Source organism: Mirounga angustirostris, unplaced genomic scaffold (genome assembly GCF_029215605.1).
Source record: "Mirounga angustirostris isolate CCGP_5_RB_7025 unplaced genomic scaffold, mMirAng1.0.hap1 SCAF_4, whole genome shotgun sequence".
NCBI classification, from domain to species: Eukaryota; Metazoa; Chordata; class Mammalia; order Carnivora; family Phocidae; genus Mirounga; species Mirounga angustirostris.
Window position 1 is genome coordinate 177,825,555 of NW_026991712.1, and position 123,028 is coordinate 177,948,582.

Below are 123,028 nucleotides of genomic sequence, written 5' to 3' on the forward strand. Positions count from 1 at the left end.
TACCTCAGAATGGATCTTTCGGGTCTTTCAGGAAGGAAGGAAGCTAGAATGGGATCACTAGGTTAGGCCGTAATCCAACGTGACTGGTGTCCTTGTGAGAGGAGATCAGGATGCTGACTTGTACAGAGGGAAGCCCAGGTGACACCAAAGTGAGCGGACAGCCATCCACAAGCCAAGCAAAGATATGACATAGCTGACCTAATGAAGAAACCAACCCTGCTGACACCTTGATGTTGGACTTCCAGCCTCTGGAATTGGAAGAAAATAAACGTCTGCTGTTTAGCAACCCCCCAAGCAGACTAACGCAGGGACCGACAACAGTCTCCACGTTGTGTGGATGTTCTAAAGATTAAATAGATGTTTCTGTGAGAGCATATGGCCCAGTGGCTGACACACAGTACTTGCTGTGTGCTCAATAAATGCCAGAGCATCTTGGTTCAGTTTAAGAGCTCCTTTGCTTCATGTGGCTGACTCTGTTCCTTCAGTGAAGGTGAATATCAGGGAGTCCAGGGATTTGGTGCTATGGGGGCTCACGCTGGTTTGGTTTGTTCACGTTCCCAAGAGTTGTTACAGTTTTGCACGACATGAAGTGGCCTGAAATGCAGTGGTCCCCAGCCACCAGCACCACCTGACACGCAAAACAGACTCCTCTCCTTGCCTTCTCACTAGCCACCCGGGCAAATGACCCATTCTGTCCCTGAGCCCAAAGCTGGGGTTTTTCTTGTCCATTCAGACTCTTTCTTGACCTCACCAGAAAGCGCCCTGGCCTCTTGGCTTCATTACACAGTTGATGCTGGACGAACATCTCCAAGACCTGCGATTCATTCATCCTTCTAGCTTTTTCTCTGCCTCGAAACCATACATCCAGACTGCCCACTGCTGGGGGGAATGGTATCTCTGCAGAATGTGGCTTCCATTGGCAAGCATGGATGAGGGATACTCTTCAAAAAATAACTGGAGAGCTATTGATTAGAGACCGATTCTATAAAGTGTGGTTCTATCACAGTTCTAAACAACATGGAGGCAAGCACCTGCCTCGGGATGGAGGGACTGGTGATTACAAACTCATGTGCAGACATTCACGAAACCAATTTCGATCCTCTTTGTCCTGGGTCTGAAAAGCCAAACTCCCAAGGCATTTCACATTTCTCCTGGATTCCTATATAAAAGTAGGAACACTGGGACCAGTGGGGGGAAATTCATGAAGGGGGTAGTCCCTGGTGTTCATCTTGGTCCTTGGTCTTCATCAGCCAGCATGTGAGGCTTTGTGTCCAGCATCCTGTGTCTTCTATCCCTAGAACGAGGCTGGGAATAACTCCCACAGAGCACAGACAGTGAGGCTTCCCTTGAGAAAAGGGGTATGAGTTTTCATACTTTAAGACACATAAGGGGCGCCTGGGTGGCTCAGTTGGTTAAGCATCTGCCTTCGGCTCAGGTCATGATCCCAGGGTCCTGGGATTGAGTCTCATGTCAGCCTTCCTGCTCAGGGGAAAGAGTCTGCTTCTCCCTCTCCTTCAGCTTCTCCCCACCCCCCTGCTCGTGCTCTCTCTCTCTCTCTCTCTCTCTCTCTCTCATAAATAAGTAAGTAAGTAAATAAATAAATAAATAAATAAATAAATAAATAATCTGTATAAAAATAAGACACATAAAAATCACCTGTGGGATCTTGATAAAAATGCAGATTCAGACTCAATAGATCTGGGGCCCAGCCTGAGATTCTGTGTTTTTAACAAACACCCAAATGATGCAGCTGCTGCTGGTCCAGGGACCACACCAAGGTGATGAACGAGCTTACCTAACAGCCACTGTGTGGCCTTAGGTAGTCTCAGAGCCTCTCTGGGCTTCAATTCTTTTTTTTTTTTTTAAAGATTTTATTTATTTATTTGAGCAAGAGAATGAGAGAGAGAGAGCACATGAGAGGGGGGAGGGTCAGAGGGAGAAGCAGACTCCCTACCGAGCAGGGAGCCCGATGCGGGGCTCGATCCCGGGACTCCAGGATCATGACCTGAGCCGAAGGCAGTCGCTTAACCAACTGAGCCACCCAGGCGCCCTGAGCTTCAATTCTTCATCTGTGTATTACACAGGTCAACAAACGTAAATTGATGGCGTAGTCCTGTCAGGCTGCCCTGGTGCTTGCTGGAAAAACAAAGGTGAATAAACCACAAGCCAGAGAGGGCCCTGGAGCCTGGGTGGCTTAAAAGTCCAATGATAATATTTAAAGATCCTTTGGATTCTAAAACTTCATGGCTCACTGGCAGAAATAGAATTAGAAGAATTTCCTCTCCCAGAAAACACCTTTCCAGACACTATGGCAAGGATCCCTCCCCCAGCAATTACTGTTCTCAGAATCAGGGAATATTCTCTCAGAAGTAACCCCAAAAGAAATTTAGTACAAACTCTATCTTGCCATTTAACAGGTGGGAAAACTCAAGAACAGAGGCAGGAAGTGTTGGGTCCAGAGCAAATTACCCGTTTTCTAGCTATGCTTTCAAAGGCAGTGCTGTCCAATAGAAATAAAATGTGAACCGCAAAATTTTAAGGAAGTAATTTAAAATTTTGTGGTAGCCACATTGGAAAGAGTAGAAAGAAACAGGTGATGTTAATTTTAATATTCCATTGACCTAATGCCAAAAATATGATCATTTCAACATGTGATCAGGATGATAAAATTATTAAGGAGATATTTCAAATTCTTTTTTATGGTACTAAGATTTTGAAATTCGGAGTCGGTATGCCTCTAGCATACCGTAATTTGCATGAAGCCACATTTCCAGTGCTCAGTATAGTCCATGGCTACCATGTTGGACGGTGAAGGTGGAGATCCAAGTTAGAGCATCCTACCCTAACCCCACTGTACAAACACAGACCATCGGGACCAATTTTCCATTGGTCATTAGCATTCTTCTGATGATCCGTGATCATTTTTTTCTTTATAGACCCTGGAGTTGCAGCTTTCTGTGGCCAAGGTGAATGGCATTCCGCTTCTGGGAGGGACCTTCAATGCCACCTAATCTCACTTGACATATGACTTCACCGAACACCAGAAGAGGCCAAACAGCCCATCGTGGGGCTCGGTGATGGCAGGCTGGCGGCTGGAACCCACATTTCCATAGTTCCTCGTGTGAAGTGCTTGTAACACAGGGCTAGCCGCCTAGAAGTGCCCGAGAAATCTCAGCCACCTTCTTCGTTTCTCCTCTTCCAGTTTTGCACCGAACCGGTCTGTTCCCAGAGACACGCCGCTCGATGAAAGTGAGATACAACTCAGAGCGAGTTTCGGAGGAGGAAGTGTCATTTCCAGTCTGCCTGGTGGGTGCGCCTCCTGAGGGGACGTTCATTACATAAGCGGCAGGGGGACACACCTACCTGATTAGTGTCTCCAGCACACGCCTTTCAGCCAGGAAAGCCACACCGCCTCTCCCTAGGAGGATAGTGGTGTGGAACCCAGGCAGGTACATGCAAAAATTACTTCTGCCATCTGACGAGTAGGGCCAGTTCTTGGGTGTTATCCCCAAAGTGCTTTTCTCCTGCAGCACCACCTCAAGAAAAACCAGTTTCAGGAGCACCACGCCTAGGATCACATGATGCAATCTGATCTTAGCGTCTCATTGCATCAGTGTTCCTGACGCATGTGTTTTCTGCACTGGCAAAGAGACTTATAATGGGGAAGGAGAAAAAAAAAAAAAAGGAAAAAGACTCACAGGCTGAAATCTAAAAGTACTATCAGTACTTCTCCTAATTGGCCACACAGGGTGTTTGGAGGATAAACACCCAACCAACCACGGAGACCTGGCAGGCATCAGCATGCCATTTCCTGAAGGGGACTTGATGGCATATTTAGGCAAAATTCTTTTCGGGTTGGTTCTACTTAGGTTTTATATGAAAGCATCAAGGTTTAATCTCCTAAATCTTTTTTAATGCAGGTCTGTTAAGAAGAGGCTTTCAAAGGGTTTTTCTATTTTCTGTCTTGACGTATCTGAAAATCTCTGGAAAGTACCAGTTGATTTCTCATTTCTAAAGTTCTCTTACATAAGCGCTCTTGGCTCCCTGGACACACAGACTTGGGACTGATCAAATACCTTAGATTTGGGACCCCTGGTGTCTCTGTCTTCCTTTAGATATTTGTTGCCTCCTGAATCGTGCTTCTTGCTATAACGATTAAGGAATGAATTAATTGCAAAAAGCCTGGAACCCTACCCATCTTCCGGAAGCTGTCTAAAGAAGGAACTTCTGTGTGGCAGTCTAAGACAAAAGGGAGCAGGTAAAAATCTTTGGTAGGAGGCCATGTGCTATTCAGATCATAACGTTGGAGGGGAAACCAGTAAGTCATCCACCTCCCAGGATGAGTAAACAGATTTTCTAAGAAAAATCAATCCTTAATGTGGTTCACTAGGCACTACCTGATCTAGCTCTTGCCTACTTACCCAGTTCTGGGCACATTGCTCTTCTCGCCCGGCCCCATGGGACACTTATCCTCAACATGGCATGTCTCTCAGGGTCCTGGGACTTTTGTATGTACTGTTCCTCCACATGCCCTGGAATAGTCTTCTTTATCGCTCTTCATCTGGTGGGTCTTCCCCATCCTGAAAGTCACTCAGTTTAACTTTCTAACGGAGGCCTTCCCTGCACCCAGAACAGGATGAGTGCCATTGCGGTAAAGGTTCCACGCAGGTATTACTCCGCAATGCTTCCTTAGGACAGGAGAAAACTTTCCTCCTCAACCCTCTTAAGGGTCGCTGGCTGAGTCTGAAAATCATGCCGATGAAGACAGTTTAACAGGAGAAAAGCATATGACTTTATTTTAATGTAAGTTTTATGTGACATGGGAGCCCTCATAAGGAAATGAAGACCAAAAGGAACAGACCCGTACATTTTTCTGTTTTTATGTTTGAAGGAGAGTGGAGGGTGCTGGAGGACTAGCGTAGGTCAGAGGTAGGTGTAGGACACTGGGGACATGTAGCAAGGGTCATTTATTAGGATTCTTCTTGGTGTTCATTTGTCTTCGGAGAGAAGGCTGTTCCTTTCCTCCTGGGATGAGGCGGGCATCTCTCATCTGAGGGTTTTATGACCTGTTTTTGGGAAGAAGGGTTGGGAGGGAAGGGGCTTAGGTGGTGTTGGGGGAGGTTGGGAGATGTGGGGGGTTATCAGTGACCTTAAACCGGCTTCCGCAAGTTTTTTGGAAACTCCTTCAGCTTACAATATTCAATTCACCAAGGTGCAATGTTTTGGAGTAGCGTGTCCTGAACCCCATCACTTATCACGCTTGTGATTACTTGCTTAATGCTCTATGTCTCCCGTTAGACAGTGTGTTTCACTAGGACAGGAATCTCGTTCTCTAGCTTTGGATACCCAGCACCTAGCACTGTGTGTCTCGCAGGTACTGGGGGTTCAGTAAATATTTATGAAAATTTCCATCAAAACTAGCTTCTCGGGCGCCTGGGTGGCTCAGTTGGTTAAGCCACTGTCTTTGGCTCAGGTCATGATCCCGGAGTCCTGGGATCGAGTCCCGCATCGGGCTTCCTGCTCGGCGGGGAGTCCGCTTCTCCCTCTCACCCTACCCCCTCTTGTGTTCTCTCTCTCTGTCTCAAAAAAAAAAAAAAAAAAAACACAACTAGCTTCTAGTGCATCCTAGGCCAGCGTATTAATTAGTAGCCAGTTCACTAATCGAGCAAATCTTTATGTAACTCTACCATGTAACAGCACCTTGCTACATTCTGGGGACACAAGAGGCGAATAAAACGCAGCTTCCCTTAGCACAAGAGAAAATTTTATTCACACTGTATCCATCTTTCATTCCGATCACTCAATTAGGGCACGTCCCTTGTTGGCGGATGCGTGAGCAAAGTAACTATTTTCCGGCGAGTGTCCTCAGGTGACCTGTCTAGACCTGCCCAGGGAAAAACAATCTAACATTCTCCTAAACCCCAAAGAAATCCCTGGCGCGGGACGCAATGCGCAGAGGGCCCGGGGCGCGCGGCGCAGCCTGCAGAACGCGCAGGACCGGGGCGCGCGGAGTCTGGCCGCGTGGCGCCCGGCGCAGGCTCCGCTGGGCCGGCCGTCCCGCGGGCTCCGGCGCGGGCGCGGGCGGGGCCGGGCCGCCGCGGGGTCCGCCGGCCGGCAGGGGGCGCGCGCTCCCCGGGCCCCCAGCCGCCCGCTCCGTCGCGCGCTCGCTTGCCGCCCGGCAGCACATGTGTTTCTGTTTTGTGTTGTAGCATTTGTTCTGGAAGCTCGTATTTACATTTTAAGTGAATCTGGTGAGTGGGCTGGAGCCCTGGTCTGGGCCGGGGGGAAAAAAAAAGCCCCCCGGTTCATCTTTTAGTTGCTCCTCTTCCGTTTTCTCTCCGGTTTCTTATCACTCCAACCAGGTAGGGACTGAAAATCAAAATCGACAATGTTCAGTTTGCGGGATCTGGGAAAGTTTTTTTTTTTTTTTCCCCCTCCTTTTTTTTTTTTTTCCTGAAGGAGAAAAGGTAAAAAAAAAAAAAAAAACCCTAAGGAAGGGGGGTTGGGGGATTGAATGAATAAAAAGGGGAAGGAAGGCGGATCCACGTGGTTTAATCGGAGACAGACAGAGATCCCATTGTTCAAAATCAATAAAAAAAAAAAAAAAAGGCAGGGCGAAAGCGCAGGGACGCTAGGGGAAAGTAGCGGCGGAGCGGGGCACTTCGCAGCCGGGATCGGAGGGACCGGCTGGGCCGCACGTTCGGGGAGGGGCCGGGAGAGTTGGGCACCATTAAAGTTTTTATTTTTCGTGTCTGTGCGAGCAGGTGTTTGGGGCTGGGGGCCGGCTTCATTTGCTCCCCTCTCGCCGGGGGCAGCCCACCCCGAGGGATTAGGCTAATTAGAGCCAGAGGTCGGAACCCCCAGGCTGGCGCGGAATTGGGGGCTCGGGCGAGGGAGGGGGGCGACGGAGAGAATTGCATTTAATTGAGGGGGCTCGGGGAGGGGGGCGCGAAGACAAAAGCAGCAGGTGGGGCGGCCAGGGAGGGGGTAGCGCTTTCAAAGGGGGATCTTTGAAGTATCCCGGAGCCTTCTCTAATTAGAAGCTAGGGGATCGCAGGCTTTTTCTTTCTCTTTACTTTCTTGGGGACCAGGCTGCGATGGTGATGCCATGTAGGCAAACCTAACTTGAGGATGGCCCGGGGGGGGGGGTCTCCATTTTTTTTCTTTCCCTAAGCGGATTGCAGTCGGAGACCTGGGCTCCCGTGCGGGATTCCCCGGAGGAGGCGCGCCGGGGCCCGGGAGGGGCGCGATTTCCTCCCGGCTCGCCCCCTCTCCGCCCACCCCGCGGCCGCCACTTTGGGGAGGGCAGGGGAGGAAGTGGAGGCCGGTGGCTCGGCTGCGCTCCCCTCCCCCCGCGCAGTTTATAACCCGTCCATTGTGCGCCGCTGCCCCGTGTCTCCTCCAGCGCGACCATGCCCAGGAAGAAGGCGGCGGCGGCGGCCTGGGAGGAGCCGAGCTCGGGCAACGGCACGGCCCGCGCCGGGCCCAGGAAGCGCGGCGGCCCGGCCGGCAGGAAGCGCGAGCGGCCCGAGCGCTGCAGCAGCAGCAGCGGCGGCGGCAGCAGCGGCGATGAGGACGGCCTGGAGCTCGACGGGGCCCCCGGCGGGGGCAAGCGCGCAGCGCGGCCGGCGGCGGCCAAGGCGGGCGGCGCGGCCGTGATCATCACCGAGCCCGAGCACACCAAGGAGCGCGTCGTGAGTGCGGGGCCGGGGGGACCGGGGGGCCGGGGCCGCGGCGCGTCACTGCGCTTCCTGGCCGGGGGCGGCGGGGCCGGCGCAGGCTGCGGGCTGAATCATCGCCGCCGCCGCCGCCTCACAACAAAAGGGCGCGGGCCGGGGGCGGGCGCGGGCCGCGGCCTAGCCGACCCCGCCGCCCCCGCCCGCGCGACCGTTGGCCGTTGGGGCGCGCGCCCCGGGCCGCCGCCGGGGGAGGGGCGGCCGGAGCCCGCGCCCGCCCGCCCGCGCGAGGGGGTCATGGCCCCGCCCCCGGCGCCGCGCGAGCCGACTCCCTCCGCCTCCCCTCCCCCTCCCGCCCCGGGAAGGGAGACTTTTGCAAGTTGTCTCGGGCCGGAGGAGGGGACGCGCGCGCGCCGGGTGCGGGCCGCGGCGCCCGGTGCCCTCGCCGCCCCCGGCTCCCGTCCCCCTCCCCAAGGCCGCTGTTCCGCCGGGGCGCCGCCGGGAGAGGGGGCCGCCGGGGCGCTGCGGGAGCGGCGGTTTGCGCCGGGGCTTTGAGGTTCCCGCCGCCTCGGCTCCGGCGCTTCGGGGGGGCGGGGCCTGGCGGCCGCCGCGCATGCCTCATACAGCCCTGCGCCGTCTCGCGCCGCCTGGGAGGCGGGGGTGGCCGGCGCCGGGGCGGGGTGCGAGGGCGCATGCTCCGGAGAGCCCTCCCCCTAAGGTCGGGAAGCCCCCGGGGCTGAAAGGTGTTGGGGCTTTGTTCAGCGTTTGAGGTTGGGGGCGCGGGTGCTCGGGGCGGGCTCCGTGTACAACCCCCTTCCCTCCCCGCGGGAAGAAGCATCTCCCGTCCCCTGAGTGGGCTTCAGTTCTCTCGTTAGAGTTGGGCCTGCAGATCTTAATTGAGGTCATAACCAACTGGTGCCTGCAAAACCCTGCACAGAGCCAGAGATCTTAGCCTGGGGTCTGCGATCCTCAAAACCCACGGGCTTCTTGTGGGACGTGTATTCAGTAGAGGATCAGAGCATTGGCCAGATTTCAGATAGCCCCAGAAGAGTAAGAACTTCCACTTAGGGTGTAGGCACTCTGGAGAGGCCCTTTTCTGTCCCCAAAGGGTGTGTGAGGCTTAGCAGTACCAGAGTGCTTCCCTCAGAGGTGCTCAGTGTTTAAATGGTTAACAAGAATGCGTTTCATCATCTGCTTTACAGATGAGAAAACGGAGGCACAGAGTTTAAGGGCCTCGTCCCAGCATCCCATGGCAGTAAATTTCCACGTGGGCTCAGGTGTATACTGATGGCGTCCTTAACCCCTGTGCAAAGTGTTCATGTGAAAATGCTTGGTAGCTGTGCCCTCCCGTTGAAAGGGTCAGCACGTCAGATGGTGGAGGAGAGCCCTTGTTACTGAACTGTCTTAGCCTCGGGTCTGGGACCAGGCTGTGCCAGGAACTGGCCGGAATGGAGAAACTGGAGCACAGGAACGGTTTTCCTTTGACAGATGTAATTCTCTGTGCGGGACTCTAGCTGTTTGCCCTTCCCGTCCCGGTGTGTTGGGAGGGAAACGGAACAGAAGGGCCAGCAGGGCTCTGTCTCTGCTGTGTTCTGTGTGCCGGAGCGCCTGTCAGCTGCAGGGTTCCAGTCAGCCTATCGGAGCAGCGTGTTTTCTTGTCCCGAAGTGAAGGAAGTGATCCTTACGCCAATGCTGAGGTTCACCCAAGCATGTAGTCCCAGAGAGAGTGTGCAAAGGGGCACACGCTGGCTTGTCTGATGGGAATGGCACTTTTTTAGTCTTACTGAGAGATTCCTTTGCTCCCCAGGAGTAGACAGACCCAGCAATGCCTTGCAGTTTGCATTTGCTTTGTATTTACGACTCACGAACCTTGTACATTCTGGATACACATACACAAATCTATACGTACCTTCTCCCACCCCCTTAAAAAACAAGCAGTAGGGCGGTTTCCTTTGGACTAGTAAGCGCATCCAGGAGACTGAGCATCCAAATGCCTCGTGGAAGATGCACACCCTAAGTTTCCAGTTCTTGTTAGCATCTTTTGAGTTTGGTCCAGAGTCAAGGCCAGGCCCGTGCTGCCCCGCTGCTTTCCCACGGGCGTGGGTCCCCCCACCTGGCCCCAGGTTCCCGGCTTCCAAGGGAAGCATCAGCTCGCTCCTGCGAAGCAGGCCTGCCCCGGGCCGCCAGCAGTCCCTAGCTTGTTTCCAGAGAGACTTTTTGCGGGAGAATTTTGCAAGCCTCACTGTGGAGGGCCGCCTCAAGGAGGTTTGTGTGTGAGAGCAGTTGCCGGGAGCAGTCTGGAACTCCAAGCCGAAGTCGGGGCTTGTGAACCCAGATACTCATGTGGTTGAGGGGCAAGGTTGCCTTGAGTAAAGAAGTGTATTTTTGTAAAACAGTCTTAGGATTTCAGTCTCAGGAAATGCTCTCTCCCGGGCTTACGTAGAGTGTTGTCAGATGAGCATTTTACAGTGGTCTAGGCTGGATGACGTGTGAGCCCCATGACCCTGGAGGAAACGCAGGCCACCTCGGCAGAGTTCTGGAAAACGGGAGTGTCGCCAGCTGTGTGGGTCTTTGTGGTTTCTTCAGTGTTGGGGTGCTAAGGTCTTGTGGACCCCAAGACGAGTCTGTCCCATCTGCAAGGGCCAAACAAATATGACCAAAAAGCGAGCTTGAAGTCTGTTCTAGTTGATAGCCCGTTAGGGAATTTGTCGTTGCTGGCATTTCTCTGAGCAGCCTTCCCCCTGCCGGGGGTAGCGGTTTCTTAAAAGAATGTATGTTAAAAGGTGGACTCTCAGCTTCATAAACATGCTTTTTGCTCTTGGGCAATAATTCAAAAATCGCTTTGAACCAGAAATCCCATTTTGTTGATTGAAGAAGCTCAGTGCATTTTTCTGCGGTGGCCATTCATCTCGGACCAGCTTACGTGACCGGGGTGTCAGGAGGCAGCAGGTGGAGTGAAATTCACTCATCCTCTTGGGGAGACTGTTGGACCGGCTTCACTGCCACATAGCCTTTAGTCACAAAGAGCACTCTCTCGGCCCATCAGGGAAGGCTGGATTAGACCTCGAAGGGTCCCAGAGCCTCCGTCCCTCAGCCCCGACAGCCATCCTTGGGGTTCCTCCAGGTGGAGCCAGCAGACATCGGGGTCTTTCCCACCTGTCAGGCCAGCTCAGGTCTGTGACCAAGAGGGACATGGGCTGTGATTTAAAGGGTGTTAGGAGTTCTGTTCCTTATTTGAAATTTTTCTTTTCTAGAAGGTAGAGGGAAGAATTACATTAGGGAGAAATAAAGTGGGTGGCCTATGGCAAACGGCTGTGCAGATCATAGCATGAAGTCTAGTCTGTTAGTTTCATCTGATGGGTGAGGACATAAGGCCCAGGACAGGAAAACCTGAGAAAGAGAACAGTCTCTCTGGAGGACTCCGACCACGGTGACTAGAGTAGACTGCACTGATGAAGGCTTGCCAGAAGCCTTGGATCAGAAAGGTGGGAGTTTTGGAGAAGCCTAGTACCCACAGGCCCTTGCTCCCTGGTGCAGAGGAAGCCCGCTTCTGCCCGGGGCCATCGCAGAAGCTCTTGCAGTCTGAGGGAGCGGCCGCGCTGGTAGATGCCCCTCCATGTCATGGTTTCATGGTCACGTCGCCCCCGGGGGTTGTCTGCTGCCCTCTCCACGCAGACCTGAGGAGCCGTGGGGGCCGGCCAGGCATCTGGGCAGAGACCCAGGGCCACTCCTTCCTTGGGGAACTTGACAGGACCCACTGGCTGCTGTTCATCCTCTGTGGTAGACCTGCAGAATGTTCCAGCCAGGCCTGCCCGCTAAGCAAAGAAGGGGAGATAAGTGAGGGAAACTCGGCTCCCGTTCAAGTAACCCGAGCCCGTGGGTGCTGTGGGCTGGGACTGTCCTCCGATGGAGGTCGTTCTCTCAATAATTTACGTGTGATGAGGTCCTTCTCTGTCCCCAGCTGTTGGGCTCCCCTTCGTGTGCTGCCTGCAGGACGGGGCCTGTTTTGTGGGGTGCCCATGGCCTCAGGTCTGGGTCACGCAGCGTCCCCCTGAAGATGTGTTCCTCTTAAAAACGCACACGCCGTGTCGCCAAGCATCCCGCCAGGGCAGGCACTGCCTAGAGCTTAGAATGACCGGGGCCGGGGGCGCTTTTTTTCATCGAGCCTTCCAAGAACAGTTCTGTAAACAGAAGGAAACCATTCTTTTCGGTGACCTGGGGTGGTGAGGTAAAGGATGACAGCAGAGAGGAAAGTCCCCCTTCCCTGGCCCCTGCAGGGACCTGGGTGCGTGGTTCAGAAGCGAGTCTCCGCCTGACGGTCAACTTTTAAAAGTGTGTTTGGACATTTCATTAATGCAGCACACTGCTGAGTATTCTAAAGAGTGCCACCCCAGATCGGACAGTGGCCTTTTTGAGTGGTGCGTCCCCTCGACCACCCAATCGTGTGTGGTCCTAGTGCCATTCTGCGTGGGGAGGCTGAGTGTCTGGGCTCCGGAGTCCTGGGGCAGGGAACACGGCCTCTCCCTCCAAGGGCCCGGCCCCGGAGCTGCCCCGTCCCCACTCACCGCTGCTTCCCTGGCTCACGGGCCGGCAGCCGGGATCTCCTGTGTCACACGGTGCTCTGATGCTGTTCCCCCCCGCCCCCGCCCCCCAGAAAGGTGCCGCGCACAGCAGGCAGCAGAGGGCCAGTCCAAAGTCACTGGTGATGCAGGGCTCTGCTGGCCCCGAGGTCGGCCGCTTTAGGACTCCCTGCGCTGCCACGCCTGGCTTCTTGCAGTTACCTCTAAGGCAGTTTGCAGGGTGGAGGGAAATGCCACGTATGTAGCTGATTTTTTTAGTGTTTTGCACAAGGTATTTTCAAGAGAAATCGACGGATAAAAATGAGCCTGGGCCTCTCAAACAAGCTGCCGTGGGCAGGTTTGGGATTATGCACACTGATGAGGTGGTGACCACCTCGGGCCTCCGTTCACGGTACGAGCCGCGGGGGGAGGCACGAATAAAGAATGATGATTTTTCTTTTGTTTCTGGCTGTCGTGGGACAGACTGCCAAAGCTGGAAGCTGCACTGCAAGCTAATCCTTTTTTTCCTCTCTTTCCCTCTCTCTCTAGAAACTTGAAGGGTCTAAGTGCAAAGGGCAGCTTTTGATTTTTGGGGCAACCAACTGGGACTTGATTGGTCGAAAAGAAGTGCCTAAACAGCAAGGTATGAGACCCAGTTTCTAAAACTACGAAGCTACTGTTTGTCGAGTGTTTCCTGTGTGCTAGGTGTCCCGTGTGGTTCCTGCGAGCAGCCACCAGGTAGGTACTCTCTGCGTCGACAGAAGTATTATTCAGAGAGGCCAAGCGACTTGCCTGAAGCCACACAGCCCCTCTAGGGACAGGGCAGGACTCAAACCCTGGTCTTGTGCTAGTCTCTCATTTCACAGTTCTGTGTTGTTGTTTTTTTTAAGATTTTATTTATTTATTAGAGAGAGAGCAGGAGAGAGAGGGAGAGAGAATCCGAAGCGGACTCCATGCCGAGCGCAGAGCTGGACACGGGGCTCAATCCCACAACCGTGAGATCACGACCTGAGCCAAAACCAAGAGTCAAACACTTAACTGACTGAGCCACCCAGGCGCCCCTCACAGTTACGTATTTTAAAAACCCAGTTCCATTTAGGATTAAACGGGAGAAGTACAAATAGTCACAGATAGCATGGACACCTTTTTCCCATCCTCCTCCTCACATCAGTTACTTTCATGAACATGAAGAGGCTGGTCCCGTGGGATGTCAGAATGTCCAAGACGTTTGTCACATGTCCAACTTGTTAGACATTGCAGAAGAGTCCATGAGTTTGCACGCTGCCAAATTGTTGCAGGAACTGGTCAGACAGAGCGAGCAGCAGTGTGGAGTGGAGGGAGCAGAGAAGCCCCAAGAAGTAGCTTTTGGTTCCCAGTGGCTTTTTAGAAAATCGGTATCTTTCCTCAGGAGGATACTGGCCCATCCAAGAGAAGTGGAGCTGGCCTGTCGCCACATTTTATGGCTTCTTGATTTCATTTGGAAAGATTCCCAAAGTACTTTCCAACATCGCCCAGCGAACAAATATTTGCACACGGACACTCCCTGGTGCCTCAAGCTGGGCAGAGGAGATCATCGTATTCCGTGAATGCAGCAGAACTTCCAGCAGCGCCTGGGGTCTGGCTGAGCTGGAGGGGGCCCGAGCCCTTTGCCTCCTGTCGTGGAAAGGACCACCTGCCCCAGGGCTGGTGTCCAGGAAGCCCCTCCCGGGGTGTGATGGCCACCATCTCCCTGCCGGCCCCGTGCGGGCGCCACATCATGTCTCCAAGCTGCTCTTCCAGTGAGTGGCCGGCTCACAATCACACACGCTCAGGCTGGAGCCTGGAAGTAAATGGCAGGAAAGCAAGCGGCAGAGTATGGGCTGTCTCCTGTGGACATAGGGTGGGGTGCCGGGCTCCCCACACCCCGGTGAGGCCCAGAAGGAAGGAGAACTGCCTCTGGTTGAAAATCCACTTTCACGCCCTGGTTGAAGGCATTCTGGGCGCATTTTAAGACTGCCTTTTTGTCTTCTCCCATTGCGGCCTTTGCTGTCCTGATGGATCTCCCTGCAAGTGAAGTCTTATATAATTAACAAACATTCTTCATAAGTATTTTAAAGTATCCTTTGGCCCTCCGTGACCTTGCCGGGGAGACTATAGGAAAAGGGGGGGGACTTGTTGTCCCGCTGGTGCGAGCCAAAGGGGAGAAGGAGTTCTCCTCCCACCCCGGCCCTTCCCAATCTCCTCGCACCCTGGGGGAGGGGGGGCGGCGGGCAGCCCCCCGGGTGCCCACTGCCACGAAGCCCCTGGAATCGGCGTGATGCCCACTTCGTTGATAGCATGACACGGTGGCTCGCGCTCCATCCCCCGACCGCCAGGCTGGCCGAGGAGCCGCCACTGCCACTGGGCACCGAGTTTGACTCGGATCACTCGGACAGGGCTCCTCGGGCTCTCGGCATCTTGGGCATTGATCCTCCTGGAGCTGCCCTAGGGAAGAGGCGTCGGCACACCAGGGCGTCCGGCCCCCTGTGAGACAGGTCCACTTCAGGCTGGGTCTGCTACGGTACCGGGTCCCTCCACGGTGTCCCCGGGCACTGTGCGTTTTTCCCAGAGATGACACTGGTCAGTCCTGCCACCGTCCTTTTCGCCTTCGTGATAAACAGACTTAGGCAGAACCCCTGAAGGCCGTTATGTTTGGTGTGCTCTTTCCGGGGAATTGTTGGGTCGTCTTCCACCTTCCAGGAGAGCAGAGTGTCTCAGGGTGGAGCAGCTCTCCGGGGTGTTGCTGTGGTGGGGGCGGGGGGGTACTGACTGCGGCGGCCCCATAACTGAATGAGGGCGCGCCTGGCGCCCTCTGCTGGTGGGGCGCGGCAGGGCAGGACTGGCCTCGAAGAGTTCACCGATGCTTTTCCGCTGGAGCCCGGTAACTGAGCAGCCTCATAACCAGCTCCGACATCCAGATTAACGTGACACGGTTGACGTGGTAGCTGCTAGCATTTCCTAATGGTCCCCACGGGCCGAGAAACGTGGCTCGTGTCTCTGTCCTCGAGAGCCCCAAATTGAAAGTATTAAGCAAAACGTTGGCCATGCCCTGTCCACGAATGGGGAGGAGAGGGAGTTTTGAAGGAAGCAGCTGTGTTCTTCCCACCCACACGCCTTCCAGTGTTCCTGGGTGCTCCCTGGGTGCCAGGCATTGGCGAGGCCCTCGGGTTGCTAGGGCCTGGAAGGCACATGAGTTCAGTAGGCTTGAGTGCTGTGATTGGCCTCCCGGTGTGTGGGAGCCATGAGCTAAAAGAGGGATGTGGGCATGGAGGGCTTCCCAGAGGAGGGAGTGCTTGACATGAGGTTTGAAGAACAAGCAGGGGACACGGAAGGGCATTCTGTGGGAGGGAATGCATGGCAAAGCATGGGGCCATGACCTGGCCACTACAGTGGGACCCCGGAGAAAGGAGGACACCGTGTGGCAGGGGAGGGGTGTCAACTGGGCCCCCCCTGCACGGGGCCTGGTAGATGTGCAAGGTGGGTAGGTGGTTCTGGGGAGGATGGGGACACTCAGACTCCGCTCGGAAAGGAGCCTCTGGCTGTAGGGGTGAGGCTGAGGTGGGTGGAGGGCAGGCAGGGGAAGGTGAGAAGGGGTATGGGGAAGGAGATGCTGGGTCCACCACCAGCTTTCCTGGGTTGGGCTCACAGCAGGAGGGAGAGCACCGTCCCTTTTTGGCCACTTGCATGTGGGCGTGCTCAGCAGCCGATGCACGAGGGTCTGAGGTCCCCGTGGGTTGGGGCCGGAGACAGAGGTGGGGTGACAGCGGTCGGTTTGTTTCAGTTGCTGCACATTTTCTCCTTGGGCAGCTTCCCGATGCGAGGCTGACACAGCACCCCGGGGGTTCTATGTCGTAGGAGAGTGGACCCTTTGTGGCTAGTGACGTTTCTTGGGGTGCATTTCGCTCCCCAGTCACTGTGGGTGTTTGATTTGCATTCTTCCCTTTGCAGCTGCCTACCGCAATCTCGGTCAGAATTTGTGGGGGCCCCATAGATATGGCTGCCTGTCGGGGGTCCGGGTGCGGACGGTGGTCTCGGGTTCGTGCGCTGCCCACAGCCTCCTCATCACCACGGAAGGGAAGCTGTGGAGCTGGGGTAAGTCTGGGGTCGGGCGGGACAGGGTGACTTGTGGGGGTGAGCCCTCCCGTGGGGCTGACTTTCTTCTCTGCCTGGAAGGGTGGCCTTTTTGCAGCCATATTTCTTCTCCCCAGTTTCCAGTTGGTCTCGCCTGTTCCTTGCAAGTGCCTCCCCTTCCTCCACCCTTCTGCCATTTGCTTGTACACTGAACTCTTTGAATCTTCTTTTTTGGAGGAAAGATTTTTTTTATTAGCGCATGAGCGGGGGAGGGGCAGAGGGAGAGGGACAAGCACAGAGCCCGACATGGGGTTGATCCCAGAACCCTGGGACCATGGCCCGAGCTAAAGGCAGACGCTTAACCTTTTCCTGATTGTTCTGACTGAATCTGGATTTTTGTGATCTTGAGGTACCTAGAATTGAATTCCTCTTTTAGATACGCTGTCCCCTGGGCAGACAGTCCCCCCCCCTTCTTGCTTCGTGGCACAGTGTTGACGTAAGACCTCTGTTGTTGCCACTTTAAATGCCACTGGCCACGTCATGGCATTGGCCACCGTGTCTCTACGATCCTGTTCCTCTGGTTCCAGGGATCACACCCGTCTGCAGGTTCAGTTGCTTGGTGTCTATTTCTTCTTAGATTTCCTGACAGTTGAGTTTACTTTTTTCTGAGTGGAATTGCTCTTCTGCTGCTGGACCCCTTCGCCCGGGTCCCTGGGAGGTGGCGTCCTTGCCCTTGGTCCCCTCCATGGGGTCCCACACACTGCTGCCTGTTTCCTCCTTCCAGATTTTTGATCCAGGTACTGACTAAGGCTCAGTTTAGCCCCACGCCCTCTGGTAGCTCCGGGACTCTTTCTCCAGCTGGGTATGTTGGCAGTTGTCCCCGCCCTTTGTTTCTGGTCGTTTGGCTAGCTTTTAGTCCATATGACTGCTTTTTTATTTCAGTCTCTTTGAACCGTTTTTTGCAACTTCATGAGCTGCTGTACCAAAGTCCAAATATATTAACATCTGTTGTCTTGCTGCACTCTGCTAATTTTGTAATGCTGTTGGGAAAAAAAAAAAAAAGCTAACAAGTGTGTCTGGCCCAAATTTAAACTTTATAGTCTCTTGATGACATGCTGACATTGCCACGGTTTTCCTTTTCCCCGATTGGCGCAGAGGTGTGTCCTTCCCCCAGAGCACACCCCTTCTGCCTAGTGTGCCAGCGCTGAACACAGCAGTCTGTCTGAGTTCCGAACTTGAAATATCTTCTTTCTGATCTCTTTACTGAATTGCACTTACATGGTGCTTCTAAAAATGTGCTCTGTGCTGGCCCTGTGGGCAGGGAGTTGCAGAAGGCCGTGCACGCAGCCTGGCCCCCGAGCAGAGACCTGTGTCCCTTCAAACAGACTTAGTGGCAGGGTGGGGGGATTACGTCCCGGTGCCACGGTTAGCTGCTTGAAACGGCCTGGGATGTTGTCTGACGTCTGGAAGCTTCAGTGCTACAGCACGTCACTCTTGAGGGGTCCGCACCGGTCAGCCACTTGGGCCTCTTGAGGGGCTGAGAAACCATGCCTTTCCCGGTGAACTTAGACGACTCCTGGTAGAAACTGCCAGAGGGCTGGAATCCGAGCGAGCTTGAGGATGGTTTTTCTCGTAGCCGGCCATTCCCTTCCTTCTCCAGCCCTCAGGTTGCTTGGTCCCCATTCTTGTGGCTTTGCCCTCCATGTTTCTCATGACAAAAGGTCCGGAGGTCATTGTCAGGGAAGGGTGTGAACTGCTCCCCTCCCCTGCCCCTGGGTGCCGTGACATTTTGGCCCTGTGAAATCTCCCAAATATGGTTACCCCCGCGTGGTGGTTCTCTTGGCCGGGGCGGGGGGGACCTGTGAGGGGCCCGCTGAGCTGTTTGGTTTGAGAACTGTGGTAAGCCCGTGTTGAAAAGCAGGGGAGATGTAGGGGCTCCTCTCGGCCCATCCTGCTTGTCATGTCTGCTCTGGAACCCAAGGGCCTTGCCGGAAGGCCTGTGCCTCACGGCTGTGTGGCGCCAGAGGCCGTGGTGACCCCGCTGGGACAGGCTTGTGGCCCGCGCGGTCCTGTCCTCTGTCCCTGGCTGAGGGTCCTGTGCAGGGCGGTCCACAGGCGGTGGGCTTGGCACTGCTCTGTGGGCCTTGTTTCCAAGGCAGGTAAAAAGAAATGATTAGAAATGAACCAAATGGTCCATGGAAAATGCCCAGGGCAAGTCTGTGGGGCAGGTGTCGAAAATGGTTCCCCTCTTAAAATCCACCTCGGAGGGAAGGGAGCGAGGGAATTGTGGGCTGGCTGGCAGGTGGAGTGAGAACTGGGAGTTTCCGTGAGCTCATGTGCCTGCACGGGACACCAGGGCAAACCGAGCGCTTCTGTCCCTTCCGTAGCAGAGCCACGGAAGGGGCTCCCGGCCAGGTCCCAGCCGCTGTCCCAGAAAAGCGGGTCAGAGAAGGTGAGGGAGGTGGTAGCGGCCTGCGGAGCCGTCTCTGGGGACGGCAGCGTATATCCTACCCTGGTCACCCAGCCCCACTCGCGGGCCTCGAGAGGTTGGCCATTGGCAGAAGAGCCGGGGCTTGTTTCTGCCTCGTCTTCGGCTGTCGCATGTGGAGGGCACCTTCGGGGGGACCCAGATGTGTCTGCCGCTCTGGCCACCCTCTCCTTCCCACTGTATCTTGCTCTTGTTCTGCAGGTCGCAACGAGAAGGGGCAGCTGGGACACGGTGACACCAAGAGGGTAGAAGCCCCCAAACTCATTGAGGGTCTGAGCCACGAAGTGATCGTGTCTGCGGCATGTGGGCGGAACCACACCCTGGCATTGACGGGTAAGGAACGGCTGGTTTCTTCTGAATCGGGCAGGAGGCCACACGGTCCCCCCTGGGCTTCGGGTGGAGTTGCCTCTGTGGCTCTTGGTCAGGATCAGAAAGGTGCCCAGAGAGCCCCGGTGGGTGCTTCTCGGGGCTGCTGACGGCCTCACCCACCTCCTGTTGGCATCGGAAGGCGGGCCAGGAGGCAGAGGCCGGAGGCTGTGCCTAGTGCCTCCCCGCACATTCGGCCTTGGCCGTGAAGGGCTTCTGCCCTGAGCTGCCCGCCCCCCCTCTGCCGTACGGTCTCACTTGCACTCTTCCTGGCAAAGGAGCTGTCTTATTATTTTGGAGCCTTTGATCCCAAATCGAGTTCAGAACCCTCAGTGTTCTTTTCCCTTCTGTGATACTGTTCTTTCCTTCCAGAAACGGGCTCCGTGCTTGCATTTGGAGAGAACAAGATGGGGCAGCTCGGCCTCGGCAACCAGACAGACGCTGTCCCGAGCCCCGCGCAGGTGCCGCACGCTCCCCTCTCCTGGCTCCAGGGCCTCTGTCTCTCTTTGCTTTTGTGCTCAACTTTCCGGGCTGACACCAAGCACTGCTCCCTGTAGTTCAGTCGATGCCTTGTGGAAACGGTCTAGAGTCTTGGAGTGGAATTCACGTGCTGTAGTCTTGAAAGCACGCTTCCTAGGCGCCCACGGTTGAAAAACCTCCAGAGGACAGTTCTCTCTGCTTGAAAGAATTTGCTACAGAGGCCTGTTCTAAGCCTGTTCTAAGCCTGTTCTGTTCCAAAGAAAGTGAGAAATGTTGGATGGATGGGATTCGTCTTTCACTGCAAATACTTTTTGAGTTCTGACCTTGTGTGGCGTCACCTGCGGGGGGCGTAGCACCCAGACAGGAGTTAGGCGGTCTTTTATTCCTGAGGAACGTGTGCTTCCATCAGAGAGGTGGCGATCACACCTAAGAGGGACTACTAACGGAAGGCAGCCACGTGCTAGTGAGCCTCTGATTAGTTAGGTTGAAGGGTGAAGGCGGGGCCTCACATTTCCTGGTCTGTAAAAGAGACTGTGTGCGAGCTTACCTGGGGTTTGAAGGATTTTTGAAATGTCCCCGTTGCGTCTGCCATTTGCACGTCTGCCATTTGCACGAAGGAGGAAGTGACAGTTTCTAGAGGAAGCTGGGAGCGACGGGCAGGGCCCAGGGCTCACACTTGTTGGGTGTGATAATAGCAGTTTCCCCGTCCCGTCTGACGTGTGTTCCCAGAGCCCATGCTGAGTTCCGGGGGGGGGGGGGGGGGGGGGGCGGCTTGGCTTTCTTATTTCCTAACTTTGAACAAAAGGTTTTATCTCTTGTCCACACCCTTCGTGCAGGCTAGTTAGGCTAGTGTCTCTGCAGAGGTTAAGGAGAACGGGAGAAAGCGTCTGTCTTCCAAGTTGATAGTGGCAGGGTGAGGTTTGGGGGTTATATGTGGGCTAGTCTCTGTTTCTTTACCCCTCCCACCCGGGCTGCTCTGCTGAGGTCTATGCTGACCGGTCGCAGTGTCGGGCATTTTGGGGAATGCGAGGCTGGGCGCACCACGTGCCCTGTCTTGGGATTCGACTCTGCTGGGAAGGTGGGGGTCACAAGGGTATTTCTTCATGTACACTCTAGGCTTTGGCCCTCAAAATTCCTGGGTCCGTTCAGTTTCTTTTGCAATGTAATAATTGTTTCATACCAACCTGCAGAGGGCGGGGAGGCTTGTTATCAGTCTTTTAAAAAATGTCTGAGAGTCTACTGTCTTGTCTTTTCAGATAATGTACAACGGCCAGCCAATTACCAAAATGGCCTGTGGGGCTGAATTCAGTATGATAATGGACTGCAAAGGGAACCTCTATTCCTTTGGGTGCCCTGAATATGGTCAGCTGGGTATGGAAACATTTTTTAAAAGCTCTGTAATCTAACTGCGTATCTGGAACCAGAAGTCAGTGTGGGCCTGTACACACACGTGTTGGAAATGTGGGTAATTGATCGCAGATAATAGCCTTGATCCATTAAGTGGATCTCCCGTTTACTGGGACAGCACGTCCTCAATCACAGGGCTGTGGAGCATTACAATGGCTTGGCCTTAATGAGTAAGTCGGGACTGGAGTCTGACAAAGGATTCTTTTTTTCTGGGAGGGGAATTCATTTATATGTAAAAGGGTTTCAAAGTTGTAAGAAAAAAACCACTTTCAGTCAGTTTCGTATTTAAGAATTTGCCTTTATTGGAAGTGAGAACACACAAGGTAAAGGTTGTTGTGCAAACCCTAGGCTGGGCGGCTACCCCTGGTGTCCACCTGAGCCCCCTTCCCTGTGACTGGGACCCCTCTTCGTTTCCGTCCCTGAACAGAACGCACCTCCTCCTCCAGAAACACATTCACGTCTGTCTCATTGAGTAGAAAGGGAAAGCTCAGAAAGCCATTCCCTTAAGTGGAAAATGTCGTCTCGATCCTGATTTTACAAGGTCTCCATTTTCTTTTCCCATCTGACACCAAAGTGGGTGTTTTTTTTTGTTGTTTTTTTTGTTGTTGTTTTTTTCCTTCTGGCGCCTTCCCACAGCCCAGCCCCTGGCGAGTGGGAGGTGAGGAGTGGGCGCCCTCTGCTGGCGTCTCAGCTGCATGCCACTCCGGATCCCGGCGGCCCCCGTATCTGGGTTGCCGGGTCCCCACGTCATTAAGAGCAGGCAGATGGAAGAAGGTATAAATAGAACGAGGAGCATCGCGCTGGCCTTAGACTCCAGGGAACAGTGACTTTGTGAAACTAAATATACCTCAAGTCAGAAGTGAATAAGAACGAGCAGCCCTTTACGCACATGCAACGTTGGTTGCCAGGGAGTTGCCAGAGACTGTTGGAGAAACCGTTTCCATGGCCACAGGCCCTGGTGCCATCCCCAACCCTGGGCAAAACACCGGAAGTGTGTTTCCCGTGTCCTTCCGGAAGTGTGTGTGTGGTTCCCCTGCTGCGTCTCTGGCTGCCCCGGATTTGCGGACGAGCAGGTGGATTTTCCTGGAGGGAAAACTCCCTGACCTTGGTAGTGATGACAGTGGCTGGTCCTTGAGCAGGGGCCACGTGCCACACACTCGGAACGCTTCGTACAGACTCTCAGGTGCCCGCTCGTTTGAGGTACCAGCTTTACGAGTATCTGCGGAATCGGTCCTACTTCTCGGCTGTCTTTGAAACCCACTTCGAATCTCTTTGTCCCAATCCGGAGAGATCCCTTTTAGAATTAGAGCACATAAATGTAACCTTAGAGAAGTGTATCCCCAGCACACGCTCCCGCCCCCACCCTCTCTTGCTCTCATGACGCATTTTACTGGGTCAGGCAAGGCAAAGACGAGCGTGTGCTATTAACTGTATCTTAATGCCCGTAACGATATGTTTAGGTTACCAGTAAGTCCTAAAAACTTAAGCCTAAAAACCCAGGGATTGTGGGTTGAGCTTTTTCTGTCCATTCTTGGCCCATCCAGGGGCCAAGTGGGGCACAAACATACTCGGTAGGCCATTCCTTTGAACCCGGGGTCTCTGGCTTCTGTGACCACGGCTCATAGTCAGAAATGTGGTTTGTGTTACAGTCTGATCCAAAAGTTAGAGGCACATACAAAGAATTTTTACAAAACAACATCCTTGTTATGGACAGTATCCTCGGGTGTTTCCTATTCTGTCCCTTTCATTTCTTAAAAATAATTGGTTTCATCCCCCAAAATCGATTTCATGGTACTGATCAGGTTGCGCCCCCAGATGGGAAAGCGTTACGTTGGTTGACAGAAGTGTCCCACGAGGCCCCGATGGGTCAGGCTGGGGCACGTGCTCACGGCTGCCACTGACTCCTGGCTCTGGTCGCCCCAGGACACAACTCGGACGGGAAGTTCATCGCCAGGGCGCAGCGGATAGAGTATGACTGCGAGCTGGTCCCCCGGCGTGTGGCCATCTTCATCGAGAAGACGAAAGACGGGCAGATTTTGCCAGTCCCAAATGTGGTCGTACGAGATGTGGCCTGTGGCGCTAATCACACGGTAAGGCCTGAGGGTTTCTGGCTTTCCCTCTGCTTCCCGAGCATCACCTCCGCGGAGAAGGGTTGTGTGTATTATATCTGGGAACCGATCCCGGAGATCTGTGACATCCTGCCCTCCTCCCACGGCTTTGCGCCATTCAGTTGTCTCGGGTCATAGTGCTTTAATAGTGTCTCTAACTTCTGGAGATGCAGCTAAGGACAGACGTTTGGGGGTCAGAATCCTACTGTAAGTGTCTTTCTGGCCTTGGCTTTTGTCTAACAGAGCACCACAGACCTCTTTCTAGGTCCATAGATGATCCCCCATATCGAGGGTGTTGAATGGTTTTCACCTGTGAAGGCTGTTCCCTTAAAGATCACTTGGAATAGGGGCGCCTGGGTGGCTCAGTCGTTAAGCGTCTGCCTTCAGCTCAGGTCATGATCCCAGGGTGCTGGGATCGAGCCCCGCGTCGGGCTCCCTGCTCAGCGGGGAGTCTGCTTCTCCCCCTCCCCTTGCTGTGCTCTCTCTGTCAAATGAATAAATAAAATCTTTTTTTAAAAAAATCACTTTGGGGCGCCTGGGTGGCTCAGCTGTTAAGCGTCTGCCTTCAGATCAGGTCATGATCCCAGGGTCCTGGGATCGAGCCCCGCATCGGGCTCTCTGCTCAGCGGGAAGCCTGCTTCTCTCTCTCCCACTCCCCCTGCTTGTGTTCCCTCTCTCGCTGTGTCTCTCTCTGTCAAATAAATAAATAAAATCTTTAAAAAAAAAAATCACTTTGGATAGATGACAGTACTGTTTTTGTGTACGTGCTGTTTTGTTTTGTTTTTATAAGATCTTATTGGTAAGTAATCGCCACACCCAACGTGGGGCTTGAACTCACAGCCCCGAGACCAGGAGTCGCTTCCTCCACCGACTGAGCCAGCCAGGCGCCCCGGTATTTGTGTCTGTTTATCTTCATTGCCTTTTTGCAGTTATTTTGCCCAAGAATGTCTGTGAGTCAAAATTGGCTCTCTTCTCTGTTGAAAGAGCACTGGGCTGGGAGTCCAGAGACCAAGCTGGTCCCCTGGTGTGTGGCTGGCTGACTGGCGAGTGACCTCAGGCATGGCTTCTTCCCTGCAGTGCTCCCTGTCTGGTGCTTAGTGATGTGGACTAGGAGATTTTGGTCCCCTGGAGTCTAAAGTCTGTGGTTCTCTTCTGTCCAGTGCAGTCTGGGGAAGCAAAGGTGGATCTTGTGTAGGCCTCATGTCAAGTGGTTTTAAGAGGTTGTACGTTCACACCATTCAAATGCTGAACGTTGAAGACGCCGTGAAGGAAACGTTTTTTGGGTTTTTTTGTTTTGTTTTTTTAATTTTTTTTAATTTTAATTTTTAAAAATTTTCTTTATTTGAGAGAGAGCACAAGAGGGGGTAAGGTCAGAGGGAGAAGCAGACTCTGCTGAGCAGGGAGCCTGATGCGGGACTCGATCCCGGGACTCCAGGATCATGACCTGAGCTGAAGGCAGTCGCTTAACCAACTGAGCCACCCAGGCACCCTGATTTGTTTTGTTTTTAAGTAGGCTTCACACCCAATGTGGGGCTTGAACTCATAACCCTGAGATCCAGACCGGAGCTGAGATCAAGAGTCTGATGCATACCTGAGCTACGGGGGTGCCCTGAAGATCAATTTTAAATTGTTTTCAGTCCCCGTGACCAGATGGAGGTCCCGTGTGAACGGGGTGGGGTGGGGGTTGTCTAAGAAAGAGTCCCAGGCAGGCCGGCCTTCCCTTGGTTCCTTCTGCAGTGCCGTCTACACTGTGATGGGGGAACCCGGTGCATTGACCTGCCCTCTGGAGACTCAGCTCATGCTTCTGAGGAGGAACCAGAGGGACTTGTGACTTTACGGAATAATGCAGGACGGAAAGTAGTGTCTGCAGCAGGGGAAAGAGGAAATGCCCTGTGCCCTCCCCTGCCTTGGGGCAGGTTCGGCTTATCTGCAGCATTTCTGCCTCTTACCATGTTGTTCTCTGCAACAGAGCAGTGCTCCTCTCGTCCCCTCGCATTGGGAGGCCCGTCCCAACGCTGTGTGTTCTCTCCGCCCGCAGCTGGTTCTGGACTCTCAGAAGCGTGTCTTCTCCTGGGGCTTCGGTGGCTATGGCCGCCTGGGCCACGCCGAGCAGAAGGACGAGATGGTCCCTCGCCTGGTGAAGCTGTTCGACTTCCCCGGGCGCGGGGCATCCCAGATCCACGCCGGCTACACCTGCTCGTTTGCTGTCAGCGAAGTGGGTTAGTGACTTCCCCCCTTTGGCCTCAGGAGCGGGGGGTGTGCAGAACCTCCCTGGCAGATGAGCACTCTGGTGGGTGGGGAGCCACAGAGTCCTTCTGCGTTCCTAGACCGAAACCCTGGTGTTCTGTCAGACAGAATGTTCCTCTCTTGTCCCCAGTGTGTGGCACCTTGCCTTTCTTGTTGCTGAAGAGGAGAATTCAGTTCTTGGCACGTGTGGTCACAGTGGGAATGTGTCTTGTCTTTCCCCAGGTGGCCTGTTCTTCTGGGGGGCCACCAACACGTCCCGCGAGTCTACCATGTACCCGAAGGCCGTACAGGACCTCTGTGGCTGGAGAATCCGGAGCCTGGCTTGTGGGTATGTGGCCGTGTTGCCTGGTGAGCAGGACGTCTGTCCCCTTCCTGGGCCTGGTGGACACCCAGGGGAGGGGGCCTCTTCCCTTGAGAGGCTTCATTGTACCACCCCACCCCCACCCCCCCGCTCCCTCATCAGGGCCTCAGATGCACCAGAGTTCAGGAGGGGGAGGGACTGTTTGGGGCAAGAGGGCTTGGTAGGTCCTAGGACATGACGGCTTGTATTCCTGCCTTCACAGAAAGAATACCCTCTTGACGGTTTCTGTTCTTCAAAGGCTTGGTGGGCTCTGCTCATCTTGCAGGTTAAAATTTTAGCTGAACATCATGGTAGGATTTTACTCTGACACGCTGGGAAGAAGTTGTCCTTAAGCCAGTACTTTTCAGTTTGAGAACACCTGTTGAGCTCTCTAGCACTTCTTTGTGAGGAGTTTATGTTAATCAAGTGCCAGGTGGCTTTGGGGGGTGGGGGAACAGTGTATTTCGGCAGTGGGGCTCCGGCTTTCATCTCTGCCAGAATGTCTAGCCCCATCTATGTTAGTTTTTTCTGCCCATGTTCCATCCCCTTTGGAATGAGAGCTCCATCCTGATTCGATGACCTCCTTTCCTGGTGGGACGGTCTGGGGCTGGGGGCCTGGTTCCTGGCGCTGTCTCGGGGCTCTGCTTCGGGGCCTGCGTGGGACACCATTGAGGGTTTCGGAGAAGCCTGTTGGCCTGGTGTGTGTAGTGGCAAAATGCGTGCCTCGCAGAATTTTTAATGGGATGGACTGGATCTTAATGCTGGTAGGTCACCCCCTGCTCTTGAGCCGGCAGCCTGCAGGAGCGCCTGTGGGGGCCGGGGCTGCTGGCCGCACTGGTGACAGCCCCTACCTGTTTGCAGGAAGAGCAGCATCATCGTGGCCGCTGACGAGAGCACCATCAGCTGGGGCCCATCGCCGACCTTCGGGGAGCTGGTAAGCGGGGGTCCCATGTGGCAGGGCGCAGGACCCAGGCCGGGCTCTCTGCGGCTGTGCCTCCTGAAGACGGGCGTCTGAAAGGCTGCGACGCTCCGCCGTCTTTGGGTCACATTGGCTCTTGGAGAGGATTCTGTGCCCATCACGTCATGGCGACAGTCCTTCACAGCCACGTTGTAAACGGAAACAGGGCGGTTTCAGATCCCGTTTCCCTGTGGTCTTGTAGCGCAGTTGAGGAGGTGTTCCGGTGACGCGGAAGGGGGTGCTTTCTCTGCTCCCCTCTGGGAGGGTTCCCGTCAGCCGGAGCAGTGGGGCATCGGGCACCGTGTGGCCCCCGGGTTTTCACCTGCTCCTCCACAGAACGGTGCGCCACGGGGCCAGCCTCTCGGGTCACTTGGGGACATTATTCCCTCATTTTTCCTAAGTAAGTCAAAGTCTCTGTTGCCTGCTTTTAATCTCCGTTGCCTGACTGATGAGAACCGATGGCCCTCGATTTCTCACCCGTACTTGGCCTTCCCCAACCAACTGTCTGATTCTTCAGTTCTGGTGCCTGATGAGTCTTTAACTTTTCATTTCTTCATCGAGAACAGCTTGGCTGCGGAGCTCGGCTGGCGGTCTGCCCGTTTAGTTGCGATTTGATCCTCAGCCTCTTTGTTATTTCCTGTGGGGAAGACGGTCTGTTTCCCTTCCCGCCTCGCTCGTGGGTGGGAGCTGAGGGGCGATGGAGAGGAGGGAAGGGGGGGGCTTCTTGGTCCCTTGAGCCATCTCCGGGACTTGGTGGCCTTGTCTTCGGTGTTCTGTGCAGACTTCGGGGCTCCACGGGGGCCCTCTGGCAGCAGACGCTCCGGCCTCTCAGAGGCAGCCCCGAACTCAGGAGACTGAGCCTGGCCCGATTTTTATGGATTCTTCTCAGAGAGGGCCAGGTGTTTCTAGGGCCTATCAGAGAGGGACTCCAAATACCAAATTTAGAAACCAGAGGGGAACAAGGGGGACTTTGGGGCGGCATCTCGGGGTGAGGAGGAGACAGCAGGGCGTCTGGGAGGAAGCACTCACTGAACGGGAAGGTGTGAGGAGGCATCTGGCGGCAGATGGAGCTGGGAACGGAGGGCTCTGCTGGCCCCGGAAGCCCCCATCCCCACCCGGTCTGCGTGACTCCCTGGGAGCAGTCTTAGAGCAGAGCCCGTTGGCTCTGGCGTCCTGGGGTCTGGGGGGGATGGGGGCTGTTCAGTGTCCAGCCTGCAGGGGGAGTGTGGGGACAGCTGGTGTTTTTCGTGATGATGGTGTCTCCCCGGTGACCACCCCCAAAAGGTGCCCGTTACCACACAGACCTGCACGGGTGACAGTTCAGCGTCAGGTTCTTCCTCGGGTTGAGAATCAGTCCCCTGTTGGCAGCACTTCTGCGGGTAGGTGTTGCTCACGAAGCCAGCCATGGTGTCAGGCATGGCGGGGCTCTGTCACCATGCCAGCCGTTGCTGGCTCTGGCTCCCGGACACCGGGGTCCCCACAGATGTCGCCATGGTTCCCATATCTGGACTACCGCAGCGACCCCAGCTCTGTGTCTCTGTTCGCTTCGCCAGGGCTACGGGGACCACAAGCCCAAGTCCTCCACCGCGGCTCAGGAGGTGAAGACGCTGGATGGCATTTTCACAGAGCAGGTGAGCGGGGGCCTCCGGGCCAGCGAGAAGCTAAAGGGGCCGGTAGCAGAGCGAAGAAAGGCTGTGCCAAACCACACCTGACTTGCCCTGCTCCTGGGCGCGTGAGCCTGTTTGAGGCTGGTCTCGTCTCCCTGAGTGGCTTTTCTGCCGCATCACGCGCTAGAGGTTTGGTGGGGAATGGGCATCGGTAGGAAGAGGCACGGGGCAAGCCGGCCAGGCTCCGTAGCTGTTCTCACCCTGAATGACACTGGCCGCAGTCCAGCCACGGTGGATTTGTTCTGGGGACAAGGGTACCACTCACGTCTGCTTTGTACCTTCAGCTGAGACTATGTACTGTTAGGTCAGCGGGGCAGATGGCAGGGGTGAGGCTCCTGCTTCTCTGTTCAGCCAACCACCCTGCCCACTCCTGTCTGCCAACACACAGATGGGGCATGTGCCCGCACACAAGGCAGGATCGTGGTCCAGAGAGGCAGAGGGAACAGGGAGCAGGATCCCCACGTCCCTTCCGGTCTCTGCTGACAGCGTTGAACCCCTGCTTCGTGGCAGCCTGGAAGGCTTTGGTTGGCAGGGCGTCAGTAACGGGTCACGTGGACACTAGTGCCATGGGGCAAAGGGCGTGGAGGCGGTCCCATCCCCAGTGCCTGGTGGCCCGCTGTCCGCTCCACTGTCCAGGACGGACCCTGGCCCATCCAGCACTGATCTGTTCCCCCAGGTGGCCATGGGCTACGCGCACTCCCTGGTAATAGCTCGAGATGAAAGCGAGACGGAGAAAGAGAAGATCAAGAAACTGCCAGAGTACAACCCCCGGACCCTCTGATTCTCCCGGAGCCCCCGCAGCTCCACCCCTCCCGCGGCAGCTGTCAGTTCCACGTGCACTGGGACGGGACGTCAAACGAGGAATTTAAGAAAGCAGAAGTTGACCGAAGGTGCATTTTTGTTAGACTCCCTGAGGTTCCGTTTTATAAGTGATTCAACGTCAACTACCTTTTCTGTATGCGTTCCAAAGTGATTTTTTTTTCCTCTTAATGTTTAATTAAAATATTTGCTCATAGTTGACTTACCATTCCTACAAGAGGCAGAAACTTTGAGCAACCTAGGTGTTTTTTTTTTTCCCTTCAAGTTGTTTTTCTTTTTTTCCTGCTCTTAAATACACTTCTCAGAACACCCTTTTCCAGTTGTAACTAGCATTGTGATCCGAGTGGGGGCTCCCTGGGAGAGGAGTCCCCGTTGACGCAGGAAGAAATGTCCCTTCCGGGAACCTGCAGCGGCTGGACAGAGACCGTCCTGGTGGTGGATCTCCATCCAAAATCACGCCCGCCTGCTTCGGAAGCATCTGGGTCACTTTCTTTCCCGCTTGTTCCTGTAGACCAGCTGAGGCTGGCGTTCTCTTTCTCTCCTTGGCTGCTTGTAAACCCCACCGCCTTTTGGCTGCAACATTAATAGAATCTGCCGTTTCCCCCCTGGTGGGGGCTCTGGGGTCTGTGTTTAGCCATTTTTATCTACTTTAGCTGTAAAAGAAGTCCAAATGAAAATCAGGTGATTGTGGACCCAGTGGGGACCTGGGGGGGTGGGCAGACGTGGGGACAATGTGTCTGGTTCGGCTCTAAGGTTCCTCTGACGTGGCCAGCCCTCGCCATTAGAGATTGATCAGCCAGCAGTTTAAAAAAAAAAAAAGTGCATTCTGGAGTCCTTGCAAGGATCAGCCCTTTACGTACCAGCCTTTATCACCTCTGTGCTTCTGTCCCTGCCCCCGCCGGATCCTGCTGGAACAGACCCTGGCTCTGAGATGCGGGGTCCTGTTCTACTATAACCCAGCTCTCTGGTCGCCTTGCTTGGCTGTGGTACCAAAGAGTTGGGATTCCTGAAGAAGTCCCCCTTCCCCGCGTGTCGGCGCAGACCTGTGACTGCCACCCCGCTTCCCGCCACGTGCCCTCTGCCCGAGCTCGTCACCGGCGTTGCGCTGCTCTGCGTGAGTTACGAGGTGCCTTTCCCGGACCCCTCCGCTCACTTGGACCCAGGAGAGGCGACAGCTCTGGCTGGGGCTCTTGGTTTCGAGAGGGTCTGGGCTGGTTTGGGTGCTTTAAAATAGATTTTTTAGTTCCGTGGTGCTTCTGGGGGAGATGGGGATAGAACTTCAGTGTGACACTTGGGTGGATGGGAAAGTTGAATATGGGTCTTTTTTTTTAATTCTTTGCTTTGCTGTTGTTACCACCTGTCATTGTCTCGATGTTAAAATGCCAAAAATGATCTAGTCGTCGTCGCTTTTTTCCCTGCCCGTCCCCCGTCACGCCTTACGGCAGCTTCAGCCTTTCCAGGGCATTTGACAGGATCTGTCCTGGCCAGTCCCAAGGCCTTGCGCGAGGAGAGCGGCCCGCGTCTTCCTAAGGTTTAGTCTGACTTCACGCTCATCTTTGCTGTCCTGTCAGTCCGTAGTCCAGGGGAGAAGCTTCTGCTAAACTAACCTAATTTGTCCAAATCACCCCCAAAGCCACCATCTCGGGCTCTCACTTCCGTGCAGGGCACCCACCTGTTTTCCCAGACACAAGTCTTTCTCCTGGAATGGGGCTTCGGCGCATGTGCCCCTTGGACCCGCACCGCTGCCCCGGGGTCCCCTCTGCGGGAGCCGCCCCAGGGCAGGCAGGGCTCCGATCTTCCAGGGGACTAGTGTGAAACCCGCCACCAGCCTACTTTCGGGCCCCTTGCCAGGGACTGGAGCAGCCTAGGCACGGAACTTCGAGTGAAGACGGCCCTCTTCTCTGCCACAATCACTCCTTTTGGCTTAGAATTTTAAAATGAACTTCCTAACGGGGAAAAAAATCCTTCATGACAAGGAATTAGGGGGTGGTCCTGCACTCCAAGAGAAAGAGTAGCCCTGGCCCAGGCTGGGCTGGGCTGAGAGGACTTTGCGCCGACCCCCAGGGCATCTGACCCGCCTTCTAGCTCTGGCAGGAGTCCCTGGAAGAGGGGGTTCAGGGCAAAGGGGAGAGAACCCAAGAAGAGGTTGTGATTTGGTCGAAGGTGCCTGGTTTAGTGCTGTAATTGTCTTATTTTTTTTTTATATATATATTTCTTGGAGTAAACATTTTAAATAAACGACATCATTGTTTACTCTGTTTTGGCTTTTGTGCTTCTTTTTCAGTAGAACCAGCATCAGTCGTTAAGAACACGGAGCAACTCCGTTTTTCTCCGCTCCCGCAGGCACCCCCCACACCGAGGCTCCCCTGAGAAAGATGGGCTTCAGGGGAGCTTGGTTCAGTTTCTAGGCTTAAACCTGGGGCTGAAGGTGAGTGGAGCTCCCACCTCTTCCCGGAAACATGTGACCCTCAGGGAGGTGTCCTCCTTCACTGGCCCAACTCAAAAAGGGGGTTTGGGTTTGCCCCATTGGGGCTCTGAGGGCAAACGCTCAGGCATGGAAAAGCACTGGAATTGGGGTAGGTCCATGTGCCCAGAAACGTCTGTCCTCATTCCCCACCCTTCCCCCGCCCGGCTTCCAAGGGGAACCCGAGCCCTCCTCTCCTGTCTGTCATCTGCCACGTAAGCCCCGGTCACAGAGGTGCTCCAGGCCAGGGCCGGCCGCCTGCCGCTGTACAGCCAACTGCCCACCAGGGGGCACCGAGGAGCCAGCCAGTCAGGTGCTCTGAAGCCCCAGACACTTTGCTGTGTCCAGGTTGACCCCCTTTGTTCCCAGGCTGCTGCTCCCGGCTGACTCGGCTGAGCTCTTCCCCCGGGCCCCGGCCACCTGCACGCAGAGCACCCAACAGCCGCCACTGTGGAGCCTCCCAGCTGCTGGCTGCACTCGGTCCTCAGACCAGCCTCCCCTCCCCTCCCTGTCTTTGCCCCCCTCCCCCACCCCAGTGGCATTGCCCATCAGCAGGAGGAGGGGCGGAGCCTCTGGGTGGTTAGACCTCAGAAGCACTTACCTAAAAAGGGTCTTCATGCTATCCACCCAGGGGTTGGGGGACAGGTGGAAAGAGGCAGCTTTGGGTCCCAGGATGGGCATTTCTTCTCTCCAGGACACTTGAGGTTAACAAAGGTAACCCCCCCCAGGCCTGCCCCCACTGTATCTTGTGCCTCTGACCCCAGAGATGCCAGCTACCCACAAGGGGCAATGCCTCTTCCTTCCCCGAGCCTGGAGGCCGTCACTGTGCTCAAGTGTGTAGACCCAGCCTGCCAGAAGGGCTTGAACTAGAGAAAAATGGAAGTAATCTGAATCCAGCCTTGTCCCTGCCCCCTTCCCTGCCCAGGTGGGGCAGCCTGACCACAGGAATCCCAGGGGCTCAACTTTCCATCCTTAGCTGTCATCCCCATCCTCAAAACAAGACAACTACCAAGATGCATTCAGAACACCTAGAACTTTAATGGATACTTAGTAACCACTTCTCCATGAAGACTGTTTTCCAAGCGGGTTTGAGCTGGCAGCGTCGGCCACCCCCTCCAGATACTGAGGGACGAGGGTGGCCGGGGGGAGGAGGGGTGTATTGCTCTCCGGACAGGCAGGGCATTGGGATGCTGTGGAATGGTGATTAAGGGGCCGTTCCCGCTGGGGCGGGGCTAGGCCTGGGGCTCGGGCACCATCCTCCACCATTTGAAGGCAAAGGGTACCCGGCGGATGTTGGCACAGGCACAGGAGTCCCCGATTTCAGTCAGGTAGCAGTCGAAGTCATCGATGAAAGTGCACTGGAAGCCCAGGGGCTCTAACAACTGGCAGATCTTTTCTTCCAGGCAGCAGATGCCCTTGATCTGGGGCCCAAAAGGCTTGGGGATGCCCAGATTCTTGTCCATCACGATCATCTGCAGCTGTCAGAGACAGGATGGGCAAAGCTGAGGTAGGGGTCAGAGCCACGGAAGAAAGCCCCCTTGGTGGTCAGGCTCAACCACACGCAGCAAGCACAGGGCAGCTTTCTTGAGGCTGTGTCCCTGCAGACATGACCAGTCAACCTCCGCAAAATCCAACTCACTTTTGCTGAAACTTCCCGTGGCCCTGACAGGTTTCAGCAAAACCGAAATCCCGGTCGGGCCACGGTCTGGCTCTGCAGACCTCCTTGGTTCCTTTCTCTACGGCGCTTCTCTTGTTCTGGACAGGAAGTTTCCTAATCTGGGTGCCTCTCCTGGGATGCCCTCCCCCCAAGCTCTGTCGGTTGACTTCGGTCCATTTCTCCTTTCTCAACTCCAGCCTCTCTTCCTCAAACACACTTCCCCCACTGCTACCCACCCCTGCTCCCAGGGCCATGTCGTGCCAGGGGGCCCCCTGGTCTTCTAGAATTAAAAGCTAGCCACGTGTGACTGATGAATGCAGGGCCTGTGTCCCTGGGATTCAGAAGAGGGTAAGCAGTGCCCCCGTCTGTGAGGTGGGCATGTAGCATCGCTCCCTCAGGGTTGGGGATGAGCCCAGGGCCTGGCCCATGGTCACTGCTTGGCCAGTCACCCAGCCTGGGACCTGCTGGTCTGCTCCCTGAAGCGGTGTTCCCTAACCGAGGGAGAGAAGAGCTTCCACACCTCCCTTCCTCAGGCACCGCTGTCTGCTGGGCCTGAGCCTCTAGTCCCGCAGCAGGGAGGTCAGGAGACCAGCCGGAGTTCGCAGAACATGCCCCCCCCAGCCCAGCCCCTGCATGCCTCACCAGGTCCGGGAAGTAGGGCCTCGCGAACAATTTCGCCATCTGCTCGTTGGAGGGCACGTTAGTCAGCTGCTCCAAGCAGAAGAGCTGCGGGATGTCAATGATGTCCCTCTCCACCAGGCCCAGCTCCTTCTTCAGGATGTCACGGTTCAGGTTGATGCACTTCTGTGGGGCAGGAAGGGGCCGGGAGACCCAGGGTCATGGCCTGAATGGCCACGGTCTTCATCCCACACCGTGTGCAGGCAGCCTTTCATGGCCGGCCCACCCTCCGACAGAGGGCACACAGTTCCCTTTGGGGGCTGCGGGGGGTGGTGGGCGTAGGGCTCGGAGGAAAGGCCGGGATCCCACAGCTGGTCGGTGCGGGGCAGCATGGGGGTGGGGGCGGTCGTTTGGCCCTCAGTCCTGGCCAGCGTGGGGGAGCTGGGCCAGGCCAGGCCAGGGCAAGAGGAAGTCCTCTGTGGGCAGCCTGCTTCCTTCCTTAGGCTAGGAGCCGTAAGGTCCCAGGGGGCAGAGTGGTTTGTGCTGTGACCTTGGACAGACCCTTGCTCTTTTCCAGACTTCTGTTCCCCGCTGGAAGTTGGATAAGCTCTTCTGGGAACTCCTAGCCAGTGATTCACAACGAGGCTGGAGGTGCTGGGTGGCCCAGAACACAGCTCATGGGCCACTTCAGGAAGCATGGAGACGACCCTGGTCCAAATCTCCAGAACTTGGAGCTTCTTAGGGGAGTTGGGGGGGTGTCCTCAATTTCCTGGTCAGACACTAGGCAACTTGTGTGGCCCAGAGCATGTCTTTGTGGGTCAGACTTGGGAATCAAACCCAGTTCCCCCTACTCCTTGGCTTAGTTCACACCTGGGCGCTAAGCCTCCCTATCCTCCTATGCTTCAGGGGATGATCAAGGTAATCAAGATAATATCTTTCATGATGCTTGGGCTAAGTAGTTGCTCAATGAGGACCTTGTCTAAATTGTCCATGCCTCCCCCCACTTTTTGGAGAAGGTCTCTCACCCCCTGGGCCCTACCTCTACATAGTTGTTCTGCTTCCTCATGTTTTCATCAGCCAGAAGTTGATTGATGGTGTTGGCCTCCCTCCCTGTAGACGGAAGGAGAGGGCGGGCAGGATGTAAGGCCAGGGAGCAGTTCCTCCCAGGGCCGGGCCAACTGGGTGTATTGTTACCCCGGTGACTCTGACAGGTGACCTGGCCGTCTCCAGAGACCTACCTAGGTCACCTGTCACCCCTGGGGACTGACATCAAGGTCATTAAAGCTCAGGGAGGACTATTGCTGCCCCCCAGCCTCTCTGGCCCTGGTAGGAGGGGAGACAGCCTGGAACAGGTTAGCAGGTGACTCCAGCCCCCACTCCCCTCTCCCCTGGGCAGCTCTGTGCATCATGTGACCCAAACCACCCAGTCACCTCCTACCTGAGACCTTGACTAGGCTATTTAACTGCGTTCCTCAGTTGCTTTGTCTTTAGGACAGGGATGGCCTGCTCAGGCCCCAGCTGAGGTAACACAGTCTTCGGTGTGTGGGGTGTGATACTGAGCGGCTCGTGCTCAGTAAATGTCACTTTCTAGAAGTGTTTCTAGAACCCATGTGATTCCTGGGCCCCACCCCAAAGGTGGATTCACCAGGTCCAGTGTGGGGCTGAAATTGCGTGTTTCTGACAAGCCTCCGGGTGACCCTGAAGCCGCCCTTGGAGGAGCATGGGGTCTAGAGAGCTTCCCAGCAGCCCCTCCCTGGGTTCCCACGGACTTTCAGACAGAATGACTGTGCCCCAGCCACATGATCTCCGCCTGTCCACGTAGGTTTTCCACAAGGTGCCCAGGGGACCCCTGAAGTCCAAAAGCCCAGACACTCGACTCCACGTTCCCCGAGTAGGTAGACATGAGTGTTGGTAGCACCTGGTTTTGCCTCCTCATCCCCCCACGGAGTCCCCTTCCCATACACTTGGCCGCCCCCCTCCGCCACCCCCAGAACTTCTGGCTGACTGGCCCGGGCGGCCCTAGCATCACCAGAATAGCCCCGAAACAGAAGAGGTTCTCATGTGCTACGCGTTAGGCTTTCCTGCTTGCCTGGCACTCTGCGCAGCAGGAAGCACAAAGGGAGACCGGCCCTCTAGAGAGGGCATCTGGGAAAGGAGGAACTGGCTTCTGCTTCTGTTTCAGTGCCAGGGGCTTTGCTCACCGTTGGAAAGGAGCTGGTCCTCCCGGACCTCTGCAAACAGAGTCAGGTCTCCGTAGCCCTCCTTCTGTTTCTCCTCGAACAGTCTGTAGCAGGAGCTGGGGCTGGCCAGGAGCAGCCGGAAGCCCTGGGAAACTAGGGTCAGATGCTAGCTTCCCCTCCAGAAGCTTCCAAGGGGCTTTACAAGGGGGGAGACCCCTCCCTCTCCAGCCTGCACCCCTACCCCCACTGACCTTGTCACCCTCGCTCTTGTCCTGCGTGGGGATGAAGCACATGAACTCATCCACGTGGCCGACCATCAGCCAGTCCGAGAAGAGCTCCACCGGGGCCTGGACTCGCTGGGCGTAGAGGAAGTCCCGGAGGGCCTTACCCATGTCTCGGCCCTCCTTGCTAAGGGTAAGACAGAATGAACAGCCCTTGAGCCAACATGATGCGGGTGGGCCACCACCTGTTCAGTGTCAGGCTCCCTTCAGCTAACTGACTGCTCTAACCACTGAACTCAAGGGACCGGGGTCCATAAAGGATGGGGTGGCTAAGAATCCCTCTGGCCCAACTCCGGACCGAGCCAAGGGATTCTAGCTAGACCAGCTCTGAACCCTGGGACACGAGTAGCTCTTGGATTTAGATTAACGGCCACCAAGAAGTCCACACACCTTGTAGAGATAAGCTCCTGCTGGTCCCTAGGCCAGCCAAATTTAGCATCCTTCCAATCTGAACCCAGGAATCACCACTCCGAAGGATGAACAGTTCGTCTGCTTTTTCTACCTGTAGTCTCCTACGACAATCAAAGACTCAAAAATCCTTTCTGGGCAGTTTAAAGAAAGGTCCAGGGCAGATAACCTGCTGAGTCGTGTGGGAGTCAGGTGGGACCCAGTGATTTACTAGGTCCCCTCAGTTTTAAGAGCTGGCCACCACCTGGCCTCTTGCCTCACCTGGGGTAAAAGCAGCTGCCAATGAGGATCCTGCCTAGGGGGTACTCTTTCCCTTCCACCTTGACAGGTGGGGACACCATCAGGTTCCCAATAGAGTCCATGCTGGCCATCCTGTGGTCCTTGGTGCCTCGGATCATGTAGCCAACCCCTGGGCTCTGGAAGGAGACCCAGTGGGGCAGGGCTGTTAGGAAGGATGGGCTTTAAGCCCCAGTCTTACCCCTGATCCAGACTCTCAGGTAGATTCCCACACCCCCTGCCCCCAGAGCCACTCAGGCCCCCTCCCCCTTGGCACTCCGTCCCTTCTGGGCAGGCACCATGCCTGACAGGTTGGACGGGGTTTAGATCAGCCAAACCGAGCCCCACACCAGGGAGTATTTCATGGGGAAGTCGTCCAGCGTGAGGACCCGGGGGGTGTCGAGGACCAAGGAAAGCGTCTTATGGGGAGCCTGGGTGTAACAGAAGGCCATCTCATCCTGGAGGGGACAGGAAAAGGAGTTGAGTCACCTTGCGCCATCGGCTGCTTTCCTGCCCGTGTCCAGCTTGCCAGTCACAATGCTCCCTGCACACAGGCCACCTCCGGGGTGGGGGGCCGGGCAACAGGACCCCCTTCTGCCCACCCCTGCTTGGCCCCTGAAACTCAGCTCAGGCATCCCCTTCTTTGGGGCTTTTCCAGACCCGTTCTCCCATGCATCACGTTTCAAACCTGGGTCACCTAGCTTCTCTTCCTTCTCTTCCCTTCCGCACCCCATCCGCGAACAAGCCTTGGACTTCTCTCTGGCACCATTCGGGCGAAGCCACCGTGCTCTTGCCCAAATTACCCACCCCCCTGCAGCCAGTGCGCTTTGATTCTTGCCCCTTCCTAAGGCCGGTTCTCTAGTTCTCAGCCAGAGGGGGCTTTTTAAAACCTAAATCAGAACATTTAACTCTCACTTCACACCTTTCAATGTCATCCCACCTCATTGTAAACTCATTTCTATTCCTTACCTTGGCTTAAAAGATCCCTAATATTCGATCTGGCTCTTTCCTCCCTCTGGCTTTTCTGCTCTGATCTGGCCATACCAGCCCTTCTGTTCTTCAGATCCTCCAAGTAAACCCCCACATTAGGATCTTCACATCAGCTGTGCCTCTACCCAAAGAGCTCTAATGTCTAATGTAGCACCTACCCCCCAATCTTTGTACGGCCAGCTCGGTTTCCTGAATTTGAAGCTTTTCCTGACCACCCACAACGGCCTCGTTTGGGCTAGAGACTCACTATGGCATCTTGCTTTCACGGCACGGAGAGCCCCTGTCCTTGCTGGAGCAGGAGCATGATCCGTCCCATTGTCCTGTAGCTCTAGTACTTAGATGGTGGCCAGTGTATGGTCCTCACTCAGCTACTTGTGGAGAGGAGAGCACGAGACTTCAGGGCTCTGCCAGGTCCAGCTGGACGCTGGAGGGGGAGCCCTGCCCCAACAGCCAGGAGGCAAAAGTGCCAGACCTGTTAGCACCTGGGCGTTCTGTGGTCTCGAACACACACAGTCTGGAACGGGAAGAAGTTGGACTCTAAGCTATCCCTTAGTGGCTAGGATTTGGGCGAGCCATTCACCTCTAGTTAGTCTGAGCTTTGCTGGGCAGGTTGAGCGGACACGTGGAGCTGGTCAGATGCACCACCTGCAGTCTCCCAGCCCCTCCCCCAACAGGTGGGTTTTCCCCAGGTGGGGGGTTACCTGGAGCCACCTGCCCATGCGGTTGGGGTCCTCGTAGACAGATGCCACCTGGCTGTTACTCTTCTCGCTCAGCTCCATCACTGTGTTCACAAAACCCTGGACCTGCAGCTCTCTGCCATGGGAGAGAAGCCAACTCTGGGGAGCCCTTCAAGGCTCCTTCCACCCTGGTCATGGCCTTACTCTTCCAGGGACAGGGGGCACCTCCTCCTGGTGAGGAGAGATCATGCCCCTGGCCCCAAGGTAAGCAGAACTGCTGTCCCCTTCTTGCACTACCTCCAAGATCTCCATCTGGCAGCCGGTTCCAACACCTCCACCTCTGGCTCTAGCTCCCCCCTCGCTGGGACCTCTGGTCCTCAGCTGCTGTCATCCCCATCTTCCCCGTTCTTGGCCTTTCTCCTCACTCAGCTTTAGTTCTCCCCTCGCCCCTGTGCTTGGGCTGACTCGCTTGGCAGAACCCCAACCCTGGTTAGCCCAGTTCCACATTTCTTCTTCCCTAGAACTCAAGCTACTGGAAATAGTTGGAGAAAAGCCCCTGGGGACAACCGGAACTGGTCCTTAGCACCAGACAGCCATCCTCCTATCAAGTCCCTCATCCCCATGCTCTGCTCTCCCCCCTGGAGCCGCAGATGAGCAGTCCCCGTACCTATCTATGGGGACCTATGGACACGTCCTACCAGCTTGGTTCCTGGAGCTGCCTTTCCCCTCCTCTCAGATTCTTCCTGCTCTGCTAGATCATTCCATCAGCAGCATTCTCAGCTTCCCACCTTAAAAAACAGCCTCCCCTTGGCCCCATACCCCCTTCTCGCTTCCTATTTCTTTGGAGTTTTGCAACGTACTCCCTTCTCATTCATCTTTCCATGCTTCCAAAGCCACCAGGCAGGATTTCTTGCCGCACAGTGAGTGGCCTCCATCTTGCCAAACCCAATGGGCATCTCGTTCTCCTCTTGGGGTTTCACACAGCTGGCCCCTCACCTGGCCTCCCTCTCCCTTAACCTATGGGTCTCCACTCTCCTGGTTTTTAATCGAACCTCCTCTCCCTTCTTGGTTGTGTTAAATCACCCCACAGCTCACTGCTCAGCTACCTTCCCTATGTGCACTAGTCCTCAGATGAGCGTGGCTAGGCCTGTGGCTTTGAACATCCTCCACCTGCCAGGGGCACCCAGACTCGTCTTGAGCTTCCCAACTGTCCATTGAGCCCCAGAAGTCTAGAGACCCAGTGGGTGTCCCCAGCTTTAAGTCACCAGGGCCAAAGCAATACTCTACCAAGTCAGCAACGGCACCACCATTCACCTTCCTGGGGACCCCAAACCCAGGGGACAGTCTTGTCTCCTTTAGCCCATGCATCAGCTCCCCTGGGTCAGGGGAGGGGGGGGGAGGTCTGCCTTCAGCACACCCCTGGATCTAACGTCTGTGCTCCCACCCCCTGGCCTGCACCACTGCTATGTCAGGTTTGCACAATTGCAGTAGCTAAGCCGGGTCCTGCCTTCTGCTTGTGCCCCTGGTTTTCCAGGTGGCCGGAGTGCTTGTACAGATGGGACCCTCAATGGCTTCCCACAGGTTTTACCAGCCAGGGTCCTTTGTGCCCTTCTCCATAGGTATGTGGCCACCTGGCTTCCCTGCAGCTGAGAGTGACCGTCTGCAGGCCATGAGCACATGAGAAGTGGTTCAGGAGACTTCTAGACCTCAGCAGGGACTCATGACCGCTCTGCCCGGCTTGGACTCCTCCTCTTTCCTGGGGCGTGAACATGCCTGGGCCAAGCCTCTGTCGCAAAGATGGAGATGCCACCCCAGGGAAAGGCATTAGCACAAGACAGAGGAGTCAGGGCCCCTCTGTGACCGAACGCAACCCTCCTACCTGTGGCCATCTAAGGGGGAGAACGTGGACTTCAAACCACTGCATCTGGGTCTGTTACAGCCCCCGAGGCCCCACTGCCTTGGTCCTGCCATCCTCCTCCTGCTCCTGCCGGCTCATTCCTGGCTCTCTGGGCCCCCCTGCTGTCCCTGGCACACGTGCCTATCCTTACCTTTCCATCCTTCACCCTGCTTTCCAGCACTGGCCACTACCTGGAGCCATGCTGTCGTCCACCTCCCCATGAGAGCAGGAGGGGGACGGTCACATTCACTGCTCCGTCCCCAGCACTGTACAGGTTTAGACAGGACTCCAAGCAAGGACTATCTTGGGGATAGGGCTAGACAGTTCAGGCAACAGAAGCTCACTCTGCATGGGGAGAAGTCTAGTGATCTCAACCCACCCCCTCCAGCCCTGCGGATGGACAGAATACCAGGAAGGACCTGGCGCAGGCAGCCCGAGGGTCTCTTACCTGCACAGGTAGACCTCTAGAGGCATCTGGGTGCTGGGAGTAAAAATGCAAGGGGCCACCCGGAACACTACCATGTCCTTGTACACCAGGGTCTCTGGAATTGACTGCAACGTCACACAGGGTCCCATCAGCAAGCTGCTTCCGTGTCCCCTTCCCCCCAGCCACAGGCCTCCAGCTGTTCAGCCCTGCCCACCTCTGGGCCCTCCCCATCCTCTGCCAGGCACGAGACCCTAACCCTACCCGCAGCAAGCCTGGTCTCCCCCCGCCCACCCGCCGCCGTCCCTGTGCCGCGTGAGAGAGGCTTCCTCCCCACATGGCCCCTGGCCCCGGGGCTGCTGGTCTACCTGAGGGGACATACCGGGTCTTGCGATTCTTCCACCAGGGAGACAGAGTAGGAGATGAGGCCTGAGAAGTCGGCAGACGGGAACTCCATGGCTTCGACGTAGAAGGTTTCCTTCAGGTGGTTCTCAAGGGGGGCGAACGTATAGGTATGCTGGCCAGGCCCCAGCAGCACCTCAAAGGTGCTTGAGCTGTCTCCTGAGGACAGAAGGGATGGGCCAGCTGCTGACGTGGCCCGGTGCCCGTCTCCACATCGGACAGTGGGGGTTCCGGCTCGTTCCTCCCGACAGAAGCCAGGTTCGGAGCTCCAGCAGAGCAGGACCCAAGCTGGCTTTTCTGTCCCCGCATTTCTGATGCTTAGGGCTTAGGGGACAATTAGCATTTGTTCCCGAACAAGGGCCAGAGCTCACGAACGCTGTTCAAAGACCTATCCCACATCAAGGGCCAGGGCTTAGATGAAGATGCCGGCCTTCAAGGCTCTCGGTCCAGGGTGAAGGCCTGAGGCAGGTGGTTCTACCCTTGGACCAGCTTTGGGGAAGAAATCCTCAAAAGCCTCAAAGGTGAGAAGCTGCAAAGTTGGGCTTGGCAGCCTTATCTGAAAAACCAGACCCTGCTCGAGTAAGCACTAGGGAGGGGTCCGTGGGAATGGTCTGTCGGCCAGGGTAGGCCTCAGATCATTTCCCGAGAAGCTCAGGAAAGTTCCTATCGGCTGTTCAGAGCCTAGCACGTTCGGGTTTCATGGGTTGTGAAATAGAAAACCATGCACAGGAAAGAAGTTGACCACACCCTGCGGTTGTCTCTAGTTAATTCAATCCCGGATCTGTTTGCTCTCCATTTGCAGAGACCGTCCTGACTCGAGGCCACCAAGCTTCCCCACCTGACCTTCCTGCCACTCTCCTTGTCCTTCCGACCCATTCCCGGTGTGGCCGCCCTGCCCTGATGGCAGCTACTCCTACTTAGAGCCTCTAGAAGGATGCCAAGTCTAGGAGATCCCGGTCTAGGTTTCCCTGGGCCACCAAGGCCCCGAACCATCTAGGCACCGCATCCTCTGCAGAGCGCTCTGGTACCCAAGCAGCCAGAGGAACCACATGCTAAAAGACCCCACTTTAGGAGCAGACCAAACCTCACCACCACTCAGGAACACTATTGTCACACTGCCGTCCTACTTAGCGCTTCTGCTTCTCGGGTCCTCCGAGGGGCATGTTCTCCTCCCTAGCTCCCTCCTCTGAGAGGCGCTTCCTCACCTCCACCTGATCATGCCCCCTGCATAGATGTGCCGTGTTTGTCCATCTCCAGTCACTCCCCCTCCCTTCCAGCCCCCCAGTCACCACCTCCACACAGTTCCCTTTACGGCAGAGTCCTCCCACGTGCACGTCCACAGTCTGCCCACTTCGCTTCCAGCCCCGCATTCTTACCAAATTCATGAATGACCGGCATTTTGAAAACCGAGACGTTATCACAGATTTGATTAGCCTAGCAACAGCATCTGCCACGGCCGATCATGGCCCTCACTTTCCTTTGTTTCTAGAACTTCCTCTGGCTTTCTATTTCTCTGGAAATCTCCCCTCAGACTCCTTTGCTATATCTTACAGAACAATGTTCTCAAACTTTAGCCTGCTTCAGAATCACCTGGAGGGCTTGTGAAAACACAATGCACTGTGTGTCCCCGCCCTTTAAAAATTTTTTTTAACTTATAAAAAATAAATTCTACCCTCAACGTGTGACTTGAACTCAACCCCACAGTCAAGAATCACATGCTCTACAGGCTAAACCAGCCAGGCACTGTATTCTTGGCTTTAATTTTTAAGGGGCATCTGGGTGGCTCAACCTGTTAAGCATCCAACTCTTGATCTCAGCTCATGATCTCTGGGTCATGTGCTCGGGCCTCACATTGGGCTCCACACTGGGCGTGGAGCCTACTTAAATTTTATTTTTATGTAATCTCTACATCCAACATGGGGCTCTAACTCAAGATCCTGAGATCAAGAGTCCTATGCTCTTCTGATGGAGCCAGCCAGGCACCCCCTAAGTTTTTTGTTTCGTTTTTGAGTGGAAAACCCAACAGTTTGATATGGGTGATGAGCTACAACATCTTTAGCAAGCTATACAAGTCACTGCCTCCATTATTGGCACCCAACGGGCCACACTGGGCTAGAGCATCCCTGTGGCTGAACCAGGCTTAGACCCATGGGTCTAAGGCTCACTCCCAGCCCACATGTGGAAGGACCACATACAACCAACCTGGGCTGCCTCTCGTGGGTGGTCCCACATCACTTCCAAGTTCAGCTGTGGTCTGCAGAAGAGACGGAGCAGAAGACTGAGCGAGGGCCCCTGAGCGCAGGTGAGGGAAGCAGCCGAGGCATGCTCTCCAGTGCTGGAGACTGGGAGATGGTCAATCTACAGCAGAGCCTTCCCTAGTCGCCCAGCTGAAGCTGAACTTGGGTTTTAAGAGAAGGGAGCATGGCACATTTCTCCAGAAACAACGTTCAACCTCGATTTAAAGAATTTAGAGGCACAGAATACTAAGCCAGTTTACATGGAAAACTTGTTCATTCAAGGACATTTTGCTGGACACGTCTACCTCCACTTTCTAAACCAGCAGCCCTTGCGCCTTTATCTATAGAGCAGGAACGTGCACCTGCCTTCCAGGTTGGTAGGGCTACAGATGGGCGGGTGTGGTGTGGCGCCTGGGATGCACAAGCTCGCACAGCTGCCACGCCGCCCCTTGGCTTCCGAGTTCTGGAAACTCGATCTAGTGGGGCCTTGTAGAGGAGTGAAGACGGCCCCTTCTGGCAGGGGTAATTGGGAGAAGAGCTTAGCTTGTCTGTGTAAGGCCATGGCTTCAGCCAGTGCGCGTCTCTCCCAGCCGTGAAAACCCTACAGGACAGGCACTGCCGTCATCCCTACTGGAGAAGTGGTTGGAAGTACAGAGACTCACCCACATGTGCAGGCTCAGTCTGTGGAGGTGGCAGCCAGAGTGTCCCAGGGACACAAGCGTGGCCCCACCAGGCCCCCACCTGCAGCCCCAGGTCCCAGCAGGCCTCCGACAGGGTCCCTGCTGGGAACGACACGTGGCCACAGTGCCCCCCGATGCGTTGGAAGAGTAAGCGAAGCTGGAGTTGGTGCAAGAAACTCACTTTGGGGCCGGTAGACTCTGGCCTTCTCTGCCTCTTCCTCCGAGGTGTAGAGAACCAGCCGGTATTTCTTTAAAGCGCAGCCGGGCCCTTGAACATTCAGGGTCATCTGAGACAGACTCTTTATTTCTGGGCAAAAGACAAGGTAAAGGTTCGGGGGCCTCCGAAGGCCAGCACCGAGGAGCGGTAGGGCCAGGGGTGGGGCTCCTATATCGGGGCCCTGGGGACCCTCTGCCTCCTGTTCTGGCCTAGCCCTGCAACAGGTCTGTGCTGCCTGCTTCCCCACATGGCCACAGGCAACTTGCCGTCCCTGGGGTCTGCTAGGAGTTAGGACGGCACTCACCCCATACAGCTGGGGAGAATGCACAACCCCTACAAACACTGAGAACAGGGCCTGGCACGGTCCGCCCAGAGAGGGTCCCCCTCCAGCCTTGGTGTGAACCAGGGCATCCCTTTATACTGCTAAGACCCAGAACCTTGGTCCCAACCACAAGTGAGGACCAGATCCAAGACTGCTCTTGCCTAAGACAGTCGGGGTTCCTGGCCCAGGTCACAAGAGGGCTTTTAGGAAGATCTTCGCAACTCCCTCATGTTTAGCCTTCTCAACTCCTTTGTGAAGCCAGCTAGATCATCCCCATTTTACAGATGGCAAAACAAGACCAGGGAAGTTAACACACTCAAGTCCATAGCTAGGATATAAGTTTGTTACCTGACACCAGGACCCACACTGCTCCCACGGAGCCGTGTGGCCTCTTCCTAGTTACAAGCTTCAAGCCTCTGACAAGAGACTTTAGGCTCAGAGCGGGGACACCTCAGCCTGGAATCCATGTTCGCTGAGGGGTGTGACAGCAAAGCCCCAGGGAGCGGTAGACGCCGGGGAGAAAAGCGGCCACAGTCCCAGGACAGTGGCCAGTCCTTACCTTCTGGAAAGAACACCTTCGTGGTCTTGTCTACAATCTGGACCTTGTCAGCAGGGCTGCAGTTCACCAGCAGGATGGCACCCCAACCGCTGGGACCCCAGACCCAGTTTTTCTGCAAAGACGACAGGAATGTTGACTCAGGAAGAAGCCAGGGAAATCCTGCTTTCCAGATGCTACCCCGCATCAGGAGCAGAGCTGAAGCTTTCTCCAGGGTGACAGGGACCTCTTGGGGAACTCAAGCACTTAGAAGAAGCAGGCAACATCAGGGCAGTGGGTGGAGAGGCAGGGAAAAAGCTGGCTGCCGGTCACAGCTCTCTGCCTGGTTTCAGCGCTGGGGCAGCAGGGATGGAGGCAAACGGGAGGAGACCCGTCCCACGCAGGGAGCCTCTTCTGGTTGACCGAACAACCAGGCAAGGATGGGGACCTAGTGTCACCAGACATTTTCGTTTTTTTTGAAAGAGCTAGACACGGACTTCATCAATTCTGATTGTATCGGAGCTGTTGGACTTCAAAGACACCATGTAAGCCGGTCTTTGGGCCCGCGCCCTTCCCCAGGCAGCCTCACCTTAGCCTGCTTGTCACTCGTCATCTCGACCTGCCCACTGCGGTAGATGTCCACATCCAGGGAGACCACTGAAACAAGAGGGAAAGTTTCCGCCACCCAGACCTGCTGGACGGAGCCTCGAAGTGCCAGGTAACCCTAGGGGTGCCCAAAGCTGGGATCAGGGATCAGGGATGCCCAGCCTTTCAGGCATGCTGTCAGCTTAGAAGAAAGTTCCTCCAAGGCAGACTGCTTCTCTGAGCAAGTCTGGAGAGGACCAAGTATCCGCATGTCTCCCCCAACCCCCTGGGGGTTCACAAACCAAGTCCACTGGGGTCCGAATGCCATCTCTAAGCTCTAAGACTCAGGAAGGGCTCAATCCACAGCAATCCCAAGCCTCTTAGAGCTGAAGGATCCGGGCTCTGCCTGAGTATCCTCAGAGGCTCCTCTTACAGTCTCTACACTCCACCTTCCACTCCTCCCCACCACACACTGACTACCACACGGCTCTGCCCTGGTTTCATTTTTGTTCATAGAGCTTGTCTCCTGATGTGCTCCGTCCCAACTGGAATGCCATGGCCAGAAGAACAGACCACAGTCACTGCATGTACTTTGCCCCTGCACGGATGCTCAGGGACCAGATCCCTGCTACAAACCAGGTACAATTCTAGGTCCCAGGGCTCCGGCAGTGTGCTAGACAGGCCCGGTCTTCTTCAGTCTTAGGGAGGAGAGTGTCAGAGCACACACACCACATTCAACAGTGGCGAGGGGGTCAAGAAATAAGCAAAATGCATATTGTTTCTGATGGTAAAAGTGCCGTGGAAAACAAGGAAGGGGATGGGGGGGGTTGTTTCAGTTTTAGACGATCAGAGGAGTGTTCTAAAGAATTGAAATATGAACAGAGGCTGGAAGGAGGCAGAAAAGGGATCAATGTTAATATTTGGGGTAAAAGTAATTAGAACAGGAAGTGCAGGGTGGCAAGGTCAAGGGTCCAGAGGCCAGCGTGCCCAGAGCAGAATGAGCACGGAGAAGAGAAACAGGCCACAGGGCAGAGATAGATGAGCTCATGTAGGTTTTGTGGGTAAAAGGGACGCCAGCTTTAATCCAAGTATGCAGAAGCATTGGAAGGCTCTAATCCGAGGAGACGTTACCAGATATCCTTCTAAAGACATACTGCTCTGGGAGCCAGGTCAGGAGTGGACGGTGGAACAGTAAGGACAGAGCAGGGACACACACACACACACACCCAGGGAACCTGTGCAGTGACCCAGGTAAGAGGATGGTGGCTCGGACCAGCTGAGAGCATCAACGTGGCTTGTAGCTGGATTCCAGCCAACTTTGAGGAAACAGCAACAAGACCTATGGATTGACATGGGTGGAGGGAGAGGGAAGAGGGACACCCAGCATTTAGGCCTGACCAGCTAGAAGGGTGGACCACGGTCCATGACAATGGGCAGACCATCAGGAAGGTAGGCGCTGGAGGAAAAGAAAACCAATCCGGGTCCTCCTACTCTGCCACCATCTTCCCCGGAAGTAGAACCCGTTCCATTTGGGTTATATTAAAGATTGAAATGTTGGTTAGACACCCAAGAAATCACACTGGGTTAGCAGATACCCAAGTTTGCGGGAGACGCCTGGCTGGAAGAGTTTGGGTGAGTCCTCTATCTGCAGAGCCACAGGCCCACTGCCTGAGCTTGAAGCTGGGTGGTGGGGCGGGGGGGGATGAAGGATCCAGCAAAGGGACCCAAGAAGGAACAGCCGGCTAGGTAGAAGGAAAACTGGGTGCAGGGTCCCTGAAAGGTTTCAGGTAAAATGGGTCCAGAAAGGGTGAGCAGTTGTATTAAACATTGCTGCCAGGTCAAGGCAGGGGAAGACCGAGGACCAGTGGGCTTAGGGACCTCCATAAGGGCAGTGCTCCTGGTGGGGTCTGGCTTGAGACGGTACCAGAGAAAGGGAAGAGAAACGGAGGGTGTAGAGTTAGGGGAGTAGGGCTCAAAGACGATCCAGAAGCAGGTTTCAGAGAGCAGAGGTTGTTTCTTGTTCCTTAAGAGACTAGGCAGCATAACGTGCTCCTATTAAAGGAGTAGAGGTTCCCACTTGTTCTGGAATGATCCAGAAAAGGAGTTGGCGGGGAGGGGTAGTGGCTTCCTACATCAGTAAATTGCTGAAGGAAGTTTCTGAATGAGTGAGAGGGGAAAGGATCGAATGCGAGAAGGTTAACTTTGCACCAGACACACACCAGTTATAACAGGTGGTAGAATGCAGGTGGGGCTGAGGGTAGGTGGGTAGGACAACGGGAGCTCAGGGAAGTTCCCATGCCCGCTCCAGGAACGAGGCCAGCAGTGAGTGAGGGCGGCAGAGAAGGGACCATGAATGGGCATGTTGGGGGGAGTCCATCCAGGACCCAGGAGGTAGATTACAGGGAGAGCCCCTCGGCTCCTCTTGCTGCTACAGAGCTCCCCCCCCCCCCCCCGGGGTACGAGCACACTCACCAATACCCGTGAGGTGGAGCACAGCCGTGGCCACGGGGACGTCCTCGTCAGGCAGATAGTACGAGACCAAAACCTGTAGAGATAGCAGCCAGCACCCATGGGAGTGGAGGGCAGGGGGGCAGGAACAGGGGCTTGGGCTAAGTACCCACGTCCGGCCATTGGCCTTTGGCCTCACGTTACAGCTTCTGAGCTTCTGATGTCTGACTGTGAGCTGGGGCAGGGTCCTCCACGTGGCGGCCTGACTACAACCCTCCCAGGTGGGCTCTACCCTAAGGGCAGAGAGAGATCAAGGCACTTGCCCTACATTCAACCGGAAAGGGGTGGCACGAGCTTTAAGATCCAGGCTGTCTGGCTCAGAGGTCAAGATTTAGACTGGGCTACACATCCCCCCTACTCTTCCCCTGCATTCCTGGGATCCCACCTGTTGCCCCAGAGATGGGCAGTGGGGAAGCAGAGGCTCCCAGTGGTTCAACTGCTCACTCAAAAGCAAGTAGGACAGCTGGGGCGGGGCCTGGAATCAGAACGCAGTCTTTCCTGGGTCGTGCACCAAATCTGCTTCCAGAGGGCCTCCATACGTTAGACAAAGACCTGCCCTTCAGCCACTTGGCCTGGACCACAAAGCCTTCATCACAAACCAGAGAACTAGCCAACAGCTGGGGCCATGTTCTCATGCATGTGACCCACCACCTCTTCCTAAATGGAAACTTCTGTCCTCCAAGGCCCAGTGTCTCCCTCAGTGGACCACTCCTGACCGTGCTGGAGGCTGAGCCGCAGGCAGAGCATGCTTCTCAGGTCTCTGGGCTCAGCCAGGATGCATCACAGCTGCGAATCTTCCCTGTGAGCTAGGCAGCGATTAAGTGTTCTACCTGCCTCCAAGGGAGGTGCCCGCCCTGGGCAGAGCGCAGCATGGGGTGTGTTCTACCCATCTGTCACCTGCCAATCACCGGCAGACTATTCCAGCAAGTTCTGCCGACCGAGTGCCTTAGTCCTGAACGGGCCTCCGTGTTCTCACCCCCACTTCATGTTGGAGTCGGCTGGAGAGCTGAGCCACAGAAGCCAGGGGCCCACCCGGGAGGCTGACTTAATTGGCAGGAGGTGTGGTCTGGGCGCTGAGTGTTACAGAGTCCCTGGTGGTTCCAATCGCCCCATATGAGCCATCAGCTGTGACCACAGAACCACCACCAACGCCAAACTCAGGAGCCGGCTTTCCAAGGAGGTCACCCTCCCCGCCACCACCAGGGCCCCATTAGGGGAGACAGCTTGCCCAGGGGAAAGAACACGGCCTTGGGCTCAAATCCTAGATCTCTCCCACTCTAGTCATGTCATTCAGGTTGAGTCTAGAGATCATTCCGTGCCTCAGTTTCTTCGTATGTAAGATGGGGGTCAGGCCGACCTCTTGAACCAAAACTCCAGATACCCAGTACACAGCATATGCACTTACTACACATTAGCTCTTCAGTTTCCTTAAGATCCTCACACCCCCAAAGACCAGCCTTGGTCAAAAAGCCCATCTGAGTTTTGCTGCTAAGACCTTTGAGCCAGACTTGAAAAGCAGCTTGTTGGGAAGCTAGGCCGGAGTCGTGGTCAGGAGCCCAGGGAGGAGACAGATGTGCTGGAGCTTGAATCCTGGCTCTGCTGATCACTCCCTCCCTCCCTGCCTGCTTCTTTGTGTCCTGGGGCCATGGAGCACAGCCCTCACAGTTTCGGTGCGAGCACTGAACATTAGGCAAAACACCTGCATGTTTCACAGACTAGGGGCCCAGGAAACACCATCTTTCGGGAGGGAGCCCCCAGGCTTACCTTGTCACTGTCGATGGCGGAGCTGGGGGAGGTCATCTTCACCAGCACGTCTATGGGATGCGACAGAGGCCACCGGGTCGGGGCGGCCTCCTCCCCGCTCACTGCTGGGACCGTGTTGGGGATATCCACCAAGACCCCAGGAGAGCCACTGACCGTGAACGATTTGCACTTCTCCGGGGCACACCTGGTCGGCCCGACGAGGAGACAGACTTTAGGGCACAAGAGTCTCCCGTTCTCGGCCCACAGGGCAGCCGGCTTGGTGGGGGATGGGCCCTGACCGCAGCTCTCCTTAGGGTGTTGAGGCAGAGGCCGGCTGGTCAGGGCAGGTTTGTGGTCCTCACACAACTTCAGCCTCACTCCTACCTTCCCCCACTCCAAGGACCCCGTGTCCTTCCCCTGCTAGCTCTAGTCCAGAGCCTACCCTCCCGCCAAAGCTCCAGAAGTTACCAACGCTACACCTTATTTGTAAGCCCATGGAGGGAGGAGCCGTTTGTCTGAGCCAGAAAGGATCCCCGTAGGGGGAGAGACAGGACCTGGGCCTCGGGAGGTCCGTGCGGTGACCCTGGGGAAGACCCGGCCTCAGAAGCAAGTCAGCCCTCCTCCCCCCACATTAAGGCTCCATTTTACAGGAGCCCCCCTCCCTTAATCCTCATGGCCTCCTAGAGAGTCAGCCTCGCCCCCATTTCACCGGTAAGAGGACAGGATCGGCAAGGCACTTGTTCGTCTAGGGTTCCTTAGCCCACGCAGGGCAGAGGCAGGACTTAGGTCAGAATCCTACAGGGTCAGGACCGGGGGCCCTTAGATGAGGGGATGGGGCAGGAGCCAAAGATGCAGAGAAGGGAGGTGACCCCCGGCCCCCACATAACCTAGGGCCAACCCCAGTACGGGAACCAGGCGCCAGCCTCCCTGCCCGGCCCCGCCCCCCAGCCAGCCCCGGCAGAGCCCCCAGCTCCTCACCCATGGAGATCCAAGCAGATTTCCGTGCCCAGCACACACAGGACATGGACGGGGCTGTCCAGGGACAGGTGAATGATGCTCTGGAAAGACATAGCGCAGCCCTCCGAGCTGACTACCCTCAGACCCAATGACCCTGACTCAGCACAGCAACCTCAAATAACGCCAGGGCTCACCTGCGCCCTCCCCTCTTATGGGCTCAGGGCCTCCCCAGCCCAGCCCCTTGTTAAGGAGGCTTCAGCAGCTGCCCAGGTGTGGCTGATTTTCTCCACTGAGACTTGCTGGGGTGGGGGTAAGGGGGTGGTGCGGAGGAGCAGGTGGGGTCCGAGCCCCGTGGTCACTAATCTATCAGGCAGCTGGTTCCCGCAGATCCAGGGCATCTGAGGCTGGCTGCTTAGGTCTCTGGCCTTCAGCTGGGAGCAAGAGGGGCTCTGGGGAGCTGGTGCCCGGGGCGCTGGGCAACCTGGCCATGACACCGTAGGACGGACTCGGCTGGAAGGTGCTGTCAGGAGCACCTATCTGCAGGGGGTATGTGGGGTGGTGGTCAGGAGGGCAGCGTGCGGCAGCATTGCCAGGCACTGGGGCCTCAGTGCTTCCTGAAAATTGCTGAGGTGAGCCGGGCAAAGTGCTGGACCATGGTCCTCAATGCGTGATGGTTGCAAAAAGGATCAGGAGGCTTGGTACCGTTATAGACTCCTGGGCCTGGCAGGTCTGGGGTGTGGTCCAGGAACCTGAGTCCCATCCTCAGGTGATTGGGGGGCACTCCTTGTCCAGAGTGGTGGCATCAGCTCCCAGAGGGGGCATGGCAAGTGTTGGTGGGATGAATGAACCGAGGAGCCCCTGCTGAGCCCAGTTCACCAGCTGCTTCCCATCGTCCCTGAGCTCACTAGGCAAAGAAATGAGAACAGCTCCAGCCCAGGGGACTCACCAGCTAATTTTAAAGCAGTGTTCATGTTATGGTTTAAAGTGAGGGTTTAGGGCGCCTGGGTGGCTCAGTCGTTAAGCGTCTGCCTTCGGCTCAGGTCATGATCCTGGAGTCCCGGGATCGAGTCCCGCATCGGGCTCCCTGCTCGGCGGGGAGTCTGCTTCTCCCTCTGACCCTCCCCCCTCTCATGTGCTCTCTCTCATTCTCTCTCTCTCAAATAAATAAATAAAATCTTTAAAAATAAATAAATAAAGTGAGGGTTTATGGTTATTCTTGAACAGGTACTACGTTCGCATGGTCCCAAGTTCAAAAGGGGCTTGCGACAGTGTCCCTCCTGCTCTCTCACCCACCCAGTTCCTTCTGGAGGCGGTCGGTGGTATCCGTTTCTTCTGTGTCTTTCCATATAAATGTATCGCACAACCAAGCAAACATGTATGCATATCCTCCCCTCCTTCTTAGTTTTATGTAAGTGGCAGCATATGCTACGTAGTATCCATTTCTTGCTGTTTGCATTTCCTAGTACAGCTTGGAGAGAAGTTCGTCCTGGCAGCTTGTGAAAAGCATCCTTATCCTTTTTTATGGCCGCACGGTCCTCCCAGCAGAGCGGCACCGTGATAGGTCGACACATTTGTTTTCAGTCTTTGGCCCTGACACACAACGTGGTGATGTGTAACCAGTGTGTAACAGTGCAGGGTACATAAGTTGGGTCCTGAGTGAACTCGGCTCGGTCAGCCAGGCTTGTTAAATTCGGGACTAAAAGTAGAACTATCCTTCCTTGGAAGCGTTAAGCATGCAACATAACTGTCAGGGGTGGCTTTACTTAGGGGGCTCTTGGACACAGCGGGTTGGCCAGGAAGACCCGAAAGCCCCTTCTGTTTGGGCTGAAAGGGGCAAATATTAAGCAGGCAGGAGGCGCTCAGCCCGTGTAGGCTCCCACCCACACCACCAGAGGTGGGCTGGAGGGAGGGGATGGTCGGACTGGGGAGGGGCTGCTGAGGGTTGGGCTCTGGCTTCTGGAGCCAAACTGTCTGGGACCTCTGTCCCCCTTGACCTCAGACAGCCCTGCCTTGTGCAGGGTTCTCAGCGCTGTCGGGGAGGAGCACTCTCAACCTGGAGACCCCTCTGGGCATGGAAGGGACTTGGAGGGATCTAGAGTGGGCCTTGCTCCTCTCCAGGGCGCTTCCTGTTCACCACTGAATCCCCAGCACCCACAAAAGAGTCCTGGACAGAGTAGATGCTCAATAAATTCTTGGGGTGCAAATGACTACATGACCCCCATACCCCTCAAAAAGATACCCCAGTGGGCTTCCATCGGGCTCTCCAACCAAACCAAGGGCTCTGTGACCACGAGGCAAGTTTTCCTAGACTCCCACAGCTCCCTGCATGCTTGCTCAGTGTAGACTGTCCCCCTCGGCTCCTCAGGAAATTTCCTTCATCACTCAGGTAACCAGGTCCCGTGGTCAATTTAGGTCACGGTGGAGGTTGCTATGGTATGCCACGTGACCCCTTTCAGGACACAGGCACTTATCCCCCAGCTGCTGCCGGCCCCCCTCCTGGAACTGTCCACACTGCCAGTTCCCACGGCTGTGTCCCTTCCTTGGGGGCAGTTTCCTCCAGTGTGGCGGGGGGAAAGGGCAGGTTGCTTGTCTTAATTCAGGACAACTCCAAGGGCCTATCCCAGCAGCAGGGCATCCCATGGGTTACCCAAAACCTTTGTAGCCCCCACATCCCTGCACATTGTCTCCCGTTGCCCCCCCACCACACTCCCTCCCCAATGTGGTTCCCTATCCACCGCCTCCGGGTTCCCACCCACCACCTGCGGGCACCTCTCCCCCTCCAAATCTGTTTCTGGGAAGCAGACATGAAACAGTTACCAGACAATTTCAATTCAGAGGTTCAAAAGTCAAACTCCACACAAAAGAAAACCTCCAACTTGGTTTTATAAAACTGTATCTGCCCCCCCGACAAAAGAAATGTTAATGATGTGGCATGCTATCCCATTACCGTATTCAAGTGTATCAGCTCAACACTGTGCAACTTAACCTTATACAGTGTTATGTGTCCATTATATCTCAGTCTTTACTGATGGATTGATTTAAAGATTCATTTAAAGATTATTTATTTTATGGGACGCCTGGGTGGCTCAGTCCGTTAAGCGACTGCCTTTGGCTCAGGTCTGGGATCGAGCCCCGCGTTGCGCTCCTTGCTCAGCGGGGACTCTGCTTCTCCCCCTACTTGTGCTCTCTCTCTCAGACAAATAAATAAAATCTTTAAAAAAAAATTTTATTTATTTATTTGAGAGACAGAGAATGAGAGAGAGCACATGAGAGGGGGGAGGGTCAGAGGGAGAAGCAGATTCCCTGCCGAGCAGGGAGCCCAATGCGGGACTCGATCCTGGAACTCCAGGATCATGACCTGAGCCGAAGGCAGTTGCTTAACCAACTGAGCCACCCAGGCGCCCTCTTTTAAAAAATTTTTTTAAAAAGATTATTTATTTTAAAGAGAGAGCAGGGGGAGGGGTAGAGGGAGAGAGAGTCCCAAGCAGACTCCGCACTGAGCCTGACGCAGGGTCCGATCTCATGACCCCAAGACCACAACCTGAGCCGAAACTAAGAGTTGGCACTCAACCGACTGCGCCACCCAGGTGCCCCTATATCTCAGTTTTTAGAAAGTTAACTCTTGTCCCTTTCCCATTAAGGTTTAATGCAGGTGCAACGCTTCAAGCTGTGGAAAAGGGGTGCAGGGATTCTCTCTGCCTGCCGCAGCTGGACACAGTGGTTCTTAACTGTGGGAGGTGGACTAACGGCCCCCCAAAAATGTCAGGTCCCAATCCTGGAACCTGTGTCATCTCCCACAGGAAGTCTTTGCACAGGTGACCGCGACTCTTTGAGATGGGGAGATTATCCCGGCTTTTCTGAGTGGACCCTAGAAGCAGTGACGAGTGTCTTTATAAGAGAAGCAGAGGGAGATTCGCCACACACAGAAAAGAAGGCAAGGTGACCACAGCGGGTCCTGGAGGCATGCCGGCGGCCACCAGGAGCTGGAAGAGATGAGGAACGGACTCCTCCCAGAGCCGCCGGAGGGGACACAGCCCTGCCCGCCCCTTGATTGTAGCCCCCCCTGAAACTGATTTCGGACTTCTGGCCTCCAGAACAGAGAGAATAAATTTCGGTTGTTTTAAGACACTCAGTTTGTGGGGCGCCTGGGTGGCTCAGTCGTTAAGCATCTGCCTTCGGCTCAGGTCATGATCCCGGGGTCCTGGGATCGAGCCCTGCATCGGGCTCCCTGCTTGGCAGGAAGCCTGCTTCTCCCTCTCCCACTCCCCCTGCTTGTGTTCCCTCTCTCGCTATGTCTCTCTCTGTCAAATAAATAAGTAAAATATTAAAAAAAAAAAAAAAAGACACCCAGTTTGTGGTAACATGTTACATACGGCAGCCTCAGGCAAGTAACCTGTGACCGCTGGGGAGGGGAGGGGAGGCAGCAGGAAAGTTCTCGCTTCCCAGGCACTGTCCTAGGATGGCTCTGTGCTCTGCGGGGCTGGCAGGACTTACAGCAGGTGCTTTCTCTCGCTTGGGCTTCCCTGGTCCTTCGCAGAGGCTCCTGCCCCCCATGAGTGACTGGGGGAGGCTCCCCTGGGTCTGTCTTGATGCCAAGCCTGCTCCAATCACCAGCTTGTCCCTCAGTCCTTCTGCAGCTCCTGCAATCTGGCAAAACCTTTGGCTTTTGTCTGCTGAGGCGGGTCGCTGCTCCAGGCTGCCGTATGGGTCAGGTCTGGGGACAACCTCACGCCAATGCCCCGCTGTGCACTGTCCCCTTCCTGGTCCACAAAAACCACTCGTGCATCCTTTGCCCCAGCAGTTTTGGAGGGGAAGCAGCTGACTCGCTTCGGAGAAGCACGGTTTGACCCAGGGTTTTTGGATCCTTTCTACTGTGGTGTGAGGGTAGGAGCTTCGGATGTCCACCTTTTCCACCATCGTCTATTCTCCGTAACCACATGAAAACAGTATCTCTGGGTGTTTAGTGAGCATCACAGACCCTATGGAGCCAAGATCTGGCCTTCATTTTCAAAATCTGGAGGCATCAGGTTTTATTTTCTACAGAGGAACCTAAATCCCTACGTCAGGGCCATGAAAGAAAACGTACACGAAGGACACAGAGGGAGACAGGTGACTTCATTCCACAACCCCCGCCCCCCCCCCCGCTCCTGCTCTGTACCACACCTGGCACCTGGGGACAGCATCAAACAAGCCCCTTCACGGTCTTAGAATGGGAATGACAAATGCGAGGGACACAGAGAATTCGCTGGCGTCTGTATGGATCTCACACGACAGTCAAATCCTCACGCTCACGCCCCCTCGGGTTCTAGCACTGGCCGTCTGCTACCTTTTTCTCAAAGGACAGCACGAGCAGGAATGCAATTCCTGGCCCCACCTTTGCCCTCGGAACTTCGTACACATCCCTTTGGGGTCTCCCGAGAAGTCTGAGGCTGACATGATTGTCCCTGGCGCTCTTCCTGCCGATGTGCTCGGCATCCAGTGTGCTTCCTATAAGTTTCTTTATCAGGAAACACACAGCGGAGGTGTGTCTGTCACACATACACGTGACAGCGAGTCATCAGACGGGCATCCGTATGCCTCAGGATGTTCAGCCGGCTGGCTGCTGGGGAGCTGACTTCAATGCAGCTTAGAGGAGGGATGTGCCGCATCCTCGGGGCTCAGCCTCCCCCCCACCCCCCGCTGCCCCACCAAAGGCTCCATGGGAGCTTAGAATCAGCTGGGCTCAGATCACAGAAGACTTCATAGACCAAGTATAGACCTGGGAGAAAAAGCCACACAGAGTAGCACTGACCTTCAACTTCGAATTTGCAACATTCAGCCTGACCATGACCATGAGTGAACGCGCAAAGAGCAATGAGAGCTTGACCTCCCTTACAAAGAGATTATCAAACTTTATTGCAGCATCTCACAGCGGAAACAAGTTTGCAAGGCCAGGACTATCTTGGGATCTTCAGAGGGGGTGCCCAGGGCTCCAGGGCACGGCGGAGGGGAGCAAGACGCTGCCGGGAGGGTGGCCACGCCCAGGGAGACGATCTGTCCCCCAGAGCTCCTGCTGTGCCACACTGCAGGGGACCAGAGCCTCTGGCCAGGAGCTTCCGAAGGGAAAGGACACGGGGTGGGGAGGGCAGGGGACAGGCTCAGGGCACCATGTGCCACCACTTGAAGGAGAAGGGCTGCCGGCGCACGTTGGTGCCGCAGTGCACCTCCCCGTGCAGCGTGTGGTACGGCGTGAAGTCGTCGATGAAGGTGCAGTGGAGGCCCAGCGGCTCCAGCAGGGACCGCACCTTCTCCTCCAGGCAGCACTGGCCATCGATGATGGGTCCGAAGGGCTTGGGGATGCCCAGGTGCTTCCCCAGCACCAGCATGTTCACCTGCAAAGAAGCGGGGTCCCAGCCCAGGGCCAAAGGCGTGCAGCCTGCCTCACTGCCCGTGGGTCCGCTTTTCCTTCTGACCTTCCAAAACAGCAGCCCCGCTTCACAGATGGGGAAACAGAGGCCCAGAAAGGTAAAGTCGGCTACTTCCGGCCACCCTGCTGGCCTGGGCCTCAGCCCCAAATCTGTCAGACTCCAGGGCCCATGTTCTCTCCTTCCCGAACCTGCCACCTTCTGGCAAACTCTCTATTGCTCAAGGCTCAGTTCAGGTGGCACCCCCTCTGCAAAGCCGCCCATGAGTCCCCGGACTCTGTTAGTTAGTGCTCCTCCTCTCTGCTCCCCCCACAGCTGCCACACCCCCCACGGGCCTGGCCCGTAGCCAGCACTTCGTAAATATCCCATGACTGGGTGAGTACATGATTACCTTCTCGGTAGCACTCCATGTATTATCATTTATGGAAATGACTGTTCTCTCTCTTATACTGGGAGGTGAAAGGAGGAGGATTCTGGCTCTAGGCCAACATGGGTTTGAATCCCAGCCCTGCTACTCAGTAGCTGTGTGACCTTAGGCAAGTCACTTCACCTCTCTGAGCCTCATCAGCAACATGAGCCCAGATGGGTTTCTGTTACTGTGACGATTAGACGTCATGCGCAGGAACGGGTGCAGGGTCAGTCTCCAGGGCTCAGGAGTCAGGGAAGGGCCTCTCATTCTCTGTTGTGGTCCAGACACAGCCCCTGCTGAGTGTCTTGCACCCTGAATTTCTCTGCCCGCTCCACGCCCACGCCCCCGCCTCCCACCGCGGGCTCCTGGGGTGAGTGACAGCTCATGCTCAGGCTCCTTCCAGAGCCTCCAGCAGCCAAGGCACAGAGCGGAGCTGATGACTTCACTCGTGATGCCTCATCCCCTGGCCGCCGGCATCAGGCTTCTTTCCTGCCTAGGAAACCCGGCTGGGCTGACATGGAGAAACAAAACGCTTGGCGCCAAGGAATTTTAGTCAAGGTGCCCCCTCCTGCCTTGTTTTAACCACAGAACCTCTTCTTCTCAATAAAATCTTCTGCGGTACCTTGATGCCCAAAACAGAACAAACCCAAACCACTGGCTTTGAGGCACAGGCTTGGAACCCCAGTGACCTGGGGAAACCAGTCCGGCGTCCTCTGTGCCAGGGGCTCGGGCTCCTCCCTGAATGTGACCTCCAGCCCCAGCAGGAGAGGGCGGCTGAGGGGCCCCAGCAGCACCCGCTGAGGTTTCTGCCTGGCCCTCGGGTATCCTTTGGAGCTACAGAGTCAGGGCACAGGGATGGTAAAAATACAATAGATGGCTTTGAGATGGTGCTTGGCGGGGAGGGGGGCGGTCACAGTTGAAAGTTCTCGACAAAGGCGGGCTCCCCGTCAAGTCCACCCTTCAGAGGAGAGAAGCCACCCAGCCTGGGCAGGGCTAGCCTCACGCCCTCGAAGCAGCCTTCCCGGACCACCCCGTCCGAAATGGTGCCCCACCTCGATCCCTTCCAAACGCGACCCCGCGTTTGGGGTTGGGACCCCGCTTCTTTGCAGGTGAACATGCCGGTGTTGGCTGCTTGTTCCGTCCGCCGCACACCCGCGGCACCCTACACAGGGAAGCCCTCAGGGGGCAGTGCCACGTGGTGAGGGCATGGGCTCTGCAGCCAGACCCCCGGCTGGGAACCCTAGCTCGAAATCCCATTTTACCAGCTATGTGCTCTTGCGCCAGAGACCTGACCTCTCTGTGCCTCATCTGCGAAGTGGGAGCGGGTGAGAGTCTCGGGTTCCCAGGGCGGCTGTGAGATGCCCAGAGCTGCCCTGTGAGCCACGCGGACCCCAAGCAGACAGCCAAGCCCCCCGGATCCGCGCCCAGCGTCCCTGACTTAAGGCCATTAGCAAAGGCGGGCCGACCCCAAAGACCACCTCCTCACCATGTTTGGAAAATAGGCTTTGGCCTTGAGGATCCCCGTGACATCCTCCTGGAGCTCGAAGAGCTGGGGGATGTCAATGATGTCCCGCTCGGTCAGGCCCAGCTCCCGCTTCAGCACCTCCCGGTTCCAGTTGATGCATTTCTGGGGTGGGGAGGTGGGGGGCGGTGGGCATGGCTGGGCCAACTCGGGCAGGGGTGGAGGGGGCCAATGAGAGGGTGGAGGGCCGGGGTTGGGGGGGGCCAATGAGAGGGTGGAGGGCTGGGGTGGGGGGGCCAATGAGAGGGTGGAGGGCCGGGGTGGGGGTGACAGGGCACAGCAGGGCCGCCGCGAGGAGGGGGTGGGGACCACAGTGGGGGAGGGCGGTCTGGGGCTGAGGCCTGGCCAAGGGAAGGACCAGGGACAGGGTCAGGAAGGCAGTGACGCACATCTCTTTTCCTTCCCTTCTTCCCTCGCTCTGCTCTGCTCAGTCCCTCTGTCTCTGGCTTCTGCCTGTGTGTCCCTGTCTTTCCGGCCACTCTGTGTCTCTCTAGCCCTTGGCCTCTCTCCTGCCGGTCGCTCTGTCTCTGAGAGTTTCACCTGTCTTGCTGTGGCTCCAGCTTTCTCGACTTCCTTCCTTTCTTTTCCACGCATCACTCACGTGTGTTCCCACAGTGGTGACTGAAGTCTGTCTGTCTGTCCCACACACATTTACCCAAATCCCAAAGCCATTCGCCACCAAGCCGACACGCAGCCGGTGGGAGGCTCTGCCTTGAGCCTCCAAGGGAAGGGAAGGCGGTGGGGTGGGTGGTTCAGTCTGCCCGGCACCCCGGCTAATACCTCCACGTATGAGTTATGTTCTCTCAGTTTCTTGTCTGACAGAATGTCCTTTATTTTCTGGTTTTTTTCTGTCATGGAGAAAAAAGAAAAAAGAATGCAGATGAATTCAGAGGTCGATTTCCCTCTTCCCAGTAGACACAGTGGGGACTCAGTTTTCCCATCTAGAAAATGGGTGCAGTTATAATTTCTAGCTCACAGGTTCGTTGTGAGCAACCAGGAGGCAGATGCCTTTAATAAAATATTTCATCAGTGTAAGTTCTCCTTAAAAGTGTTTCTCTCACTCCCTTAAATTATCTCCAAAGGCAAACAGAAGTCTAACCGTTGCCTGATATTAGATAAAAATTCTCAGCCATGGAGACTTACCAACCTCTGACCCAGCCCATGTCTGCGGACTTTAAGATTTCCTTCTGTGCTCCAGCCAGACGGGGAAATTTCATTCATTCATTCATTCATTCATTCGTTCGTTCGTTCAGCATTTGAGCCAGACTGAACTTTCTTCAGGTCCTCAAACACATTTCGCTTTCTCCTGTCTCTGTGCCTTTGCATTCACTGTTCCCTCTGTCTGAGATATCATTCTTCCCCTCAACCCACTGCCCCATTGGGCGAACTCCTGCTCATTCCTCCTGCTCCTGCTTGGTCTTTGCCTCCTCCAGGAAGCCTCCCTTGGACTCCTCCCAAATATTCCCAAAGCGCTTGTGCCATTGTTGTTTATTTGACTCACTTCCCCAGGACCGTGAGCCCCGACAGTGACAGCGGGGAGCTACTCTGCCCTGTTCACACAGCATCCCCAGTGCTCAGCACAATGCCTGGTGCACAGTAGGTGCTCAGAAGGTAGCCATTGCCCGAATACCCCCATCTGGTGATAGGAGACTACGTGAAGGCAGAGAAAGGACCCTGGATGGAAGAACAAGGCAGAGCCAACTTACTCTTAACGCCTTCAAATAGCACAGCCTTCCCATGGCCCTCCTTCAGCTGCTCCTCAAACAATCTGTAGCAGGACCTGGGGCTGGCCAGGAGCAGCCTGAAGCCCTAGAGGCAGAAACACTGGGGTCAGAGGTCAGCTTTGCCCCTGGGGCTCCCAGAAATGTGGGTGTGGACCCAGGCTGGCCAATCTCCTTCATGCCCCCTCCTGGGGTTGAGGGAAAGCTGGTCAGGCATATAAGGCCGGGCCTACCAAGCAGAGTGCTGAGCAATGCTTGGGAGCCCAGGGAGCAGGCGTGTGGCCTCCTTCAGGCAGCGCCCCCAGACTGCACCTTCTTGTGTGCTGGGACAAAGCTCAGGAACTCGTCCACGTGACCCACAAACAGCCAGTCGGAGTAGAGCGTCACTGGGGCCTGCACCTGTTGGGCACTGAGGAAGTCCTGCACGGCCTGGTGCATCTCCTGGCTCTCAGCACTGACAACACAGGATAAAGGAAGCGTTACGGGGAGCGAGGGGCAACAGGAGGGCCTCTAAAGGAATGGAGGCTTGGCAAAGGGGTCGAGGTTCTCCTTCAGCTACGGAAGGGATTCAGAAGCCTGGATACCTTTATTCTATCCTCGGACATTGGAGGAATTTACAATTTGCCATTCTAGTTTTTTTGGGGGGGAAACTGAGGCACCAAGTCAGTACAGTGAAAAAGACCAGAACTTAGCTTCAGAAAGCACTGCCCATTGACTCAGCCCAGATGCTGGTGTTGTGGGTAAACATGGGGCTTGCCCATATTATCCACAGAGATGTGGAGAGCCGGTCCAACCTGAGTGGGTAATCCCTTGTCGGATTGTAGCCTTGGGACATTCCTTCACCTCTATGGGCTTCAGTTTTCTCTTTGCCCTGGTCTCCAAGGGTCTTCCTGATCTAGCCCTTTGCTCTCTCTCACTCAGTCTGTTCCAGCCACTCTGGCCTTCTTGAACACACCCAGTTCAGACCTGCCACAGGGCCTTTGCACATGCTCTTTCATCTGCCAGGAACCCTCTGTCTCAGATCTCCCCACAGCCATGTCCTTATTGTCATCGGGCCTTAGCTCAAGAGCTGTCTTCTCAGCAAGGCCCTCCTTAGTCACCCTAACATTCCCATTCCTCCTCTGCCCCTCTCTTTTTTGTTTTCTTTGCTATTTGAAATTATCTTATTTGTTTACCTTTGTGTTCCCCCCACTAGGATAGCGGCAAGGCCTTGTCTGTCACACTCATGGCTGCCTTCCTTCCCAGCACCTGCCTAGCGCCTGGCACACAGTAGGTGCTCAGTAAATATTCACTGAAGGAAAAGGGTATAAATGGCTGAGCTGGAATTTGAGCTTGGGTCTACTGGGCTCCTAAGCTGTATTTGTCACTCTGCACTTGATTCCTCTCCAAGTCCCTAAAGTTTATTGAGGCCCTTGGGCTGGGAGCAAGTAGGGGAGGCTTCCATTGCGGCCTCTGCTTTTCCTTGGCATCCCTGGGTCTCCCCTTCCCCCTCCCGTCCCTGCCCTCCTCACCTGGGGTACCTGCTGCTCCCAATGAGGATCCTGCCCAGAGGGTATTTCTTCCTCCTGACCGTGACCGGGGGGCTCACTTCCAGGTTTCCAAAGGAGTCGAAGGTAGTAACCTCTCCTGTTTCAGGTCCTCGAGTCACATAGCCAAAATCTGGACCCTGAGATGGGAGAGACATGGGCCAAGTATTAAAGAACATGGCCCCTGCGTGGGGACAGGGTGGGGGCCAAGCCACAGGCAGGATTTGGTAGTGGTCCGAGCTGGTACAGAGCAGACGCTGATATGATCTGGGGGATGCCGAAGGAGCGCTGACTCAGGGGGTAAGAAAAGGGTTGAGCGCTTGCTGAGTGCGTCATGCATGCCCACTGCTTTGTAAACCTTAACTCAGGTGTAACAACGAATCTATAAAATATCATTTTTGTCCTCATTCTGCAGAGAAGAAGGATGGTCAGAGCAGTGGGTGGCTTCTTCGGCCCCACAGCCTGCTGGTGGAGGGATCTGAGCTGTCTCTCCAGCAAGCCCTCTAGGACCACACCGTGCTGCTTCCTGACTGGGCTGGAACTGGCTTCACCCAGTGGCTATGACATCCCCGCTTGGATCTTCGTGGGAAGAATGGGTGGGTGACACATCTCATCCCCTCTATGCATTTCCTATGGCTGCTGGAACACATCCAGTAGGGGCTTAAAACAACACACATGTATTCTCTTTTGGCTCTGGAGGTCAGAAGTCTGAAAGCAGTCTCACGGGGCTAACATCAGGGTGTGGGGGCGCTGGTTCCTTCAGGAGTCTCTGAGTCTGTTTCCTTGTTCTTTCAGCTCCTAGTGGCTGCGTGGCTGGTGGTCTCTTCTCTCGTCTTCAAGGTGTATTGCTATGTCCTGTGTTTCCACCATCACATGCCTTCTCCCACTCCGTCCTCCCTCTTCCAAGGAGCACCATGATGGTAGAGAGCCTGCCAGATAACTCAGGGGCACCTCCCCATCTCAGGGTCCCTGACTTAATCACATCTGCCAACTCCTTTTGCCATAAGAAAGCATCGGGTCCCAGGGATTAGCACAAGGCTGTGTTTGAGCACCACCATTTTGTCTACTGCACTAGCCCTAGCTTTCTACAAAAGGGAGGTCGTTCCCAACCCCTCTTCTCCCTTCCTCTCTAACACCCATGCCAGCCTGACTCCCATGCCCACTGTGCCCTGGAAACTTCATGACCACAAGCTGAGCCCAAAGGGCAGTGCCCTTCAGCACTGGGGGAGTCTGCTGGTCACACCCATGTCCTCTGCACACTCTCTGCGCTTGGCCTTCCTGACACTGCAGGCTCTTGGGTCCTGCCCCTCAGTCTCCTGTGCATGGGATGGGGTGCCCCCAGCCTTGTCCCTAGTCTTTTATTCTCTATAATTCTCTTCCTCCTGGTGCTGTCACCTAGTCTCACCGAACACCGACCATGTGCCGACAACCCCACATATCTATCTCCTGTCTGCACTTCCCCACCAGCCCCAGACGGGCATCCACCGCTCGCTTGACTTCCCACTCGGATGTCCACCAAATAGCTCACACTTGCCCCAAATGGAACTGCTGACCCCTCTACCCTCATCCCCTGTCCCTCCCACAGTCCTCCCCAGCTCAGGGAATGGTGGCCACTGCTCACAAATGTCAAAGCCTGCTGTCACCTTTGGCTTCCCTCGCTCTCATAGAGGTCAGGGAATCCTGTTGGCTCGGCCCTCAAAGCATGTCCAGAATGTGGCCACTTCCCGCACCCAACCCTGCTCCCCAGGTCTGCGCCCCCATCGCCTCTCACCAGTGACTGTGCCTGCCCCCACCTCCACACCGCCTGCCCCCGCCCCCCGTCGTCCATTCTCAACAAGGGGCCAGAGCTTCCCTTTTATAACACTCATCAGGTCATAATCCTCCACTATTTAAGACCCTGCAACAATCCCCATTTTCCCAGAGTTTAAACAAATAGCCTTGCAGTGGCCCACAGGACCTGCCCCCCACTCAGTCCCCATCACCTCTCTGACAGTCTCTCCTTCCACCCTTCCTTCATTTCCCCCTCCTCCAAATCAATACAGCTTTTATTGCATCTTTCAAATATCACAAATAGGTCTGAAAAATCATCCGGCATCTTGCTGTTTCTGTAGCTGGACAACGTATGATCTTACTCATCAGCCTGCTGAGCCGTTCCTTTTTCAGAAACATAGATACCTCCCCAGATTTTCTGATATCCTTATTTTTAACTCTTGTGGCTTGCTGAATCAAAGCAGCTGAGTTTGATACAAGTTCAATGTCATTTCCTTCAAGAATTAACTCATCTTGGGGCGCCTGGGTGGCTCAGACGGTTAAGCGTCTGCCTTCGGCTCAGGTCATGATCCCAGAGTCCTGGGATCGAGTCCCGCATCGGGCTCCCTGCTCCTTGGGAGCCTGCTTCTCCCTCTGCTTCTCTCTCTCTCTCTCTGTCTCTCATGAATAAATAAATAAAAAAATCTTTAAAAAAAAAAAAAAAAGAATTAACTCATCTTTCTGGGCTTGAGATACTGAACGAGCAACACCTGGCTTCATCTGAACCCTGCAGACACATTTTTCACCCAGGAAATTTTGGGTTTCAACAAAAGAACCATTCTCCTGAACAATGACGTTGATGGGGAAGTGAGTGTACCCAGACCTCATCTTGTAACGGAAACCCGGGGCCACGCCCTTGGCCACGTTCTGTACGAAACTCCAGATAGTACAGATAGGGCGAACGGCAGCCAGTTCGTTCCAGTGCCCATTTGTCCACTTAGAGCCTCTTCTTCCTTCCAAGGAGACTGACTTCTACACTGATGTGATTGAAGTCCCTCCGCAGGGCTCCCTAGAGCCCTTTGCAATAACAGCACATCCCTTCAGAGTGATGACATTTTCTGGAACGTCGACAGTCTGATCGCTGAGAATGGTGTTCCTTCTCAGTAGATGAGGCACAGAGATCCCACCCTTCCTCTTGCTAGCTCTGCTCCACCCCTTCTGGGCTCCTCACTCTTCACTGAACTTGCCAGGCTCGCTGCTGCTTCAGGGCCTTTGCACTGACTGTTTCTTCTGCCTAGAATACTCTTCACCCAGACATCCACACAGCCAACTCTTTCACCTCTTTGGAGTTTTTGCTCCAGTGTCCGCTTCTCAAAGAGGTCACCTCAAAAAGGTCAGGCCTACCCTGACCATCCTATTTAAATTTGCAATGTAATCCCCCCACCACTCTGGCACCTGGGAGCCCCTTGATTCTGTTTTTTTCTTCCTATAGCCCTGGATTCCACTCTCCAATATACAATATAATTTATTTATCCACTGTGCTTATTGTTTATGGTCTGTCTTTCTGGGCTAGAATGTCACCTCTGTGGGGGCGGGATCCTTGGCATTGCTCACCGACACATTCCAAGTGCCTGGAGCAAGGCTGGGCACAGAGAACGGGCTCAAAGAATAGTGGATGAATGAATGAAAAATCCATATAAGTCATTGCCTTGGCCGCTGCCACGAAAGCGGCTCAGTTCCACAGGCTGCAGGCTTGGATTTCTGAAGGCAAATGAAGGTGCCCCCCTTGCAGAAGTGGCCCCCCAGGAGTGGGAGGCGCAGGGGACGCTCCCACGTGCTACCTGATGCAGCTTCCGGCACAGACTTAGACACGTGTCACCCTGTTTGCTCTCCTCCAGTCTCTGTTCACCGAAGACCCAGAGTGTGCAAATCCATTCTTGAAAACTGCTGATCTCCCACTTCACTAACCGGAGAGCAAACCTTGGCTCAGCTCTTGCACTCATTCGTATCGAGCTGGCTTTAATAGCATTATTTTGTTTTAATTCTGTTTACCTTCACGGTTGCCTTCTATTTATGATAAGTACCGCTGGTTTTCCACTTAAAGGTGGTATAACGCTTACTGACATTGTCTTACAGGAAGAATACCCAGTGAGCGTCAAGCTGGGTGCTAAGCGACCTGTGAGCAGTGATGGGCACCACGGCCTCAGACCCTGCCCTGCTGGTGCTGACGGTCTAGCAGGGAAACAACAAAAGGGAAATAAGAAATCAGTGATTTATAACAGAACACTCCCGAAAAAACCAATGAGGTGCTGTAGCCGAGAATGCCAGGGGCTGAGGCGGGGTGTCCTTCAGCATCAGGGATGGTCTCACTGAGGAGAGCACTGCAGCGGAGACCTGAAGGCTGGGACAGTCAGCCATGTGAAGCGGGAAGGGCACTGGAGGCAGAGGGAACAGCATATGCAAAGGCTATGAGGTGAGGAGCAGTTGGGCACATTTGAAGAACAGGAAGGAGACCCGCGGGGTTGGAGCTGGGTGAGGGACAGGGAAAGTGGCCCATGATGATGACTTTGGAAAAGCCAATGGGGACGTTGTCTGGTGACAAGTTTGACTTTTAGCCCAATTCTCTTCCTGAGTGATGTGACTCAGAAAACCACAGCTGTGCTTGCCTATGAACACATCGCAGCCCCTCGTCCCAGGCTGGGTGTGGGAGAGGGGAGGACCCCTGTGCTGAGGCATCTGTCTGCCTGGCAGGACTCTGGAGATGTGGCTGGTGACATCAGAGAATCTGGCCTCTGTCACACTTGGCATGTGGAAAGGGGGACGGGCCACTGCGCAGAGCAGGGCTGCAACCAGTGGGAGGGACCACGGTCCCAGCAGGCCAGCGGGGGTCCTGAAACAGGATTACCCTGATTCCGGGCGGAGAGACACGGTGGACCCTACAAAATCTCTGCGTTGGCACCACTCAGCTCAGGAGAGTGAGCGAGACTTGGACAAGTTGCTGAGTTGAACTCAGATTTCCTTTCAAAGCCTCCTGTGTGGGCAGGGCCGCCTCCCTTTCCCTGGGGCGCAGGGTGCTCCCTGGAAAGCCTTTCTTCGGAGCAAACCTTGCACCCCACGCCCCACACTCTTTCCTCTGCACTTCCCCAGCGCCTGGACTCAGGGGCTCCCTGCGCCTGGGGTGCGCGCTTGGTGGCATGCTGGGCACAGAGCTCGCCGGGCCAGACCCACCTAGTTTCAGTGTCAGCTTCTCCTCCCCTTTCGTGTGACCTTGGAAAAGTGGCTGCCCCTCTCTGAGCCTCAGTTTCTTAATCTATAAAATGGGCCTAGTGATAGCATCTAGATTAAAGGTTGCTGGACAAATTAAATGAGTCAGTGCTTGTAAAGAATTTGGCATCGTGTCTGACACAGAATGCATGCTCAATAAATATAACTATTCCTAGGATTATAATTCTGTGCTGAGTTTACGCGAACCTGCCAGGCTAGTCCAGCATGATTCACCAACGTGTCACCCCCACCCCTGCCCCCAAACACATGCAGAGTCACATCTAGGCAATGACCACTCTGATCCCCAAACCCACCCCATATCCCAGATGGACCTGCCACAAAGCCCCCCCACCAAAGACAGAGCCTCCAGCCGGATATTGGGGAAGGTTCCAGTCCTGGTCCCACCCACACCTTGCAGCAAGAGCATCTTCAGTGGGACAAGGATGCCGCAGCCTGATCTGATGTCCTTGGTAGGGAACAGGCTGAGCTCATGGCTGGAAAGAGCTCCGGGAAAGGGAGAGCCAGATCTCATCTCAGTAATGACAGAAATACTGCAGCCCACCCGAGTGACTGCTGCCCCAGCAGGAAGCGCACCTACTACGGAGCCGGGGTGCTCAGCCGCGGGTGATGAGGAAGGAGGCCTCGAGCGGGGGGTATCTCAGCAGTCGCAGGCCCCACCAGCACCTACCAGCATGTATTTGACGGGGAAATCCTTCAGGCCCCTGTTCCTTGGAGAGTCAAAGACCACAGGCAGGGTCTTGTGCGGGGCTTGGATGTAGCCGATCTCCATCTCGTCCTGTGCAGAGCGAGGGGAAGGAGGGCTGATGGGCTTGCTGTCCAGGTCGTGACACCCAGCGCAGGGAGGGGGGCGTGGACCATTCACTCTCCCGCTGTGGTCAAGGGCAAATTCCTGTGCAGTGTTCGACCCCAGAGGAGGGACTCTGAGGAAGCAGAGCTTATTATTCTGTGTGTGCATAAATGGGCTCACCCCCACTCCTGGTGAGTGCTGGAGCTGGGTGCTGCGGTTGCTGGGGACTCGGTGAGTGAGCCTCAGGCCCTGTCCTCGGGGAGCTGGTCACCTAGAACCCAGAGTGAGGAGGTGATGGGCCGGGAAGGAGAGGCTCCTGATGGTGTTGTTACTGTCAGAGAAGGGGGGGCAGGTCAGACCCAGCTTCGCCAAAGGGGCAGAAGATTTTTGAAGGGGAAGCTTTCGAGCTGGGATTGTACAAGCGGGACCTGGGTGTTGGCGATGGGACCGGGGAGGACAGCGGAGAGAAGGAACAGCATGAGCAGAGGCACAGAGGTGCTGGGAGCAGGGCGAATGGCATGGAAGGGCAAAGAGCCCGAGAAAGCAAGCAAGTGGTGAGGAGGCTCACGAGGTCCAGTCGGCAGCCACTGCCCCATGCCGGGTGCTGGGTGCTGAGCTGAGTGAGACTCAGTTTCTGCTCTCAGGGAGCTCATGGCATGATGAGGGAGCCTGGCGCAGAAACAGAACAGTGATACAGGGTGGACAGCTGGCTTGCAAAAGGTGCGGGGCAGCCAGGTTGGGGGTGGGGGCCCTGGAAGCAGGCTGAGGGGGAGGAGGTGGGAACCATGGAAAGTGCTGGATGGAGCAGGGGTGTGGCCTGGTGTGGTGGCTGAGCCCAGGAGGGTTGGCTTGGAGGGAGGGCCACAGGAGGGACTGGTCGGGCGCCAACCCCTTGAGCTTTGCGTCATTTCTGGAGGTCACCTGAGAGTTTTCAGGCAGGGAGGTGGCTTTCATCTTGGTGACCATGGCAGGCAGGGAGGGGCTGGCCTTACACGTCGCTTTAATCACTTGCCTGAGCCCCCACATGCCCAGACCCTCAGAGGCTCCTCACTTCCTGCCCATCTGAGGAAGGGTGGCCAGCAGGCCTCTAGGCCCAGCCCCAGGAGCCTGGGGCCTCCAGTGTCCCCTGACCCTCAGGAAGATCCACCCGGTGTGTCTCACCCCTGCCCCACAGGGCCACATACCTGCATCCACCGGTCATCCTTGCTCTGCTCCTTGGAGGGGATGGTCAGCTTGCACTTGGCTTCCCTGGCCAGAGCTGTCACTGACTTCAGGAAGTCTGCATTTTCAAGCACCCTAGAAAGAGCAGAAAAGAAGCCCCTTAGTGCTCTGGATTCAGTGGACAGTGGCCTTGGCCAGGGACCCCTGCAGGGTCCCTAGGGGTGGAGCAAAAGCTCAGGCCTGGACGGAGTGGGGGAAGGGCAAGTGGCTGCTCAGGAGATGCTTGTGGCCTGGATGGAGATGCCCGGCTCATCCTGTCTCTCTGCCCTTAGCAAACATCTCACTGAACTCTTGCAACAACCCATGAGGGGACTAGCTGGTTGCCCTTCCATCCGGGAGAAGCCACAATGAAGAGGTCAACACTCAAGGTCATGCCATCTGGGGAGACAGCACCGGGATTTGAACCCAGGACTCGCTGGCTTTCAGCCTCCGTCCTGACCTCCAGGCAACCACCAGGTCACCCCTCACCCCTTCTGCCTGGAAGCAGCCACAAGAGAAGAGGGGAGGGTGTCCCTGAGACCCCAGCATACTCAACAGGTGCTCTCAGATGGCAAGGTGGATGCCAAGGCTCCCCAGAGCAGATTGTTAAAAGGCAGATGGGCCCCTTCCCCAGACCCCAGAACCCCCAGTTCTGAGGTTGGCCAGAAACATGCATTTGAAGTGGTTTCTGGTGCGGAAGGTCCACAGGCCACCCACTGAGCCCTGGCAGGCTGGCTCGTGGACTGAGGGTTTTCATCTGCCACGTCTAGCAAACGCTATGGGCCTTCAGGAGAGAAAGCCGCCCTCCGCCTGCATATTAGGGCAGGAGAGTGAGGACAAAACAATAGCAACAGGAATTTCCCTGCCTTTTTATTCCAAACTGGCCAGGAGCCCTCGGCATGTTGCAGTAGGGGTCATTTTTCCCCATTTACACAGCAGATATTTGAGGGGGTGCCCTGTGGCCAGAACCCAGGGCCCTTCCTGGTGCATCTATGCCCCACCCCCTGACACCCCAGGGCCCTCACCTGCACACGTACACCTCCTCCGGGGGCTGAGTGTTGGGGGTCATGATCCAGGGGGCCACACGGAAGACCACACTGTCTTGGAAAAGCAGGGTGGCAGGGAGCTCCTGTGAGGCATGGGTGAACCCAGGGCTGTCACGGCAGCCGGGGCCTGACACCTACCGCTTCCCGACTGGGCTCTGCACCCCGACCCTCGAGCTGGGCCGAGGCCCAGTAGCTCGGGTCTCCCCTTGGGCTGCCATCTTGGCCTACCGGGTTGGACGGGTCCAGCAGGGAGATGGTGAGGGAAATGAGCCCCGGGAAGTTGACGTCTGGGAAAGCGAGGCCCTCCACGTAGAAGTCCACGCTGTGCTGGCCGCCCGGGAGCTCCAGGGGGTGACTGGGCTGCTGTGGCCCCAGGACCGGCCTGTACCTGGAGACCTGTTTGCCCCCTAGTGGAGAGAAGGGGGCTCAGGTCTTCGTCTCCCCAGTGCTGTGATACCTTCCCAGGGCCACCACTCTCAGGATGACATGTCACAGCTAAATGAGCCCCCCGTAGGAGAAAGAAACTAAAGCGTCAGGTGGGACATCGCCCCCTGGCTGGGGGTCCAGGGATAGAGTGATGGGGTGGTGCCTGAGCCATTCCCAATCATATACATACAAGTCCAATACACATTATGGTTCATTCATTCATTCATTCATTCCTGAGCACCTGCTCTCAACTGACACCTGGGAAGACCAGGGAGGTAGTCACTGTCCCGGTCCCCACGGAGTACACAGCCTCCTGGGTGAGGGAGGAGGAGCAGAGACAGTCAAAATCACAATGGTAATGAGTGCTGTGATGGAGAGAACCCCGGAGGGCCAGGAAAGGCTTCCTGGAGGAGGTGATGCCTCAGCAGGGGCAAAGAGTTGGTTTGTCACTAAATCACTGTCAGTTCAATCACTTTGATCTAGAACGGAAGTAAGTCAGATCAAGTCGTGCCTCTGCACAAAGCCCTCAGATGGCTTCCCCCACGTCCATGCCGACATCCCCTTTCTTCTCCACCCTCATCCACCATCTTAATGCTGGTATCCTGCACTCCAGCCACACTGGCCTCCCCGCCTGCCTCCCTCAAGCCCACAGGCACGATTTCACCTCAGGGCCTTTGCACTTGAGGTTCCCTCCGCCTGGAATGCCATTCCCCTGGGTGTCTGCGTGGCTGTTCCCCACCGCCTTTTGCTCAAATGACACCTTATGGGGGCAGCTTTCCCCAACCCCTTCTCCTCACACCCCAGACTCTACCCCTCCTCCACACCCCCTTCCCTGTTTCATTCTTCTGCATAGCATTTAATGCCATCAGACACACTAGAGGTTTTACTTAATTATTTCATACATGGTCTCTCTCAACCCCCCAAGAGGAAAGTGACACGAGGGGCTTTGTTCTGTTCGTTGCTTGTGAGCTGCTGAGAAGTTAATGCTGTCTTTGATGAGCAGGGTGCTGGAGAACACACTATTACATAACACACACAGTCAGCTTGGATTCAACAACCTCTGTAAACAAGAGTCGTGTGTGTGTGTGTGTGTGTGTGTGTGTGTGTGGCAGAGAGGAAGAGACAAACACAGTCACAGCAGTCCTTGGGAGGGAGGCTATTTCCTCCGTGGTGCTCACCAGCACCAGACATCAGCTTCTTGTTTGTTGGCATTTCGTCTGTGTGCCCTTTCTAGAAGGGAGCGGCAGGATGTCCATCTTGCTCACTGCTCTATCCCTGGTTCTTAGAACGTGCTACAGAACTGGGGCTCAGGAATTATTTGCCGAAGGGGTATGCGAAGGGGCTGTGCTGGGGCGGGAAGGGGACCCCAAGGTGAGGGCCCAGGGCGACTCACGGCTGGCTCGAAACACCCTGACTTTGTCCATCTCCGATTTGGCCACGTGGAGGAGCAGCTGGTGCTTGGTGAAGTCCCTGGGAGTATTGGTGTACAGGGTCACCAGGGACATGTCCTGCAGGTCTGGAACGAGAAGACTCTCTCCTCTCTCACCACTCCCCTCAGACCCCCCCCCCCCCCGACCCTATCGCCTGGTTTTATTTTCGTCATGTTCTTATCAGGATTTAAATAATGATTTTCATTTCGGAATTAAAGCTAATTACGTTTTTGGCCCTCTCCCAAGAGAATGAGCTTAGGAGGCAAGCTCAGTGAAGCAGGGGCCATGACTGTCTTGTTTATTGCTCTGTCCCCAGCCCCTGGAGCCTAGAAGCATCTAGAAGCACCTAGAACAAGGACTGGTGCATGGCAGGTGGCTTGGTAACTATTTGTAGAATGATGAGTGGATGGGTTTCTCCCCTGGGCCTGAGTGGGAAGTGAACCAACCCGAATAATGGCCAACAAAGGCGGGGGAGAGCGAAGCTGGACGGTGGTCCCCACTGGGCATTAGTCCCCGGGTGAAGGGAATTGGAGGCGGTGGGTTCGAGCCCTGGATCTGTGGGAGCCTGGGAGCTTTTTCAGCTCTCCGTGCCTCTTCTTCCTTGTCAGTAAACAGAGCTAAAAGTAGTGCCCAGGCAGAGGGACAAGTGAGGGCATGTGTATGAAGTGCGTACTGAGCAGACGGCATCCTGGGCGCACCCACGAAGGGTACTGGCTATTTTGATTATTACTCTGGGCCGCGCACCGCACAGAGGCTGCCCCATGGCATCAGGCAGAGGCAACTGCATGCAACTTCAAAATGCATCCATTTCTATGCTGTCCTAGCAACTCCCTGGGAAGGCCCGAGCTGCTGCCGTGGCTGGCCAACCTCCCGCCCCCAGCGCCCTCTTCCATCCCAGCCACACCTCAGAGGGGTGCCATCAGAGACCCTGCACCCACCACCATCCTTGTGCCCCCAAACCCACCGCGGTGTCGGGATGCCTGGGTCCAAATCCTGAGCCCGTGACTTACTGGCTGTGTGACCTTAAGCAAATTGCTTAGCTTCCCCATGCCTCAGTTTCCCCATCTGTAAAATGGGGCTGAGGACAGTACGTACTTCCAAGCCTTGTACTGAAGGACCAAATGAGTTAATAATTCTGAAGTGGTCAGAACAGCGTCCAGCATGTGGCAGGTGCTCGGGGCTGCTCTGACAGGACTTTGGGGCAGTAGCCTGGCTTTCATTTTAAATTATTTCGGGTCCCAGGTTTAACCCAAGAGCAGAAATTTAGGTTGGACTGTGGACTGGAGCATGGGGACCGGAGGAGGCATTGGGAGACTCAGCCCTGGTCCCAGCTCTTCTCTGGCTGCTGTGTGATCTTGGCTGAGTCACTTACCCTCTCGGGACCTTGTCCATTCTTCTTATGCAACAGATAAGCTAACAAGAACATGCTTCCAATAACCCCCATCTCTGAGGGCTGTTACTAAGCTCAGGCTGCATAGACAAAAGGGCTTTACAAAAAGACAAAGCTCTCTTTTCATTAGCTCTCTGGGCAGCAGGGAGGCTGGGGGGTGGGGGTCCTTACCTTTGCTGTCAAGCACTTCAGCATCCTTGCAGTCTCCAGTGGAAGATTTGGGATTATCTCTGTCACAGTTCACCAGCAGGATGGCGCCCTGCCCGTGGGGGCCCCAGGTCCAGGTCCTCTGTGGACACCCAGCAGAGACGGGGCGTGTTCAGAAACCTGCGTATGTCCCTCCAACTCTTGGGGAAGCATATCCACCTTCCCCCAGCACCTCGATAGCCTTGTGTGGTTTACACATCTCGCTCCCACATCAGCGAATTCTTTAGTACCAGGAGGGGGTTGTTTGCCTGCTCCAAAAATCCTAAACAGGGGCGCCTGAGTGGCTCAGTCGTTTAAGCGCCTGCCTTCGGCTCAGGTCATGATCCTCGAGCCCCAGGATCGAGTCCCACATCGGGCTCCCTGTTCAGCGGGGAGTCTGCTTCTCCCTCTCCCACTCCCCCTGCTTGTGTTCCCTCTCTCGCTGTGTTCTCTCTCTCTGTCTAATAAATAAATAAAGTCTTTAAAAAAAAAATCCTAAACACATTCACCAAAAATGCAGTTCATCCACTTCAAAAAAGGACCCCATGACAGTAAAATTGATTTTAACAGGTTTAAAAAAACTGTCAGATTGGCAAACCGGCTGAGCTAAATATTTATGTCAAGATTCTAATCTAAATTGTTACTCTCATGTGAACTCTTAATTACTCATCCGCCAAAGTGTGGGTACTATTCTTAGCAGCCAGTTGCTGTCTGTCCAAAGATTAAAGCAAATTAAGCAGCCCCTCCCGGTAGGGATTTAATAGCAAATGACATCTTCTGTTTGCAGGACAGCGTTGGCCCCCAGGAATGACAGCATTCTGGGTGGGACAGAAAGACGGATTCCACTCCCAGAGTTGTAATTCCTCCCTCTACTTTTGGCTGACCCACAGAGGGATCTTCATCTTTTCACAGGGCATATCCTCCTAAAGTGCACACCAGCATTAAACTGTGCAGGTGGCTTTGGGATTTCAGGAACACCCTGGGGTTTATCCACAGACCCAGTTAAGACTACCTGCATGCCCCACCTCTGCATACACCACTGTCTCTGAGCAACAGACTTTCCCTGCCCCCGGGTGGCTCCTTCCCTCTTCTGCCCCCTGCCAGTTTGCCTTTTCTCTGTTCTTCGCTCCCTGTGGGCAGCACCGTGGGAATCTCTCCCACCAGCCTGGAAACCCTGGGGTGGGGGGGATTTTTTTTTTTTTTTCCTGCCAGAGTTAAGAACGGCCTGCAAATTTTTTCTCTGCTGTGCATTAACCAGATGACTCTGTAGTTTCTAATTTGCACAACACATTCTCTAAACTCACAACCGGTGAAAATCTAGTTTTGCAAAAGAGATGGGAAATATACAAATCCAAATGGTAAGGGTGATTTTAGTTTTCTCCTTTGCCTTGTTCGTCCTGGAGGGACGGGCGGCCGTTCATGCCATGACTACCAGGGGGCGCCAGAGGAGAACCCAGCAGAGATAGAGAGCTCCTGGAGTGTCAAGAGGCTTGAGCGCACCTGGCCCTTCTTGGCTCCAGCGGGCTTCACTTTGCCAGTGCGGGCGATGTCCGTGCTCAAGGAGATTTCTGCAATCCCACCGAGTAAGAGGAGAGGGTTGGTGAAGGTACAAGGTCAAAGCACTCAGTGTGGTCCCCAGGAGACTGTCTGCCCCATGGCTTCTCTCCCCCCCCTTCCGAGGAGACACAAATTCAAAGACACCCCCGTGTCCCCAAAGAAGATGTTGGACTGCAACTCAGCCAGAACTGGAGCCTCTGACTACACCCATTCTCCTTTGCAGGGGTTTGGGGGGGCCTTGACGCAGCTGTGATGCCAACCAGTCTCTATACGTCTGGCCTTCAGGGGTTCAGAAAGATTTCCTGGCCACCCCAATGGGATGCTTAAGCAAAACTTAAGCAAAACTCCTGCCAGGACACCTAGCCAGGCTCAAAGGCCTCTGGCCCCAACTCCAGTGACCTTGGGGTGGGGGACACCGTGGTTACGCCTACCCCACCTGGCTCTTCCTAATATGCATTATGGCTGCAGTGGGGACAAATCATGGCAGTGATTTGTCTACTCTACCCAGATGTCAAGGCTGAGAAAGCATATGTCTGTTTCTAAATCCTTCCCACCCTCATCAGAACACGTGATCACAGTCTTTCCAGTGACATAGATCCGTGTGCCCACATCATAGGTAGTGACCTTGTGAGCTCACAGTGGGAGACCAACCTGGATGACCTTTTAGACACACGTCGTGCCAGAGCAGCATAGAGTTTAGTGCTCTGGATTCCCGGCTCCTTCACTAACCAGCTGCATGAACTTAGGCAAATCTGTCTACCTCTTGTGCCTCAGTTTCCTTATCTGTAAAATGGGATATAACCGTACCAATTTCATGGGATTTGTTGTAAGGTTTAAATGTAAAGTCTTAGTGCAGTGCCTGGTATAGAATTAGTGCTATATTATTCCCATTATGTAAATGTGCACTAATGAAATAAATGTGTATTAACGAATGAAATTCATTAATGAAATGGAACCTGAAGTTTTCACACGCTGTTCTGATATTTAATGCATTTCAATGGTAATGATAATCATATAATATTACTGTTCAATATGAGGTCAAGTTAGAAAATTACTTTATTTAAAGAAGAATGTTAAATAAATATGAGTCTAGGCAGATCATTGATATGGCAAAACAGTGAAGATGGGATGTAAGTCATGGCATTTCGGGAACATCAGTCTATATATTATTGTATAAGACAGTGTCATCATCTACTTTTCTTTTAAATATAAATATTTGAAGTGCCAAAAAGGTATAGAGACTCATATGTGGAAAATCCACGTACCACTTCGTATGTCGAGAAAATATTAAGATGTAAGTGAACTCCCTGTAAATGCCCTCTGTCTCTCCCCAGTTGAATTACTTTATGGTTCACTGACTGGGGAGGGAATATTTATGAACCACCAGATGTATGACTAGCTAGAAATTGTCCCTTTTCTCTGCTCAGTCTAAAGTAAGCTCCAGAGTGTAGTTTCTCCTGGAGAGAGACACCTTGCAAGGGTGTGTTGTGTGTGTGGAGAGGGGCAGTGGCATCCCAAGGTCCTGGTCATCACTTACCAACACCGGTGACATAGAGCAGGGCTTGGACGGGGTTGGTCTTGGGTCCATAATATGAAATCTGAACCTAAAGGACAGAGGAAACCACGAAGGTCTTCTCTTAGTCATTCAACAAATACTATCTGGACTGCTGCTCTGTGCCAGTTCAGGGTGAGATGCTGAGGAGACAGGGATGAGCAAGAAGTGGGGCCAGCCTATAAAAGCACCCCAACTGGTGGGCATGGGGGGGAGCAAAGTACTCAAATGCTTATGATACTTAGACAAGGGTTCTGTGGGAGCCCAGAAATGGAAGGGCTGAGCCAGCCTGGGTGGTATCAGGGAGATACACTTTGAGGGAGGAGTAGGAGCTCTGCAGCTGGAGACGTGGTGGAGGGGGCATTAGAGGGAGGGCACTGGCTGTAAGCCACAGAAACTGGCTCTCGCAAGCAGAAGGGGTGGAGAGGACCTGAAGAACCAAACCTTGGAAAGGCTGGAGCCCAAGCCCTCTGAGGATCTGGGGAGCGGAAGCTTTGGATGGGAGCTGGTCTCTTCAGGGCAGGTCGAGGTCAAGAAACACCAACCCCCCACTGCCCAGGGTTCAAAATCCAGGAAGAGTGGATCTGACTGGCCCACCCTGGCCAGAGGAAGGCAGAGCATCAGGATGGACACTTTTAAGCAAAATGGCAGAGGGGAGTTCCCCAATGCAAAACCAAAGAACTGCCACCAGAAGAAGAGACACTGCTAAGGGGATGGACTGAGGTGTCTGAGTCTGTCCTGTAGATAGTGGAGACCCAGGGAAATGTCACAGCCACCATCACCTCATATCTAGAACATGGCATCAGCCTCTAGGTGACTGCCTAGATCCAATCTACTCAGGACACTGCAGCCAGTGGGGTCTTTCTAAGACAAATGCAGACTTGTTACTCCCTGGATGACAGGTTTTTACTGGCTTCCTGTTGCCTTCAGAAAATGAGGTCCCTGGTGCCAAACTCTAATACTGGTTCCCTCTCTCTTCCAGTTCCCTCTTCACCTTCTCTCCTTGCCATACATATCTTCCTCAGTTTCCCCAACACATGCCTGACCATCTCCTCATCTGGACTGTGCACACAGGCCACATACCCCATATAGAGTTCTCACTCCACTTTCCCTCTCTTAGGTGGGTCATTCCTACCATCCTTCGGCTTGCCACTTCTTCCAGGAAGTTTTCCCTGATTGCACCCTCACCAACCTCCTTTGATGGCTAAGCTCTATGCTCCTATAGTAAGCAAGAAGTCTCTGTCCCAAGGGGAAAACCGAATGGCCTGTCCTACTGGAAACGAGTGCTCATTGGCTCAGATCTCTGTGGGGAACCCCAGAGGCTCCTGTTGAGCTTATCTACAGTTGGAGGGGATGCAATGGGTTGAGTGGTGGTCCCCCAAAATATATGTCCATATCTGAATGCCTGAAACCTGTGACTGTGACCTTATTTGAAAAAAAGGTCTTTGCAGATGTAGTTATGGGTCTTGAGATGAGATAATTATGGATTATCCAGGGAGGCCTTAAATCCAGTGACTTGTGTCCTTATAAGAGTGAGGCAGAGGGAGATTTGACAGCCTGAGGAGGGGCAACGAGACCACGGAGGCAGAGATTGGAGTGACACGGTCGCTGGTCTAAGAAGCTGAAGGAGGCAAAGAACTGGTTCTCCCTAGAGCCTCCAGAAGGAGTGCTGCTGATTTTGGACTTCTGTCCTCCTGAGATAATACCTTTCTGTTGATTTAAGCCAGTAGTTTCTGGTCATTTGTCCAGCAGCCACAGGGAAAGGGCATGGACCAGAGCTTCCCAGGGCTGCCTGGCTGTGGCCTCATAGCACTCGCCACCACTCATAATGGCTTACCTGTATTTTACCCATAGGATGTAAGCCCCATGCAGGCTGCAGCCTCACCTGTCCTCCCCACTGTCTCTTCCACAACTCTGCCCCCACAGGTTCCTTTCTGTGTCTCCAGTGCCTGGCACTGCCTGGCATGTAGGAGGTGAATACTAAACATTTGCTGAATGGATGAGTTTAGTAAACACCCGGCTTCCCTAAACCCTGGCATCCCTGTATTGTCTGTGAGGATGCCTATGGCTGGAACAGTCTCTATAGTATCCAGAGAGAAGGAAACTGCTAGGGCTGGGGATCAGTGCAGGACGGACTGAGCAGCTGACCTGCTGCCACCTGCTGACCTCCTCCCACACATCGCACCCCATGGCTGCCACACTCACCTTCTGGTCACCTGTGCCACTGCTCACAGCTTTCATCCTCAGGCTCACCTCCAGGCTAGGGTCCAGGGACCACTTGGAGGAACCTGTGGGATTCTTCTTGGCTGTAGGGCTATGGGCAACATCCACAACCACTCCTGGGGAGGCATTGATGCTGAAGGACGTGTAGCCCGTGGGGGCAGAGCTGTGGAAGAGACAGTGGAGAGGACAGAGTGCACCGTGAGGGAGGCCTGGCCCACCACTGCTCTCCCAGCATTCTTCCCTTTCCCCCAACAAGTGTAAACCCCACAGGGCAGCCAGTCGACCCTGACCATGGGAGTAAGTACTGAGAGGTTGTCGGGAGATAGTGAGAAACAAAAATTAAAATCTCCTGACCTGAAGGGTTTACACTTTGACTAGGAGAATTGCAGGGGGATGTGCACACAGAGGATTGTGCATATATAAACAATCACACAGACTTCTGCTTCTGGAATATAACATACCGGTACTCCGAAGGACCTTCCTCTTACAAAACAACTAGATTGTGATTAAAATATACTTTTTAGAGAACTGCTAAGATCATGAGACGTAAGGGAGATCTCCAAGGACTCCCTTCTCTGTGTGTGCATGCACACACACATATACACCATGGAGGTTAAATTGAGGAACACCAAAAACAAAAAGGAGATATTAAAGGTATCCAGAAAGAAGAGTCAGATCACCTATGAAGGAATTACTATTAGATTGAAAGCAGGTTTCCCAATAGCAACAATGAAATCCAGAAGACAGTTGAATAACATCTTCAAAGTATTTTGAAAAAAATAACTTAACTTAGAATTGTGTACCCCACAAAATTGTATATTTTTTAAAAGATTTTATTTATTTATCTGAGAGAGTGAGAGAGAGAGAGCACGAGTGATGGGGTGGGTAGAGGGAGAAGGAGAAGCAGACTCCCTGCTAAGCAGGGAGCCCAACGCGGTGCTTGATCCCAGGACCCCAAGATCATGACCTGAGCCGAAGACAGATGCTTAACTGACTGAGCCACCTAGGTGCCCCAAGAAAAAATTGTACAAATAAAAATACCAAAAAGGTAAAAACAAGTCCAAATATATGTATAATCAAAATAAATGTCAGTGTATCAATGCTACTAGTTAAAAGAGAATTTTGACTCAGATAAAGAAACAAAACTCATCTATATGATATTTATAAGAGGCACACCTAAAATATAAAGATCCAGGGGCGCCTGGGTGGCTCAGTTGGTTAAGCGACTGCCTTTGGCTCAGGTCGTGATCCTGGAGTCCCTGGATCGAGTCCCACATCAGGCTCCCTTCTCAGCGGGGGGTCTGCTTCTCCCTCTGACCCTCTTCCCTCTCGTGCTCTCTGTCTCTCATTCTCTCTCTCTCAAATAAATAAATAAAATCTTAAAAATATATATATAAAGATCCAGAAAAGATGAAATTTACAGGAAAGGAAAAACATACACTAAACCAATACTGACCAAAAGAGGGCTGGGGTGGGTATATTAATATCAGACAAAATTAATTTTTAGATAAAAAACACACTATTAGCAATAGAGAGGATCACAACCTAATAATTTAAGGTTCAATTCACCCAGAAGATATTCTAAACTTGTAGGCACCTAATAACATAGCCCCAATATACATATAAGGCAAAACTGATAGAACTATAGGGAGAATTTGACAAACCTGTCATCATAGTTGAAGACTTCAAGTCTTCTTTCTCAATAAACAATAGATTAAGCAGACAAAAAATTAGTGACACAATTAATAAGCTTGATTTGGTACACATATGTAGAATTCCTTGCTCCACAACTAGTGAATATACAATTTCCCAAGCAAAGTGCACATGGATCAGTAAAAAACATTGATCACGGGCGCCTGGGTGGCTCAGTTGGTTAAGCGACTGCCTTTGGCTCCATTCATGATCCTGGAGTCCCGGAATCGAGTCCCGCATTGGGCTCGCTGCTCGGCGGGGAGTCTGCTTCTCCCTCTGACCCTCCCCACTCTCATGCTCTCTCTATCTCATTCTCTCTCTCAGATAAATAAATAAAATCTTTAAAATTTAAAAAAAAAACATTGATCACATAGTTAGCCATCAAAGCAAGTCGCAACAAATATTAAAGGATAGGTCACATACAATGTAGGTAGCACAGTCTTTGATCAGAATGTAACTCAGTTAGGAGTCACTAACATAAAGTCCATTTTTAAGCCCCATACATTTGGAAATTTTAAAACCAGACTTCTAGATAACTTACAAGTCAATGGACAATTAATGGAAATTAAATAATAATACTTAAGACTGAGCAATAGTTAAAATACTACATTTCAAAACTTTTGGGGGAGCTAAAGATGTTGCTTTGTGCCTTAAATGCCTCAATCTTTAAAAAGAAGAGAAAAGCTAAAAAATAAGTATATAAGGAAAAACAGAAAAATCAAATATAATGTAATCTCCCAAAATAAAAAAAATAAAGATGGTAGAAATCTCTGAAATATAAAACAAGTAAATCAACAAAGCCAAAACAGACTAATACAACTGGTAAACCTCTGGCAAGATTGATCAAGGGAACAAAAATTAAAAAATGAAAAAAAAATCACTACAGGAAAAGCAGATTATTTTGTAGATAGTTGATAAAAGGTAACAAAAACCCCACAGCATGATTATCTGCAAACTCCCCCCCAAAATTTTAAACCTTAAATTTAAAAGAAATACTAAGAATTCAGTAGGATAGGTAGTAAGGTGGAAAGGCAAAAACCAGTTGCATTTCTGTACACCAGCAGTAAATAGTTAGAAAAATAATTTTTACAAGCAGATATAATTTACATTAGGAAAAAATACTGTAAAGTACCTAGGATAAATCTAACAAAAGATATGTAAGGATTTTATGGAGAAAACCAAACCTATTGAAAGCATTAGAGAAGACCCAAATTAATAGAAATACCACAAACATGGTGAGGAAGGCTTATTATCATTAATGTATGAATTCCCTCCAAATGAATTGATATATTCAATGGAATTCCAGAGCATATCATGGAACTTGACAAGTTGATTCCAAGATTGACATGGAAAACCAAGGGACTGAGACAGTTAAAGTACCCCTTAAGGAAAAGAAGCAAAAGGTAAGGGACTTGCTCTACCAGGTATGAGTTACCAGGAAGCCATGGATGGTGCTATAATGGCTCAGGCAGGGACAAATGACAGATGTAACTTAAGAGAGATTCTCCTTGACCTGTGACAGAAGTGATCTTGTAGATAACCGGGCAAAGGGAAGATTATGTAACAAATGGTGCCAGGACAATTGCTTGCTCATATGGAAAATAGTTAAATTAGATAAATAATTAAATTGATCCCATCCTCATACCATATACAAAAACAAGCTCCAGGTGGATTTAAGACTTAAAAATGAAAGGCAAAAATTTGAATTTTTTTTAAATAGATTTTACTTTTTAGAGAAGTTTTAGGTTCACAGCAAAATTGAGAGGAAGGTACAAAGATTTCCCATACATCTCCTGCCCCCCACCCCCATGCACAGCCTCCCCCATTATCAGCATCAGCCACTGGAGTGGTACATTCATTAAAATTGATAGGCTTACATCGATACATCATAATCACCCAAACTCCACAGTTTACATTTCACTCTTGGTGTTGTACATTCTATGAATTTAAACAAATGTATGCATAACGACATGTATCCACCATTATGGTATCATACAGAGTAGTGTCATCGCCCTAAAAATTCTCTGTGCTTGTGATTGAGTTCCACTTTCAAAGCATTATGGTCTGAGAATATGCAGGGAATAATCTCAATCTTTTGGTATCGGTTGAGACCTGATTTGTGACCCAGTATGTGGTCTACTCTGGAGAAAGTTCCATGTGCGTTCAAGAAGAATGAGCATTCTGTTGTTTTAGGGTGGAATGTTCTGTATATAGCTATGAGGTCCATCTGGTCCAGTGTGTCATTCAAAGCTCTTGTTTCTTTGTTGATTTTCTGCTTAGATGATCTGTCTATTGCTGAGAGTGGAGTGTTGAGGTCTCCTACTATTAGTGTATTATTATCAATATGTCTCTTTATTTTGGTTAACAGTTGGCATATGTAGTTGGCTGCTCCCATGTTGGGGGCATAGATATTTACAATTGTTAGATCCTCTCGTTGGATAGACCCTTTAGGAATGATATAGTGTCCTGGGGCAGCTGGGTGGCTCAGTTGGTTAAGCAACTGCCTTCGGCTCAGGTTGTGATCCTGGAGTCCCGGGATCGAGTCCCACATCGGGCTCCCTGCTTAGCGGGGAGTCTGCTTCTCCCTCTGACCTCTCCCCTCTCATGCTCTCTCTCATTCTCTCTCTCTCTCAAATAAATGGAATCTTAAAGAAAAAAAAGAGAATGATATAGTGTCCTTCTGTATCTCTACCTACAGTCTTTAGCTTAAAATCTAATTTGTCTGATATGAGAATTGCTACCCCAGCTTTCTTTTGAGGTCTGTTGGCATGAAAAATAGTTCTCCATCCTTTCACTTTCAGTCTGGATGTATCTGTAGGTTCAAAATGAGTCTCTTGTAGACAGCATATGGATGGGTCATGTCTTTTTATCCAATCTGCAACCCTGTGCCGTTTCATGGGAGCATTTAGGCCATTCACGTTGAGAGTGTTATTGAAAGACAGGATTTTATTGTCATCATGTTGCCTGTGAAGTCCTTGTTTCTATAGATTGTCTCTGTAAATTTCTGATCTATATCACTCTTGGGGTCTTTCTCCTTTTATAGAACCACCCCCCCTTAATATTTCTTGCAGGGCCAGCTTGGTGGTCACACATTCTTTCAGTTTCTGCTGGTCTTGGAAGCTCCTTGTCTCTCTATCCATTCTGAATGACAGCCTTGCTGGATAAAGTATCCTTCAAAATCCTAGAGGAGAACATAGGCAGTAACCTTTTTGACATTGGCCACAGCAACTTCTTTCAAAACACATCTCCAAAGCCAAGGGAAACAAAAGTGAAAATGAACTTTTGGGACTTCATCAAGATAAAAAGCTTGACACAGCAAAGGAAACAGTCAACAAAACGAAGAGACAACCCACAGAATGGGAGAAAATATTTGCAAATGACACTACAGATAAAGGGCTGGTATCCAAGATCTATAAAGAACTTCTCAAACTCAACACCCAAAAAACAAATAATCACATCAAAAAAATGGGCAGACGACATGAACAGACTCTTCTCCAAAGAACACATACAAATGGCTAACCGACACATTTAAAGATGTTCAACATCATTAGCCATCAGGGAAATTCAAATCAAAACCACATTGAGATACCACCTTACACCAGTTAGAATGGCAAAAATTGACAAGACAAGAAACGACAAATGTTGGAGAGGTTGTGGAGAAAGGGGAACCCTCTTACACTGTTGGTGGGAATGCAAATTGGTACAGCCACTTTGGAAAACAGTGTGGAGATTCCTCAAAAATTTAAAAATAGAGCTACCCTATGACCCAGCAATTGCACTACTGGGTATTTGCCCAAAAACACAGATGTAGTGAAAAGAAGGACCATATGCACCCCAATGTTCATAGCAGCAATGTCCACAATAGCCAAACTGTGGAAAGAGCCGAGACGCCCTTCAACAGATGAATGGATAAAGAAGATGTGGTCCATATATGCAATGGAATATTACTCAGCCATCAGAAAGGACGAATACCCAACATTTGCATCAACATGGATGGAACTGGAGGAGATTATGCTAAGTGAAATAAGTCAAACAGAGAAAGACAATTATCATATGGTTTCACTTATTTATGGGGAACGTAAGGAATAGCATGGAGGATATTAGGAGAAGGAAGGGAAAAATGAAGGAGGGGGAAATCAGAGGGGGAGACGAACCATGAGAGACTATAGCCTCTGGGAATCAAACTGAGGGTTTTAGAGGGGAGGGGGGGAGGGGATGGGTATTAAGGAGGGCACGTATTGCATGGAGCACTGGGTGTTATACACAAACAATGAATCATGGAACACTTCATCTAAAACTAATGATGTACTGTATGGTGACTAACATAACATAATAAAAAAAATTATTAAAAAAAAAATCCTCTGTGCTCTGCCTATTTATCCCTCCTTCCCCCAACCTCTGGCAACCACTGATCTTTTACTGTTGCCGTAGTTTTCTTTTCCAGAATGTCATACAGTCAGGATCATACAGTATGTAGCCTTTTCAAATCGGCTTCTTTCTTAGTAATATGCACTTTGAGTTCCTCCATGTCTTTTCATGGCTTGATAGCTCATTTCTTTTTAGCACTGAATAATATTCCATTGTCTGGATGGACCACAGTTTCTTTATCCATTCACGTACTGAAAGACTTCTTGGTTGCTTCCAAGTTTTGGCAATTATGAACAAAGATGCTATAAACATCGGTGGGCAAATTTTGTGTGGACATAAGTTTTCAACCTCTTTGGGTAAATACCAAGGAGTAGGAATGCTGAACCATATGGGAAGAGTATGTTTAGTTTTGTAGGAAACCACCAAACTATCTTCCAAAGTGCCTGTACCATTTTGCATCATCACCAGCGAGGAAATGAGAGTTCCTGTTCTCCCACATCGTCTCCAGCATTTGGTGCTCTCAGTGTTCTGGATTTTGGCCATTCTAATAGGTGTGAAGTGGCATCTCATGGTTGTTTTAATTTGCATTGCCGGGATGACATATCATGTGGAGGCCTACCTGCCATCTGTGTACCTTCTTTGGTGAGGTGTCTGTTAAGATTTTTAGCCCAGGGGTGCCTGGGTGGCTCAGTCATTAAGCGTCTGCCTTTGGCTCAAGTCATGATCCCGGGGTCCTGGGATCGAGCCCCGCATCAGGCTCCCTGCTCAGTGGGAAGCCTGCTTCTCCTTCTCCCACTCCCCCTGCTTGTGTTCCTGCTCTCACTATCTCTGTCAAGTAAATAAATAAATAAATAAATAAATAAATAAATAAATAAATAAATAAATAAAAATTAAAAAAAAAAGATTTTTCGCCCATTTTTCAACTAGGTTGTTTGTTGTTGTTGTTCTTTGTATGTTTTGGATAACAATCTTTTATCAGATGTATCTTTTGTAAATATTTTTCTTAGTCTGTGGTTTGTCGTTTTTTATTCACTTCACAGTCCTTTTTAGAGCAGAACTTTTAAATTTTAATAAAGTCCAACTTATCAATTCTTTCTTTTCTTTTCTGGATTATGCCTTTTTAAAAAATATTTTATTTGTGGGCGCCTGGGTGGCTCAGTCGTTAAGCATCTGCCTTCGGCTCAGGTCATGATCCCAGGGTCCTGGGATCAAGTCCCACATCGGGCTCCCTGCTCGGCAGGAAGCCTGCTTCTCCCTCTCCCACTCCCCCTGCTTGTGTTTCTGCTCTCACTGTGTCTCTCTCTGTCAAATAAATAAATAAAATCTTTAAAAAAAAATTTTATTTGTATGACAGAGAGAGACACAGTGAGAGCAGGAACACAAGCAGGGGGAGTGGGAGAGGGAGAAGCAGGCTTCCTGCCGAGCAGGGAGCCTGATGCAGGGCTCGATCCCAGGACCCTGAGATCATGACCTGAGCCGAAGGCAGACGCTTAATGACTGAGCCACCCAGGCACCCCTGGATTATGCCTTTTGTATTTTATCTAAAGTCATTACCAAGGTCATCTAGGTTTTCTCCTATATTACCTTCTGAGAATTTTATAGTTTTCTATTTCATATTTAGGTCTATGACCTATTCTGAGTTAATTTTTGTGAAGGGTGTAGGGCCTATGTCTAGATTCCTTTTTTGGATGTAGATTTCCAGTTGTTCCAGCACCATTTGTTGAAAAAACTTTTTTTTCCACAGTATTGCCTTTGCTTTTTGTCAAAGGTCAGTTGATTATATTTATGTGGATCCATTTCTGGGTTCTCTATTCTGTTCCATTTATTTATTTCTCTATTCCTTTGCCAATACCACACTGTCTTGATTATAGCTTTATAATAAGTCTTTATAATATAGTTTCAGCCTTCCAACTTTATTCTTCTCCTTCAATACTGTGTTAGCTATTCTGAGTTTTTTACCTCTCCTTATAAACTTTAGAATCAGTTCGTCAATATCCACAAAATGGGATTGCATTGAATCTCTAGATCAAGCTGGGAAGAACTGACATCTTGACAATGTTGAATCTTCTTATCCATGAACATGGAATATCTCTCCAATTATTTACTTCTTTGTTTTCTTTCATCAGTGTCTTGTGGTTTCCTCATATAAATATTATACATATTTTATTAGATTTATACCTAAGTATAAATTTAATTTGGGGGAGTGCAAATGTAAATGGTACTGTTTTTAAATTTCAAACTCCACTTGTTTGTTGCTGGTATGTAGGAAAATGATGGACTTTTCTACATTAACACTGTATTCTATAGGCTTGACATAATTGCTTGTTGGTTTTAGAAGGGTTTTTTGTTGTTGTTGTTGTTGTTGTTGTTAATTCATTTGGACTTTCTACATAGATGATCTTGTCACCTGCAAATGAAGACAGGTTTCTTTCTTTCTTTCCAATTGATATCTCTCTTATTTCCCTTTCTAGTCTCATTGCATTTGCTAGGAATTTTAGTATGATGTTGAAAAGCAGTGGTGAGTGAGGACATCTTTGCCTTTCTCCTGATTTTAGTGGGAAAGCTGCAAGTTTCTCACCATTAGGTCAATGCTAGCTGTAGGTTTTTTGTTGATAGACTTTATCAGGTTGAGGAAATTCCCCTCTAAGTTTACTGAGAGTTTTATCATAAATAGGTGTTTGCATCTTTTAAAAGAAGATGACACAGGCATCTTTATGCCCTTATTTAAGCAAGACATAATACCAATAAACATTAAAGAAAAGATTGTAAGTTCAACTAGATGAGAATAAATAACTTCTGTTCTTCAAACGACACTATAAAGTGAAAAGACGTAGCATAATCTACAGAGAAGATATTCATGACATAAAACCAAAAAGGCTTAGCACCTAGAATATATAAAGAAGTTGGGTTAATCAATGAAAAAGATAACTCAATAGAAAAAAATAGCCAAAGATATGAACAGACATTCAGAGAGCTTGCAACAGAAAAGGATAATAAACATGTGAAGAGGCACTCCATCTCACTCATAAGTAAGAAAATGAAAATATCCAGGCTATAGTGGAACAGGGGCATACACCAGCTGGATTGGTGAAAAATAACACTGTGGACAATACAATTCAAAGGCAACTCTAACACTGCTCATGGGAGTGTGAAGTTTACCACTCTGTAAAACAACTTGGTGTTCTTACGAAGTCAGACATCGGCCCACTCCAAACCCAGCAATCCACCGCAAGGCAGACACCCCAGAGTATCCCTGGCACATGTCCGCCAGGAGACATGTCCGGGAACGTTCAGCGCAGTCCTTTCTGCAACAGTGAGTGACCCACAAATCGTGGGGGGACTAGGGCTTTGTAGCAGATTCAAACCACAACGGAGGCTCCCTGGAGAGGCAGAGCTTGCTCCCCAAGGTCGCAAAGACACGAGTGTTATGGTTGTTTTCTATTTTTATTTTTGCCATAAAGTTCTTAATCTCTGTATCAAAAGCTACATGTATTCCTTATAGAGAATTAGGAAAACACTGGAAAAGTCTGTGATAGGCAGACTTCAAAGATGGCCCCCAACAATCCCCACCTCTGGTGCTCATGCCCTCGTGTAAATCCCTCCTCAGAAAGGTGGGAAGGGCCTTGTGATGGCCTTCTAGCCAATGGGAAATGGCTAAAGGAATGAGCTGTCCATTCTATGATAAGGTTACAAAAGACGTCTTCTCTCTCTCTCTTTCTCTCTCTCTCTGTCTCTGTCTCTCTCTCTCTGTCTCCCCTCTCCTTGGCTTCCTCATCTTGATGGAGTAAGCTGCGGACAATGACATGGGTAAGCTTGGAAGTGGAGCCTGCCTCAGCCAAGCCTCAACATGACTACAGTTGCGCTGGCATCTTGACCACGGCCACTGAGACCCAAGGCAGAGGACCCAGCTAAGCCACACAGGAGTCCTGCCCCACAGAAACGGTAAGATAATAACCACTACTGTTTCAAGCCGCCGGGTTTGGGGGCAATTTGTCCCACAGTGATCAATAGCTAATATAGGACTAACAAGGAAGACAGGAGGAAAGAGGCAGATAGGGAGGAAGGAAGGAGGGAAGGAGGGAGGGAAGGAGGGAAGGAGGGAGGGAGGGAAGGAGGGGAGGGAGGGAGGGAAGGAAGGAAAGAAGGAAGGAAGGAAGGAAGGAAGGAAGGAAGGAAGGAAGGAAAGAAAAATTGCCTAGAAAAGAATGGAATCTTACCACTTAGGGACAATCATTGATGGACATTTTGATTATTTTTTTTTCATTTTTTTAAAATTTTTTTATTCTTATGTTAATCCCCATACATTACATCATTAGTTTTAGATGTAGTGTTCCATGATTCATTGTTTGTGCATAACACCCAGTGCTCCATGCTGAATGTGCCCTCCTCAATACCCATCACCAGGCTAACCCATCCTCCCACCCCCCTCCCCTCTAGAACCCTCAGTTTGTTTTTCAGAGTCCATCGTCTCTCATGGTTCGTCTACCCCTCCGATTTCCCCCCCTTCATTCTTCCCCTCCTGCTACCTTCTTCTTCTTCTTTTTTTTTTTTTCTTAACATATATGGCATTATTTGTTTCAGAGGTACAGATCTGAGATTCAACAGTCTTGCACAATTCACAGCGCTTACCAGATCACATACCCTCCCCAGTGTCTATCACCCAGTCACCCCATCCCTTCCACCCCATCCCCCACTCCAGCAACCTTCAGTTTGTTTCCTGCGATTAAGAATTCCTCATATCAGTGAGGTCATATGATACATGTCATTCTCTGTTTGATTTATTTCTCTCAACATAATACCCTCCAGTTCCATCCACATTGTTGCAAATGGCAAGATCTCATTCCTTTTGATGGCTGCATAATATTCCATTGTGTATATATACACCACATCTTCTTTATCCATTCATCTGTCGATGGACATCTTGGCTCTTTCCACAGTTTGGCTATTGTGGACATTGCTGCTTTAAACATCGGGTGCACGTACCCTTTCGGATCCCTACTTTTGTATCTTTGGGGTAAATACCCAGTAGTGCAGTTGCTGGATCATATGGTAGCTCTATTTTCAACTTTTTGAGGAACCTCCATACTGTTTTCCAGAGTGGCTGCACCAGCTTGCATTCCCACCAACAGTGTAGGAGGGTTCCCCTCTCTCCACATCCCCGCCAACATCTGTCGTTTCCTGACTTATTAATTTTAGCCATTCTGACTGGTGTGAGGTGGTCTCATTGAGGTTTTGATTTGGATTTCCCTGATGCCGAGCGATATTGAGCACTTTTTCATGTGTCTGTTGGCCATTTGGATGTCTTCTTTAGGAAAATGTCTGTTCATGTCTTCTGCCCATTTCTTGATTGGATTCTTTGTTCTTTGGGTGTTGAGTTTGATGAGTTCTTTATAGATTTTGGATACCAGCCCTTTATCTGATATGTCATTTGCAAATATCTTCTCCCATTCTGTCAGTTGTCTTTTGGTTTTGTTGACTGTTTCTTTTGCTTTGCAAAAGCTTTTTATCTTGATGAAGTCCCAATAGTTCATTTTTGCCCTTGCTTCCCTTGCCTTTGGCAATGTTTCTAGGAAGAAGTTGCTTCAGCTGAGGTCGAAGAGGTTGCTGCCTGTGTTCTCCTTTAGGATTTTGATGGACTCCCATCTCACATTGAGGTCTTTCAAACATTTGGAGTCTATTTTTGTGTGTGGTGTAAGGAAATGGTCCAGTTTCATTCTTCTGCATGTGGCTATCCAATTTTCCCAACACCATTTGCTGAAGAGACTGTCTTTTTTCCATTGGACATTCTTTCCTGCTTTGTCAAAGATTAGTTGACCATAGAGTTGAGGGTCCATTTCTGGGCTCTCTATTCTGTTCCATTGATCTATGTGCCTGTTTTTGTGCCAGTACCATACTGTCCTGATGATGACAGCTTTGTAATAGAGATGGAAGTCTGGAATTGTGATGCTGCCAGCTTTGCTTTTCTTTTTCAACATTCCTCTGGCTATGCGGGGTCTTTTCTGGTTCCATACAAATTTTAGGATTATTTGTTCCATTTCTTTTTAAAAAGTGGATGGTATTTTGATGGGGATTGCATTGAATGTGTAGATTGCTCTAGGTAGCATTGACATCTTCACAATATTTGTTCTTCCAATCCATGAGCATGGAACGTTTTTCCATTTCTTTGTGTCTTCCTCAATTTCTTTCATGAGTATTTTATAGTTTTCTGAGTACAGATCCTTTGCCTCTTTGGTTAGATTTATTCCTAGTTATCTTATGGTTTTGGGTGCCATTGTAAATGGGATCGACTCCTTAATTTCTCTTTCTTCTATCTTGTTGTTGGTGTATAGGAATGCCACTGACTTCTGTGCATTGATTTTATATCCTGCCACTTTACTGAATTCCTGTATGAGTTCTAGCAGTTTTGGGGTGGAGTCTTTGGGGTTTTCCACATAAAGTACCATATCATCTGCAAAGAGTGAGAGTTTGACTTCTTCTTTGCCGATTTGGATGCCTTTTATTTCTTTTTGTTGTCTGATTGCTGTGGCTAGGACTTCCAATACTATGTTGAATAGCAGTGGTGATAGTGGACATCCCTGCCGTGTTCCTGACCTTAGGGGGAAAGCTCTCAGTTTTTCCCCATTGAGAATGATACTCGCTGTAGGTTTTTCATAGATGGATTTTATGATATTGAGGTATGTACCCTCTATGCCTATACTCTGAAGAGTTTTGATCAAGAAAGGATGCTGTACTTTGTCAAATGCTTTTTCTGCATCTATTGAGAGGATCATATGATTCTTGTTCTTTCTTTTGTTAATGTATTGTATCACGTTGATTGATTTGCGGATGTTGAACCGACCTTGCAGTCCAGGGATAAATCCCACTTGGTCGTGGTGAATAATCCTTTTAATGTACTGTTGGATCCTGTTGGCTAGTATTTTGGTGAGAATTTTTGCATCCATGTTCATCAGGGATATTGGTCTGTAATTCTCCTTTTTGATGGGGTCTTTGTCTGGTTTTGGGATCAAGGTAATGCTGGCCTCATAAAATGAGTTTGGAAGTTTCCCTTCCATTTCTATTTTTTGGAACAGTTTCAGAAGAATAGGTATTAATTCTTCTTGAAATGTTTGGTAGAATTCCCCTGGGAAGCCATCTGGCCCTGGGCTTTTGTTTTTTGGGAGATTTTTGATGACTGCTTCAATTTCCTTAGTGTTTATAGGTCTGTGCAGGTTTTCTATTTCTTCCTGGTTCAGTTTTGGTAGTTGATACATCTCTAGGAATGCATCCATTTCTTCCAGGTTATCTAATTTGCTGGCATAGAGTTGCTCATAATATGTTTTTATAATTGTTTGTATTTCTTTGGTGTTGGTTGTGATCTCTCCTCTTTCATTCATGATTTTGTTGATTTGGGTCATTTCTCTTTTCTTTTTGATAAGTCTGGCCAGGGGTTTATCAATCTTGTTCATTCTTTCAAAGAACCACCTCCTAGTTTCATTGATCTGTTCTACTGTTCTTTTGGTTTCTATTTCATTGATTTCTGCTCTGATCTTTATTATTTCTCTTCTCCTGCTGGGTTTAGGCTTTATTTGCTGTTCTTTCTCCAGCTCCTTTAGGTGTAGGGTTAGGTTGTGTACTTGAGACCTTTCTTGTTTCTTGAGAAAGGCTTGTATTGCTATATACTTTCCTCTTAGGACTGCCTTTGCTGCGTCCCAAAGAGTTTGAATAGTTGTGTTTTCATTTTCATTGGTTCCCATGAATTTTTTAAATTCTTCTTTAATTTCCTGGTTGACCCATTCATTCTTCAGTAGGATGCTCTTTAGCCTCCATGTATTTGAGTTCTTTCCGACTTTCCTCTTGTGATTGAGTTCTAGTTTCAAAGCATTGTGGTCTGAAAATAGGCAGGGAATGATCCCAATCTTTTGGTACCGGTTGAGACCTGATTTATGACCTAGGATGTGATCTATTCTGGAGAATGTTCCATGGGCACTAGAGAAGAATGTGTATTCCGTTGCTTTGGGATGGAATGTTCTGAATGTGTCTGTGAAGTCCATTTGGTCCAGTGTGTCATTTAAAGTCTTTATTTCCTTGTTGATCTTTTGCTTAGACGATCTGTCCATTTCAGTGAGGGGGGTGTTAAAGTCCCCCACTATTATTGTATTGTTGTCGATGTGTTTCTTTGCTTTTGTTATTAATTGCCTTATATAATTGGCTGCTCCCATGTTAGGGGCATAGATATTTACAATTGTTAGATCTTCTTGTTGGATAGACCCTTTAAGTAGGATATAGTGTCCTTCCTCATCTCTTATTACAGTCTTTGGTTTAAAATCTAATTTGTCTGATATAAGGATTGCCACCCCAGCTTTCTTTTGGTGTCCATTAGCATGGTAAATGGTTTTCCACCCCCTCACTTCCAATCTGGGGGTGTCTTTGGTTCTAAAATGAGTCTCTTGCAGACAGCATATCGATGGGTCTTGTTTTTTAATCCAATCTGATAGCCTGTGTCTTTTGATTGGGGCATTTAGCCCATTTACATTCAGGGTAACTATTGAAAGATAGGAATTTAGTGCCATTGTATTGCCTGTAAGGTGACTGTTACTGTATATTGTCTGTGTTCCTTTCTGGTCTATGTTGCTTTTAGGGTCTCTCTTTGCTTAGAGGACCCTTTTCAAGATTTCTTGTAGGGCTGGGTTTTGTGTTTGCAAATTCCTTTAGTTTTTGTTTGTCCTGGAAGCTTTTTATCTCTCCTTCAATTTTCAATGACAGCCTAGCTGGATATAGTATTCTTGGCTGCATATTTTTCTCATTTAATGCTCTGAATATATCCTGCCAGTCCTTTCTGGCCTGCCAGGTCTCTGTGGATAGGTCTGTTGCCAATCTAATGTTCCTACCATTGTAGGTTACATATCTCTTCTCCCGAGCTGCTTTCAGGATTTTCTCTTTGTCTATGAGACTCGTAAATTTTACTATTAGATGTCGGGGTGTTGACCTATTTTTATTGATTTTGAGAGGGGTTCTCTGTGCTTCCTGGATTTTGATGCCTGTTTCCTTCCCCAATTTAGGGAAGTTCTCTGCTATAATTTGCTCCATTATACTTTCTGCCCCTCTCTCTCTTTCTTCTTCTTCTGGGATCCCAATTATTCTAATGTTGTTTCGTCTTATGATATCGCTTATCTCTCGAATTCTGCCCTCGTGATCCAGTAGTTGTTTATCTCTCTTTTTCTCAGCTTCTTTATTTTCCATCATTTGGTCTTCTATATCACTGATTCTCTCTTCTGCCTCATTTATCCTAGCAGTTAGTGCCCCCATATTACATTTTGAATATTTTTTTTCAGGAGACAAATTTTTTAAGTCATTTTTGAAGAACCAAGAAGTAGATGAAACCAACACTCTCCTAGTCTCTGTTCCCAATTTCCTTTCATGTGGTGCCACACCCACACCCACCCCACCCCCACCCCCAGCTCAGGCCCTCATGCCATCCACACAAAGTCAAGCTCAAGTTCTTAGCCTTCAGGAATGGCGGGCATTTATAGGGCATTCACACTGCTCCAGGCCCTGTACACATTCTTTCCATACATCGGCTCATTCAGTTTTCACCATCAACATGCCAGGTAGGTGCTGAGCTTCTCTCCATTTCACAGGTGAGGGAACTGAGGCAGAGGGCTGAAGACACCTCCCCAAGCTCAGCTTTAGGCATTGCACTTCTCTGCTCTGTCAGAGAAGGGTCGGTCGGCATGGTGCCAGCGCCCTTCATACACCAGCCCCACCCCTACATTCTCCCCACACTGCAGGCACACTGAGCCCCTCATGGCACCCCTACACCTGCCCCAGGTTGCGTGGCCACACTGTGTGCCAGACCTTCAGCTGGGGGAACGGGTGGTGGGGGTGGGGGCAAGCTCTGGGGTCCCAGGGGCTCCTGGCTAGGAGGAGGGTGATTTCCTCAGCCAGAGGATCTGGGGTCCCATTGCGGACTCCCCCAAGTCTTCCTTGACAAGGACACCAATCCACATCTACTGAACTCCACTAATGGGTGTCCCTGCCTGTCCCCACCCCTCGGTGTAGGCACTGGCTTTACCACGTGCTCCCAGCCTGGTCCACCTACAATGGGGGCCAGGAGCAGGATGGCTGGGTTGTCATTCCCTAGGGGGACACTGACCTGGGCCTTGGTGCGCTGACTCTCTGGATTGGGGAGATAGCCAGGGTCAGTGTGGACAGAGTCCTTGAACTACCCCTCCCACTGCACCGCACAGCCCAGCGCAGGGGCCCTATCTGTCTATACCAGCCAGCCAGGTATACCAACCACGGCTCGGGCCTCTGGCTCCAGCCCCCGGAGCAGCCTGTGCTCAGACACTTGCCTGCAGGCCAGCAGGGATGCCCCACGGGAAGTCCCAGGCCAGCCCGGGGGACGGGGGACAGGGGGTGCAGCAGGCCGTCTCCGAGGGCTGGAGAGTGGTGGACCAGCTTGGGCCACTCCAGACAGGCTACATGACTTGGGTCATGAGGGAAGCCTGGTCTCATGGAAATGAGGTTTCCTCGCTTCCTAGGTTGTTGTGAGGTTTGGGGGCCACTCAGTAGTGACGGGGCACTCAGCCTGTGCCCGACAAGAGTTCCTGGCTGAGGGGTGCCGCACTGGAACCAGGGGCCTTTCTGCGGGTTACACACTGACCTGGACAGACCGAAATGTAGGAAACGCCCTTGTTTCTCTGCCAAAGTCTGTGCACAGCTGTTCAAGTTCATGCCCACAAAGCCGAGGTGAGAAGCCAGGCCTCCCCAGCCGCCCAGGTGCCATGGCAGGAGGAGGGGACAAGAGAGGGACACGTTGTGTGTTTGGTACAGCAGGAAAATGAAGAAGGGACCCAATCAACAATGGGAAGACTGAGACTGGGGACCAAGGTGGGGGCAGCCACAGCGCCTGGCCTGTGGCCTGTTCACTCAGCTCGCTCGGCCCCACATGGCTTCCTCACCAGGGGCGGGGAGAAGGGTGCAGACCAGCGGGTCTGCCACCTGCCAGGGCTTGATAACCACCCTCTCTGCCAGAGGGGGAAACTGAGGCTCAGAGCAGTGAGGCCCAGCTGGGAAGTGGCGCCACTGGGATTGGACCTAGAATGTATGTTCTTTCCTTTGGCTGTTTTCCAGGCCCTCTCAGGTCCCTAAACAAGGGACTTTCATAAACAGAAGGGGGTTTTCACTGTGAATGGGGGGAGCAACCATGCGTGCTGTTATAAGACAATCCGGAGCTGATCTTCCTGTAATTTCTGCAGAGGCAGCACTGAGAGCTTGAGCCCCGGACAAGTGACCGCATCCCTCCAACTCCTGAATTCAGCATTTCCTTCCCAATGGTCCCAGGCTGGATAGCACCTAGCGTCTGCAACTCTCACATTCAGTGGCTCACACAATCCTTACGGGAAGGGGGACTGCTCTGCGGACACTCAGCTGGCCATGTGTGGTTTAAGCCTCACCACACCCCAGCAGCGTGCATGTTAATGTTCCCATTTTACAGATGGGTAAACTGAGGCTCAGAGACTTGCCCATGCTCCCTGCTTTCACACTGAGTGGCCATCTGCTGAGAAGGAGACACTGGGAGGAAGAGGGCAAACCCCCTGACTGCAGCATCAGAACGCCCGCCGTCTTCCGTGGTTGGCAACTTCCAGACCCCCACACCCATTCCAGGCCTTCCAAGCCCTCTGGAAGCTGTGTGAGCTCCACCAACCGGGCAGCAGTGCCCAGAGAGGCCAGCGCCACAGCACTCAAGAGGCCATGGGTGCTAGGGAAGCAAGTGAGTTTGGGGTCAGACAGTCCTGGGTTTGAATTTCCTGGCTTTGTCACCTTGAATTTGCATGACCCTGAAACCTCAGTTTACTCATCTCTAAAATGGGCATGATGTTCATGAGAAATCACAGGAGGACCTGGCACACAGTAGCCGGGGACATGATACCTCCCTGACTCCAGCCACAAGCATCACAGAAAGCCCTCGATGGGTTTCAATATTCATCTCAAGTCAGTGGGATTCTGTCTGAATATAATCAATGTGCTTCCCATTACAGGAAAAGAACTTTCCAAATGCAGGATGAAAATCACAAGCAGCGTTTGTAAGGGCAGCTCTGGACGTGGTGCCCACCCCCCTGGGTCTGCTCCTGCGTCTATGGCCCTTTGTACTCCTGGGGGCTCTGAGCCCAGTGGCAGAAGGCATGACTGGGGCAGGGGTGTGGAACACATGTGTGCTGGGAGGAGGTCAGGGGAGCAGCGCTGTGGAGGAGGTGGTGCCAACCCCATCCGTGTTTCCGCAAGAGAATTCAGGCCACAGTCAGGCCGGTGGCTGCACAGGAGGTGGGATGACAGTGCAGGCCGGGGGGCTGTTAAGAGCAGGTAGGAAGCACGGGGGCGGGGTCCCAGAGCCAGGCTGCCTGCGTTTGAATCCTGGCTCCCTCACCTACGAGCCGTGGTGGCTTCTGGGGCTTACTGGACCTCGCAGAGCCTCAGCTATCCCTTCTGTAAAATGGGAAGAAGAGCCCTGCCTGCCTCATAAGGCTGATGAATGAGTTATGTGTAGGCAGTGGGGTGGAAACATCAGCCATTGTTGTGGGAAGTGGGCGGCGCGTGGAATGTCTCACTGAAGGAGGAGCTCACTCTCAGAAGAGTCAGGTGGCTTCAGATGACATCGGCCCGTCTCTCTCCTTCATCCCTCGACCTCTCTGTCTCCTGCCTCCCTTCCACAGCTCCAGACGGCCCCCCACCCCAGACTTTTACTGCCACTCTACCATGGCCCAGGGTCCGACAGCCAGTGACACTTTGAAAGAAATGTCCCAGACACTCGTGTGGGCACCATACTAGGACCACAGATGTCCAGCCTGGGAGGAAGGAAGCCAGGGGCCACTACTATTACTGATGACAATGACACTAACCATGTCCACTTGCCGAGCGTCGCTAGACCATTTTGTGTAACCAGAGCCTGGTGCAGGCTCAGCACATAGTAGGTGTTCAGTTGGTATTTGTTGGGTGGATGGATGGACGGATGGATGAATAACCACCAGCAATATGTCCAGCTATGTGCTAAGTAATTACATACTTCCATGGTCTTTCACGTTTAATCCCTCCAACCACCCTATGGAGCGGGTATTACCCCATTTCACAGATGAGGGACCTGAGGCTCAGTTGGCCAAGGCCCCCCAGATGGCCAACAGCAGGGACAGGTTTCCCATGTCAGCCTCTCCCACGCCAGAGCCTGTCCCATCACACGTGGGTTATTACGCACCCGTGGAGGGAGGCTTGGCTGAGAGGTGGGGAGGTAACAAACTGCATCAGCAACCAGGTGTGGGTCATGAAGTCTAGGGCCTAGCCTTCCTTCCAGGGCACACCTGCTGTGTGACCTCGGGCAAGTCACACACCCTCTCTGAGCTCCATTGCCTCAATGCTGAAAGGAGAGGGTCCTGTCTGCCCTGTGATAATTCATCTGTGGTGAGGCCCTGGGGAACCCTCCCCTTGAGTCCAGGCTCATCCCAGGACCACTCAGGTCTAACCCCTCCAGCTTCTCCCCGGGCAACGGCTACAGAGGCTGCAGCCCGAAGCCTGAGCCAACCACATGTCCTGTGTCGTCAGTGGGCCTGTCCCCCGCCCCCAGAATGTCCCTGCTCACCCGTAGACATCCAGCGGAGTCTCGGTGCCCAGCACACACACGGCATAGATGGACTGCCCCGGGGTCACATGGATCACTGCGCCCTGGGCCATAGTCCCGCCAGCCTGTCCCTCCAGTTGCAGGAATTCCCTTGGCCGGTTCCTTTATACGGCCCAGCAGAGCCATGAGTCAGCACCTGTGGTTTACAGGCCGCTTAGCCCCTCCCCACTCAGCTCCCGGGGCGGGTACTCTCTCCACTCTCCCAGCCCAGGAGCTGCCCCTCCGACCCTCGTGAGTGTCAATGCCAGAGTCACGGCAGGCTGGCTCTGTCAGTCTCCTGGGAAGGGCCAGGGGCTCAGGAAGCCTGGGGGTGCAGGTCTGGGTCCTCATGTCACAGCCCCCTGCGCGCCTGGGGCCGTGAACACCTGGGTCCATCCAACATGGGTATCAGAGAGGAAGAGGCAAGAAATGCAGGGAGCTCGGGAGATTGTAGCTAGGAGGTCACCCCTGGGCTACACACTCGAGGACCAAGCTGGCTTGGGACGGGTCTCCCCAGGCTGGGCCACCCATGGGACAGCTCACCTTCTTGGGTCTCTTCTGTGCATCAGGTAGCTCTCTCTGCCCCTCATGTGGACTGACCCACTGAGGCAGGCTTGTGGGGTAAACGCTATCATTATTCCCCCACCTGGTCCTCGCGGCAGCTGTCTGAGGTCACAGTCACTATGATTCCCATGTTACAGAAGAAACTGAGGCACAGAGAAGCCAAGTAATACTCACAAGGCTCCACAATGGGTAGATTTGGCATCCGGGCCCCAGACCACCTTCTTGAGGCTCGGAGCCCATCTTCTGTGCCAGCAGATGATGTGGCCACCTGACGCTCCAGCACGTCCACACAGCAGGTCTTAACAAACCCACTTTCTCTAGGTGGTCACAGGATTAGGACTAGTTTGAGCTTCGGATGGAAGCTGGGGGAGGGGGCTGTCCACTGCCAGACTTGAGAAGGCCCTCACCACCAGATCCGGTCATCCTGGGCACGGGAGACTAAGGCACAGAGAGGGCTGTGGCATGCCCCCTGTCACACAGCAAGTCAGCCGCAGGGGCCGGGCTCTACCCCAAGCATAAGGTCTCCTGGGGTGATTTTCTATCTTTCCTTTTTCCCCCGTTTTTCTTCAGCATTTGGGGGTTTGCATTGGCTATGAATAAGCCTCAGAGAGAACAAACCTAAAGTAGTTTTATTAAATCCACAAATATTTCTTGATTGCCTACTGTTTGCTAGGTCCTTTTCGGGGCGCTGAGGATACAAAGTGAACAAAGACAAATATCCTGCCTTCACAGAGCTTTTGTTACTAGAAAGAGATAGCCAATAGGCAATAAATATAATAAGGAATTACATAGTATGTTAGCATTGTGGAAAAGTGAAACAATAGGGCATGGCAAGGGGTGGATTGCCATTTCAAATAGGGTGGTCCGAGAAGGGGACATCTGAGCAGACTAGAGGGAGGTGACAATGTGGATATTTGGGGGAGAAGATGCAAAGGCCCTGAGGCAGGGACATGCCTGGGGAGGGGCTGGAAGGCAGTGGAGGAGGAGGAGGGAGGGAGGGCAGTGCTAGGAGGTGGGGGCGCGGGTCACAAAAGGCCTTGCAGGAGTTGTGAGGACTTTGGCATCTACCCCAAGTGACATGGGGAGACATGGGGATATTTTGAGCAGAGGAGGCCCACAGTCTGATCTGTCTGGTTGCTGCGGGAGAATCAACCGCGGGGAGACCAGTGAGGAGGTTGCTGCCCTCCGGCAGGTGGTAGGAGATGGGGCACAGGGCACGGTGCTGGCCGTGGAGGAGGGGAGAAGCAGTTAGGTTCTGGACATACCCTGACAGTACAGCCAATAGGATTTGCAGGTGGGCCGGATGGGGGGCATCAGCAAAAGCAAGGAATCAAGGAGTTCTCCAAGGTCCAGGGAGGCCTGAGCCCCTGGAGGAACGGAGCTGGCACCAACTGAGAGGGAGGACTGGGGGGGCGGGGAATGGCTGCAGGCGGTATGGCTATCAGGAGTTTGGTCCTGGCCATGCCGAGTGTGAGCTGTCTATTCGAGTCTGTGTGGGGACGCCCTGTAGGCTGTTGGTTGGACACATGATTCTGGGGTTTGAGAGGATCAGGCTGGGAATGATAAATCTGTGGGATGTCAACATCTAGAGCTTCTCTGGGGAATGAGCGTGGACAGACAAAGGAGAAGCCCCGGGATCCTCCACCCGAGACCGAGAGGAGCCACCTGCAGGAAGGGACGCAAGAGAGGTGCATTCCTGCTGTTTGCTATTTCACAGGGTGACGCCTCGTCAAACACCCACGCCTGCACGCCCGCACACAGGGAAAGCAGCCGTCCTTCGGAAGCAAAGCCTTTTTGCAGACTCACGGGCTCTGGCGTGGCAGGGCAGGGACGAAAGGCTCTGCAATTGGCAGGGGGGCTGAGGGCAGACAGACCTGCAGGGAGCACGGGCACCGCCCGCCCCAGCAGCTCCAGGTGCATCACTGCCCTGCTGCTCCCCGTCAGAGTTCGGCTGCATCACAAAACAGCCTAGGCTGGGGGCTTAAACAACAGAAATGTATTTTCTCACAGTTCTGGAGGCTGGGAGTCCTGGATCATAGTGCCAGCGCGGTGGTGTTCTGGGGGGGACCCTCCTCCTGGCTTGCAGATGGCTGTCTTCTTGCTGTGCTCTGGCATGACAGGGGGAGAGAGGAGAGAGAGACATGGACAGAGCTAGTTCTCTGGTGTCTCTTTAGGGAAGCCCACCCTCACAACGGATTACCTACCGTGACCCCCTCTCCAAAAACCACGTTGGGGGGTTAGGGCTTCAACTTAGGAATTTGGGGGGAGCCACGATTCAGTCCGCAGCACTGTTGGACGCAGAGGCTGTTTGCAGATTTCTGGTATATAAACCACGTTTCGATGCATAAATTGCCTCCATGTCTGGGCACCTGGGTGAATCAGTCAGTTAGGCATCTGACTCTTGGTTTCAGCTCAGGTCATGATCTCAGCGTCGTGGGATCGAGCCCCGTGTTGGGCTCCATGCTCAGCGCAGGGTCTGCTTGGGATTCTTCCTCCCTCTCCCTCTACCCCTCCGCCTGCCCTCTCTCTCTCGCTCTCTCAAACAAATAAATAAAATATTAAAAAAAACCAACAAATTGTGTCCATGGCTGTGGCTATTTTGCAGGAACTTCATGGGTTGATCTTTGCTCCTCTTTATTCCCTTACAGGGCATTTTGTTTTTTTCCTGAAATTTGTTACAGCTTATCATTATGTGTGTGTGTTTAAATGTCTGTCCCCGAATCAACCATGAGGGCAGGGCTTCTCTAGGTTTCAGTTGCACCTCCGGTGCCTAGAAAAGCTCCTGACTCCTAGTAGGTGCTCACTAAACACTGTGGCTGAGGAAGACCAGAGTGTTGTTTTCTGGCACCCAGCCCAGCACTGGACCCAGGGCAGGGCCCCTGAGACAACTTCCTGCAAGGATCCCTCAGAACCCAGCCTGGTTGTTACCTCATGGAAGGCATTGACCTTGGGAAGTTTGGGAAGCAAACTGTCTGGTACATGAGGGCAGCTGGCTCAAAGCCTAGGCCAGAAACGCCACAGGAAGGGGCCCCTCTCCCCGCAGAAAAGCAGAATCACTGGTGGGGCTGCTCAGTGGAGGAAGCAAGGCTGTGTTGGGGTTGCCCAATGCCCTCTAGCACCTGGGCCCCAGCAACTGGCCTGGATAGATGCCCTTCCTCCAGGAGATTGTGATGACATCATTTTGGGAGGAGGCACTGGCATCAGGGCCTCTCCCTGAGCCCCCGGGACTGGGTGTAGTGTTGCACTGTGTTTGGAGTGGATGGCTGAGCCATTCCTTCAGTGCCGTTCGCTTACAGATAGAGTTCATTTATGTAGCTCTTCACTCAACAAATACTTATCAAATGCCTCCTAAGAGTCTGGCACTCTCTTAGAGGCTAGGCTAGGCTTTATTTAAAATAGATTTACAAGGACCCAGGGTGATAACAGAGACCACGGTCTATTATGCATCCGCTACGGGCCAAACTTGTCACCAGGTCCTTGGCTATATTATTTCCAGTTATCAAGATAACCCAGTGGGCAGGACTTACAATCTCGTTTCTAAAGAGGAGTGGAGCCCCGTGTTCAAGGTCACCTGGCTCCTGAACAGGTTTCAAACCCAGCTTTCCCTAATGTGCTCTGCTCTCTGGTGCAGTCCTTGCCCACGCCAGGCCACTGACACTGATCCTTGCATAGACTTTAATGTCTGACTTACGCTCTCCCCACTTTCCAGATGAGGAAATCGAGTCTTGGAAGGCTTACATAACTTGCCCAAGGTTATGCAGACCAGAAGTGGTGACACTTGGATATAACTTTGTCCCTTGTCCCACTCTGCCTGCCACGCAGCTGCCTCCTGTTCAGGTCACTTGGCCGATGGGTTCTGAAACCCCTTCCAGCACAAAGAACCCCCAACTTCTCCATAACTTCAAGCAGAAAATTGGGAGTATGTCTAGATCATCCAGATTGGGAGAAACTGGCAAATCTTTCCCCCGACTAAGGTGTTTGTCTGAGTATACCATGCAGGTAGTGGTGGGGGTGGAGGGGTCCTCGCACCCTCTCTCTGCTCCCCCATCTCTGTCTGGCCCAGCACCTCTCTGCTTTTCTTCACAGAACCCTTGTAAGCTCTGGAAAGATTCATGGGCACGCAGGGTAACATCATGACTGACAGATGCCAGGCCCCACCCTGCACCATTTTTACTGTGCCCATTCAGGCGAACCCCACAGCAGCCTGGTGAAGGGAGGACACCCACTAGTCATCGATGCGTGAGCATTATGCCAGGGGGCAGAGACGGGAGGTGGGATGCAGGTCTGTCCGCATGGATAGCCTGCTAACTTCCACGATGCCATCTTTGAGGAAAGGAAGGGGACCCAGCCAGATGAAGGTCAGGGCATCTGCATTCCTTTTCTGGAGCTGGCTTCTACTCTGTCTTTGATCCCAGGTGCCCACATTCCTTCTCCAGCACCAGAATTTCTCTTGGGGACCATGAGAATGTCAGCACCCCAAAAACAGGGACTTTCCTTTGTATTCATGTCTACGCGCCTAGTACTTGAAGTAGTATCTGGTGCAGAGAAGGTGCACGAGAAATACTGTATATTTTTTTTTAAGATTTTATTTATTTATTTATTTATTTATTTATTTGAGACAGAGAGAATGAGAGAGAGAGAGCACATGAGAGGGGGGAGGGTCAGAGGGAGAAGCAGACTCCCCGCCGAGCAGGGAGCCCGATGCGGGACTCGATCCCGGGACTCCAGGATCATGACCTGAGCCGAAGGCAGTCGCCCAACCGACTGAGCCACCCAGGCACCCTGTATATTTTTTTTATATATTTTTTTTTTACTTTATCAACCTTTTTAAAAATTTTTTTATTGTTATGTTAGTCACCATACATTACATCATTAGTTTTTTGTTTGTTTGTTTGTTTTTTGCAAGACAACAAATTCTTTTATTTGCCATTGAAAAGCAACGCAGGTATCCAGAGATAGGGTGTACTCTCTAATCTGACCTCCTCGCCGGGGTAATGCCACAAAGGCTTTGTTGTTCATGGCTGTAGGCACAACAGCTTCTCAAAGAAAAAGAGGGTTTCCTACAAAGACTTACGTGAGGCTGACGGGGGAGAGGACAACTAGAATGGAAACAGTACGAGGGCACTCAGCTTCCCTAACCAAGTTCAACGTTGACACACATTTCCCTGAGGTAGAAATACCCAAATGTTACAGAGCTAAGACTATCTGCCTTTAACCCCTTTTCAGTATCAACAAAATTTGGGGATTCTTTTCAGGAAAGCATCTGTAACTTTTGTTTAAGGAACAGGATGGCGATGGCAGATATTTAAGGCCATTTATCTATCAGCTCTGTCTTCCCCTTGACTATCTTACTTAATGCCTCCTACCTACCCAACTTAATGCCTACCTACCTACCTGTCTCTGATAGAGACAGACTATCTGACTTCAGGCTATTTCCAGGCCTCCCTTGAGAGGAAACACTGTACATAAGTTGATGGCACTGCTCCTCACACTTTTTTCTCAGGAGTTCCACGGTCAAGGCAATGGTGACAGCTAGTCATCCACAGTGATGTTTCGGAAAAGGTACGCCATGGACTCCCCATTGTGGATTCTCCGAATTGCTTCAGAAAGAATCAGACCGATATCCACAGTCTTTATCTTGGGACACTGCAGCTTCTGCACCTCGTGAGGGACAGTGTTCGTCACCACCACCTCATCAATGGAGGACTCCTCGATCAGGCGGCGGGGGGGCCTCAGCAGACAGGATGCCGTGAGTGGCCATGACGTAGATCTTGTAAGCACTCTCCCTTTGAGGATCTCCGCAGCAGCAACAAAACTTTCCACACCATCAATAATGTCATCCACTATGATTGCGATGCGCCCGCCAACATCTCCGACTACGGTTATCAGTGGCTTCTCTTTGGCCATCATCAACGGCAACTCCAGACCCGGGTGGACAGTAGCATTTTTGACCATTGGGGGAGAATGGCGACCGTCATCCATGTCCAGCTCTGCACACTGGGCTTCTCCGTGGATCACAGCTAACCCCAGATGGAGTCTCTCAGCGTTTGACTGGGCCCTTTTGGCAGCATCAGGAGACTTAGCCACAATGACTGCATTCCTGTAATTCGGAATTTCTTCCTGGATATACTGAAGCAGGAAAGGTGAGGCTCTAAGGTTGTCCATGGGAAAGCTGAAAAAGCCTTGCATTTCCTTTTGATGAAGATCCATAGTGATAATGTGAGTTAAACCTGCTTTCGCCAGCATGGATGCCAGGAGCTTGCACACAATGGAACCCCTCTTCCTCATCTTGCTCTGCTTGCTGCAGGGGAAGAAAAGGATGACTCCGATAATGTTCCTGGCAAAGGCAGTCTTCAGTGCGTAGGCCATGATCAGTAGCTGTATTCACATCTCTGGGTATTGTCTGTATAATGAAAATATCTTGGCCACGAACAGACTCTATTATTTCAACTCTTGTTTCTCCATTGGTCTCTTGATAGACCACAGATTTCCCCAGTTCAGCACCAAGACGCTCGGTGATGCGCTTGGCCACCTCGGTGCAGGCGGCCTGGAGTTGGCCGAGAAGACTCGGTAGCCGGTGCGGGTGGTGTTCATGGTCGGGCAGGCGGCGGGGCACGGAGGGTCGAGGATGCGGAGAGCGGGGGCAGCAGTAGCAGCAGCTTTTGGGCATCGTCCGGCCTGCGCCCGGAGTGGCTCTGACCCAGGTGGTCGCGAGGCGCGGGGTCCGGCTGGGGAAGGCGCCGAGACCCCAAGCACGGGAGGGGAGAGGCCCGAGACCCTCACGGTCCTCCTACCGGAGGCCACCAAGGGCTGGGTAGTGTTCCATGATTCATTGTTTGTGTAGAACACCCAGTGCTCCATGCAGAACGTGCCCTCTTGAATACCCATCACCAGGCCAACCCCTCTTCCCACCCTCCTCCCCTCTAGAACCCTCAGTTTGTTTTTCAGAGTCCATCGTCTCTCACGGTCCCCCCTAAGGTCAGGAACGCGACAGGGATGTCCACTATCACCACTGCTATGTATTTTTTAATCAAAAACTGTTTAAGATACATCCTTTGCTCCATCAACCATTTGTTGAAAAGACTTTCCTTCTATTGAATTGCCTTTGCAACTTCGTCAAAAAATCAGTTGGCCATGGGGCACCTGGGTGGCTCAGTCGGTTAAGTGTCTGTCTTCAGCTTGGGTCATGGTCCTGGGGTCCTGGGATTGAGCCCCGCATTGCTCCATGCTCTGTGGGGAGCTTGCTTCTCCCTCTCCCTCTTGCCTGTTGTTCCCCCTGCTTGTGCCCTCTCTCTCCCTCTTTCTTTCTCTGTCAAATAAATAAATAAAAATTTTTTTAAAAATCAGTTGGCCATACTTTTGTGGGCTGGTTCTGGGTTCTCTTGTCTATTCTATTGATCTGTGTCTATCCCCAACCAAGCGCAGACTTGATTACTGTGGTTGTATCTTGAAACTGGGTGGACTAATTGCTCCCACTTTATTCTTTCTCAAAAGCATTTTAGCTATGACAGTTTCTTTGTCTTTCCACATAATTTTAGAATAATCTTGCCTGTATCTGCAGAAAATCTTGCTGGGATCCTGTCAGTTACTGCATTAAAACCTGGATAGCAGTTTGCAGAGGATTGACACCTCACTATGCTGCGTTTTCCAATCCATGAACACAGCGCTCCCCACATATTTAGAGTTTCCAGCATACATTCCAAGTCTTGTACATGTTTTGTTAAATTTCTACCTAAGTGTTTCATTTTAGTGGAGGAACTGTAGATGGTCTTGTATTTTTATTTATTTTTAAGTTTTATTTATTTATTTTAGAGAGAGTGCACACATGTGGCGGGGAGGGGCAGAAGGAGAGAGAGAGAATCTTAAGCAGACTCCCCGCTGAGTACAGAGCCCAATGTGGGGCTCGATCTCACAACCCTGAGATCATGACCTGAGCCAAAACCAAGAATTGGTTGCTTAACCGGCTGAGCCACCCAGGTGCCCCTGGTCTTGTATTTTTAATTTCAGTAACCACATGTTCATATTAAAATACAAGTGATTTTTATGTATTGTCTTGTATTCTGTGACCTTGCTGAACTCATTTATTAGTTCTAGGAGGTCTTTTGGGTAGATTCCTTGGAATTTTCTACGTAGATAATTATGGCATCTGCAATTAGAGGCCGTTTCATTCCCTCCTTCCTGGTTTGTACGTCTTTTATTTCTTTCCTTGCTTTATCACACTGGCTAGAACTTCCAGTGCTAGGTTAGATAACAGTGGTGAGAATGGTCATCCTTGTCTTGGTCTCAATCTTGTGAGGAAATCATTCAGTCTTTCACTATTAAGTATATTGTTAACTGTAGATTTTTTTTGTAGATGCTTTTTATCAGGTTGAGGAAGTGCTCCTCTATCTCTAATTTGCAGAGTTTTAATCATGAATGCCTACTGGACTTTTTCAAATGCTCTTTTGGCTTCCATTGATACAAGGGTATGATTTTTCTTCTTTAGCCTATTACATGGTGGATTACATTGTTGTTGTTTTTTTAAGATTTTATTTATTTATTTGACAGAGAGAGAGACAGCGAGAGAGGGAACACAAGCAGGGGGAGGGGGAGCGGGAGAAGCAGGCTTCCCGCTGAGCAGGGAGCCCAATGCGGGGCTCAATCCCAGGACCCTGGGATCATGACCTGAGCCGAAGGCAGATGCTTAACCAACTGAGCCAACCAGGCACCCCTACATTGGTTTTTGTCGAGCAGAACACTGGGCATCTTGGCTACCTTATCTGCCAAGTGGGGATAACAGTAGGACCTACCTCCTGAGGTTGTGAGACTTTTGCAAAATCATGTCTATTTCATGGAATTACTGCGGTGCTCAAACATTGTATGTAATAGTGTTAGGTACCCTAATTATTGGTAGTTTCAGAAGAACTGTGTTTAGAATTGCTTCACCAATAATCAATGCTGGGGGAGGACACCCACTGCGCAGAGGAGAGCAAGATCATCACAATGCCAGCCTCCGAGAATAGAAGTCCAAACACTTCTGCCCATGCATCTTGGAATCAGAATTACCAGGAAAAACACAACACAGTCAAGCACCCTTTTTTCACTTTATAGGTCTCAGACAACTTTCTGTCCTGTACGTATATATCTGATTTTTTTCTTCTTTCGTTCATATATTTAAATTGTAAAAGATATATACAAAGCAAATCGTGCCTGGTTTAATCCTTTTCCATGGGCAATGATTACAATGATCACCCCCATTTATTGATTTTGCCATTTCACAGATCACTTCCTTTGGTAGCCAGATTTTTTTTCACATAATACAAGAGATATTTGTCACATGACCATAAAATCCTTTTAGGTTTCCTACATGGCATCAAATGGAGGTACCACAACTTTCCTACCCATTCCCAAATGCTTTCACATTTTGACCAAGCATGAGTCTCATTTTTTGCTAGTATGAATCCTGAATGAGCGTTTGTCTTTGAGCAGGATTACTTCCTTGTTTATTTTCCTAGAGGTAGAATTCCTAATACTTGAAACTGCTTTCCAAAGGATTGTGTGATCAAATCATATCTGTATAAGCAATTATACAATCTCTATAAGCAATCATATCTGTATAAGCAATTTATTGCTCACTTCGTTCGCCTTCCCAACAATCTCTTCGGGGGATTTTGTTTCTGCTATCCTGGTGGTGGTATTTTGTATTTATTTAGTTCCTAATGAGGCTGATAGAAGTACCAGATGTGGGGCGCCTGGGTGGCTCAGTCGATTTAGCGTCTGCCTTCGGTTCAGGTCATGATCCCAGGGTCCTGGGATCGAGCCCCGCATCGGGCTCCCTGCTCAGCAGGGAGCCTGCTTCTCCCTCTCCCACTCCCCCTGCTTGTGTTCCCTCTCTCACTGTGTCTCTCTCTGTCAAATAAATAAATAAAATCTTTAAAAAAAAAAAAAAGAAGTATCAGATGTTTGCCATCTAGTTGCTGATGCTGTTGAGCAATTCTGATCAGGAGAGACATTAGGGAAGGAATGAGCTGGGAGCCTGAGCCCTGCAGGTAACTTGTGTCCTCACAGATTCATTGCTTTGCTTTCTTCTGGTTAGACCATGATTGCATCTCTCCAGCAGGGACTTGGAGGTTGAACCTGGAGCTACCTTAAAATAACATTGCCATATAAACTTGAACCTAGCACCAGTATAAAGTAACACCGACACCTCACATTCTTCTCAGGCTTGGGTGATATCTTCTCCAGAATTTGTATATTCACACCCAACCAGGAAGCCAAAAGCTGGGGCTCAGTGCCTCTGTTGCAGAGGTCTTGGCAGGGCCTGACTGCTTGGTGGCCAGCTCTTCTGGTGCTCTTCTTCCCAGTGCTCCGGACCTCTGAGGCGTCCCTCCTCACTAAGGAGGGTGGCGCAGGCATCTTCAGCTGCCCCTCAAGGGCCCTGGGGCATGCCTCTCAGTCCGATCAAGTCCAGGGCCCAGGAGCCATAATGGAGGATGGTTAGGCATGGGGTTGTCACATGTCCTCGTCCTCATATTTTAGTGCTCTCGGCCTGTTTCTCGCTGCTCAGGGCCTTGGGAGGCTACAACACACTATTTGTGCATCATCTCTCTGTTCAATTTATTGAGCACTCACCGTGTGCCAGGCCCTCTTCCCAGGTCTTAAGGAACCCAGGCCTGGAGTTTTCTGGGAGGTTCAACAAACCAGGAAGGAGGGAATGAAACGGCCTCTAATTGCAGATGCCATAATTATCTACGTAGAAAATTCCGAGGAATCTACCCAAAAGACCTCCTAGAACTAATAAATGAGTTCAGCAAGGTCACAGAATACAAGACAATACATAAAAATCACTTGTATTTTAATATGAACATGTGGTCACTGAAATTAAAAATACAAGACCAGCTCTATCCCAACATAGAGCTTCCTTAAGCACCTTAGTGCAAAGAATGTTACAGTCCTGCTGTCCGCAGCCACCAACATAGATGAGAGGGGACCGAGCTCTGGGCAGACTCCAGGCTAAGCCACTGACATGCACCACCTCACGTGATCCTCGGGGCAACCCCACAAGGAAGGAAATTTGCAGGCAAGGAAATTGAGGCTCAAAGAACTTGAATGACTAGAGCAAGATCACACAACTGGTCGTAAGAAAAGTCGGGATTTGAATCCAGATCAAGGTGGTTGCACAGCCTTAATCTAACAAGGCTTTACTGGCCAATTGTAGGGGGAATAAAAGCTCTCAGCCTCTCCGGTCTTCTGATCTCCATTTATTCAACAGACATCTGCTGAACACCCCTCTGAGCCAGGCGCTGTGCCGGGTATCAGGGACACAGAAGGTAGAAGGGTCCTTGCCTTCAAGGAACGTGAGCCAAGAAGAGATCTCTCTCTCTCTTTCTCAGAATATGTATATTCTGGGACAAGGATTTGAGTACAAGTCGTTTACCTGGAAGGTGCAGGATACACTAGGATGGAATGGGAAAGTGAGACAAGGAAGGGGAGCCAGTGAAGGTGTGTTAGTGAGCTGCTTACCATGGTTACCACTTGAGGCTGATAGAGCTTAAGCCACTGGGGAGCGCTGGAAAGTGTGGGGCCCATGCCCCAAAGCTAGCCCACCCCAGCCAGCAGGGGGGCTGGGACATTTACACACCTGTTCCCATCACTTACTGGCTGAGGGCTGCTCCTGGCGCATCAATACCCTGGCCTCTGGTCAGCAGGCTCTGGTGGGCAGAGAAGGCCTCAGGCATTCTGGTGCCAGTGCTGGTAACTGGAGGCCAGGTCTCCATGAATTGAAGAGGGACGGGATGGCGGGGGCGGGGGGGGCGGGGCACTGACAGCATCTGCCACAGGGAGCCAGCTGGGGACACATCCTCCCCGAAAAATGCACATAGAACACGTTGCATATAGTTTGATGGGTTCGTGGACCCCTGGGGCCCACCTGGGGACCCTGATTTAAGACCTCCACCACCTGTGACTCGTCCTTCCTCTTTCCCCCATGCCCACCCACCTGCCCCCACCAGGAGATAGTCAAGGCTTTCCTGACACGGCTGCCCTCCACCCACATGCACTCAGGGACTCTTCCGGAGGTGGGCGGCGCAGTGATGGCATTGTGGTCCTGTCACCAGGGTGCAGGCGCCCTCCACTTCTCTGACCTTCGGGACTCCAGAGCAGTTGGCTCCCTGGCAGCCACCCCCGGGGGCCCTCTTCAAGGGGTGGCAAATCCTCTGCTATCTGCCTGCTGGAGGCGAGGATCTGCTCTTCTCCCGGCCAGTGGGAGCTGCACTGCTGAACTAGACCCACTCGTGCATGCGTTCTGTGATTGCCTTTCTATCTGCCGGCATGACCTCGAATTGTGTAACTTATTACACATATGGAGGAGTGCATACACACACAATCATTTTAAGGAATAATAAAGTGAACGCCGTGGAAAACGACTTAAGAAATAGAAAGTCTTCGGGGCGCCTGGGTGGCTCAGCTGGTTAAGCGACTGCCTTCGGCTCGGGTCATGATCCTGGAGTCCCGGGATGGAGTCCCACATCGGGCTCCCTGCTCAGCAGGGAGTCTGCTTCTCCCTCTGACCTTCCTCCCTCTCATGCTCTCTGTCTCTCATTCTCTCTCTCTCAAATAAATAAATAAAATCTTTAAAAAAAAAAAAAGAAATAGAAAGTCTTCAGTATCTTTGAAGCTATTTGGGGACCCCTCCCTCACTACATTCCCCTCACAGCCCTGAACTAACAATTGGACAAAATTTTCAGTCATCATTCCTTTGCTTTTCTTTATGGTTTTTATTGTGTTGGTTAGTTCTGTCTGGTTGGATCTGGGGTCAACGGAATCACACATCATTCCTTTGTGACGGCTTCCTTCACTCAAGGCCGTGTTTGTGAAATGCATCCACGTGGCCGTGTGAGCCCTAAATTGGCTCTTCTTTGTTGCTTTCCAATATTCCATCGTATGAATGTCCAACGGTGTAGTTATCCGTCCCACTGGTGACGGGCATTGTTTGCAGTCTGGGGATAATCTAACTCCTGCTACCATGAATATTCATGTCTCTCGGGCACAGTGTAAGAGTTTCTGCAGGCATATTCCTCGGAGTGAATATGGCATTGAATTTCTGGCAGAGGGTGCGGCATTTTTAATTCGCTGGGTAGGAACCAACTGTTTTTCCAAGTGGTTGTGCCAATTTCATCCCCATCAGCAATTTGTGAGTGTTCCAATTGTTCTGCATCCTTGCTAAGAGTTGCCCTTTACGTATTTATTTATTTTGGCCTATCTGGTGAGCGTGTAATAGCCTATCATCGCGGTTTGCTTCTGAGTTTCCCCCACTACGAATGAGGCTGAATATCTTTCCAGCTCTTTATTGGAGATGTGTGTTTTCTGTTTTGTGAAGGGCTTACTCATCGTTTTATCTTTTTTTTTCCCGTGGGATTGTTTCTCTGTTTCTTATTTTTATTGAATGGTAGGACTTCTTTATATATTCTAGATAGTGGTCCACAAAGAGCAAAATGATAAAAGAAAGGAATGATTATATTAAAATGAAGAACTTCTACTTATGGAAAGACAGAGTAAGTGAATAAAAAAATAAACCACAAACTGGGAGAAAATAGATCTGTAATACATGTAAATGGTGACAGACCAGAACGTGGGGTTTATAAGCAACTCCTACCATGTGATAATAAAATGTCTGACCCTCTGATCTGGGTAGTTGGACTATTTGTCTATCTCTGCATGAATTCTATATCGCCTACATGACTATAGCTTCATAATGGGTCTTAATACCTGGGAGAGCACATTCTCTCATCTTGTCATCTTAATGACTCACTTAGCTTAATGACTCACTTGGCTCTCTGCACTTCTATATAAATTTTAGAATCAGCCTTTACGTTCTATACACACACACATACACACACACACAACCTGCAATGGTTATGACTGGGTTTGCATTAATTTATAGATCTCGGGGAGAAGTAACAACTTTTTTTTTAAGATTTTATTTATTTATTTGAGAGAGAGAGAGCGAGAGCGCACAAGCAGGGGGAGCGGCAGAGGGATAGAGAAGCAGGCTCCCCGCTGAGCAGGGAGACTGATACAGGACTCGATCCCAGAACCCTGGGATCACAACCTGAGCCAAAGGCAGACGCCTAACCGACTGAGCCACCCAGATGCCCCAGAGTACCATATGGAGCTTTCCATCCATGAACATGGCATCTCTCTGCATTCATTCAGACCTTCTCCAATGTTTATAGTTTTGTCGTGTAGCATACCCCATAGAGGTTTTTGCACATCTTTGGTTAGATTTGGATGGGTTTTTTTTTTTTTTTTGGCTTTTGTTTTATTTTTTACTTTTTTAATTGCTATTATAACTGGGATATTTAACTTTTAAATTTTCTATTTACCTTTGGCATATAGAAATACAATTTATCTCTGTGCATTGGTTTTATAGCAATAGCCTTGCTGAACCCTCGTATCAGTTCTTATGGCTTGTAGATTCTTTTGGATTTTCTGTGTATATAATCATTCCTTTCCAGTCCTTAAAACTGGCATTTCTTTCTCTTGTTTTACTCTACTGCATGAAATTTCGGTTCAAGTCTGAATAGAGGTATTGACAATAGTGCTCTTATCTTGCCCTGACCCTCTGATCCTGCGAGAGTAGTTTCAGCATCCCCTCATTAAGTGTAATTGTTGCTTTGGGTTTCCCATAGACCAGTGGTTCTCGAAGTCCAGCGGCACTGGGGTTACCCAGAGAGCTCATTAAAATGCAGCCTGCTGCCCCCCTCCACACCCTGACCCCAGAGTTTCAGATTCAGCAGGTCTGGGAGGGGCCTGAGGGCTTTATTTTGGACAAAATGCTGCTCTGGGGACCACGCCGTGAGAAGCGCAGTTGTAGCTATTTCTTTGTTGGGTTAAAGGAGCTCCTTTTGATGCTTAGCTTAAGTTTTATTTTAAAGTCATACACGGAAATCTTATCAGCTGTTCTTTCCCAATTTAGTGAGATCATTGTGTAAATTGTTTCTGATTTATTACTCTACCGAATTGATTTTCTAAGGTGAAACTCAGCATTCCTGGGATCCATTTCATTTGATCTGATAGTGTATCCTTTTTGAATTTCATTTGCTAAGGTTTTGCTTATAATTTTTGTATTTACGAATTCGTGGCTTCATCGACAGGTGTCTTTTTTCCTGCTGTCCTTGTCAAGTACAGATTAAGTGCTAAAATGCGGGCGCCTGGGTGGCTCAGACGGTTAAGCGTCTGCCTTCGGCTCAGGTCATGGTCCCAGAGTCCTGGGATCGAGTCCCGCATCGGGCTCCCTGCTCCTTGGGAGCCTGCTTCTCCCTCTGCTTCTCTCTCTCTCTCTCTGTCTCTCATGAATAAACAAATAAAATCTTAAAAAAAAAAAAAGTGCTAAAATGCAGGCGTTATTATTCTGCCCAGATCATTGTATTTACGTCATGCTGCATTGTCCGTCTGCCTTGCTTCACTACTAATTTGCGAGCTTCGAGAAGGTGGGGACCACACCTGCTCCTTCAGAACCTGCCACTGAGCTGGACACACAGCAGGGATGATCATGCCCATATAAAACAGGGGCGAGGATTAAGTAGCCACTGTCAGGAGGATGAATAAGACACGAATCCTGCAGGGGGTGGAGAATGGAAAGCAAAAAAATGAACATTGGCAGGGTGCTCACAGTCTGCCAGGCACGGCTCTGGTCCTCAGACAATCCTGGAAGATAAGCATCGTTTGCATTTTACAGATGAGAAACGGAGGCTCAGACTTAGGAGATCTCTCATCAGGTCTGCTGCTGCAGGGGTTGAGGGCATTGACCGCTCCATGTCCTCTTATAAAGACCCACGTGTGGGGGGGGGGGGGATCCTTTGGCATGCTGCCTTCCTCCTGATAATGAGAAGGAGATGGCTGGTTCTGCTTCCCTTCTTGCATGGGCTGCTGGGAAGCTCAGATCCTAATTCTGAGCTTAACCATGCTCACGAGCTTGGTCCCCACCATCATATGTTTGTTCATCCTTTCCTGTGGCCTTTATTTCTTAAAATCTTCCAGCTTTGGTGTCTCTATTTTTCCTCTATTTTTTAATTATCAGGTTGCTGTTTCCATATGATAAATGGTCTCAAATCCCTTGAGGAATAATTCCCGTCAAGAGAAAAAAAAAAAAAAAGAAGTAACTATCATGAATGAGCACCCTCTTGGGTAGTGTTACTCACATAAAAACTCATTTCTGAATCATGCCCCATCCAGCCCTGCTCAGGTCCCTGCTTGCCAGAGCCCTGGGAAGTCCCTGGGGCAGCTATAATTTCAGTGATTGAGATGTTTCAGGTTAAGATAATTAATGTTGAGATGCAGTTTCTCAGGATGCTGAGACATATAAAGACCCAAGGAGAGTTCAAAACCGAAACTATGGAGTGAACTTTAATGCTGGTCTTAAACTCTTCAAAGATAGCATTGGTTCAGAGAGTTGGCTTAACAGTGCTTTCTTTTCATCTGCTGGGTGATCACACACACACACACACACACACACACACACACCTGTTGAGCACTCACACCAACACCACTCACCCTGGATTTTTCGAGTCTGCATTCCTTTCTAGGAGCTCCAAGGGTGACTCCTGCCCCGATATGCATCAGAAACCATCTCAAATCCTTCTCACCAACGTAACAAGAAAATGCTGAGAAGCAGGAGGCCCTGGTCCGGTGCCCAGGTGGGGGCGGTGCACTTGGAGGAACAGGGAGCCAGCCCCCCTCTGCCCCGGGCCTCATGAAAACTTGCCCCCTGCTTATTCAGCCTTAGGTCATCAGGGGGCGGCTACTGACATATCGTGGTGGGCAAACGGGAGACACCCCAGCCCACCTACCTCCCGGTGGGCAGAGGGTACTTGGATCTGCCGTGTTCATCAAAGCTTTGCTGTAGCCAGACTTCTTAAGTGTCCAGCTGTAACCTTAAAAAAAAATGCTTATTATTAGGAAAAGGTAGGTAAGAGACTCCTTAGGTGGCAGTGCAGAAAAATCAAGGCTTTAGAGCCAAACCACATCTGTCTTTTAAGTTATTCCAAGTTACAGCTCCCCATCACAGAGCTGCCATTTACTGAGGGCTAGGCACTTGGCTGAGCACTTTAGACAATCTCTTACACTGCTCAGGACACCAGCTGAGATAGGTGCTAGGACTACCCCCATCCTACCCATGAGGAAAGTCAGGTCCAGAGAGGTTAAGTCACTTGCACAAGGTCACAGAGCTAGCAGTGGCCACGCCAGGAAGCCCACCCTGGCAGCCTGGCTCCCCAGCCCCTGCTCTTAACTATGCCACAACCATTGCCGCTTATGTCCTGGGTACATAGTACGTGCTCAATAAACACCTAACAGGTTCAAGGAAAGTGTCCATCCGCAGAGCTCCCAGGGGGCTGAGCGACGGGCCAGGAGAGGTTGACAAGGAAACCTCAGCCCCCATCCGGGTGGGCACACCAGTTACTGCAACAAAGAGGGAAGCAGGAGGGACAGAAAGACGCACTGCCCCACACACCTTCATCTGTCACCAGGTCCTCAGCGCGGGGCTTCTGCCTGCTTGCACTGAAGGAACGCTTGACTCACTAATCTCTGTCTGGGAAGCCACTTACTGTGCCCTCCATCCGCAGGCGAGGTCCAGAGCCGTGGCTTGGCTGGGCCCCGGGGGGATGGGAGGAAGGGCCTGCAAACTCACTGCTGGGACCTGAGAGGTCTCTTCGCTGAGAGATTTTTCTCCCACACTGCTCTCTTTCTCCCCTGGCTCTGAGGAGCTAGCAGGCAGCAAGGAATTCCTTTTCCCTCATCCATCATGTGGTCACGACTTGACAGGCAGCTGCCCCAGCAAGGACCGTGTTCCCAGAGTCCCTTGCACCCCCAGGCAGGTGCTGTGTTCCCACGTGATGTGAGTCCCTGATGTCGTTTCTCCTGCCTCTCTATTCTCTTTTCTGCTCGCTCAAGGCCAATGTCCAGGGTGACCCTGGAAACCACAGGGGCCAGACGGCAGAGCCTCCATCAGCCTGGGTCCCTGAGTGTCTGTGTGGAGCAGATCTCCCCAGTCCACCCCAACACACACACACACCTGCACACCTTAGACTGTCAGCACGAGAGGAAATAAGCAGGTGCTGTGCCTGAGCCCTTACACGTGTTAGAGCTGCTGGCCTCCCCGAACACATACTTGCCCCCAGACTGGTCCTTCCCCTTTCTTCTCCACACATCACCATTCCCCCAGTTAATGAGGCTACAAACCTTCTAGATTTATGTTCTAGAGGGACTCATGAGACATCTGCAGGGATGGTGATAGCACCATTGTTTGTGACAGCCAAGCATGGAAAGCGCCCAACACCCACTGACAGGAAAACATCAGTTCCATCCACAAAACAGAATCCTACACAGCCGTGGAAAGGAACGGATGCTGGGGACGTGCAGCCTGAGCGAATCTCGCCAACGCGGTGCTGGACGAAAAGGACAAGTCACAGAATCATGCCGGGACTATGGTCGCGTGCTATAAACTCTAAAAACAGGCAGCGCTAACCAGGAGGCAGTCCCGAGGTGCTGCTGTATGTGGTACGATTACAAAGAGGGGGAAGTGATGATAAATCCAAGGTTCAGGTCAGTGAGAAGCCCTGGGTGCGGGAGAGGGGTGGGACCGATCACCCCACAGGACTGCAGAGGGGTTTGGACTGCTCTCTTTTTAGAAAAAAAGTTCTGGGGCGCCTGGGTGGCTCAGTCGTTAAGCGTCTGCCTTCGGCTCAGGTCATGATCCCAGGGTCCTGGGATCGAGTCCCACATCGGGTTCCCTCCTCGGCGGGAAGCCTGCTCTCCCTCTCCCACTCCCACTGCTTGTGTTCCTGCTCTCGCTATCTCTGCCTCTGTCAAATAAATAAATAAATAAAATCTTTAAAAAAAAAAAAAAGTTCTGTGCTGACTACACGGGCTTTCATTTCATAACCAATGCTTTAAATCCTACAGAAACATTATAAAGACTCTGTTGTACCCATGGTCTACTGCGTAGTAGATCGTTAAGGAGACAAGCCTGGAAATCTGCAGTCACTCGTGACCTGCCTCTCTCCAGTCCCCCAGCCTTGCCCATCAGCAGTCTCATTGCTTCTGGTTTCACACAGTGAACCGAGTGCAGTCGGTTGGCTGACAGCGAGCAGCCTTCCGACCTGTGTCTGCTCCCCCACCGTGTTTCTTTTCTTTTTTTTTCTTAAAGAATTTATTTATTTATTAGAGAGCGACAGAGAACACAGCGAGAGAGGGAACACAAGCAGGGGGAGTGGGAGAGGGAGAAGCAGGCTTCCCGCCGAGCAGAGAGCCCAACGCGGGGCTCGATCCCAGGACCCTGGGATCATGACCTGAGCCAAAGGCAGACGCTTAACCGACTGAGCCACCCAGGCGCCCTCCCCCACCGTGTTTCTTACCCCAAAATCCCTTCCCCATCTAGAGCATTCTCAAAGAATGTAGACCAAATCACGTCACACTCAGCTGAGAGGGTTTCCCCCCGCCTCAGAGCCACAGCCAAGCTCATCCCTGTGGCAGAGGTGGGGCCCTCCCTTCTATCCCAGCACCCTCCATGGTAGCTCGCTCACTCCATGCGCACCTGGAGGCCTTGGACCGGGTTCTAGAACACACACAGCCAGCTCCCACTCAGTGCCTTAGAGAAATCCCTCTGAGTCAGTTGGGATCGTTCCCATTCATTCTTGTTAAATGACAGTATAATCGTGCAAGGTGTGGACCACACCAGAACTCAAAGACACCCTCTTGATAAATGTTCACGCTGTGTCCAGATGTTTTGCCGTGATGAACAGGAAATAGTTGGAATTTTAACCCAGAACCATGAGAACCATCAGAACCATCTGGGAAGCCTTACAACATCCAGATAGCTATAGGCCCAGGGATTTGGCTCAGGAGGCCTGGCCAGATGGGTGGGGGTGCCCAGACATCTGCATTTTTAATGACTCTCCCGGGAAATCTTGTGTGTGCTCTAAGAACCCCTGGCCCTACAAGAAAACTTGAATGTAGCAGCAACCGTCTGGTTGTTGGAGGTGCCACCACCCCCTGAGCGGTGTGGGATCCCAGGCCCCCCGAACTTGCTGATTCTAGGCAGTGGACAGGAGTGCCAGGCAGGAGGGGAGGGGCAGCGAGGCTTAGGAAGGCGATACAGCCTGGGTCACTGATGCTCTACCCTAGCTGCTCACCAGAATCACCGCGCAGCTCTGTGCAACATCCCAACATCCAGCAGACCCTCCCAGCGTGGAGACTTCGCCCCTAGCAGAATGCAGGAATGAGGGGCTCTCCACACAGCAGGGGCCTGAGGAGAGCCTGGGGAGGTTATACAACAACAGGCAATGTTCACTGAGCACTTAGTACGTGCCGGGCACTTCTCACGGAAACCACGTGTAAACTCTATGAGGTGGGCACAATTATTACGCCCACTTCACAGAGGAGAAAACAGACCCAGAGAGGTTCAGAGCTGAGAAGTACCAGTTCAGCATCGGATCGTCCGTCTCCAAGGCATGTGGCCTTTCCACTGTAGCGCGCTGCTTTGCCCGCAGGCTGGGGTGTGTGGACACTCTACCCCGTCCTGCCCGCCCCCAAGTCAAACCCTATAGAAGGGGAGAGGGGAAGGGGAAGGAGCAGTGTGTTCCGAGGTGGGCATGGTAGGGCTCTGGGAAAAGCGGCCTCCTCCTCACTCACCCCACTCCACACCCCTAGCCCCTCCTGGTCTTCTTTTCATCCCATTATGCCACAGATGCTCCCCTACCTCCGGGCTTCCTCCTGCGCCCTTGCCTGGAAGCCTGTCCCCTCGCTGGCCCATCCGTGAGATTCTTCAGTCTCAGCCCAAATATCCCTGCTGCTGGGCGGAGTCTGTCACCCGGCTAAAGCAGGCCCCACCCCTAGTCCCTGCTCCTTATGCCCTGCTTCATGGCACTCGTCACAGTTTCTACTGATCTGGTCTCTTTACTTGCTACCTCCCTAGATATAAACTGAGGTTAGAGATTTTCCCCGGCAAACAGCAGATGCTCGTTGAATAGATTTGGAATGGATGAAGAATACACAAGGGTGCTGGAAAAGCTTTCGCTGGGGTATAAATAGCTGGCCCAACCTAGCAGCCACCTCCAGCCTCCCTTAGGACACCCATCCTAACCTTCCCAGGGTCAAGGCTGACCTCTGCGTCAGAGAAACCTCAGTGTGTTGTGGGCGAGGGGGGCTTCCCCCACGAGAACCTAGCCCTCATCCTGGTCCTCCTGGGGGTCTAAGAGAGAACCAGGCCCTGGAAGGGAGCACCCAATGCAGCCCTGGGCCTCAGGTTTGATGAAGAAACCCCCAATGCTCTTAAGAGCCACCAGCCTGAACTCATGAGATCCCAGGTTTCAGCCTCATGTCACCAGGGGTCCGGGACTAAATACCAGTCCTGGAGAGAGGGTCCACCGATGGCATCTTTCTCCTGCTGACCCCCTGATACTCATCAAGGAGCCGAGCTGGATTTCAGAGGGGACACGTGTGCTCCAGCTCGTGGAGACCAGGAAGCCCAGTCGGGAAGCCCGGCTGGCCACGGTAGGCAGAATAATGCTCCCTCCGCCCCGCAAAGATGTCTGCATCCTAATCCCCAGAACCTGCGAATATGTTATCTCACGTGAACAAGGGGAATCAAGGTTGCAGGTGGAATTGAGGTTATGAACAGCTGACCCAGAGATGGCCAGTTAGCCTGGCTTATCCAGGTGGGCCCAGTGTAATCACAAGGGTCCTTCTAAGGGGAAGAGGCAGGCAGAGGAGTCAGAGAAATAGCTGGAGATGCCCCATTGCTGGCTCTGGAGATGGAGGAAGAGGAGGTTGCTGGCCAAGAAATGCGGGTGGCCTCTAGAAGCTGGAAAGGCAAGAGGACAGATTCTCCCCTAAAGCCTTCAGAAGAAACACAGCTCTTCTGACACCTTGACATTAGCCTAGTGAGACCCATTTCAGACTTCAGATCTCCAGACTGTAAGATTAAACTCGTGGGTTTTTTTTTTTTTTAAGATTTTATTTATTTATTTGAGAGAGAGAGAATGAGAGAGAGAGAGCACATGAGAGGGGGGAGGGTCAGAGGGAGAAGCAGACTCCCTGCTGAGCAGGGAGCCCGATGCGGGACTCGATCCAGGGACTCCAGGATCATGACCTGAGCCGAAGGCAGTCGCTTAACCAACTGAGCCACCGAGGCGCCCCAAACTTGTGTTGTTTTAAGCCACTACAGTCTGGGTCGTTCGGGACAGCAGTGGTGAGGAACAACTACGCCGGCTCTATCCTTCCCTGTGTGGACAGGCGAGCGCCATGGTAGGTGGCCCAAATGAGAGCTTCTTTTGCTTCCTCTCTGCATGGGGGTCAGGTTCCTGGGGCTGTTCAGTGGTGCCACCCACACCAGCCTAAGGCACAGGAGGCAAACTGGAGAAGCGACAAGTTTCCAGGGCTTTCTGTTGGGACCAGCCGGAAGCCATCGGGCGGGGTGGTTGGAGAGAAAAGCCTGCTTGCAAACTCATCCCAGTTCTCTTGGTTTTCAGCACTTGGCTTCTAGAAAGTCATAAGCCCCACTGCAAACCCTTTTAAAAAATAGGATTTAAAAAAAAAAAAAAGGATCTTCTCAGCATCATTATTTGGACCAGCTTCCCTTGGAGGTGGGCTTATTCTGATAAAATCTGGCCACGTAGGGGCATTGGGAGTCTGGTCCGGAGAATCTAAGTAAATCGTGGTCAAGAGGGGGCTTGGGGGAGAGGCTGTCGCACCTGCTTTAACCACCCAGAAGCAACCCAGTCCTGGGACCAGCCCGAGTGTGTTTCTGTTTTACACCTTGGTGGGGGGTTGGAAGGATTCCGAGCAGGGGGCGTGATTTCCTGAGGCTCCGAAGCAAGCCCATCTGGCCTTTTATGGGGTGGCCTTGGCCTCCCATGGGCAGGAAGGAGGATGCTGAGAAGGGTACACAGCGCCCCATGCTCCACACACTTTAGCTTCCCCCATTGCCACACTCATGATACAACCTTCCGGCCACAGCCCAGACCCTGGCCCTGCTGCACTCACTTGGCCCTGGCGGCCTGGCCCTTGACCCCCAGGCTTGCATGTATGTGGGCTGTATTGCCGCAATGGTCCACAGCAGCCCT

The 123,028-nt window shown here is 52.3% G+C and overlaps 3 protein-coding genes, 1 long non-coding RNA gene and 1 pseudogene across 7 annotated transcripts; 2 read left to right on the forward strand and 3 right to left on the reverse strand.

The window, feature by feature from the left end:
- The first annotated feature begins 6,141 nt into the window (after positions 1-6,141).
- Positions 6,142-31,462, forward strand: RCC2 (regulator of chromosome condensation 2). 4 transcript variants are annotated; one of them, XM_064589851.1, is made up of 13 exons: positions 6,142-6,251; positions 7,406-7,694; positions 12,785-12,878; positions 16,202-16,345; positions 19,014-19,145; positions 19,551-19,639; positions 20,915-21,029; positions 22,989-23,155; positions 25,143-25,392; positions 25,643-25,748; positions 26,622-26,694; positions 28,272-28,349; positions 29,062-31,462. In XM_064589851.1, the coding sequence occupies exons 2-13, from the start codon at positions 7,413-7,415 to the stop codon at positions 29,164-29,166; spliced, it is 1,635 nt and encodes a 544-aa protein (XP_064445921.1). In that variant the 5' UTR covers positions 6,142-6,251; positions 7,406-7,412; the 3' UTR covers positions 29,167-31,462. The 4 variants fall into 4 exon arrangements, with proteins under 4 accessions (XP_064445921.1, XP_064445920.1, XP_045754546.1 ...); XM_064589850.1 differs by having other exon boundaries at positions 6,194-6,362; XM_045898590.3 differs by having other exon boundaries at positions 6,197-6,362; positions 25,212-25,392.
- A 1,220-nt stretch (positions 31,463-32,682) lies between these two features.
- PADI6 (peptidyl arginine deiminase 6) lies at positions 32,683-51,550 on the reverse strand. Its single transcript, XM_045895507.2, has 16 exons — positions 51,284-51,550; positions 50,327-50,510; positions 48,527-48,599; positions 46,059-46,126; positions 45,494-45,605; positions 44,577-44,702; positions 41,459-41,637; positions 41,101-41,204; positions 38,780-38,891; positions 37,439-37,546; positions 37,074-37,228; positions 36,375-36,531; positions 36,145-36,268; positions 34,983-35,053; positions 33,968-34,129; positions 32,683-33,146 (listed from the first exon to the last, which is right to left on the reverse strand). Exons 1-16 carry the CDS (start codon positions 51,373-51,375, stop codon positions 32,901-32,903), a joined length of 2,073 nt encoding a protein of 690 aa, XP_045751463.1. The 5' UTR covers positions 51,376-51,550; the 3' UTR covers positions 32,683-32,900.
- Positions 42,047-46,693, forward strand: LOC135364225 (uncharacterized). Its single transcript, XR_010411077.1, has 3 exons — positions 42,047-43,780; positions 45,953-46,187; positions 46,571-46,693. It is a non-coding gene; the product is annotated as an uncharacterized LOC135364225 (long non-coding RNA).
- A 5,583-nt stretch (positions 51,551-57,133) lies between the features above and the next one.
- PADI4 (peptidyl arginine deiminase 4) lies at positions 57,134-99,488 on the reverse strand. Its single transcript, XM_064589853.1, has 16 exons — positions 99,345-99,488; positions 79,658-79,838; positions 77,438-77,504; positions 75,844-75,911; positions 74,329-74,446; positions 72,731-72,853; positions 71,140-71,318; positions 70,891-70,994; positions 69,850-69,961; positions 68,546-68,653; positions 62,830-62,984; positions 61,631-61,772; positions 61,304-61,406; positions 60,378-60,445; positions 59,562-59,702; positions 57,134-57,633 (listed from the first exon to the last, which is right to left on the reverse strand). Exons 1-16 carry the CDS (start codon positions 99,434-99,436, stop codon positions 57,400-57,402), a joined length of 1,995 nt encoding a protein of 664 aa, XP_064445923.1. The 5' UTR covers positions 99,437-99,488; the 3' UTR covers positions 57,134-57,399.
- A 5,942-nt stretch (positions 99,489-105,430) lies between these two features.
- LOC123860024 (phosphoribosyl pyrophosphate synthase-associated protein 1-like) lies at positions 105,431-106,535 on the reverse strand (annotated as a pseudogene).
- Between the last annotated feature and the right edge of the window lie 16,493 nt (positions 106,536-123,028).

Excerpts from the sequence above, each read along its gene's own strand:
- RCC2 (XM_064589851.1), top strand. The coding sequence starts at position 7,413 with ATGCCCAGGAAGAAGGCGGCGGCGGCGGCCTGGGAGGAGCCGAGCTCG. Across the intron at positions 21,030-22,988 it reads CCCTGAATATGGTCAGCTGG|GACACAACTCGGACGGGAAG; the intron begins GTATGGAAACAT and ends TGGTCGCCCCAG. Across the intron at positions 23,156-25,142 it reads CCTGTGGCGCTAATCACACG|AGCAGTGCTCCTCTCGTCCC; the intron begins GTAAGGCCTGAG and ends TCTCTGCAACAG.
- PADI6 (XM_045895507.2), bottom strand. The coding sequence starts at position 51,375 with ATGTCTTTCCAGAGCATCATTCACCTGTCCCTGGACAGCCCCGTCCAT. Across the intron at positions 44,703-45,493 it reads GAAGGTGTTCTTTCCAGAAG|AAATAAAGAGTCTGTCTCAG; the intron begins GTAAGGACTGGC and ends TCTTTTGCCCAG. Across the intron at positions 41,638-44,576 it reads CAGAGTCTACCGGCCCCAAA|GAGACAGCTCAAGCACCTTT; the intron begins GTGAGTTTCTTG and ends TTCTGTCCTCAG.
- PADI4 (XM_064589853.1), bottom strand. The coding sequence starts at position 99,436 with ATGGCCCAGGGCGCAGTGATCCATGTGACCCCGGGGCAGTCCATCTAT. Across the intron at positions 79,839-99,344 it reads ACTCCGCTGGATGTCTACGG|CTCTGCCCCCACGGGCTACA; the intron begins GTGAGCAGGGAC and ends TCTCTTCCACAG. Across the intron at positions 71,319-72,730 it reads CAGGGTGTTTCGAGCCAGCC|GGGGCAAACAGGTCTCCAGG; the intron begins GTGAGTCGCCCT and ends TCTCTCCACTAG.